At 26.5% G+C, this 141,245-nt stretch overlaps 1 protein-coding gene and 1 pseudogene across 1 annotated transcript; one reads left to right on the top strand and one right to left on the bottom strand.

The window, feature by feature from the left end:
- Positions 1-10,240: 10,240 nt before the first annotated feature.
- Positions 10,241-11,992, top strand: LOC136989664 (testis-specific serine/threonine-protein kinase 4 pseudogene; annotated as a pseudogene).
- Positions 11,993-26,575: 14,583 nt separating this feature from the next.
- On the bottom strand, positions 26,576-131,171 carry LOC136989698 (uncharacterized). Its single transcript, XM_067287934.1, has 7 exons — positions 130,097-131,171; positions 119,527-120,205; positions 56,246-56,344; positions 34,705-34,885; positions 33,424-33,631; positions 31,137-31,325; positions 26,576-27,019 (listed from the first exon to the last, which is right to left on the bottom strand). The coding sequence occupies exons 1-7, from the start codon at positions 130,670-130,672 to the stop codon at positions 26,735-26,737; spliced, it is 2,217 nt and encodes a 738-aa protein (XP_067144035.1). The 5' UTR covers positions 130,673-131,171; the 3' UTR covers positions 26,576-26,734.
- Between the last annotated feature and the right edge of the window lie 10,074 nt (positions 131,172-141,245).

Genomic DNA, 141,245 nt, shown 5'->3' with positions numbered 1-141,245 from the left:
AAAAAAAATTCTGATTTAATTTTTAATGCTTTTTATTTATAATACAGACTTAATGATTTGTATAACAGGTTGTTTTTTAAGAAGAGAATAAATAAAATTTTTTAAAAATCTATTATCATTTTATTTAACACGATTTATCTTCGACAAAATCGTTATATCGAATTCAATTTAAATTTATATAACTTTTATTGAACAAATCTAATTCTTTTTCGCTTTTTTTCTTTTAATTCCTTTTCAATTCGTGAAGTATTTCTAGCAGAAGAGAAAGTTTTTTAAAAAAAATCTAATTTTCACTGACATTTTCTTTCCAAAATTTTGCATTATAACTATTACGAATTAATATTAATTTCTTTAAATGTTAATAATTAAGTTATTTAAAGAATAAAATAATGTTTATATTGGTATAAGTGTAATTAATTATGCTAATATTAATTATCTATCGATCTCTCCATACTTCTCTCCTCTTCCTCATCCCTTCACTCTCTTCCTCATCTCTTCAGTCTCTTCCTCTTCACTCTGTTCCTCATCTCTTCACTCTTTTTCCTCTTTACTCTCTTCCTCATCTCTTCACTCTCTTCCTCATCTCTTCACTTTCTTCCTCTTCACTCTCTTTCTCATCTCTTCACTCTCTTCCTCTTCACTCTCTTCCTCTTCACTATCTTCCTCATCTCTTCACTCTCTTCCTTTCTTCAACCTAGACCCATCACCCTACCCCCTAATAATAATATTCTAAAGACTTCATCATGCTATACTCATGTTACTTTAATTTCTTTGTGTATGTTTATAATTTTTAAATCCTCCTGTACATTTTTCTCTACTCCCCTTCCTCAATAATTATATATATGCCTATAATATACTGATATCGATAAGTCAAACTATCTTTTTATATAAAATTTGCCTAGTTTTAATATACAAGTAACTAAATTTTATAACGAATTAAACTGTGTTCTTTCATAAAAACAAAGTGAATAAAACAGTACTAAATTCGAATGAAATTGTAAATTATCTACATGAAAATTAATTAAGTTAATTTTTAATAGATTTATTAATATACTTGCCATTCTTTCGTAGTCAATTTTCTTCTTAGTGATTAATGTTTAATGATTTCATCGTCAGGCTGTCTTCCGCAGGAAGTAACCTGCACTTTCTCGCTCGAGGCGATCGAAAATCCTCTATTATGTTTCAACCTGGCAAACATTTATCATAGAACAACGAAAATTGAAATACTTTTATTACTTATTTTTAAAATAAATATATATAAATTTTAATTTATTTTAAAATAACTTTTGTATAATTACTTTCAAATCTAATCAGATATACATGGAGGACACTTTATCAAGATAATAAAGAAATGTGGAAAATCCAATTAAAATATAAATCAAACAACGAGTTGATGGATTTTTAAAATTTGGGTCCTCATTTTATAAGGAAAAATCTTCACTATTTCAAAAAAGCTTAAAACTCATACGAGTAAAATTTTCATTAAGTCTCTCCCAGACGAGATATGACCCATGACCCCTCTCTATATCCTCATCCCCTTAAATTCTGTATTCGAAAATTGAATAGCATCAATGCTCTTTATGTACTGTACAAGTTACCATGCTAAATTTTATTTTTCCATCTTTAGCCCATTCCTAGTGTCGAGTTCTGTGAATAACAACACCAATGTGTTGGGACTGTCGCTTGTCACGAACTCGTTCAGTGAATGGTCTCAATGGGGGCATACACAGAATTGTTCTCCTTTTTTCGACTTTTTTTGGGGGGTTCATGGGTCTCAAAACGTCGAGATTTGCAAAAAACCTGGAGGGTCAAAGTCGACACAACAATACTTTCTCGTGTTACGTTATAACACCCGAGAAAGTAAAATAAAAAAATAATAATAATAATGATGACAGGATATTTTATTTACTTTCTAGTTTAGTATCTTTCGAATATTTTTATTAATTAATTAAATATTAATTTAATTTTATTATACGTATTTAAGTTTTATAACTTCTTTATTAAGTTAAATTAAGGACCATCGATGTTATTAATTAATATTCATGATTGCCTCGTACGATATAATCGTAAACTAGTATTGATAATAAATCCTAGATTACACGAAATAGCAGTCACCTCACAACGAGATGAGCCATAAACAAATGAGATAACATTTTACTAGAAACTAATAAAATCTATTTAAAATAAACCGAAAATGTCATCATTAGAAGCAATTTCGTTATTTAATTATCGTCGAAGATAATTTAAATATTAGATTTTTTTTCTTCTACTACATCGACAAAAACAATAATTTTTAGACAGCTTTAATTGATGGAAAGTTTTTTAAAAATTTTTTAAATATTTAAACGAATATTACAAATTAATTAAATTAGTCGAAAAATTTAAGTTTTTGGGGAATTTTAATTAATTTATTTAGAAAAAAAAAGATAAAATTAATTACGAAAAAATTCATGTTAAATTGCCTCCCAGACGGTGTATTTGGTTTCGATGACAAATGTTTAGATTTAAAGCTTAATGTCTGAACTTTTCTCGATTGTTTCTTTAAAATCATTAATTAATTGGTATATTTATTAACAAAAATGTTATTACAACAAAGAAGACTTTAAAATAATATTTAAGAAGTTGTAACAGGATTACATGTAAATTAAAATGTGCTAAGTGCAGGTGTGTTGTGTGTGTTGTGTGGGTGTAGGTGTGTGTCTTGTGATCATTACAATTTCTACATCTTAATAGATTTAATATAAAACGAGGAAAATTATTTTATATAATATAGATGTTTAATATAAAAATAATAATAATAAAATTCCATAAATATTATCAAGAGTAAAAAATATTTTACAATAAAAAATCATAATAATTTTTCCTAAATTTTGGTACTTGGAAACGTTTTATCAATTGTATTAAGTATTGATTGCGACTATTTTCGTGATAATTTACTTAAAAGTATTCGTTATTTTGCTCTGAATTTGTTAAATTTAATTATATACCTTTAAAATAAATTCTATCAAAACAAACATAAAAGTATATCGTGGGAATAAGGTGAGAAATTGTTATTATACAAGTTTATATTAAAGATTTATAAGAAATAAAATATTTTAACTTTCATTTCTATAGTTTAAAGCACTAACTTTTAAAATATTAAAATATAAAGACCATTTTATATGTTTGTAAATTTAATCAGTGTATTTCAGGACAAATGTATAGATTTTGATAGGGGATAACCACTGAGATCTTTTATCGCTAATACTAGCTTCGTTATTATTTTAAAATGTAGTTAAATTTTAAAATTTTTATCACTACTTTTCAGTTTTGTGAGCTTATTTTAAGAAATTATTAAAGCAATAAAACTTTTATAACTTGTTTATTTTATTACACAGTTTTAAAATTTCTCTCCTGATATTTGCTGCTGGATACGCCTGATTCATTTTGAATCTATTCAATTTATTAATTGCCAAACTTAGTTTTAATTTTAAAGAATGTTACCTGTTCAGTAATAAATAAATGAATAAATATCTTGATAATTAAATATATTTCTCTTGTATAAAGTTACTTTTAAATCAATAGATGAAAGTCATTAATAAAGAATCAAAGTTCATTGATAATTTGTTACGTACAGTACGGTAATGTTATTTGATTGTATATAATTTTAGCTATTGCAAAATACGGCAAAATATTGCAAAAAATCTTGGGGGACCCAAGATTTTTACATTTTTGGACTTCAATGGAAGGCTTTTTCTTTGTGTGGACGTTAGTATGTGTGAGGGACGATTTTTTTCGCCTACTTTGAAGCTTAATAACGCCTGTGTCTTTTGTCGAAAATTTCTGAAATTTTGCAGGAAGGTTTGTATATTATGGAGATTAACGCTATTAAATTTTGGTGGTCAAAGGTCAAGAGAGTGGGGAGATATACGGGGTCGTGTGGAGTATCTCGAATGGGGTCAGACTTAATGAAGACTTTACTGGTTATTAGTATTTACAATTTTTTTAAAAAATAAAACTTATCTTTAACGTAAAAATCGAAAATTTTTTAAATAATTAATTATATTAAAAGATTTTTAATAAAATAGCATAACAGATGGCGCCACACACAATTTTAAAATTTTTTTGCCGGGAAAGTTACGCAACTCGTATCTAGTTGAGAGAAAGCATTCAGAAGTAGGTTTGTAAAAGTTTGTACGAATCCCCAATTTCTATTTATTATTATTTTATTATTAAACCCTTTTATTTCTTTTATATAAGATTCCTACATCCGTGGGGTTGATCCGTGGGGATTAACTCGGGGTTAAATCGTTACGAGATTTTTGTTATTTGTAATCTAAATTGGGAATAAGTGGACGAAGCAAGAGGGAAAGAAATGATAAAATTTTCAATCGCTTACACTTATCTTTTACACTAATAAAAAACTTATGAATACGTCAATTCATAAATTCATTAATTAACAAGTTATCTTCTATACTTGGTTGAAATCGCTAAAGAAATTTTCCGAGAATATCTACGGTTGAACTTAATTTACATACATATAAAATAAATTAGTACTAATTTAATTTATAGTTAAATTTAATATCTCAATTACAAGTTAATTATATATATATTGAACGAAATATATACAGTAATTCTGGCTGATTGAACATTTGATTAACCACCAGACTTGATTAATCATAAGCCGTGATGCGGAAAGAATGCTTATGAAAAAACAATGCATTGGTCTGATACAAAAAAAAGAAAAAAAATGATGAAATTTACATTGTTTTGTATAAAAGTAAGAGTGCTGAATACAGTAAAACCTTAAAACAATCCCAATAAACAATAGTATTTTTAAAAGATTGGCTTTATTTTTGCACATGAATAAACCTCTATTTTCCCATACATTATTTGTCCTTTCCGAAATAATTTCTAATTTCTCAAAAGTATATGTTTGTAGCTTGTTTATACAATGGAAATATGCAAATTTGGTTACGGAAATAGCAAATGACGTTGACCATAATGAAATGGATTCTTATGATTCTGGCAGAATTAAATTATTTTAGATTCATTTTATAATATTTCTTTTTAAAAACATCACCCGCTGTTTTGTAATATGATATCCTATGGTTTTTTATATAAGTTTCTGTGTATTATTCTATACAATTGTCATAAAGGCTTACCTAACGAATCAAACTGAAGGGTATTTTATCTATTATAAAAGTTACGTAAATGTGTTTCATGACTGTATTTTAAATATTAAAAACATTTTTAAAAAATTAGTATTGAATTACGTTATTTAGAGCAATTTTTATTAAACTCAATTTACAAAATCTTTTTAAAAAACTCAAATTTCTTCCTTTCCCAGGAACTAAAGTCCTATTCCTAAAGTCCTAAAAACCTATTCTAATAATTTGGTTGGTAATAATTATGGTAATTTATTAGAATAGGTTATGTTAGGTTAGAACGTGCGTCCCCACTGTTTTCTTTCTTCTGTTTGCTGGAATCAGAAACGAGCCGCCATTTTGATTACCATAGGTAAATTTAACCGGTAGGAAGAGGAAGAAACACCAATGATCTCAAAAAGAGAAAGAAAAAAGAGGAAGGAGCACCAACGATTACCAAACAGAAAAGGGAAGATGGGGAGTACAATAGTACAACCGAGGGTTCCCTTGTGTGACGAATGGACACGACAAACACAAGAAAACATGAAATTCGTTTTCCTTCACGCCTCAAAGAATGGCGATCATTCTACAGATATCTGGGTGGCTCAACTAAGTTATTAGTTGTTACTACTAGTTATTATCTAAGTATTATACACTAGACAAACAGGGTGTCCTATTGATGTGAAGCATACGGATCAAATGCTTTCTGTACTATTATAATTTATCATGGATAGTGTGAGGATTTTATTATATATTCTTCACTCACATTGACTGATCCAGAGGGACAAATTTGTATCTCATATTTGACATCCCGTGTCAATAACTTTGTTTATACAAGTAGACGACTGAACTTCCCAAACTAAATCGAAATGAAATTAGATTGTCGCAAAATATTTTATGAATTATGTATTATTAAACAATTGTTAGTAGTATTACTTTTTAATCATTTGGCTGTAATGACGACAAATCTCTTATATGTTGTGAACTTTTATCGTTAATATATAATGAGTAATAAATAAAAGCGTGTAATTAAATTTATCTTAAGTGTACATTAATGAATAAAAAGTAATTAAATGAGTATATCACGGTTGTTTTTCACTATAACTATAATGTCAAATTTTTAATTCACTGTTCGCCCTCTCTTCAGTGCCATAAATTCTATTACAAGATAAAACTGTAAACCATATAACAATAATACTTAATAACAAAGTTTATCTTTACATAATCCATGGAACTCCATGTACAAATTGGGCATTGTACCGCCAACTCTTGCAAGATCACAAGTAGAATCTTTTCCATTGATGAATTAGTGTGGCCAAGCTGTTAGACTCTAACAGCTTGGCCACATCCATGTGTTAATTAATTTAAATATAAATTTTAAATTAAAATAATAAAAATAATTATCTATAAATCATAAAACTTAATTTTTAAATAAAACTTCGAAAAAATAAAATATAATTGAAAGAAAAACGATCAGAAAGGGCGAATAATTCTAAAATAGGAAACTACATAAAGCTCGTGCTGCCATCTCTTGAGAATGAAATGACTTAGCTCATTTCATTCCTTTTAATCAGAATTTTATCTTTTTAGAACAGTTGTATACTTTCATTTATATTTGATTATTATTTTTTTTATTTGTAACTTAAATAAATTTGATTTATCAGTTAAATTCGTTACTTTAAAATATTCCTAAAGAAACTTTAAATTTTTATTTGCAGAGTATTTATTTCAACATTGCATAAGCTTACGCATACGGAGTATTAATTCCACTGTTATGTTTACAATAAAATAATTTAATTCGTTGACAATAGGGACACGTGTAAATCGCTCTGTAGTTTCGTAGCAATACGTAAATTATCCAAACATACAAAAAAAAGGTGTAAATTAAAAATTCCACCTTGAAAATCTCGTAAAGACACACGATGCTGATGGACAAAAGAGTACTAATTAGTACAGCATGCAGTATACTAATTGGTAGAGCACCGTACCAATGCCTTATACTTCTACTGTGATATTATTGTATTTTATTGGGAAATAAGATAAAATTTACCAGCGATTTCCAGCAGCAAAAAGACTTATTCGTACAACGAGATACTTTCATAGATATCCACCAGGGCCGGATTATCGAATAGGCAAAGTAGACAAATGTCTAGGGCCCGTAATTCGGAGGGGCCCGGCTTTAGTGCAGAAGATTCCTCTGGTTGAAAACGAGTTACAAATTATTTAAGAAATTCGATAGGACAGAAAAGGGTGTATTTAACAATTGTTTTCTTACTAAGCTCCGCTCGACTGGCCATTACCTAAAAAAAAAAGGTCAACAGCCACCCGTGCATCAGAAGTAATGTACAGTACTGTACAGTACGCCACGGGATCTCTCCCGCCATCTGCAAATATTTTTAGGGCCGCGTCTCGTGGTAGTACTGATGTATGGATGGTTATGATTTATCTTCTAAATCTACATTTATACGTCGCGACATCGCATATTCGATATAGCGTTCAAGTTGCTCGAGTGCGAAGATATTACAATTCAATAGTGTTTTATAAAAGAGTTAAAAAGTGACACTACAGTGTGACTTGGGGTGACACCACGATATCCGCACCGGGTGTCACCCATGCTAGCTACGCTAATGTCACATTATATAACATTTGTTTAGAAGCAACTTATTTAAATGGGGCCCCAATTTAAATTTGTCTAGGGCCCGCTAGAGGCTTAATCCGGCGCTGATATCCACATACAAACATTCGTGAACCAGCACATTTCGTGCACTTGGCCTCGTTTGAGGATTTCCTGTGGAGTAATTTAAACTATCGGTCGTATACAATGCGTGATGTTCTCGAGCTGTAGAAACGAGAGATTTTAGGGTAATGATGCCAGATATATGCTACATGCCAAACGCGTGGTGTTATATCAGTTTGAAATTATCTTTCACTTTTTATTTGTACATAGTAAGGAGAAAAGATCCTCTTAGTGCCTACAGAGCGGAAATAAAGTGCACCAAAGTCATTGCCTAATTACATTAAACCGCGTGCCGTTATTGGAAGCGGTGGAAGCGCCGCTTCCACCTTCCAATGACCTTCCGTTGTAGTTTCTAAAATATAAATTTTCATATTTTAACGTACTTTGAATTAATTAAAATTATTATTTTACTATAACTCCATTATGTATCTTAGTACAAATTTCTATACTACATGTGAAAAAAACGATAAGATTGCTATTGTATATTCGAATATCAGTGGCGGAATGGAAGCGCTTACCAGACAGCTTTCACGGCGTGAATAACCGAATGGTGTAAAGCAGCCAGAGGGCATTGGCGCATGCGCTTTACAGAGCACCAACTCAGCCGGTTTAGCTGGTGGAAGCTACACACGTGTAACGTTTCCAATGATTCTATCCCTTAGCCACCGGGTAGGGAGCTATCTGACTAAGTCAATTGTTTAAGATTTAAATAGTAAAGAGAATTCAATGTTATTTTTATGTACGTGTTTTTGCAAAGTTATATTTAATTATAATTTCCTTTTAATTATACTGTAATTGTATTGATAGATTTTCAGACAAAATCTTTAGAATTTTTATCACTTTTAGATGTTAATAATTTTAATATTATGAAAAACAATTTTTCCAAGCGTGTTTTAATTCTTTAAATTAAGTAAATTTTATGGAAAATTTTTTGATTTATCTAAATTATGTAGCGAATCGCAATATTTATATTCGTGTCCGGACTATATCGACAAGTAACTCTTAGACATAAAAAGTATTCTAATTAATGTCGATCCGAACAAAGACGTACTAAAAGAATTATATGATTTAATATCATTAATTTTTATGGTACCATCTACCGGTGCGTCTGTTGAGCGCAGTTTTTCGACCACGAAGCAAATTCATACATTGGCCAGGAACACTCGGTCAGAGGAAAAATTGCCGGTCGCTAGCGTTGCTTTCGATAGAAAAACAGCTTTCAAATACGTTGATGGAGTCGACGACCAGCGACTTTTATGATAGAGTAATTGACGACTTTGCAGAAAAAATCGCCGAATAGAGTTAGTTTATAAAAAATTAAAAAAAAAACAAGTTTTTCTATTATTGTTTGTATCGTATCAATTTGTATTATATATGTATTATTTGTATTTTAGAACTAAAATATATAAATTGGTTATTTTTGTCATTTCCAGTATTTGTTTAAAACTTTTATGGAAATGTCATGTACCGGACAGTTCTGACCCGTCACGAAAGAAGCGAAAAAACGATTAATTTAGAAAAAATTTTATTAGTTTAAAAAAAAAACATAGGTAAAAGTCGTTTGTGGTCGGACACCCATTGTTTATATCAAACTGCCAGGCAGAAGCTATAAATCGCGGAAGGAAATCGTCCTATGATCGGTGAAAGATCGAATTCGTCTTCGATTTTGACTTTTCTCGCGCTCCAGGTAAATCTCGTTACGTTTAGTAACCAGGACCAACCACTCGGGAAGCGTGATTGAGGGAGAATGACCAATCAAATGGACGAAAGAAAGAACGGAGATTGATATAATCTCCGACAATCGAGGACACCTGGCACTCGGTTAACGTTCCATAACCAAAACGCCGTGTGTCAACGAGCAAAAAAAAAAAAAACAGTTTCTCGTCTATGTGCCAACCTGTAACCCGTGCCACTTCGGACTTAGACTGTGTCCCCGTCTCCAACGGACGAAGTCTCCCCGTGCCTTACAGACTTGTCAATGCCACTGTCCCGGGCCACCTTCGATCGACCATCAAAGAACCACATTGACGCTCGGGACGTCCGAACGGCAGATTGTCCTAAAGCAAACTGTTTTGTACATAGTATATGTTTATTTTATGTTTCTTTTTTGTCGGTTTTTGTCAGGTACTTCTCTTCCGCCACCACGCACGTAGCGAATGGACCCTAGGCCATCACTGACGCGCAATTAACTGATTGCCTCTGGAAGTTGGCTTCTTACAGAAACACAGCTTCCCTATCATCAAATGTCACGGCACGCCACTGCATTAAACCAATCCACTTTTCAACAAAGATAATACGAATTGTTTCTTAATAATAGGATATTTAACAATAGAGAATGTAAAAATCATTGTATTATCATCACAAGTATAGGCTAATAATGACGGATAACAATAAGAAAAGAGACTTTTCGAATTTCTTAAAGGACCGAGGTTATACATTATCTAACAGCGTAGGAAGAGGATCCTTCGCCGACGTAAGACTAGCCTTTAGCTCCTTAAATAGGGAAAAAATTGCTGTTAAAGTACTGTCCAGGGAGAAAGTTCCTAACGAATTTCTGAATCGATTTTTACCGCGCGAAATCGAAATTGTAAAAAGAATTAAACATCGAAACATCGTTAGTTTCATCGAATGCGTGGATATAGATGACACGTGAGAAATAACGATCGATATTTTATGTTATAAGTTTCCATTTTTATGAATTAATTTCGTTATTTTTTATTATAGAATATATATATTTATGGAATTTGCAGAAAATGGGACATTACTACAACTACTCGAGAAAAAAAGATTTATAGAGGAAGAACTGGCATGCAAATATTTTCGTAACATAATTGATGGCATAGCTTATCTCCATAAGAATGTAAGATTGAAAATATAATGTGTTTATTGATAATTTATCTCGCATATTTATATATTAATCACCGTATAATTTATTTAGGGAATTGTCCATCGCGACATCAAGTGCGAAAATTTATTAATTGATAGATTTAATATCATTAAAATTGCCGATTTTGGATTCGCTCGCCATTCTTTGCCAAATTACTTGATTGGAGATAATGAAAATAAAGACAGAGATTTAATACTAAGTACTACGTTTTGTGGAAGCTTAGCATACGCTTCTCCAGAAATTTTAAAAGGTGTACCGTACGAGCCTCATATGTCCGATATATGGAGTGTGGGAATCGTTTTATACGCTATGGTATGCGGGCGCCTACCGTGCCAATCTGACGATTACAAAATTGTACTTAAAGAACTGACTACAAAAATTCATTTCCCTGCCAAACCTCTAGTATCTAAACTATGCAAAGAATTAATCCGTGCAATACTCTCCCCCTTAGAATCGAGAATGTACATACCACAAATCATGGCGAATCGATGGTATAAATACGAATTTCCCCCGTCATCGAGTAAAATACCAAAAACCAAAACTATAATTTCAAAACAGTTGAATGATCTACAAAATATGTGGCCAAATTTTAAAAATATATTGAAAAATTTAAATTTAAAAACCCAACCGAAAGGTAAAAGTTTAGATATTTTGATTAAGAACAAAACGGAAACGGAAAATGAAGAACAAAATTTAATTTTTAAGAATTTAGAAGCTCTCGGAAAATATTTTCTGAGTAATGAACGTATCGACGATAAAATAAATGAAATTTTAGACGAAAATCATCGAAGAAATTCTACAATTTCATCCATAAAAGATGATAAATCACATTCAAAAATTTATGAAAATTCACATAAGCTTCTTGCTTCTGAAGCTACGGATGATGATGACAGTAATGAAGGAAATTCGCAAAGAATCAAAGATGAAACAACAAATGATTTATTTAATTTAACTGATGAGAAATTAAACGAAGATTTCTTAAAAGATGAAGCAGCCATTAACGATAAAGAATTAGAAATCCAATCAAGTTCATATCTTGTAGAAGATTCGTCGACAGAAATTAAAGATTTATCAAGTTTAAAATTTTATAAGAAAGATGATAAAGTTATACAATATGATAATCAAGAAAGACTTATAAGAGAATATAACGTTTCTGATGATGAAAGAAACATAAAGGAAGCTGATGAACAATGCGATTTCGTTTTGTCAAAGAACAAATCAAAATTAAAAGATGATTTCTGAATTGTCAATAAATATTCTAAATCCCTAAATTATATTTTTAGGAAAGAAACTCGATAATTATATGAAATATTTATATATATTACTTAGGTGCACTTAAATATATATATATATACATATATATTGTCTAGAGTTAAACTATTAATACATTCCATGCCAAAAGTATGGAATGAATAGTGAAGTTCTAGTGATAATTCTCGTGAAGTCGTTTCCCAAACTCCGTCTCGTTGAGATGGGTTCTGTGTGTACAATCCGATAATTAATTCAGGTTCGATGAAAGCACACCACCATACTCAATTCAGAAAATATTTACTGTTTATTTACAAATAAATACGTAGAATATACAAGTTTGACAACATAACAACATATACAGGACAACAAAGTGTGGTGTCTTACGTATCAGCTTGGCCTTCGGGAACTATTAGACTCTGGGGAGGCCTCAGTCAGCTTCTGGAGTTGGCTCAACTGCACGGTCAGTCCAGTCTCCGCACTAACCCGTCCCTGAGATATTTACCAGAGGAGAACACTCTCTCTACGCTCGGCGGGATTTTCAAGTGCCTGAGAGTACCGTGTACCAGTCTCTTGCCCTTCTCCCTTTTCCTCTCGCTCGTCTTACTACTTAAAGAGTTTTTGGACGACAACTTCCGACCAATCAGGATTCTTCCTTTCATCGGAAGCTTTCCAAAACGTCGGCTGTTCTCCCGAGGAAACAAGCTTACCATAACGTCCGTCACTTGATTACATTTTTTTTTTTCTAGCAAGCTAACATGCGGCAAGCACATTGCCCGCCCTCACGCAAGTCCAATAAACAAAGACGGTGCTCCTTTTGTTTCCCCACCTGTTTACAAATACAACACCAAGTGGGACCAATTCACAAGGTCGTGTCACTTTTGTCCCTAATCCGTTAAAAGCAATCCTTTACAATGGGTTTACATGAATGGTGGACGTTTCGTGTTTGTAAATAAAATTAAGAAGAAATACAAACAAATTACACTTATTATAATGAATTACATTGTCACTTTACTTTCTTTTTACAATACTTTACTTTTCATACTAACGTGCAACGTGTTATCCGAATTTCTTCACGTATCTAACACCTGAACAGAGGCCAGTTTAATAGATTTTCACGAATGTCCTCTCAAAAAGCTATCCCTTTGACAGGTTGCATTGTCTCTGCCATTAACCCCAATCCAATTCCTTTGGTTTTTTATTTTACTTTTAAGCTAACCTGCTTTACTGTATGCTTTACAATACTCCGCCATGATAGAAAATAACGAACTGTATGAAAGACTATGTGCAGTTCGATCTTTATATATTTAATTATTAAAAATCAACGATAGATTGCATTATATTCTACAAAGTTTTCTTGTGGTTCTTAGTCACGTATTTTGCTATATAGAGTCGATATGGCTATTTGGAGTAACGAAATTTTCTAAGAAGTTCTGTCTTAAAGCTATTGATATATGTAATTTCAAGTGTATAAAACTCTTGGAAGTGAGTAAACAATTCCGAATATACAGCCGCAAGCTTATAGTATATAGATTAAAATTCAACGTCAAACTTATAGAAAATGAATTATTTAAAGCTTATTATCAGATTTTTCGAAACTTATGTTGAATTATTTGTATTTTAAGATAAATTTATGTAAATATAGCCATAAATCTGACATATTTTATAACCTTTTTTGTCTTTTCTGATTAAAATGCAAAGTTATCTTATTTTATAGCCTATATGTATATATATGTATGAACCTCTTATGTTATTGATGTAGATAAAGTTGTTAAAGTATAAAATATTTAATATATCACACAACTATTTTGTAAAGATTTTACTGAAGGGTAAGAAATTCTAAACTATAAACGTTCAAATATGTTTATTTCAACGTGTATCTCTTTGTAAGTTGAACGTAAAAGGACTGAGGAATTAGTTGAGCTTTTTATTATTGAGTCGACATGTGTGTGTTAATTCATCATTCTTACTGAATTAATATTAAGATTCAACTGTCTATATATTTTTAAATCGTCTAATAAATATGTAGAATTAGTATTTTATTTGATACATGGGGCCACGAACTACTTCCTAATCATTAACCTCTAATCAAGGGCCACCCTGTATGTATATCTATATAAAAATAACAATGTATGTTCTTTAAATTATTTAATTAAAAGTCGTAAAATTGAATCAGATAAGCAGTTAAATACTTTATATACAATAAAAAGCATTAGAAAAGTCATAATCATCCTTACGCTTAATGAAATGTGTTCCTAAAGTACTTAACTGATACTTTATAGTAGTTTAGAATCTTTGTGTTTAATTACATTTCTTAAACGCTCCGACAAAAATTCAGTTATAAAATCATCTAAAGATGGACTTTAAAAGGATTTATTTCATAAGAAAAAATATTTTATAATACATAAATTTCCTCGAATAATTTGTTAAATGCATTTAATTGTCTATGATTCCATCAAGAAAAAATCCTTATGTATTGTGAATAAGGCATTAACTATGCAAATCTAAGCCATTAACTGGGATTGAATGAGTAAAGATAAAGAAGTAAGATAAATACTAAGAATTAAATTTCTATGCTTACTCCAGCAATCTGAACTTTATTATTTTTCTCTTTGTGAAAGGTTTACGGTACGAAGGAAAACAATATGTAAACAAATTCATTACGGTGTATTTTTAAGGATTAAAATAAAAATTTACACGTAAAAGTTATAGCAAATGTCTTTATAAAATCCTTTTTTTTTAAATAAAAACACGTTTTTTACGAACTTACTTTATGATTTATATACACAAATTTATTCAGAACACAAAACAAGGTTAACTTTTAGGCCATTATATATATGTATAAACAAGGGAGAAAATTTCTAATCTCAATAATTAACATTCCTATAATAATTTATTATTGAGACGACAATTAACATTACTTTTACGAAATGAAAAGATCTTGAAAAAAATATATATAAATAATTTAAAATATCTGAAATAATTTACTTTATGGACGACAGATGGCGACAAAAGTTTTCAGTTTATTATAAATTTCAGAATATAAGTAAATTTTTTACTTGTATTTCATCACATAATAAATTTGTTTTAAATGTAAATATTATTAAAAATATTCATCAATTTAATAATTCAATATATATGTTTATTTATTACATTTAAATTTTATATTTTATATTTCTGAATATCGTTCCTAGATGGCAGCATCTTAGTATGTGTATTTTTTAAGGATTTTAAATCAAACTTTTTTTCTTTTATTTTATATTTTTAAAATAAAATCTATATTTTTTGAGTTAGAGTAAACAATTCCTTAAATATTTTTGTCATAAAAATATATAGAATAGCAACAGAAGAAAGATTTATTTTATATAAAATCAAAAAGTTATTTTAGATTATTTATAATGTCTTTCAGATAAAAGGTCTTATCTTACATTAACAATAGATTTTTGGGCTTTTATTTTATCTTTTTAAATTATATTTTTCGTATAATTCTTTTTAAAATATTATATACACATTTTATAAATATATAAATTATTATTATATAATATATAATTCCAATATATAAGCTGTGTAATGTTAAAAAAAATTAATAAATGTGACACAAAAATAGGGTTTCTTTCACACAAAACACCGTTTTAAGGGGTGTATTTTAATCTTAATATATTAAATCTTTGCCTTGTGTGATTTTTACATAAGTGTAATTGTTTAAATCTTAATAATTTAATGAGAATATTGATTAAATTTTAAAACTATTTATTTTTTGGGAGGATTTCTTTCACGTATCCTGTGAAAACTGCATGGAGCCATAGTTTGATTCAATTGAATGATCAAGTGATGTTTCGTAGCCATCACCTGGAATTCAACACGCACTTAGATTCTCCCCATTGTTCGATTCTTTTCAGTGTTTATAAAGAAAAGAGAAGAAAAAAGAAACTGCAAAAAGAAATTCTTGTTGATAACCGAACACTCTCGTCTTTATAGATTTGCTTTAGGGGACACCAAACTATTTGGAGGTTTGCAATCAATCCAGCTTTGATTGTTCATTATAGCTGCAGTTATTTACACAGAGAGAGAAAGACAGATCTCATTGCAGGATTGACATTCCCTTCATGCTTATATATCGGTCCTATTTACAGTTAATGATTAATTCTAGGTTCATTAGATAGTTAATTAATTTTAATCGTATAATATGCGACAATTTTATTAAATTACGTAAAGAAATATTGATGATATTTATTTATCTAAATTAAAACAAAAATATCTTTTATTTGAAATATAATTTAATTCTGACTGGATGTTTTAGTTACTTTCATATATTACATGTCTCGGTAAATGATATCGTGTGTCTGTCATTAACAATGAGCTTAGCTACAAGAGTGAAACGATGACACACAGAAATGATAATGGTCAAGTTTAGTGGAAACACTTTCCCTTTCTCATCTGAATGTCATTTTAAGTTCATCTCTTAAATGTTCAATTCCATACTTTCAATGAATTATTAAATATTTTTATAAATTACAATAGAAACGTTATAATGGAGCTGGAATAAGACGTACCTTTACACTACGTTATAACACGTTGCGGGCCCTTCTCTTCCACTAAACAATACATATAAATACTTGAGGTCTTAAGCTACAGGCTTATAAAACGAGGCCCTAAACTGTAGCTTCGATTAGAATATATTACAATATATTAAATCAATATTTTCTATTATCGAAGAATACAGTTTAATTTCGTGGAATCTATATGTTATCAGAAGTATTTCGTGAAAAAACTATGTTCAAATATTTGTGGTAAACAAGGGATAAGGCGAAGATAGAGCAAAAATGATCCTAAGAGGATTTTCGTATTTTGCTCCCTCGCATCATTTTGCTTATGGATAGTTTGCGATAAATATTTCATAACTTTTGTTGTATACATATAACTTTAAAATGTTTATAAAGTATAATTCTATTTTAAGGTAGAGCTTATAAAAGAACAAAATAGTTTTTGTGTTCTAAAATACGTTACACCAAAGCACTGTGTGTGATGTAAATTATAAAAAAATAATAATAATAATAATAATAATAATTTAATTATTAAAAGCTTTTTTTAATATTTTTAATGAAAAATTGTTTAACTTTTTAACAGTTATCAAATAGTTAACAATTTACTTTCTACTTTCATTATCTTAAGCTAAGTAGAACCAATAACGAAGAAGATCATTGGTCAAATAGTTCCATCTAATTTGGAACGAAACAACTAAGTAATTAGGTATCATTCTAACGAAAAGGCATTCTTGATTAATTAGGATTGAGTAATATTTCAATGACGGAAGCTCATTTAACTAATTTACTCGAATGATCAGTTTTATAAGTGGTTTGCAAATAAGATCAGCCAAGGAGGAGGAGGATGACTTTTTGTTTCAAATACTAATTATAACGATAACCTGAAAGTATAATTAATGTTTTTTAATGCTGAAGATAAGAAAAAATATCAATAAAATGGAAGAGAAAAAAAAAATTCCAATGTGATTCGTTTTCTTTGACTTCTTCTTCGAATTTTCTTAATTAACTGATCTCTTTTTTTTCTTATTTAAAGTATTTTTAATACGTCGGAAATGATTTTATTAATATTAAAATATTTATTAGAAATTATAATAAAACAGAGAATACGAGATAATAATAATTCTCTGGTTTATCTACATTAACGAATAATTAAAGTTTATTTCGTTATTTTTCACTTATCAGAAAGTAAATAATTAATTTAAAGCCCCAGATGACGTTAGAAGAAATTCAATTTAATAAATAAATTTTTAAGAAGTTTGTTCTTAGTTAATGTTAAAATTATAACGGTTTATCTGATGTTTTATTTTAGAAAATTAATTGAAAAGTTTCCTCTTGATTAAATATCGCTGTAAATTATATTTAACAAATACTCAATACAAATATTTATAATGAAAATTATATTTATGGAATGAGAGATTTCTATTATCAATATTTATCTCTTTCTTTCCACCAAATAAACCCCCCTAATATCTCTTACCATCTCTTAGATCAGTAGTTCTTATCCTTTTCCACTGGCAGCACCCCCTTAAATTTTTAAAATGCATTCTCTCACCCTTATAAAAAATTTCTTGACTCCTTTTTTTTTTTATTTAAGGAGTAAAATCATTCAATTTTCTCATATTTTTTAGTGTATTAGCTATTGAAAAACTTCATAGTGCCAATTTATATGGGCATAGATACGAGGTCTAAAGAGTTACAACAAGAGTGCATAATTATACATTTAAATTTGATATTAATACAATTTTTTTTAATTAAAATTTTACTTTAAAAATCTCAGAAAACATTTTAAAAATTCATTATAAAATAGTAATAATAATAATTTTCTAACTTTGTTTATATTTGAATCATTTGTTCAATTCGCTACACCGCAATTAATCTTAGTTATTGAAATGATACATTACAACAAGTTTAATAACAGTCGGACGTCATTGCGGTAGACCCTCTGAAGAATGAGGACATTCAACACAACAGATTTGATAAATGAGATGTCGATTTTAAAATTTGGAATGGATTTAAACTGAGAAATGGGTTTAACTAGTTTTAGTCAAGTTGAAAATGTGACAAAATAATCGTTTCCTGAATGAATTTTCTAATAAAATTTCAAAAAATATATTTAATTTTAAATAAGAATTCTATTCTACGTTATAATAATAATAAATCCTGTGAAAGATTTTATGTTATTTTCCTCTGAAATCTCATTTTAAAAGGGGAAAAAATAACTCGTTACTTCTTAAATTCAAAAATAAAAATATGAACGATGTGAATAATTTAAATTATTTATTTGTTTTCTGATATATAACAAATTACTTTAATTAAGAAAGTTACAATAAAATACTTCATTCTTTAACTTGTTTTAAGATTACGCCAAGTTGAAATTAATTTAAACTGTAAGAGAATTACAGGAAACAATATAAAATCATACATTATATGCCATATACTCGGGGCAGGCTTTTGCGGTTCCTCGGGAAAAAATCATTAGTGGGGCCCCAAAATATTTGCAAAAACGAATTTTTTTTTATCAAATTTTCTTAGAAATTTGAAAGAGTGGGAACCTCTTAGCGCTGGTCCCTTAATTTTAATAAGAGCAAAGCTGGCATGGACTTAATATAATAGCCATAATAAATGTATCACCATTTATCCAAAAAAATATATTTTACAATTCCATGTAAGCAATAAGGTGATAAGAGGAATGATTTTCAGATTTATATTCAGATTAAATTTGATTTATTTAAAAACGCTACCAACGATCTACAATTGGCACTGTTTCGCTTAACACGAACGACCCATCTTCATCTATTCCATTAGAAATCATTTCTTCGGGGGTCACCTGGAAGAAAATAATTCAATTATTTGTTTCGGATCCTGAATTTTCTATTGTAATTTGAGATCTTTGGAAGTGGATCTTCTCTTTATGAGAGGAATTCTCTTCAAAAATCTATCGTGCTGTGATAAATAATCTTCGGTATTTTTGCTTTATCTTTCGAACTCCTTAGGCTATTGTGGGTTTTGTCTACACAACCTCCAGTTTTCTTCCATTTTTTTCCCCGTATTCTTACTGCAATTATCTGATTAATGTCAATTCCAAGCTAGAGATATTTTCTCTTGAGATAGCTGGAGTGAAGAAATCTTCAGCATGAAGGACAAGACAAATATATATTTGTTCCGAATACCCCTTATATATATAGACTTATATAATAATCAAACTATAATATAATATATATATATTTTTTTTATTCTAGAGCAATACAGTATTATAAAACTACATTCCAAAACAATCAACTTGAATGAAAAATAAAATGAAAGCTTAATACCGCTTTACCAATACTCGTTAATCTTGTAAGGATGTCTGTCTGTACACGCTATTCTTGAAGAAATTGTTGTCGAAATCATTTAGTCAGGTGGAACAACCTGTTTCTTCACTTTATCTTTTTGTAATTCCCTTTAAGGTTAATGGTTTGATCGAATTCGAATAGTTATAAATACTAACCAGGAACTAAACCAGGAGTTATTAAGGTTGTTACTTTTCTAAACTGATGATATTACATTGTATAAATTATAATAATCATTTGTCCAGTCACCTGACATAATAAATGATGTGATTATTTAAATAAATATAAACTTAATTCCTTTCATAGTACAGATATACGAAGAAAAACTCTTGGATTAGGTATAAAACAATTTATTTCTTAAAATTATATAGAATATTTGAAATAATGAGAATATTTTAATATAAATTATACACTAATACAGTTTATTGCATGATCGTTTATATCATTTCTAAGTATTTCAATCTAATTTATTGTTACTATTGAAAAGAAATAATACATTTGTCAACCATCACTTTATTATATCGAATGCATTATTGGAAATTTCAAATATATTTTATCTTAATACAAAATAGCCTGTGTGGTGGAGATTTTCTATATAAAAATTTTATGAGAACATTAGTTTGTATGGCTTTTTGCTTCCATGCACTCGTCTTCTTTGTCTACATCTGAGTAGCTGTTGTTACCCTTCCAAGACGATTTTTATCGATTCGAAAAAAAGCTATAACGTCCAGAAATCAAATCACACATGTTATAATCATAATGGGTATGTTAATTCATATTTATAGTAACATATCAAGGCTGTATGCTCGTCATCTCAATAACATTACGGATGCTACAGCTGTAAACAATCGCAGCATTACGGATACAACGTTTAAAGCTTATGAATTAATTATTTACATTATTAAAAATTTAAAGAATAATTACAATATAAAATATTAAGTATGGCGGTCGATTAAAAAAAATCACCTCCAAGATTTTTACGTTTTTCGACTCGGGGGACCTTGAAACGTCGAGAAATGCAAAAAAAATTCGGAGGTTCTCGCATACCTTCTTTGAAGCTTCATAACTCCGGTGTCTTTTGTCCAAAATTTCTAAAATTTTGCAGGGAGGTTTATGTATTAGGCGGATTGATGCTGTGAAATTTTGGTGGTTAAAGGTCGACAGGTTGGAGAGATAAAGAGAGTCGTGTAGGGTCGCACTTAATGACGATTTTACTCGTTATTACCATCTACAATTTTTTATTTAACCAATCCCTACCCTAAAATATAAGCTTTTTTGTTATTTTATAATAATTAAAAATATAAAAAGTTTTTAAATAAAATATTATAACAGATGGCGCCACACACGCAGTTTTAAATGTCGGGAAAGTCAAGCAACTCGTTGCTGGATATGTTTTTCTTTTAATTTAGACAAAAATATTGAAGTTTTATTTTGAAAAAGTCTTTAAATAAATATTGAGAAGTAGCAAATACATAATATATTTTGAACGAATGCAAATTATCTGCACGCATCATATATTTTTGTGATTGATTTCTTTAAGGAGAATCAATTCTTAACTGTTAAAAACAATTCCATTTAAATTTATAAAAACTATTATATAAGTCAATTTGGAAAACTTCAATAGTTTACCGGGTAATAACAGTTTGTTGATTTGTTTTTTATTTCCAATTTAATCTTTTCTCTTTACAAATTTCTGTAAACAAATTTCCCCTTTTGAAAGGATCGTTTATGTAAATAATGACATCTTTGCTTGGATACAAACGAGGTGCCTCCTTATGTAAATGAGTAAAGGTTTGTTTTGCGGCATAAAGGATTGGGCAAGAAAAAAGAACTGTAATGTGTTGCAACGGTGTTGTCATCAAAGATCCATTGATGGTGACGAGAAAAGAATATATGAAACAAGTTTGGATAGAAGACAACAATCCGATTAGTCTTTCGTTGCACTATTGGAAGAGGGGAGAAAAATGTCTGGTAACACCGAATAAAAAAAGGGAAAAAAAAAACAATGAGAAACACAAACAATACCAAACATCCTGAAAGGAAGCTTTCCTTTATTTCACTACTTGTAGTTGTAAAAATAAAACTTTTAAATTTCTACTCCCGAGATTTAAAACGTTGTAACAAAATTAATTAGATACAAATAGTCTTTTCCTCTCGTAAAATAATGACGTGTATAATGTATTTATTTCTTTATACAGTAAGCAAAAATTATTATCGAGTCGCAATATTTAATCATATCGTTAAATTATTTAATTTCAAATATATGCTCTCCATCTCAAATTTTGCCCCTGTACATCGTTCTTTTCCTGATAACAACGGAGTCGTGCTGGTCATCTACGTGACTTCGTTCTGGGCAAAAATTATTTTTGAATTGAAATCAGTGTATATTTAATTGGGCTTTTTTCCCTAACTTTCCATATCTAGTCTAGAATTTCATCTATCTAACACCGTTCTCGAGATTAAGGAAGGACAGACAAAAGTACGTACGACAGCGAGACTTTATAGGTCTACTTTTTCAAATTGCAGCCAAATCAAAATGAATCCTTTCCATTTCTAAAAGTTCATTAAATATTTATTTTTTTTAAATCACTCGTTTAAAATCAATTCTACCAATTTAATAATTTAAAAAAATTAGTGTTTTAAGTAATAATATATATTTAACAATGTATAATATCTATAAGAATCAACAGATAAGAATTTAAATGTTGTATACTGTAAAAAATATAGAACGTGAGTTATTTGAAAGATAATTTTTGTGGCAAATTTATGGCTTACTCAATGTTTCAATCGATTTTCCAATACTGGAGTTCTTTCATTGTGTGCTTCGTGAAAGAATTAACAAGTCAAAGGTATTTCTACAATAAGCTGAAATGAATGGAAGTGAAGAGTCTATAATTTTCTCTAGTTATTAAACGAAGTTTTTGTCTTTTACGGATGTTATTCAACATTTTCCTAATACAGTATATGTATTTTATAAATGTAATATTGATACAAGCCATTACTTCGTCGTATTAATATTAAATGATATATCAAATAGTAATGATATACCGAATAAAAAAATTAAAATAAAGTGAAGAAACGTGTTAAACGAAGATGTTAAACATGTCAAAGTTAATGGAAAATGTACAGTAATAATCATTAACTCCGTTGTAACTGAGTGATGTACAACAAGAATCCATACTTTTATATTTTTAGAAGTCGTATATTTTAAATTAATAAATTCTAAAATTTCAATCGATCTCTGAATTATAACACAACTCAGATAATATACAAATAAGTATGAAATTTAGTAGGATGGTGTTAAATATTATAATTCTAAGCATAGAAATTAGTTTCCACAAAACTATGATATTAAAGTTATGATGATATAAGATTAACGATAGTTACTTGGTAATCTCTAGACAAATCTAGTATCACTAGTATTAGTTCCATTGTGAGATTTACGTGAAATGTATCCCTCTGCTCTGAGATTAAAGGTATTCTCCCGTACGAAAATTACTAAAGATATCATTAACCTCTTAGGAGCTTGCATGTCACTTTATTGATTCGCGCATCATAACAATATTATTTCTTTAATAATTACTTTTAATTTACTTAATACAAAATTTCTGTTTTCATTTCACTTATAAATTCTTATAAAATATCTATTTTTGCCCTAGATAGGTGATAGATTTATATATATTCACAGTTATTAAACAGGAGAATTCTATTGATTTTACTCTTGAGTTTTGTTTATAAAGAGATTTCGTGATTAAAAAATTAATATATAAATAACTATAAACACATGATACAGTTGTATAATTAATTAATATAACGTTATAATTATCCTTAAAACAGAAATTAAAAACTTTTATTGTAAGCAATTAGAGAATTTATTAAATAATTCATCTTTTTCGATTCGTTTGTTCCTCTCTGTGTTAGTAAGTAAATTTCTTTTTTATCTTTTCTAATTGTGAAGAATTGAAAAATGTCTAAACAAGTGACACGTTGGTAAGATATTATCCAAAAATTAATAAAAATATAATTAATTAAATACTCATCATTTTAATTTTTTTTCTATGATTAATTTATTTTTCAATTGTTAAGACAACTGGATGACGTTTACTTTTTGTCAAGGATTTATTATTGTGACGTGCTTTCAATTCGTTTCTAAGTCACGTTTTTTAGTGACAGCGTTATATTGAATCTCGTCTAATGCATTTATATTAAGCTGCTGTATAGCGTATTAAAGAAATTATATAACGTTATACAGTATTTTACAACAATAACAACTTTAAATTTCATTGGAAAATACCCTAAGTTATGACCATAACGGCCCTTCCCCTTCATCGAATACACGAGGCCCTAAACTGCAACCTTATAATGACAATGGAATACGCCAAACTATATACAATAGAACCTTGTTAATCCTACACTCGATAATCCGGTATCGTTGCAGATTAACGAACTTTCTACCGTATATAAAAACTCGCTTATATATTACAAAACAAATAAGTTTACAGCACATAGAGTAATTGTTTCGTTATATTATTTCTATGGGGATGATGAAAAAAGGAGAATTCAATTTTTTTTAATGTTGTTAGTTTGTTTTCTGCTATAAAAACCTTAATTCTTGACAGACACAATATACCAATTAATTGAAAGAGACAGTGATTTTTAATTTTTGCTTTCAGGTGATGAATGAAACGAAGTGCCAACAACATCGAATATTTTTCATATGAAAAGAAATGATGATTTTTTTGGCTAAAAATAAGAATCGAATAACGAACTTCAGTTGGAATTTTGCCAGGAAGATTATTACCAAGGGTATATTTACTTCTTATTCCAACGAAAAACTTTTCTGAATGACTCTTAATTTCTTTTTTTATTATTTTATACTTTTGCAAAAATCAAAAACACGAAATTACTTTTCTGAAAAGGAGATTTACTTTTCTATTTTTAACATACACACACACATATATATATATATATATATTTCCCTTATAATAATATAATAACAATTTTAAAATAAGCCACGATTTTTGCCTAAGATTATCGCGTGTTAAGACAATTTATATCAAGTTTGATATCGATTTTCCGGGCATTTTAGTAATCAAAACTTTGAAAAAGTAATTTGGAATCAACCATTTTGAAAAAAAAAATATATTTATTTAATACGCTACTTATTTATTAAAATAAATATAATCGTCGAATGTATTTTAATACGTATTAAACTACAGGTTGGACCGAAAATTCGGTAGGGAAGAGTCCGGCTTATACAGGTTTCCATTCTGTATTTCCATTTAATTAGTAAATTATCTAAATGAAATTTTTGTAAATTCGCTTAATGTAGAAAGCATTTACCCACAATTGTAGCCATAAACATGCTAATTAGATTAATTTACGAAGATAACTTCAACGGATTCATCATAAACATTACCAAAAAGTCGATAAAGAAAAATAACACTTTATGGTGTATATAAATCCTTATAAAATTCTTCGCTAACAAGTCATAAAATCCAATAATACATTTTTATAATTTATATATTTTGCGTAAATTCAAGAAAATCTCGACATTTTAATTGAATATTTCCCTTTAGAATGGACCGATTTTTTTTCTTTTTTTTTTTTTTAAATATAAAATCAAAACAAAGGAAAACTTTTTGTTAGTTTTAATCAATTTTAATCGTTTCTCATTTGAAAACAATACACGTGATTAATATATTTGCAGTTATTAGATATAAAATTATTTAAGAAGTGCATCAACATTATTAACAGAAGGAAACAATTCGTTTAAAAATCAGTATTGTATACCCCTATATACAATAACGTCACACACAGTTTTATAATAAACAATCGGTGGGTCAACACTAAAATATTCCCTGATATATTTTATTTATTTATTTATTTTTTTTAAGAAAATTACAATTTTTTTTCTCCTAATGTGACATAATTAACACAACTCGACAATACGTTGTTGATAGAGAGACGACAATGACAATTAAACAAGTGTATATGCATTTATATGTATATGTATATGTATATATATATTTCCTCATTTTAAGTTACAAATAAATTGAATTTATTTGTAAAACACTTGATATTCTTCCATTATTTTAACACTACTAATTTGAATTCTGACGTTCACCATTACGAATTTATCTCATTCTTTTGAAAAAATTTAACAAAAGAAATATTCATATTAACTTCTTAAAATATTATTATTTTTCTTCGTGATATGCTTAGAATATTAATTGCATATTTTTATATATATATATATTTAAATATTTATTTTATATATATACGATATGCATTTAATCCTATAGAAAACATTGTTCAAATTAATTTTATTGAAATTATTATTATATTATCCGTAGGCTATATACAATCTATATAAAGGTTTTATTAAAGTATATTCTATGAAATTTATATTAAAAAATTTTAATCAATTAATTAATATAACGCGGTTTTTTTATGTTATAAACTGCTTACTGGGTCTTTTTTATTTATTTATTTATTTAAAACATTAAAACGGGTGATTAATAATGAAATTCTGTAATATAAACCGGTATTATTCGTTGTATATCATATGAAATTTTAGTATCACAATAAAATAGATAATAAAACAAAAAAGAAATGTCTTTAGTAAAGAATTAAATTTAGTTATTTCTTTTAAAAACAACTGATAAAATTCGTTAATATAATACGCTAATTAAACGTTTTCCATTTTAAATTGATCTCTTAATATTTATGACAAATCGTATATAAATTCGATCCGTATCTTCACTAATTTAAGTACACTTCGACATTGACTAAGTTAATAGATACAAATACGTTTTACTATATGAAGAGAATAGAAAAGAACGTAGATAATAATTATCTTCTCACGTAATTACAACCCCTTTATGTACGCAAGGACCATTCTTTCCTTCCAATAAAGCGGGCCAAAGATATGTTTTGATGTGTTCTGATTCTTGGTTTGACGTGTGGAAACGAACGTGCATGTCACGTCGAAATATTCGGGCTTCGTACTCGATAAAAAAGGGTGGAGTCTGGTTACACAAACCCCAAGCCAATCGGACACAATCCTTTACGTATTGGATCAGTCCGTCGCATTTTTTCAGGCATGGATAATCGTATAATGTTGCCCAAATTTGAGTACACACCTCCTGTAAATAGAGTTTAATAATTAGCAAAAATGTCACTTTGAGCATCGATTTAATAAATCTAATCAAATTTTTATAATATAAGGCGGCCCAGTTAACCGTGTGTCAAGTTACATCAATCGAAGAATGGGGTGATAACGTGTTTTCCTTATCGAAAATAAGGCAGAAAATAATATAATCTTTACAGTGGTTAACTGACACTTGGGCTGCCCCGATTACTTATCACTAATAATGCATTAAATTTAAATACATAGTTAATTTAATTTTATAATTGATGATGATGATGATGATAAACACTGAAATACAAAACGTCACTAGAAGAAGTAATTTGACAAAAAGGAAGCAGTTTCAATCTATTTTCTTTTTCATTTTAATGATTGTGAATTATCAAAAGATGAAAAGAAATGTCTATTATTATCTTTAGAAAATAACTTCGAAATAAAAGAAAGTATAAATGAGAATAGTTTACTCTTTTTATCGGAGATATGTACATAAAAATAGGATTTTTTTCGAATTAATTGGTTAAATTTGAAATGATTACATGACAGTGACTCATTATAAAAGACGTTTAAAGTGAAATAAAGTCAAAAATTTTTTAAAGTTTGATTTGTTTTCTTTTTTCCATTTTCAACTATGCAATTTGTATTTATATTCCTTTCAATTTTGGCATATTTTACTGCAAAAAAGTCCATTAAAGAAAATCTTTTATTTAAAAAAATATAACTAAAGTTTAACTAAGAAATAAATACTGACTGATCTATAGATACGAGTATGTTATTTTACAATTCTAATAACTTGGATATTTTGGACTTTACGTGGCATATTGGTTTCCCGAATGTTTCGTAGTGGAGAGATAAAAATAACGTCTTGCACTGTATATAATATAACAGATGGACAGGATCAAGGATTCTGACACTGAATCCAAATTCCCATGGTAAACCTTTCAGGAAACTGTTTTCTCAATCTCAAATTTCGATTTTGGACTTTTTATTCCGAAGAAAAACAATTTCAAATCTTAAGCCATTTTCTAATTATGCTTAACGCCTAACTAGAGGCTTGTTTTGCATAGAAAGTCCTGCTTCCAGAGAGGACTTTCTACGGCAAAGAGGGAAGCGATCTACCTCCTCTTGGCAGATCGCCCAAGTGTTGGTTCCATCAATCAATCAACAAATCAAGCGATTTTATATTTAATAAAACACACAAAAATTACCATTTATTTCTGTAATTGTATCAACTTTCGATATGGCTCTTCAATTCAAAAGTATCCCAAGAAATCTTTGCAATATTTAATGTTTATTCTCTCAGAAAGATATTGTATTTGTATTAAAGGAAATGAGATTAGCACAATCAACACTTGATTTATATATTTTTAAAGAAAAATATTATCCAGACAAATTTCCCTTATTGCAGAATACCCGGAGAGAAAGTTACTTCAATCAACTTACTAAATGACTGCATTAAATTCCACAATTTTCCAAATATTTAGATATATCACTCACTCGATTTTAATGAAAACTTCGGAAATGCTACAAGCGGTAATGAGAATATATATATTTTCTTCTTTTTTTTAAATAAATAATGAAATTTATACAGCGAACTCCTGGTGTAATTTTGAAATTGATAATTGCCCATGTTAAATCTTTTCTTTATTCTTCTTTGCCAGTTTAGATACGAATAAAATGTATATTTTCAGTAAAGATTTCTTTAAAAATTAATTATGTTTAAATTAAATTTCTTAAGATAATTATAATATATTTAAATATAAACATTTAAAGCTAGAATAGAAGAAAAATACAGTTTTGTAGAAAGGTATAGATTATGATAATGAGTTTAAATGTTAACAAGCTTATACGTGTGTGCTTACTTGAAATAAAATAAAGTTAAAAGATCAAACAGCCGCATTTAGAATCATCAATAAAACAGGTTGAGAGCGCAAAACACCTCCCTAATCAATCTTCATTTGCAACAAACTCTCAAATGTCTCAATGTAAAAGCATTGAATTTTTTCATCCTCCTCATCCTCCTCTCCTTCTCTCTCTCTCTAAGTACAAAAATTCTTATTTTTTAAGAATTTTGTCGAACAACTTTAATTTTTTTTAAATTAGTTTTTTTCTCGAATAAAATTTAAATAAAAATATTCATGTTTTGATCATTTATTTTATTAAAAAAAAAATATATATATTTTTTAATATATCGTAAACTTTTATTATTTTTCACTTTTTACCTTAATGAACGAATCTTTTTTTTTTTGTTCTGAACAAATTATTTAATTTCGAATAATTCGATTTTTCTCGTTATCATATATAATAAAAGATATTTTCTTCGCTTTTTGTTATTAGTATTCTTCCATTTTCTCCTTCAGAAAATTATCTTTTACATATATTTCAATCTCACCAAGATACTTTAATATAACTACATTATCGACTTTTCGCATATTTTAATACTGAATTGCAGTTTATCTCTTTTTTATTCCCACTTTCTCTTTGATTAATTTAATTTTTTTCTCTTTCTTAAATCTGTTATTCGTTTTATTTTTCCTTTATTTTCTTTAAAATTTTTAATTCTATTGCAATTTATTTTCAATATTTTTTTTTTCTACTTAATTTTATTATCCTGTTATATTTTTCACTTTCTAATTATTTTTATTGAATGTAACTTAGGGTATATATCTAGTTATCTCTTAAACAAGAGGCGTAACTAAAGGGGACGAGGAGAACACGTGCGAGGGTGGTCCTCGACCGCCATCTTGGAGACTACACAGTTAATTAAAATTGAATCAGGGGTGACAGATACACGTGGTACGACCCTTCTTTAAACTAATTAAAATATTTGTGTAGATGCAATTATTACAGTCGAATAAATGCCAAATAAAATAATTATAGAAAAATTGAAATGTTTCATTGTAGAGTAAAAGTTTATGCTAGTGGACAAGATAAATTTTGGACACACAAGCCAGGGGTTCAATAGGATCTTGGTTACCATCTGCTACATCCAATTACAGTAAAGATTGTATTTCGAACGACGAAAATGGAACACTAAGAAATAATTGATTGAAATGGAAGAACTTTAAGCAGTTTGCAAGAGATAGAAAGATTGAATTGATTGAAAGACTTAAATATAATCTTTGGATAGGAGGGGGAAAAAATTCATTTTCTGTTTCAATTGGTAATATCACTATTCTATTTTCTTGGATGAGGAACGTTTCGGATTTAATCAAATTGATTTGGGCATCAAAGCAACTTTACTAACTTATCAGGAATTTGTAAGTTAAGTATCCAATTGGAATGTCAATAAAGTCTATCCAACATCTGAAAGATAAATTCGAGCATCCATTAATTCAGTTCAAGGTATTATTCATTTATTGATAAGATGTATATAGATAAAAATGGAGTAGATACAGGATTTGTTATCTTTGGAAAATATTTATAATAAAATAGAATTTAACATTAAAAAAATTTTTTTTTTTCAAAATCTTAAAGAGCAAAGAACATTTTAAAAATTGATTAAAATTCAAATAATAATAATTTAATTTTAAGTTAATAAGGGACGTATCTTATGACAACGACAGCTTATAATTAAATTCGTGGCAGATTTTATTGTAAATAATATATAATTTTAATATATAAAAATGTAATTTACAGATAGGAACATTAACCTTCGAAACAAAGTAAAAAATTATTTAGCAATGGAGGATTATTGTCATTTTTCATAACATTGTTATTCATTTAAAATCGTTAAAATTAAAGCGAAATTAATTTATTATATAGAAATGTAAGCGTTTGATATTATATCGACTAGAAACAAATATTTTTCTGTTTTACTTTAATAATAACAAATGCTCTAACAACTACAGCAGCGATAACCATAACTCGATGCTTAGAGAAATCCGCGAAACTTCACGCTACAAATTTCGTGCCTATCAAGAGGGTGGCTACTTCATTGAACTTTATAACCACGAACCAAGGACTGACATACCAAAAAATAAAATGAACGGTAAAATACCCTATTGAGAGACAATTTGTGGCTGCATTTTATATCACAGAATCTATAATAACCTTGAATTATACAGTCATTTATACGAAAATAAAATTGTATATTAAGCTATTATTTTGATACACACCTCGATATTTTTTCGAATTTCGAATCTATCCACTGTAGTACGTAAGTAACAAGCAACACTCATTTCTAAATCTCGAGCTGTAGGATCTGTTATCATTTCTCTTTCACAAATGGGCTCCGTCATCTGGAGTATTCGTCGAACATTTGATTTAATGTCTGTAATTGTGTTCTGTATAGACCGGAAAGCCAACTATAATTTAAAAGAAATACATTATAATTAATTAGAATAATCATTTAATCGAGAATAGGTTAAACAAAATCATCTAAAACACCTTTAGTAACTATACCATTAATGTTTTAAATCAAAGAATGATTAATGAATTTCTCAAAAATTTCAGGATGTTAGCGATGAAATATAACGATAGTGACCTTTCATCATTAAGATAATAATTCAATATATCATAATTCATAACGCCTCTATTGTTTAGTAAAGTTGAGTGACCTGTTAAGAAAGCAGATAATGGTACTACGCCAGTTCATCTTTGATAAAATTTACACGTTTAGAAGCGTTAATTATCTAATTTAAACTCTAAAATCTTTTAAAAACTCGAAATTTTACTTATAAAAACTCATGTAGAAGCAATAACTTTAATAGAAAGTTAATACAATCATCCAAATTGTAAATATAATTAAAAAAAACCTGCCTAAAACGGAATCGCTCCATTCAGATTTTTCTCGTTTAGGCAGGTTTCCGTTTTAGGCAGGTTCTGCTATTTTATAACACATTCTATTTGGATGTAATAACGTTTTACGTATAAAAGAAGCTGCTGTTTAGAGTCGAACGTTGGCATCAAAATATTAGATTTAAATTGCTTATTGCTCTACTTTCGTGATGCCAAAGGATAAAAGTTTATCACTGAATAGGCCATCTGTGCTAACGTAATCGTCTCGTCAATATCTTTATCGCGTGTGCAATGAGAATATGGGGGTTAATCTATGGTATAAATGTCAGATATCTCACTCACACTTTCATCCCATCCTCATCAACCGAAGAATAATATTTTTATTTATATATTATCTATTGTAGTTATTGAATTCGAATAGATATTGGGAAGAAATTATTGAAAAAATAATTATTATGTAATATTTTTTGTGGGCACTAAGAGAGCCCTTTTTAAAAAAAAAAAAATGCCATATCCAGGCTATCGAGAGGGGAAGGGAGTTAGGGATTTTATCCCAGGTCTGGAGAAATTTTAGGGATCATTACTAGAAAATTTAGGAAACAGAAGTGGTTCCTACGTCGGTAAATTAATATTATTTTTACTAAAATCTTTAAGTCTGTTTTTATTCATAAAGAAACATCCTATAAATAATAAAAATGGCCCCAAGAGGTAAAAAGATTAATGCTATTGTTTTGGACTACTCTATAATTATAAATCATTAAATGGAGCGATGATAAAACCAAAACAAAGGTTCTTATACATAAAATAAGGCGTTATAATTTATAATATGAGGTTAATATATTAAAATTGAAATTATTATATTGAAAATTTATAAATAAAAACATCAAAATTTTCGACAAAATAAACAAAAATAAAATTCTTTAACTTATTCACTGTATAACAGTATAAATTTTTATAAAATTTAATAAAAATATAAATAAAACATTTTAAGAATTTTATTAATTAAGTATTTCAAGTCATACAAAAAATGAATAAATAGAAAGAATTTAATTCTGCGATTTATTTTTTTTATAATTAAATTGAATTAAATTAAATTAAATTGACATAACAAAAAAAAACAATGGAATAAAACATTGTGAATATTCTTAATAAATAATATAATCAACTTATTTAAATAATTTCAGGATTTTAAATAGCAATTAAATTTCTAATATTAAAAACAATTTTTCAATACAAAAAAAAACATTTTTAATGTCTAATTTAATCATTCTTCAGTGTGACATTTACAGAATAAACAACTCACAATGCAATTAATCGAGATATTAATAGAACTCAATTAATCTTTACTCTAATAACATAATAATTTAACCGAGACGAGATATGTTGTTAAGCTATAACACAATCACTGTTATTTTAATTCCCTCATTAATTACATATAATGATATTATTATTAGGTGTACGTACGATAATTAAATAATAATAATTATAATAATTTCATACGATACATCTATTATTTAAATTTTTTTAAAAAATATTTTATTGATTTTATTATGATAAAAAGATTTATTTATTTACTTGGGAAGACAATAGAAATGTCGTCATAAATGTATGGATGGAAGTGGAGGAGATAAATAAATAATGGCTGATGGTTATAAGGGTACTTACGACAACAACGGAGAATAACAGCTTGGATTTTAATTCATCTGCATGTCTAAGTTCTGGAAGACTGTCCAATGCATCTAGAGTATCGACTCGTGCTTGGGCATAAAGATTTCCATAGCGACGGATCAGCGCTGTTGGACGTTTCTCACCAAGAGAAACGTTCTCAAAACGCATGCCTCGCTCCAGCATCTTCTGTGCTTGTTCAGCAAGCCTGCAAGACAAACATACTCTAAATTTATCCACATATTTTATCTTATTTCTATATTTTTCTATTGTTTTTCTAACTGGGAATTTACCCTTAATTAAAAGAATTGAGCTGTATCCCCCCCTTTAAATTTTACTGTAATAAAGTCTAACGAATATTTAAACAATGTAGATAGTGTTTTAAATTTGATATTGATAAAAGATAATTTAATTAATTTAATTTTTTAAAAATTTCTTTAATATTTTGTAAGACACAAGGGACAAGAGATGTTAAATTCATAAACATTTTTGAAGTGTTTGCTATTATGAAACAATGTTGTTTTAATCATCAAGCAGTTTCCTTGTTTTTTCTTCTTCTTCTTCTTCTTCTTCTTTTCCTTTTAGTTTTGTAAGAAAAGCTAAATTTCCCATTAATTTACAAAGAAAACTTTAACTTGATTTTACTGTAGCGTAAAGACTTAGTAGCGACATATGGCGCGCTGTTAAAATAAATCATTGTGTCAGTACAGATGGTGCAGAGTTCCCAACGATTTGTTTAATAAATCTTTTATGCCGAAAAGACATTGAAAAGTTAGGTATCAGGATAGCACTCGTCTTTCAATAACTGTTAAAACTCTTAACACAATTCGCTCCAATGCGATTAATATCTGTCGCACTAAAAATCGCTTTACTTTATTCACACCTTTCACCTGTAATTAATTTCTCTTTCCTTTCTAATTTAAAATAAAATAAATTTTATTAGTTAAAAAAGAATGCTATATATATATATATATTTTTTTTTTAAAGTATCGAATAAACTTATGTAACTTCTAAAATATCAATAGAAATTCATCGTAGTTGAAGAAGATGAATGAACAAACCTTCTTTAGAGCCATTGTAAAATGTTTAGTAGAAAGAAGGAAAATTTACTACAACAAAATACTATAAAACGATCCTTTTTAGAGTTTAGGAATCAATTTTATTTACTTTATACCGCAAAAAAGTGTCGAATTTGAAGCCATCACTCGATTCATTCTCTCAAATGTCACTTATAATGACGAATTTCTTTAGTATAGAATCGAATCATTTCTTTTAACTTACCTCTCCTTCATCTTTTTTTCTCTCTCTTGAAGTGTTTCAATGGTTTGCTGGGCCTTTGCCAATTCGTCGTGAAGATTTTCAACTTGTCGTCGATATGCATTAGTCTCCCATCCATTTGCATCGTTTATTTCACCATTTTGATTCTTCAGCGTGACAGTCGGACTTGTTGAACACCTTGAACCTGTTTACAACGTTTAATATTTGATAAATTCTCCAGAAAATATTTTCAAATTATTAATAAAATAATAATATTAATAAATTTTTTAAAAAGGAAATTGCTTGTAAGCATTCCTAAAGCGGAAGGAAGAGACTGGAATGTCAATATTTGCTAACAAAATATATATTTTATGTAAATTTTTACATCTAATTATGATTGAGAACCTTTTTTTCGGTCATAAAAAAAGAAGTAAATGTAAATTTAATGCCAAACAAGGGTATAAACTGATAGTGTTCGCAGAGGTTTTGTACTTCGATTAGTTGGATTTATCTCTTCTTTACTTCTTTCTTCTGGCTTGAAAATACCTCGTATATGTATGACATTGATTCGAAAGTTAATGAAGGATCGACTCTACTTCCATCTCTGGATGAGGCGGAGTGCCCCTTTCAATGATGGAAGAGCAGCCCCTCCCAATAATGGGGTAGAAGTATCCATTTATGTTGTTTGGGGTAAAGCTTTTTCCGATAATGGAACAGTCGAACGGAAGAATGTATCAGCGAAAGAACATATGAGAATTATCTCATTTCGGTCATTTTTGCCAATTAATTACTCGTAATAACGCGATAAGGATCAAAAATATTTTACTCATTATCTATTAATTTTCTGATTGTTTTATTTGAGAAAATAATCTAAACAAAAGTATCAACTACGATGATTAAAATCCTGTTGTGTCGAGTGAACTTATCCAATTAGGAAAGGAAAAATTCTTCTCACATCTTTTGTTGGAGAGATTTAAGAACAATCACTTCAAACCTCCGTATTAATTAATAGCGGAAATAAAATGCTTCTAATGGACATAAAATAATTGACGTAATTAACGAATTAATGTTGACAATTAATAGCTTTAAGAATTGAAAAATTAAATAAAATAATCAGTAGTTTATACAAGTGTCGATAAAGCATTTGGGGGATCGATTTAAAACGGCTGGATAAAAATTATTAGTTCGATGGGTTATATATTTATATAACCTATTGAAACTGGGAAATGTCTGAAGCTAACATTGTATACGAGGTCCCCTAATTTAAACTTGCCTGGGCCCCATGAAGCTCTAACGCGCCACTGCCCCGGTTTATGCAGAAACAAAACAGCAAGTGACTTAATTAACATTGTTAAAAAAAAAATAATAAATACTTCAAGTTATAAGTAAGGGGCAGATAATATAAATAACTTATTCTAAGGAGGTGATAAAAGTAATTTTATGTAGTAAATAGGAATTAAAATATATTGTAAATTTCAGCATCTTTCAAATTAGTTCCTCGGGCTATTTTGTCAGATAAATATTCTACAAGGACGTAATGTAACTTCAAAACTTTATTAAAATTAGAATAAATTCACGAAGATTTATAATAATGTCACATTATAAGCATTTTCTTAATTACATTCAAATGAAATTAAGTCAATACCGAGAAGTACAGTACATTTTCTGCTAATTCAAAAATGATATAAATTAGAAAGTTAAATTAAATACAAAAATCAAGCAATTATTGACATTACCTTCTAACTGAAATATGTATTTTATTGTTATAAAAATAATAAAAATGCTTATTTAACATGATTTAAAGCATCATAAATATATATTTTAGGATGTAATAAATATTTTTATAATATTTCTGTTATAATTTTAGTGTAAGAATAGAGCTTATGTATGATATATTTATTTAAATAATACCTTACTTTTATTTATAATATTATAATAAGACAAGTAAGATAATAATAATATTATCTTACTTGTCTCCAAGCTATGGCCTCCTGAAAAATTTTCTGCAGACACTCATATATATTTAAGATATTTTTTTTATTATACAGTATATACACTATTTGATGGGACTCGAACACGGGTCCACCAACTTGTTTATCCCTAGATTAAATTAATGAAAAGTTACGTAAACTTTTACTTAACCCATAACGATAATTTGCATATATTTAATATCTTTATAATGAAAGATTTTAATTAAAAATATATAAAGTAATGTAACAATTTCATTTATAAAAGTTGATAAAGTTCTGACTTAAAAAAGAATTTTACTTTGCTTGAAATAAATGATGAAATATTATATCTAAAAGAGGTGTCTCGCCTTCCTATCTTTCATTTCCTCCCCCTCTTCCTTGTTTTTTAATGTATCAAACTATATTTTGTCCCATCGCTCATTCCTCAATTAATGTTTCGAAAATCGCCAATCCAAGCAGTAAGATAGCAGAGTTTTTTTTGTTTAACGATTTCACTAAAATGGATTGTTTTGTTTAATCAATCTTTACAAACTCTAACTTCCTCGAGAAGAAAGGAAGCGAGGCCACTGTTTACGATATGGTGAATGCTTCTCTTCCTTTTATAATTAGTGATCGATGAGCATTCTAGCACTTTTTTCCTCCCTTCCCTCTTCTTTTCAACTATAAACACACAGAATTTTAGTTTTATTCGGTTATTTTTATTAAACTAAAAATATTCTATTTTGCTCTATTGATTAACCTGTATGAATTGAGAATTCAAGAAGAGTTACAAATATCAATGGGATAGATTAAAATGACTCTATTCACTGTAAAAAATATAGAAATAATGCAGAGTCATCCTAACAAAACGAGTGTACAGTGTGTCCTAAAAATACAGCGCCTTGAGAGAGGGGCCCGGAGAAAAACCTTAGGGGCCCTAGTGGTCTTTATCCCTATAAATCCCTAGGAATAGGGATTTATAGGGATAAAGACCACTAAGAATATAAATCCCTATATAGGGATAAGGACCACGAGGAATATAAATCCCTATAAATCCTAGAGACCCGGAGGAGCCCTAGTGGTCTTTATCCCTATAAATCCTTATAAATTGAAATTATTTTTACTAACAGAAAATAAAAAAAAAAACATTCTTCTTAAAGGCTTGCTAAGGGCCCTCTCTATCAGTGGCGCTTTATAGCTGTATGGGACCCAGGAAAATTTTTAAGTAGTAGGCCCCATGTACTCTAGTGTTGACTTCAAGCGTTTTTTTTTTCGAGGAAATTCTTGTGAAAAATATTTTCTTATAAAAGATTGGTTGGAGTCCTCTTGGTGGGCCTCTAACCCCACTCTTTTTGTCCATAAGATAACGCCCTCGGGCCTCATATATGCTCTCGGCGTTAAAAACGAACGTACAGTACATTTTGTCATTTTCACAGCGCATTATTGTGTAATGAAGCTTAAAATAGCAAATATATTTAAAATTTAGTCGAAATTATACAAATTCGTTAAAATAATAAGATTTTTTTGATTAATCAAACGAGTTAAGAGAACTCTAAACAGATCGATTCAAATAGAATTGACGAATTATCTTTGGTTACGAATTATGCCGACATTACTGTAATTCATGTTATCCCATTAATTTTACAACAAACTCTATCAAAGCTTAATTATAACAATAATTTATAAAACTAATTCGTGACAGGAATTATTTATTCCCAAAATTAACCTGTTGATAACCTCTACGAATCTAATACATCTTTTGTTTTTCTTTTTAACCAAATCGTTAATTACAATAGAATACTGTCAATAATTTTTAACGCAAATCTTCATATTTGTGAAAATAATAAAAAGAAAATACAGTAAAACCTCCAAACGATGGTTAGTGACGAAAATATTTAAAAAAGGCCGTCGATTAGAGGTTAATTTGTAAGCATTTTCGTTAAAAAAATGGTCGCTGTTTACAGGTTGGACTGCATTTAGTAATTATTTTATAATTATAATTTACTATGCTATTTGATATAATTAAATTAGTTTTATAAGGAAAGATCTATGAGATATGAGAGAAGATAATTCAATTATACTAATGCCATCGTATAAAATCAAATATTTGTTAACAATAATACAGAACATTTACAGAAACTATAGAAATAAACGTTGTACTTGGAAATGTCTTTGCACTTTGTTTATTGATTGAAGCAACTTTTAGTTTCTATCCTTTTCTTTTTAAATAAAAAAGGAAATAAAATAAATCGATGAAGTTTCAAAATTAGATCTCTAGAGACTTCTATCACCGCTCATTAGAAGGCATCTTATCTTAAATTCTCTGTAAAATAAGTGAAATAACTGTCACGATAAATTTGTATTTTAAAGCTATAAAAGAATAGAAAACTGCTTGTAAAATTTCTAAAATAGTGAAATAATTGACATTTGCTACATTCTTTAGACATTTTGAGTGCTGCGTAATTTTAATTTTACAACGAAATAAAATATAAATTTCATTTGTTTCTTATAATATTAATATATTTATTAAATATAAATTATAAATTTCTTCGATTTTAATACTATTTCTGTGTCATTTTTTAAGATTGTTAAAAATGTTCGCTTTTAAAGTGTTTTAAACGTTTTGTAGTAATAAAAAAAAACAACTTTAGAAAAGAGTTTTAACAATCGAAATTTAATAAAAGGTTTATAATATTTAAGAATGGTTTCGATTTTTTTCCTGGGAATTGCCTTACGATCTTTAAAGGTCACTAACCACATCTCCACCAATTTCACGGTATTCTAGAATACAAGAATGTCAGGGATTGTTAAAGATCTATGATATAAACACTAATCTGGAGGGTGTGCTGTTTTAGGAGTAGCATTTTATATGGAAAATATTACAAAAATCTTTCTGCAACATTTAAATTTGCCGCATTAAATTTCGGCATACAACACTTCGTATGTAGCGACAGTTTACTGTTTTATTTTGTATATGATAATGAATTAAATTTAAAAAAAAACACAATTAATACCTTTCTTTCATCTATACATTAAAGTAAATAAAAGTTTTTCTTCTAATACAGAACTTATAAGTGTTACTTTTATAATCAGCCACGGGTTAAACATTAGGATGAAAGGGCTTAAACTTTAAGACCCGAAAGGGAGGGTCCTAAGAGCAAAAAATAAAAAGAATATATGTTATTTAATATAAGCAAACGTTACTTTATTCTATTTAATAAACAGCGGATCGGGGGAAGGTGAGAAAGAGCCAGCAGGGACCCGGATTATATGTACAGAACCATCATACTTCTGATATAATTAATTACCTGTGACTTGTCGCAAATGTAGGGTAAAATGTAGTGCTTTAGGATGATTTTCCCGAAAACTTGAAAAAATCAATTCTCGTCCCAATGTTTATAATTATAATAAGTATCAAAACACATCGTACTGAATGCAAAACACTATTTCTTATTTAAAGACTGGAAAAAATCCATTTGAAAATTGAATACTTTTATCTTAGAAATTCTCGGGATTGCCATAATTTCAATATTTTTAGTGTTCAGAAGCAAACATTCATCAAGTAAAAACAAAGAGGAATCTAAAAAATAACATTAAAAATTCAACCTTCAATTTAAAAACATGGTAAAAAGAATCAATATGCTGATTGAATAGCTACACCAATACAAAGTAACAATAAAAAATTCTATATTATTCTTTGTTACTGATAATATTTATATAAAATTATGGCTTAAATTTAAATTAATTTAACAATTTCTGAACATTCTTTCAAAGAATTCGTAAATTAAAAAATAAATAAATTTAAGAATGGCGGTATAATTTAATAGGGCTAAACAGTTATTGAATAAGTAAATTTTCGATTAACTTACCACTTTAAATAATAATTTTAAAATTCCCATTATATTTTTACTCAGATACTAATCCATAGATTTATATGTTAATGTAATAAGCTTCAGAATGATTATTAATTCGTGTAATTTAATATTAAAAAAAAACAAGGTTGAAGAGGGCAAGATCACTGTGTAAAATGAACACTGGTCGGTCGTGGGTTCGTGCCTCACTAACGGGGTTTTCTTCACCTGTATAACACATAAATAGATATCAGTTTTCCACAGAAAAGCATTGCTCTTGCAGGTTGCATTGCTCTTCAATCTAATTTCACTATGTAAAACGTTCCTTTAAAGTCCTTTGCCTAGATATTAAATATAAAATCTCAAAGAAGATTTAGCTGACTTTATAAGAATTAAATTAAGAAGTTATATATGCTTCTATCTACTTTTATTTTTCTCCAGGAAACATTAATGAAAGTCCTTTTAAATTTTTTACTGTACTGTATACGATAAACAGAGAAAGAAATGTGATCAATTATTACGAATCAAAGCATAAAATTTTAATACTTTCCTAGCATATTTTAGGAAAGAATAACATTCCTGTAAATTTATTTCATAAATTATTAAGATTATTTGAAATGCCATTATCTAAATTATTCATTAGTATAATGAAGAAAATTGTCAGTAAATTTGAGTTGAGTAAATATTTAAAGCGAAAGAATAATCAATGCTTCAAGTGATGAATCGAAATTAGTTAATCATGTATCGCTTTGAAATGTTAAAATCGGATGCCAGGTAAATACACTTTTAATGGCTGTTTATCTCAAAAACTAAGCTTGAAATCGAGAAACTTTCAAGGAAAATTTAAATTGAATTTTTCATTTGTTAAATATAAGCGTAAGAATTAGACAACGACGTAACAGAAATACCTACAGAGCAGGAGGGCCCTCAGAAGGGGGTGTATCTGCACCCCTTTCTGAGATTTTTCTCGATAAAACCGGATACCTCAGATAATAAAAAGCTTTGTAAGACGTATTGTCTGCTTTCTGCGCCCACCTGTAAAGATTTATAGATCCGTTATTGTGAAGGCCCTTGGTATTTCTAATTCCGAATGATATAAGGCCTTAAGAATTTTTTAAAATATTATATTTATCACTACGAATAGGGTTGTATATTTATAAAATAAAAGTAATAAGAGGCCTGTAATTTCATGACTCCTACATTAATTATTATTCAATGGTAACTTTCTATGGATCTCAAGAGGACCGTAGAAAGTATTCAGGAATCCATAGGCATGGAAGGGTAAAAATCAAATTATTATCTTAATTTTGTATTATTACGTGAAACTGTTAATTGTTGTGTTAAGAAAGAAGCACATATATTACTATATCATATGTTTTTTTATATATTTTATGCATTTAAAAACATTATTCCGAGAAGGAGTTCATACCTCCACCTTGCTAAAAACGAGGTGCACGGAACAAAAAAAAAAAAAGTAAGAATCCCCGCTATACAGGAGTGTATAGAGGACAGACAGACAAACAGACATCTCACTTTTATATATACAGAAATTATATAAAAAGTTTCTAAAAGATCAAATCTCTCCTCATAATATTATCGATGATTTAAATATCATTTACGAAATTAATAATTTCGATTAAAAATATAACTAATAAAATACACCCGGAGTTAATTTGTTTGACATTAAGTAATATATTATTATAAAATTAAGTCTTCAAATATTTCCTTGTAACAAGTTTCATTCAACTATGATTAATAACAACGATAGATATTAACCTTCGGTAATCGTTTCATTGATAAATTAAGAGAAGTCTAAAGAACATTAAATCTTTAAACATTAATCTTGATCCTTTTTAATGATTTAAAACGGCATTGCTTTATATTATTAATAATTTCATGGGTTTAAATTAAGGAACAAGTGTTGTGTCAACTCAGTTTTTTTTTTGCCTTGTGTCATAGATTTTTTCACAACACTAAAAAGATGGCCCATCTCTTTCATAGCTTTTAAGCTGTCAATAATATATCTTATTTTTTATTTAACCAATTTAACGTTTATTATCTTCCCTAGCATTTGGGATTTCTCTTTAAAAATAAAGTATGGCCTTTAAAGTAAAATACCTAGAATTTTATATCGAGCCTGACATATACGTGGCATTAAATAATAATGTGGAAATCATGTTGTGTTTTTTATTGTTTTTGATCTTATTTTAATTGTTTTAAAAAATTTAATATAAATTAAACTTTATGACTATTTATTTTCTTTAATTTCTAGTAAAATAAAACAATAAAAATAAGCAAAGAAAGGTGTTTATATCGCTTCTTTAACGTTATAAATTCGAATTTATATAATTAAAAAATTTTATATATTTATTTATTTAATTTTTTGAAAACTTTAAAGACTTTTCTAATTCCTGTTTAATGTCATTTCACGTACAAAGAACCTATCTGACCCCCAGGAGGACCTACAGAAGGACCTACAGAGCAGGAGGACCCTCAGAAGGGGGTGTATCTGAGGGCCCTCCTGCTCTGTAGTCCTCCTCCGTCTCCTTTTTTAAAATTATAATTAAGTAAATAATAATTAAAATCTTCACCTCTATTTATTATATTATATAAAATTGTTTAAAATACGAAAATCTCTCTAAAATCTTCATTTAAAAAATAATAAATTACTTCCCATCAGATATTATCATAATTACTTGACGATTAAGAAATTTAATTTTAATTTATATATATATATATATATATATATTTAACTCTGAGTATATATTATAATTAACAATTTACAAGCTTAAAGATAATTTTTAACACTCTTTTGCATTTGTATTATGTATTTTCTTACAGTTGGACGAACATTAAAGTTGTTCAGAAGGTAAGTAGCTAAAATTATGTTAAATTTGCGAGAAAAACTTCCTTTTTTATTTAATTTTTAAACGTTTAATAACTTTAATATGTAAACTTTACGTTTTTTAACAGAGTAATCCTAATAGACTTTACATAATTTAGTGTTTTTAATTTATCAAACTGAAGCTAAACTTATAAAGTAGTAGTGTCATTTAATATCTTAATGTGAGAAAAACTATTTAAAATACAAACTTTTACAGTTAACAAGGCATAAAACATAACTAAAAATAATATTTTCTTGTGTTTTCATCTCATCAATGATTTACAACAGCATCAGAAACGTTTATTCACACTTCATTACGTGTTTCAGTATACAAGCACTCATCAGATGAATGAAGACATGACAAGTATCTTGACTGATGTCTGTTATTTAAAAAAATAGGAGCATTTTGGTATGTTTTTCCTACAAATTATAGCCTTTTGTTGGGATAGAACATAATAAACCATTATTTTTTTTTTGTATATTCTTTATACCTTGTTGGAGTTTATTCTTACAAATGCACTTACTTCTAAGAATAGTAGTTATTGATTTGGGACTATTATAATATATTAAATGAGGATTTAAGAATGTATATCGTAATTGAAAGGCATATTTAAAGGATTTTTATACATTTCTTCTTTTGAAATTTTATAAAAACACGTATATAAGTATATAAAGTTTTGGTAAAAATAAAAATTTATCAAATTAATCTTTGTTTATACACACTTTTCAGGTTAAGTATCAACCGAATTTTGTTATTAAATCTATTTCTAATCAATGTTTTAACAATCTTAATCCATTTTGAGGTGATTTAATTACATTTAATGAGATTAACTTTATAATTCGTAAAATTAGTGTACAAATCTTCCAGTGTTAATGACATTTCTGTTTAATTTTAATCGTACATCATTTCAGTTTAATCGCACTTTAATTCGATAAATTTAATTCTTATATTTGAAAAAAAGCACATAATAATTTAATTTATATAAAAATAATTCACAAATTTTTACGATAAAATAATTTTTTTTCTATTTAGTTTACAAAGAAGACTGCTGAAATATCAAAGAAAATATTATTATTTTACTCAGATAAAAATGTTTTTTAGACAATATTGCATTAATTATTGATAATATTTTTATTTAAAATGTTCTTTTAAAAGATATTATCATTTTTTCACAAAGTTTAGTTCAATATTTTATAGATCTTAGTTTCGATCAATCATATCTCTAAAAAGATTGATGATAACTTTAGTAGATAAAAACGTTTAGTTATAGTATTAGTAAATATAATATTATCTTCATACTGAATTTTCTTATACACAATTTTCCTAAGGATATTCTGAAATAAATTTTATACCTAAAGATATTCCGTCGCTCTATACAAGTATTAATTTTGGGTCTGTTTATATATACACGCTTATAAACAGGCACATAATTAATAGAATATTTTCTGTCTGTTCTCTATACACTTCTAAACCCTTTAACGCAAAAATTTTAATGTGCTGCTGAAAATATGGGCTACCAAAAAATCTGCATATTTCACTTATCCCCTGAATAGATTAACATTAAGTGGGCAGTTATCCTATGGGCAAAATGAGCAATTGCTTGGGACTCCATTAACATTGTACCTGGAGCCCCTAATTCAAATTTGCCTAGGCCCCATGGAGCTTTAACGCTCCACTAGTAATATTAATAGGCTAAACTTTATGGTTTTTTATTTTAATGTACGCTGGGTGTAGATATTACTAGTTATTTTATAAAGTAATTATTAAACTTTATGGTGTAAACAGCTGTGTGTAAATAGATGTTTGGAAAGAGCTAAATTGATCCAAAAGATGTTGCAATTAACCTCTAGCATTTAATGCCCGAAATGTTTTATTTTGCAGAATAATTTAACTATTTATGCGGAAAAATCTAGGTCTATCGCTTTCGAACTGAATATATTCTTGCAATATATTTAAACGATACTTTAAGAAACAGCACTATTCACATTGTCAATGAATATAAATATTTACGAGATTGCTCTTCTTATAATGGACAATTGTATTAAAGTGAAGGATACAATATATTCAAATGCTTCCTTCTCTCAACAAAATAAATAAATAAATAAAATTTTTTAATTATTTATTTAATTTTTTGAAAACTTTAAAGACTTTTCTAATTCATTTTTAATGTCATTTCACGTACAAGAAGTTTCAAATATAAAATAAAATAGAATTAAAACACGATTTTATTATCTGCGATAAAAACATAATTTTATTTTTGTCATAATGTTTAATTGATTTCTAATTAATTAACGCCAAGTACCAGTACATTGCCAGCTTGACACAATTACGCCCATTATAGATGGGCCTGTCCAGCATGAGTTTGGTAAAGTAAACGACATAATGCTCTGAAACAAATTTCTCATGATAAATTATGATGTTTTCAAGAGAGGTTGCCTCCTGGGAGGATTTTCTATGGTAAACTAGCCCCTATTTGTGTGTTACACACGTGAGAAAATTCTACGTGGCCAGCTATTGGTGAAGCTCTATGTCTATGGGAATCTGGTGCCTATTTAGGTACTACACACATAGCAATTAAGTTAAAAAGATTAAAAATCATTTATTAATTATATATCTTTTTGCTTAATTAGAAAAATATTTATGCATTAAAAGTAATTATAAAAATAAATTTAATTATTAATTAAAAGATTTTTATATTTCAGATATTCGTAAACAACCCTTTGTTTATAACAATATTATAGACACCAGAATTAATAAAATAAATAAATAAATAAAACAGCTCTGGTACAAAAATTGGGGGGAAAGTGATTTTATCCATTCAATTTATTAACTTTTTCCAACAAATTCAATACTGAAAAATTACCTTTGTATATTGTAATTTAATTATTGATTACAACAGTTTAATATTTTATACCAATATCAAAATTCCGCTTATAAATAATATAATTTTGCCTGTACATAAAATATTCATAGTAAATCTTACAAGTAAAACGAAAAAAAAAACAAACTTGTAAGATGTTATTGTCTGGGTTGTTGTATAGAATTACTTTAGTTTTCCTTTGAGTGATTCCGAAGAGACCTTAAGATATTTATTAAAACAGTTGATTTACATGATAAACTTAACAAATTTTTAATTAACAAATAAATATATTTTATAATTACTTTTATTTCAAGAATTTTTTAAAAATTAAACAGAAAAATATTATTTATTCTCAATTTTTAAGTGCATTTCATAGAGAATCACACGATCCTCAAGCATCCTCTTTAAGTCTGCCAGTGGTCGAGAGGTTAAACCAGTGTTTCACCTATACGTCGCTCATCTTTGTTGATGAAACTAACTAGAAATGCTTGTAAAATGATCGATAGAATAAAATTTGTCAATAAGAAAACTAACTTGAAACGTATCGAACATTTTTCATTGATTACAATAAAATACAATGAAAAGTACGGTATAATTTACTTATAATTAGTAAAATTATAAGCAAATAAACTTTAATACGATAGCTGATTGTAATATTTTACTTATAATTTACAAAAGTTTAATTTTCCTCTCCTGACAGAGTGATAAAACTAGTTGCTAAACACTTGGCCTTGGGATTACTCCTCGCAAACATACAGTTTCCCGGGTTTCCTTCACGTGTCTAACACCTAAATAGGGATCAGTTTCCCACAGAAAGTCATCCCAGAAGGCATCCTCCTCAGCAGATTGGCCATCTGTTGCATCTTTCAGCACTTTACTGATAAACGATGCTAATTTAGTTAACCTCACGAATGACTTTCTATGGGAAACTAATCCCTATTTAGGTATTAGGCACGTGAAAAAAATCCGGAATACTCCACGTGGCCAGTTTTGGCGAGGCCACTATGCAAGTCATAAGATATTTTCCAGTTAATTTAACAAAAAAAAATTATAAAATTAATTATTTTTTCCTACTATTGCAAAATATAAAAATATATTAGTATGTTTCTCAAGGGGTGTATAAAGAATTAAATACTTTTATATACAAATTAATTTAAAATATATAACAAGACATTTTTAATATATTTGCATTTTAAAATGTGTACTCATTTCTATAAATATACGTTGAAAACTTTCAAAGTTTTCTGGGTTTATCGTCCAGGTAACCTGAATCTAAAAAGATTCAGGTTACCGGAACGATTTTCTCTTTAGAATAACTACCCCATTGAAGAGAGTTTCATATTTGATCACTTCGAATATCCTATATTCTTCTAAACTACTTAAAATTTAAATTTAAATATAATATGTAAATAAAAAAAACACGAATATGATTTAAAATTTCAGCTTAAAATGGTAGCAAACGAGAATCATCTGAGTAAAGAGTCAATTAGATTTTGTTTTTTTTTTTTAATTAAATAAGATTCCTTGCCTTTGCTGTATAAGAATCGGAGAATAAAAATTATTCGGTTTATTCTGTTATGAAATGAAAATTCTCGATAAGAATCATTTAAAATTATAATTTTTATCAAGAGAATATACTGAATTACATTACTGAAGAAACACTAAATTTATAAAATCAAGTAGATTCGAAAAAGAAATGTATTTCTGATTAACAAGAAAATGAAGTTGAATATTTTAAGTCGATTTTCTGAATTTTTCTTACTTTTTAAAGAATTATGTTGCAGTTTCCTCGAATTTCACCAGTAATCGAGTAGATAAAATCAACGAACAATGGTAGTTGGTCGCGGGTTCGCATCTTACCAATGGGCTAGACACGTGAAATTTTCTGGGTTTTTTCCACATGGCTGTGGAAAAAATCCGGAAAATTTTCTATGGGAAATTTCCGGAGGATTTTCTATGGGAAATTTCCTATTTAGGTGTTAACCTAAATAGAAAATTTTCCATAGAAAATCCTCTTAGGAGGCACCCCCGTTGGCAAATCGCTCGAGTGTTGCTTTACCTTTTCCTGTATTAATCCAATCCTCTTCAAAAATAATCATTTGAATAACAGTATTATTAATGGAAATTAATTAAAATTAATTCTGTTATCGATAGTAAAAATCAGTTGATGATATATCTACGTATCTATTCCACTATCGGTTCATAATAGAATATTAATTAATACATTAATAACCAGTTAATAATAGCCGTGATTATTATATTAACAATAAAGATATTTCAACAATGACATCATTTTAATACACTTATTATAGCATCATTGTATTAATATTGTGAGATTATCATTCTGTTTATTAGGTTATACAATTCTGTGAGATTAGTAAATTTATATTTAAATTATTTAAAAATATATTAATTAAATTTTAATTAATAATCAAATTTTGATTTAATTCTACCATTAGTTCGCTTCGAAAATTGGCACTAAATCGAATATGGCACTAAATAGAAGTGCCTGAGACGATGAAGATTATACGTGGTCACGAGGTTTACACACCAGTTTGAGTTCGGGGGTCGGAAAAATGACGTAATTCGGTAGTAACAACGCACATTCGTGCATTAGTAATTCGCATATATTGAAGGATGTATTAAATATTTATAGAGGTTTATTGTACACAGGTTTATTGTACACGGGTGGCACTTTGTAGGGAGATCTACGTGCAGTTCAGCTCAAATTCTTATGTGTTATTTTTCATTTAGATTGGAGGATGTGACTTAAATTTTAGGAGATTTAAAGCATGTTAGCTGAAGCTTAGACAGAAAAGAGTTATTTTATCCGCTCGTCCATTGATGGACTAAAGCTGCACAATTATTAAAAACATATAGGATGTATGTAAAATACCCACATCCAACACTTATCACCACGTGTTCTGTGTCCTCACCACCCGACTGCCCCTTGTGGTCCCGATCGAACCCCCTTAATGAACTTACTAAAAAGGCTCTTTTATTACCCACAGGGCATAGAAAATTTTTTTAAAAAGACATTTATTCTTTGCTTTCATACATAGAACACGTCTGCTTACTTTAGCTATACGATTTACACACAACGAATATAAATTGAGTGAAATTCGATCCCGTTGAAAATATAAATGATATAATTTAAAAGGAATCAAATAAATACAATTTTTTAAAAATAAAACATAAATAAAATTCCAGAAATATCAAAAATAATTTCAACTTTTATCAATAAAGAAAGTGCGTAAAACGAAAACAATAAAAAATATATATATATTTTTAAATCAAATAAGTGAATGTGACGTTGCTGTTTGACAAATTCTCACACTTTAACTTCGACTTCTAACTTCATATTTCGATCCGAAACTAAAAGAAAAATTCACTAAAAAAAAATAAATTCAATATATATGTTTATATATAATTGAAAATAGAAATGTAATTTTATTCTGTTAAATTTATTGTTATCACTTATATCCGAGTGATAGATCCTAACAGAAAATAGTATATAGAAATTTTCATCTATTTAACTCCGTTCTCGAGATTACGGAAGGAGAGACAGACAGACAGCACGGACGACAGTGGACTTAATAGGACTACAATTGTTTCAAATTACAACCCAATAAATTAAAGTTACTTTTCTCATACAAGGGATGTACAGTATATTTGTTCTAAAATTGCAAGTTTTAAGACTAGCTAAAAGGTTCACCAATAGCCTAGTGGATAAAACAACTTGAATACTGGTGGTTGGTCGCGGGTTCGCGCCTCACTAAAGGGCTGTCCACGTGTAGTTTTCCGAATTTTCTTCTAGTGTCTAATACCTAAATATAGGACACTATTCCATTAGTGGATAGAAACACTGTTAATTAGGCGGGGGTTCGTGCTTTACCACCTGGAGTTTTCCGGATTTTCTTCATTAATTATGGACCTGTTTCCCGTGGTTCATGTGTCTAACGCCCAAGTAGGGACCAGCTTTTCATAAGAGTCCTCCCCAAGAGACATGAGTGCCCTGTGTTAGTTACGTTGCCTTATCCATACAGTAGAGCGCTCGGAGGGACCAAGGGCTCAGGCAATCTCCAGAAAGAGGGAAAACAAACACTAGAAAATTTTCCAGAAATCTTATTTATATTCTACCGTGTCTTCCGTTTCTATTTAGCAGTCGCATAAGGTGGAAATTTTATTGAATTCGCATTAAAAAAATTTTTTTTTATCCGTTCAACTCGGCTCCCCCAAAATTAAACCCTGAATGCTCCACTATATCCATCGAACCAATCAATTCTTACTTTACCAGTTACATTTTAGTTGAAATATAGAAAATTCTACACATTTTAATTCATAAAAATTTAGAAAATATGAATATTTACTTAGAAAAATAAATTTTTTTTTCAATAAATAAACGAATTTATTCTACGTTACTAAACTGTTCGATATTAAACTTTATTCAAATTTAAATACATTCATTCTTAAGTAGGTTACAGTATATTGATTCGAAATATTTCATAAAAGGAATAAGTAAATTATTAGGAAGGAAAGAAAGTTACCGCGGATCCTAATTATCGTTTAATTTAAAAAAAAATCACGTGACTTCCGGCTCAAACCGGAAGTTCGTATACAGTTAATGGGGAGTCTCCGGCCACTCATATCTGATCTCCATCTTCATCTATCTAACTCCGTTTAGAAAAGATTTGAAAATTGCATCCTCATAGATTTCACGCAGGATTTTTGTATGGAATTTATTATTAATTTTCTTCAATTTTTACGTGTTATTTAAAGAAAAATTAAGCTAGTATATAAATAAAATAAAATGCCTGTACGTAATTTTTTTATTTGTTTCTTCTTCAGCTAGTTTCTGTGCAGATTTATGAAAGATTTACTGGAAAGAAAAGCAATCAAATCACCTTTGCGATATACGACGTGTCACTAACGCTGTACCTTGTTATTGTGTCCACAATTTAATTACTTATAAAAGATACATGAGAAAAGGAACAACAATGTACTAGTTGACATAAATTTTGAAAAATGAATAGAAAAAGAAAACGACTATAAAATACATTTTCGAGAGACGTGTCTCAAATGCGATATATTGTATCCGTCTTGCCAAAATAGCTGTTTTTTATCATATTAAACTATTTCCTTCTTGCTTATATCTGAAGGACTGTTTATCATCTTTGTCAAAAAATAAAACCCGGTTGAAAGATCGATTTTATATTTATTGTATTGAAAAATATTTCGATAAAAATCATTCCTACGCCTCGTATATGACTGACATGTGTTGATTATAATATAATAATAATAATAATAATTTATTGTACTAATTAAGTACTTAATTAATATCACCTTTTCGATGTTTAATATCATTTGATGTTACCGAAATTTTTGTATAAGGTTTCGTTTGATGGAATATGGAGTATGGGCGATTCCTTTCTATGGAAAATTGGCTTCTATTCAGGTGTTAGACCCGAAGAGACGTGGCAAGCTCGTTGATGAGGCTCGAACCCACGACCAATGACCCAGAATTTTGTTACAGAATCTACGCATTTTGCAAATTTATATTGTAAATATTTTTCAAAATTAATATAATAATTATATAAACTTAACCTCATTTATTAAGGCTATGTAGTAGGAAAACTGATTATACAGCTACTATATCTACATTCATAATTAACCAATATTTCTCAACGTCTGACATATTTAAAAAATTATTATTAATAATATAAAACGGTAAAGGGCTTATTTTGGAGTAGGAGTAAGTTTTGAAGACATTTTAAGCGCTAATAACGAGTAAAACTTTAAGTCTAATTATGACCCATGAGCTGCTCTCTATCTTCCCATTCCTTGACCTTTAAATTCCAAAGTTTAACAGATCAATGCCCCATACGTAGAAATAACTCTGCCGAGTTTTAATACTTTTGGTCATTCAGTCTTTAGATATAATGCAAAATAGACAAAACTTTCTAAGGGTTTTTCTTACATTTCTAGGCTCCTGGAGTGTCAAATCAAATTAACTTTTTTAAAATTGAATTCTAAAGAGTCGAAAAAAAATATTTTATTGGGATATATGTATACAAAAAGTTTACATTTAATAAATAAATAATGTTTAAAATGTATAATCTGATATAAAATCATATAATTTGCAGTGAAAACAAAATCAGTAAATGATGCAAATATTATATTTTGCGTTGAGTGAGAATTGAATTTACATTCGATTCTTATCCAAGGACAGCATAATTATAGTTTAAACATTAATTATTATTGTATTAGCAACTGAATCAACTTAAAGAGATTCTTCTTTAGTTCATGTTAAAGTTATTTAACACCTTTATATAATCAAAATGAGTTGGACAGGAGACATTTTGGCATAGAAGTGAGTTATTTGGAATAATAGAAACATGTTATGCCTCTTTAGAAGCATGTTATGCCCTTTAAAAACATGTTATGCCCTATTTTATTCCTATCATGCCAAAATTCTCCCTGTATCATCAGTTCAATTTTATAAGAGTGTTAAGAGACTTTTGACTCACCATGTATAAGTCCACTTACATTTAAATTATTAGATCTTCTCTATTTGTAAATATTATTTTTCTTTATTTTATATTTAAATAAATAAATTTATAAATTCCCTCGTCTCCTTAAAATAATAATTTTACATATCTTCAGTTAAAATTAAATTTATTCAATATAATTTTATAAAAATTTCAAAAAATAGCTTATTTGTTTAAAGTGAATTTTCGATTAGTTTATTACGTTTAATGTTTTTATTGAATTAAATATTAATGCGATATAAATCTAAACTTAAGATAAAATTGGATTATATATGAATATTTTAGACAATTTAATGCATTTTTAATAAATATGTTCGTTTAAATTATCTAAAACTTATTATATAAACATGGCGGCATCGAGAGCTTGTATGGGGCCTGAAGTACAGAACGGGCCCCTTTTGCCACGGGATTTTTTAGACAAATTAAATACGTAGATTATTTCTTTACCAATAAAAAGCAGAAGGATTTTCTTTTCTGTTATTAGAAAATAAAAAAATTAATATTAATTTATAGAGGAGGGGCACTTGAGGTCTGTAAGTTTTCTTAGGATCTGAAAGAAAAATCCTCAGCTCTCATTCACTCGATGACTCTGGTTATAAAAGTTTTATTAAAATAAAAACTGTAAACATATTTTATCACAAGATTTTTTTAATAGTCTGTTAGTATGTCTATTTGATTGTTCTATTATAAAAACTGTCATAGTTTAGTGTAACACAGTCGTTCGTATAAGTATGGTCCTTTATATCAATCCAGGAATGTGATAAGACCCTTAAAATGCGTCATGAGTAGCTAGATTTGGACTATTAGTTTCCTTTCCACAATCATTATTCTTCAAATTAAATATTGTATACAATGATTAGTTATGTAATAATGTTTCATGATGCTTATATATTTTATAATTCTACAGTATAATTATTATTGTGTAGAGCCTAGTCAAGGATGAGTGAGGAGACGAGAAAGAGGTTAAAAACGAAAAGAGAAGTTTTCATTGAGGTAATATAAGGTAAATTAGAATATATGAAGAGAATGAGGAAATAAGTAAGAGGATAAGAAAGAGGAGAGAATATTCCTGTAGGGTAATGATAGGGTAAACAGAAAGTATGAAGAGAATGAGGATATAAGTAAAAGGATAAAAAAGAGGAAGGAATATTCCAATAGGGTGAATCAGAAAGTATAAAATAATACAATATTTATTGAGAAATGCTAACATAGTAGTTATATACACAATCACTACGTTGACGTTTAACTATTAAAATAAGATATTTACGACAAGGACAGTATAGCAAAAAAGCATTTCTTTACGTAAAATTATTTAATTTTTAATAAATATTAAAATATTATGTAAAAAGAAGAAATATTAATGTATATTTAATAACTTTCATTTTGAATTAATCTGTAATTTCATTTTTTAAAAAGCTATTATAAATTTATTTAAAATATAAAAAGCTAATAGTTTAACAAAGAGATGAATGATTAAATATTCTTTGAGAATTTTCATTAACGTTCAAAGAAAAAAAAAAAAAAAAGGTTGACAAAATTTTCTGAATTTATTTATGAGCAAAACATGATAACATTTTAAAGATCAAACGGGAATAAAATATTGAAAGGAAAGGATATTAATTATCAAAAATTAAATGTATAGAATCTGCTTGTTGGTTTGATAACGAATTTCTAATTAAATTAAAACTGATTCAATACAGTTTTTATCAAAAAACAAAAAAAAAAAATCACACAAAGAGGCTACAAAACGCTCCCTTAATAAATTTTATAATCGAAAATCTTCACAAAATTGTCTTAAATATAATATAAATATATTTAAAATTCAATTTTTATCTGAAATTTTGAGATATAAGGCTACTATTTATACATTCGCCATTCTTGAAAGCAGTATTAATGAATTTAAATCGACTAATTACGTATAAATACAGTCAAACCTCTTAACGACGACCTTTAATAATGGCCGTTGTTTGCAGGTTATTTTTGTATTCAATTTTGTTAAGCAAAAAGAAAATTTCCGTGTCCGCCGTTATTGAAGGTTCGATTGTATAAAAATTTATTATAATATGTAAAAAGGGAAATTTTAATAATATTTAAATGTTAGTGTGGCTTTTAAAAAGTGCATTAATAACTTAATTATTTTTTTAATTCTAATTAAACATTAAGAAATGAAAGATTTTTGTCGTGATTAGATGATGAATACGTCAAAGAAAAAGTCCTTGATTGAAGAGTTCTGGAAGAAGATGAAATATTTATAGAACAGGCCCCAGTACATTGATTAATCTGTTCGAAGTATCAAAAGAATCCTTTCTTTTTGCTTTCTACATACAAAAAAAAAGGAGGAAGAACTTTTGTATCCGAATATTTTAAGATATAATGAAGATAATGTAGCGGAAAATTCTAAATCGGTTAATGGTATTAAATTTTCATAAAGATTTTTAAAAATTGTAAGAAAAGCCTTAAAAATTTTTTTAATTATTAAACTAAAACAAAAGCAGAATTTACGACAGAAATATCAAAATATTTTAAATTTAATATAATATAATTCTAGTTTAAAATATATACAGCATAATGATTAATTACTATAATATTTAAACTATTGGAAAAATGATAGTTATAATAGTAATTAATCACTCGAAATTTTAATAAATATCTCCGAAAGATGAATTATAAACGAATTTATGAATTATTGAAATATTTATAATTACATATTTTCTATTAAAGGAAATTTTATTACAGTAATATAATGGAAATAAATAATATTCTGACGTTAAGTGTGTAATTTTACTTAAAATTTAATAAATTTTAAGAGGTTTTTTTACTCTTTGACTAAGAGAAAACTTCTCTAGAATTAAGTATAAATATGATACAGTTGAATTTTAAAAGAAAATAGCAGGAAAACTTCGAAGATTTGTATTAATGACTTCCTATTACACAATAAATAAAGAATTCTACCGCTCGTTAAAAGTATATATTCTCACCAAAACTCTCATAAATAAATGGAATAGTGTATTCTCATAAATATTCCACTTATTTTATCCACTTTTCTTCTTCACAAATCTTCGTTTGCCATTCTTAAAAATTACTACTTCTTGTTCGCACCATAAAACTCGAATAATGTCCATTTAGAACGGATTCTAATAAAAATTTGTCATCGGCAATGATTTAAATATCTTTTAACCGTTTAAAAATATAAATGTTTATGATGAAACATTAAAATCTCTTGCCTTAAGAGGAAGAAAAAATAATAATAATAATAATAATAATTCGGTGTTGCATATAAATTATTACACTTGACGATATTACTAATTATTTATACACTAACAAGGCTGTTTTTAATGTATTTTTATACGAATTATTTTATAAAATATTACTTTTAATTTCGATTAAAGTTTAGAGTAAATGTTTACGAAGATATTAAATATATTATCCTAAAATTTATGTGAAAATATAAAGGAAAGAAACAAGACTCTACCGCCACTAGAGTTATCCTTCTTGTGCTTGGCTCTGTTGCTGCTATCAGACTTTTCTGCTATACTTTGGCTATCGGGGCTACTTCTGCTGCTGATCCGAGCTAAAATAAAATATATTTTATTTATATACAGTAAAAAAAAAACAAAATTGCTCTATATTCATATAACTAGATTAAATTTTCTAACTGCACCATTAATTTTATCACATATATTAATAATATATAACTTAAATCAATAATTAATATTCAACATCATCTTTTTGAATATATTTGTATGGAAATCAGGTTTTTTTATTTAAACTTTTTCTATCTATAAAAGGTATAACGTCTAGACATGTTGTATATCAATTTGATGAATGAAGATAAGCAATCGCCCAATGATTCTTTGTGAAATATTGTTCTCTTGTGCATTGTTTACTTTGGAAAAATCTCCATTTATTATTCAATGAATCTTCTAAATTTTTTCTATTAAGCACGATTTTAATACTTTATTATTAAAATCACGGATTAAATTTAATCAATTTTTTAAATAAATAATTCTTTTATTTTAAACGTCATTTTTGTATTTAGCAATTAGATATAAACGCGTATCGAATTGATTTAAACGTTTTAATACTTTGAGTCTAATATAAAATTATTAATTAACGTGATAGGGAGCAGGACAGAACTATCAGAGACAGACCAACCCGGAGAAATTCCTGGTTTTTCCTCACTGATTCAATCCTGGATCCCCCAGAGCGGAAAACAAAAGTCTAACTGCCTCGGAAGTCACATACAAGTTCGTTAAAAAGTATGTTTCTAGGATTAATGTTCTTACTGATGAAAGCTTACGTTTAATTAGCTGAAAGTTTACATTAACACAAACATAATTATAATATAATAATATATATTGTATTTAACAAAAGCTTTAAAAAAGTATTCTTCTCGTTTTCCCTCTTAACCCTCTCTAAAAGACCACCCCTCTAAAGCGACCACCCTTCATAAAAATCACTTTTACTCGAAACTATTGGCGGTCTCAAGGTAGGGGTTTACTGTATCTCAGTTAAAAATTAAATATAAATTTATTTCTCACGAATAAATATTCATGATTAAATAAATTTTACAAATAATTTAAATTTTAATTAATTAATCATTTTATCCTAAAATGAATTTAAATACGTAATATACAAAGAAATAATTATCAAATAAACAAGAAAATCGATTATACGTGGCTTATACGAGATAATCCGTTCCATAAATAATACACACCTATGAAATTCGATTGTACTAGCACGTAACTAATTCAATGATGATTATGTTATATTGGATTAATATTAATTGTATACGATATAATTACTAAATATTGATACATTTAAAATAATTACGACAAGTCGAATATACTAATGAAATTATTATACATCACTTTGACACGGTTCATATAATAATTGAGTGATGATTCTGGTAATAAATTAAAAGTATAAACCGTATATGTTTAGCCAAAGGAAAAGGTTCTAGTTTGACAGAAAAAGGCATTCAAGTTCATTTTGTCTGCCCTGATATTGCCAAATTCTTCCTTTAAATGGACATCAACGTATATTAACACATGCTTACGTGTTTAAAATTAAATCAATATTTCAATGTGTACAGTGTATGTGTTGAACAGTTAAAAACAAATATATCCAGTGTAAATAATTTCTTTAAATAATCGTTCGAATTTAATTAAATTAAAAAGAAGAATGAAGTAATTACATTATTAATAATTGATTACATTATTAAATACAACAATACTGTGTTATAATGTAATAACTAAAGTAATTAAATAATAAAAATAATGTAGATTAAATTTTAAAAAACGAAATATTTTGAGTGTAATATATAAAATTCAATTCATATTCACTATATATATATATATATATATATATATTACAGAACATTAAATGTAGAACGTACTAAAATATTAAAACAAGGTAATAAATTGCTATGACAGAACGTAAAACTTGTGACAAATTATGTAGAGATTAGATAACATTTGTCACAGCTTCTAAAGCAACAAAGTTTTAAATTTGTTATTTGCTATTTTAGTAATATTACAGATTTACATTCGAGGAAATGATTTTAAAATGAAACGTAATTCTGGATATAAAAATTTAAAATATATAACATGAAATAAAAGATAAACAAAAGAGTTAGAACGTAATCATAACTTCATCTTGTCTCTCTCATATATATTTAATTTATATCCTTTAGAAAAATATGTTTAAAAAATAGCTTGTTTCCATTAAATTTCAATTAAATTTTAAGTAGGAACAAAATTTGGTTTGTATATTACATATGACCTCCCTCCATTTTCTTGGATTCTTCTTTTAAATGGAGGTTGGTATGCTTTAATTGACCTAACTGCTCCTATTTAGGTGTTACAAAGGTAAAAAAAAAAATCCTGAAAACTTCACGTGTCCAGCTCATTGACCAGGCACGAACCCACTACCATGTGTTCAGTGGTTTTATGTACTCGGCCATTGATGGGCCGTTGGCGAAACGTAAAGAATATCTATTACGTGAGTTAATTAGCAATGAAGAGCATAAATATTGAGTATAAAGTAATAGGAAATTCATATTAAAAATCTGTTTATATAATGCAAACAAAGATATTAGTCATATAAATGAAAGGCAATGCTAAAGGATAAAAGAGCAGAATCTTCTATACATTAGAATAGCCTTTTATGTGACAAAGAACAACAAAGCTCACAGAATTAGTATTAAAAAATGTGATTTTAATGTATAGTTTTAAAATTTTTTAAATTATTTGAAATTATATATATTATACATTTAAATAACCTTCTACTTCCATTTTAGAACAGATTTATTTTTATTGTTGTTTAATTTCATATACATTACAGTTGTGTTGTTTTATGATATTAAACGTCAAGTGTATTAAAAATATACGAAAAATTTTTAATAGAAAACATAAAAGTTTTATTCTTACAGATCTAAGCAACGTGCATCATTTCGCAGATAAGAGATATTTTGCATTATGCAAATCGTCACCATTGTTTTCAGTGATGAAGCAAACAGATAAACATTATTTTTTTTTTCTAGTTGAATTTTTATTCAGCCGAAACCTACAAGTTGATAAGAAAAAAACATGCCTAAGTAGAGAGAAAACATGGAATGAGGAACAGCAAGCTATCGGGAACATAAACATTCCCATTTCAAATTCAAAAAAACTAAAGTGAAGCTGATAAACTTCTTCGAGATAGAAGAATCATTCACAAGAAATTTGTTTTTCGAGATCAGGCAAAGAATAAAAAGTACATAGAACATGTTTTGGATCATTTAGTTAAAACAATTCGACCTAAGAAGTTTTAGTTTTAAAAGAAAACCTGGTTCCTATTACACACTTAATGCTCAATCTTGTTCTAAAACGGTGAGTTGGATTTTTGGTAAAGTTTATAATTGCAAAAATAAGTCGGATAGTTGTGGACGTTTGACTAAATTGAAGTATATTTTTTTAAAATATAATGAAATCTTTCCAATGTCCAAAATATTTTCACCAAACTCTATTGGTAATACCATTACATATCATTAAGAATAAACCTTAAAAGAACTCTCCTCACTTAGAAGTGAGGCGATGAAGCATGATTTCCATTAAGATTCTCAAAAAAATAATTGAGTTATCCAAAAAATTCTGCATACTAAGAGGAAAAAATATATATACTTAACGCTGGAATAGGCAAGAAACAGTTAATATTTATCATCTTTGCCCAGGAAATTACAAATTCTTTTGAATTCCAGTCGAAATTTTCTATAAATTTGTTTAGTAAATAGTAATAATGTACTATATAAAACGAACTAACTCTAAGAGATAAACTCATAATCTTCCATTTTCTTTTTATATGCTTTTTTTTCCGAAGTACACTTTAAAAGCTTATGTAGAAGTACATATTTTTCTTCTATTATTATAAAATAAATTGATTTTATATAAAAAGCAGCACAGATTTTACACGGAACAATAATAATATCACATTTTAAACATGTAATACTTTAAAATGGCATAGAATGTAAGCTATAAAAATATGAACATTTATGACAGATTTACAAGTTATTGTGATATAATAAATTATAAACATTTATTATACTATTATAACATTAAATATCATTTGTAAATTACATACATATTATTAATTATCCAATATATAATAACTTATAATAAGTTATTATATATAGTCTATATATTAATATAATCATCTAAATTTGGCTACTTATTTGACGTATACATACATTTACACTCAATAACTAAGTAAGTATTGGATGTAAAAGATAAATATAATATAAATTTAAATGTTTTGCATGTTTTTTTACTTAATAAAATATAGAATAAGGTCCATGTAATCTGATGGTTTGCCAAAAAATACAACAGGACTCGAGGCATATTCAATTTATCGATTCGTCAAACAAGATAAAACACTTCTAAATATGAAATTACTTATAAAGGGTGATTCAAAAATCAGTTAACATAGATATATTTTTATTTATTTAGAATTTAAAATGTATAATTACTTTGAATTGTAAGCATTGTAAATAAAATCTAACACAATCTGAAGTCGTGTTCGGGTCGATAACGTTGATTTAAAGAACAGATATTTTTATTTAATATTTAAAACAAAGGAGAAATATTTCAAGTAATCGAAATATAAAATTTAAAAAAATAAAATTTTATATTTAATATATCAATCTTTTAAATTCAATCTTTAAACAGATGCAGCTCCTACTCCAAATTCTTTCAATACGAATGTAAAGAAAAAAGGAAAGGGGGAAAAAATCCGTATTTTCAGTTTGTTATTAATAATTTAAAATAAATAAAATATCGTATAATGTAATATATATATATATATATATTATATATATATATATATATATATATATATTTTTAGGATATTAGATTTATTTTCGAATTTTTAAGATTTTTCTTTCCGAGTTTCTATATAATATTTTTGTAGATAACTGAAAAAAATAACGATATATTGAATTTTATTGCTGAAATTTTTTAATATTAAATATCAATTTGGTTAGAAATGATACGAAAACAGTTATAAAATAAGTATTGAATTTTTTAAAAGTATAATAATATATAAAAATATTATTATCATTTTATTTTATTATATAAATTTACAAATTTCAATTTTTTTAAAAAAAAACTGGTAAAAATAAAGTGAATTTACTGGTAAAAATAAGATAAATTTTCAAATAAATACAAAGTTATATTTTATTATATAAATTTACAACTTTCAATTTTCTTTTTGTTTTTTTTACTGGTAAAAATAAAGTAAATTTTCAAATAAATACAAATTTATATTGAAAAAATTTATGAATTTAAAATTAAAGTTATACAAAAATAAATAATGTTTATTTTTGTACATATTTAAATAAATTCTATTGATATTTAGCAATAAAAATCAAACGTATAAATATAAATTTGAATACGTTTGCATTATTTTTATACGACGTGAAACTAATATTCAATCGAATAACTAATGAGAGAAACTAAATTGGAATTCTGCTCCAGTATTTACTTCTATCTCTCTGATTGGATTTCTATCATTAGTTGTAATATAACTAAATGGAAGATTATATATAAATCTCATTACGTTTCTGATGAAGTTTTCTCGGAAAAATTTCATAGTCCAATATATATGAAACTAATATACACATTCGTGTTTACATGCATCTATATAAACAAAATTTAATTAATTAATTTTAATTCCTTCATTAATTATATACACATATATTTTAAATATATAAAGAAAATAATCAATTTTTAGTTTATGGTAGGGGAGGCCGTTATGGCCCACTGCATTTAGAATATTATTTGACTAATTGTAATTTTTTCCAAGTAATAACTAAGCTCTTATCTATACTATTATTGAAAATATACAGTGTTTTGTATGTATATATACACTTTTATTTATTTATTAAATAGAAAAAATATCAGTTATAAAATATCCATAATTATAAGTCGAATTAAATGTGTCATCAATACGTTTAGCAGTGTAATTATAAATAGATAAAGAATTTTGTACATAAATCCGATAGTTAATTATGAGGAAATTGGAGATAGAAACTAATTATATCCAATATAGATTAGTATTACATTTATATTATTCAAATCGAATCCTCTTTGTACTGTGCTCAGGACCGTGGTTAAAACATTTTACACCAGAAGCAAATCTGGCGCTTTGGATAAGCCATTCATTAGCCTGTTACAAACTTTTTCATACTCCTGTGTCTCAGTTTTATATGAATTTATTAATATGCCCATGTAACAATTTTCGCCCCATTATTTCGGCGCCATGGTCCTGGTGAGCCTTTCCATCGCCTGAGTTATGTTGGACGTTTTTCAATATTTTCACACGAAATATTAATTAAAATAAATACAATTTCTAATTAAACATCTTTAAATAACTTTTAAAATAATCTACATTACTGATTACATAATTAATTCATATTGCAGAATCAATAAAAAATTAGTAAATTGTAGGCGTATGTAACAGTTTTTCTGATGTAATGCTTTTAAAATCTAATAGAAAGTCACTTGAAGAATTTCAAAGTAAAAAAGAAAGAAAAATGTTACTTGATACAATAAATCTAAATGGCTTGTCTTGTTAAATTTTTATATATTCTACAATTACGGAATTATTCTTCAGTAATTGAAATAATAGTCAATACCTTACTTCAAAACGATCCTGAAGTTGATTTTATGTTTATAGAATGACCGTTTTTCAGGTCTATTATGGGCTTTATTACGAATTATTTATCTAATTTTCTAGCAATTTCAAAATTAAAGACAATAACACAGAAAAATCTAACAATTTGCCGGCGAAAAATTGAGAAAACGTCAGAATCTGTAGATTAAACACGAGATCTAAACTTCACACTAAAAGATATTTATTATAATCCATAATATAATATAGATATTGTATTAACCACACCAAATCTTTTATTAGTAAACTATTAATTATGAGAGCCAACTCTAAAGGGCCCGTACTTTGTTCAACAAGTCAAATAATGTTTGAAGTGATGCCAACCCCCCCAAAGTTGAAGGATAAATATAATTTCTAGCCTTCAATTTTGGGAGACTCGGCATCACTTTAAAACATTTAAGGGGGTTAAACGGGCTTTCTGTCCCTTAGAGTTGGCTCTAATAAACGTAAAACTTCAAAAATAAACGAAGATTTATATATAAAATATTAAAACTAATTAATGAATACAAATTAGAAATAATTTAAAGTAAATTTTTATAGATTTTTTCGCAATTAAAATTCTTCTATTAAAAAGAAAACAATGCAAAAAAACTGTTTAGTGTATGATCCAGTAAACGATAAAATCGGCGAAAAAGGGAAGAATTCTCTATTTTTATTCAATTTAAATTTAATATAACAAAGTTTGGCTTTGGCAAAAATACATTAAACTGCGGTTTTGCATAGCAATAAACAACCAGGAGTGAAATTTACTTAAAAGCCTCGTAAATAGAAGATAATCGCTTATGTTGGAATTTACAATTTGTCTTTTTCGCATCTTAGAAACACAAGATTACAGTGGATGCTATCTTCTTTTATAACCTCTTCTCTGTCTAAATTTGTAAAATTGATTAAAATCTCTCTGGCGTTAGTACAATTTAAAAAATTACAAGTTAAATAATGATGTTTAAATAAATTACGAAGGGTGAAATTTCAAGGGTAAATTAATTACGAAGGGTGAAATTTGTCATTAACTTCTGTTTACGAAGAATATGCCCATCAGTGGCGGAGTGGATAAAACCATTGAACATTGGTAGTTAGTCGCGGGTTCGTCCTTGCCCGGAAAACTCCACGTGGGTTGTCCACGTGGAGTTTTCCGGGTTTTCTGCACGTTTGGAGCATCTAAACAGGAACCAGTTTTCCTTAGAAACTCCTTCTGAGAGGCAGATTGCCTACGTGTTTCGTTGCCGTATACAAACATAACAAACATACATTAAATTTACAAAAAAATGATATAAGTTACATTATCTTAAGCATTTTCTTAGCTTTTCACTATTTATTTATTTATAAGATAGATAAAACTATCGAAAGTTTTTCTTTTATAAAAATTGTTCAAAAATATAATTTGTATATAAAGTACGTCCATTATTTTACAAAACAGATGTTTAAAATTAGCGTGATCAACAAAAACATATGAAGTAGTTACATTAGTGACTAAGCATGACTGCCGTATACGATTCTATTGGCCTATTTATGGAGTATGTTTATGATTTATATCATTCAAATCAATACATAAGGGTAAAAGTAAAGCAGCTTCATTTGTCTTTTTTTTTACTTTAAAATATAATAATTTCGCTACATTTGAGCAAAAAAATAATATTCTATAAAATAAAAAAATAGATACAAATGTAGAAACGTTGAGACTGATTATTAATGTAGCTAGACAATATTGGAATTATTATTTTCTAAATTCCCTCTTTCGATAACAATGCCATTCTATTCTTAAATGTTAAAAATTGTGATTACCTAATGTTTTTCTTTGGATTCTTTATCAATATTTATTCTACTGTAAATATAACACTTAAAACAACTCTTTCGAATCCCATCGTCCTAAACAATTTCTTTTTCCTGGTCATCAATGTCAGCACTGGTCACTCTGTGATATCTGAATGGATAAAACATTGAACATTGTAGTTATCTTGAGTTCGCACCTCATTAACCAGCTGGCCAGGTGTTCTTCGAGTTCTCTTCATTTGTCTAACACCTAAATGGAGGCCAGTTTCTCATAGAAGCATCCGGGAGCATTGACTGGTTAAATCTTTCAATGGAACTTGGTACAGTATACTGTGGTCTTAAAGTGAAATCCAATAGATTAAGCTAGAATTTTTTAGAATAGATGCAATTAAATCCTTACCGGTTGATCTCAAGTATGATAAAATATAAAAATTATACATAGAGAATCTTAACAAGAATATATTTACAGGCAAACTTTTTCATTTTTGCTGATCAAAACAGTTGGAAGTATCTCCAAGAATATACTTGGAGGAACCTAAACTGAAAGAGTATTGTAGTTGAAGAGTTACCAACGTGATAAACTATAATCTCAAAAGAAAAGTATGTAGAAGGCAGAGAATTTCATTCTTTAAAATAAGAACAGCAACATAAAGAATGAACTACCAAAATCATTGATATATTGTATACCTTCCACAATATAACGTAAGCCTACATTTAATTCAATTTAAGAAGAATTTCAATAAAATGAAACATCACAATATATTGCTTAACATTTCATCTGTTTTTCTGACTTGAAAAAGTTATTACGCTTTTGGAAGATACTGAAAATCGTATCAGAAACGATTAATTTCAAATATTAAATTCTGTTATCGTGACATAATCGTGTTCTATGTATTCGTTTTTAAATTTGTTTTTCTTCAAGTAATAGAATCATCCCTTTCTACCTCAATTAATTGTCAATATTCCTATTCGTTAGGTCCTCCATGAGAGTTTTAAAAGGGTGGAATTTAAAAACACTATATTATTTTTTCACAACATAGTCTACTGTATTGTGTTACTCTCTATATATAAATTGTAAAACTTAATAAACTGATGAGTTATACTATTAAAAACCTCGTGTGAAAAGCATTGCCCTTTCATGTACAGTACTTTATAATAATTTTCAATCTCTTCGTGAAACAGAAAATTGTTTGATTGGTGGTGAATTATTATATTTTAATATTATTGTTAATTGTCTACTTGGACTTTACTTATTAATAGGACTTTATACTGGTGTTTAAAGATTGGCACCGTAATGAGAGTTAGTTCAGGAAAGAACAAAATTTCTTTATTATATCACCTGTAGTAATAATTTCTGTACACATATTATACGTGTTTCGGGCTAGCACGCCCCTCATCAGCAGTATTACTACCAAACACTAAAAAGTAACAACAAGAAAACAAATAAGTTACTGTATAACTTGTTCTTTCCTGAACTAACTCTCATTACTGTGCCAATCTTTAAACACCAGTATAAAGTCCTATTAATAAGTAAAGTCCAAGTAGACAATTAACAATAATATTAGAATTTAAGGACAGTAAGGCTTTTACAATTATTATATTTTAAGTTTTATCAACACCAATCTATTATATAAAATGCTCCTTCGTTTGCTGAGGGTTCACTAGAAAAGATAATAAAAAAATTCAAGCTTATTGCCGAATGAAATACCACTTTTTATTAAGAATAACGGCATTTATTTCGAATAAGTAGAAGAGATTTATTATCTTTCTTACTTGTTTTAAATGTATTTATGCCTCTATTGAGAATTTAGATAATTCTTAATCAATAAGAATTTCGGTTTCTTCTTTTTCAAGAAGTTCAATAGAATTCTTGGATGTAGTTTTTAGTTTGTTAAGCTCTTCTTACGATAGATAAAATTGAACTTAATGATTCACCTACAGCTATAAAAAATATGAAAACTGAAGGAAAATTGCACGTACTTTCTTGGCTTTTAAAAATTAACTGAAATAAGGTATTACAAGAAAAAAAAATTAAGCAATGAATTTCAATGACGGATATAGACTTAGATAATTGGGTCTTAATTTAGACTTTATAATTTGTATTATCTTATAATGAGCTTTATAACGTAATAACTATAATATAATAGCTACACTGTAGCTATTATTATGCTTTATAATTTGTATTGTAATTTGTAATTTAAACTTTACAATTTGCAGTCCTATTCTATAAGAGTAAGTTCGAAAATTATAGCGTTTAAATTACGGAATAGGAAATATATATATTAATGTTTTGCCATTGGAATATTTAAATAGCATTTTTCTAAATAGTTTTTAATGTTTATTCAGATAAACCAGACTGATTATTACAGTTTTTTAAGCCGGAATTTTATAAAATTATTATTAAATTCTTAATTTTTCTGCTTTTCACATCACTTCAATACTTAAAGGTCTCTCTCTCTCTCTCTCCCATGAAAAATTCATTAAATAATTTTATTTAAAGTTTTAATATATTCGTATTTTCTATTATATATTATAGCCTAATTCTGTATAAATCTTAAGAGATTAAGATAGATAATTCATCTACATTCATTAATACAGATCGAGATTAAGGATTTACAACAGAACAATGCATAATTACGCGTTTAAATTTCATAATGGTACATAATTATTAAGATATTATTTTAAAAAAAACATTCGTTTTTAATAGAGAAGATGAAAAAAATTAACAAATTTTAATAAAAATTGTATTTTTCCTACAGAAAAACCGACTTGCATCTTCAATGTTAAGAGCCATGCAATAGAGATTTACGTATCAAAATTTTATTTAATTTCTTTTATTCTGCATAATTTATCTGATTTTAAACTGTATCTTTTAATGTTCCAGTTAGTCTTGTATTATAATAAATAAATGTTTAACAAAAATTAATCACTATATTAAACTTTCAGGGAAACCTTTTTTTTGTGGGGGAGGGATTTTGTATAATCAGTAATAAATTAAACCGTTGAATAATTAATTAAATATTTAGAATATAAATCTGTTGCCGTTTCCATCAGTTTTTATTTACATAAAATTAATTTAAAAAAACAGTTTTTACATTTCTTTTCCATTAAGCAAAGCAAAACCAGAATTTTAAAAAAATAATGCTAATTAAGGGGAAAAAATATATATATAAAATTTTAAAAATAAAATTAATAAAATATTATTCCATGTAATTTTTTTGTAAACAGTAATAAAAATATTTACATTAAATAAGAGATTAAAGAAAATTTACTATTAAAATTAAGAATCTAACGGTAATGATTTTTTATGTATTTTACTTCTATTTAATTTACTTTTTTTTTAATTGTAAACAAGTATAGTGGAAAAATTAATTAATTCACCACGTATACCTGAAAGAGTAAATAAGGATATCTGGTTGCAAGAGATAAAATTTGTAATTCATTAAACATAATAGAATAATTCCGCATTTTTACACCAGACATTGTGTTAATTTACTTTGTTTTACTTACCGCCTGAGTAAAAATCATTTCTTTCCGTATTTTTTAAATATATATATATATACATCTTTTATATAAGTAAAATGTTCAATTCTTGATTAGATTTGTTAAGAGAAAAATAAGGAAGAAAATCGAGAAAAACTTTTTCTTCTCTTGTTTGTTGACATTATGCGTTGGACATAGACAGAGATGGATAGTTTCAACTTCTTCTTCTTAATACAAAACTTATTTCTTTTCGGCTTTACTTTAAAATAAAGAAGAATTCTTTAAAAAAAAAAAACTAAGAAATATATTTCTAAACTAACATTTTTTTAAGTAATGGAAATAGTTTTAAGAAAATACTTTTTAGTATAACAAAAAAAAAAAAAATTTACTTTGTTGTTATTATTAAATATACTCTATACTGTGTTGTTATAATTTTTTAAATAAAAAAATTTAATTCATTTAATAATAAATTTCGTTTAAATAAATACGTTTTAACTTATATAAATTAGTTAAACAGTAAGATTAATGATGAAGTGTTGTTCAGCGTTTAATTAAAGAACAAATAAATAAATTAAAGTGTTTTTTTTATTTTTTATTTTAAGAAGCTCCGAATATTTTTAAGTAAAATATATGAAACTAATTTACGTAAATTTTAGAATTTAATGCAACTAACAAGGATAATATAACAACGTAAATGTAGCAGAATAACATATTTAATCAAATGTCATGACTTGATGTGCAAAAATCACGCCATTCACAGAAATTCCTGTCAAATAAATTGTAAAACCAGCATTCCGTGTTTCCTGAATACAAAATGTATAATGTCAAGCAAAATATATTTATGTAACTACAAAAAAATAATAATAATAATAATGTATATTAAAGTAACTCTAAATTAAAACCTTAAGTTTTCGTGAGTTTTGTATATTAATTATATGCAGTGTCCTTCATACATTTATGCACTATTTATTTATTCGTAAACATTTAAATGTATCCTTTAAATTATATCTAATGTTAGTAATAAAATTATATACAAATTTTATTCATATAACTTTAAACGATTTTTTAAGCGTTATATCTTAAACATTCGCTATAATTTTGATTAATATTTTAATAAAATTTAAATTGATTTATGTATAATTTTATTATTATTTTATAAAAAAGGCGGCTCGTATATTCTTTTAAATAAGAAAAATATGTAAATTTTTACCAGCCCAAACGTCAGTTAACCGTTGTAAAGAATCGATTTCTACGTGGCTCAAATGCATAATTACTTTCAAAATTTTATAAAAAATTATAGGAAATGAGGTCTAATCTCTTCAATATACAAATTACAATGCTTGGACACTTGCAAAAACGTGGCTGAATTGCTTGAAAAGCGTGTTTAACTAAGTTTCGGTCCACCCTTTATTTAGTGAAGATAAATTATGTATCGTGTAGAATAAATTCTAATTAAATATAGTTTTATTTCTTTAATTGTATATTTAATATATTATTAAATTGTAGAGACGATAATTTTACGATAAACTGACGGATACACGTAGTATAAAGTCATTGTATTAAGAGTACAAGGTTGCAACAAAGTAAAAGAATTCAAACAGTTATTTTATTTACTACAACAGAGTATCTTAATTAAATTGTCCGGAATTTTCGATAAAATAGTCAAAGATTTTTTAGTTATTTATTTATTTTAAATTTGATCAAAACATAAAAATTGTAATCTAAATGTTTAAGAGCCTTCAAGATTGAATAAATCCCTAAAAGTTATCAACAATGCCTGATTCACAAATAATATTACAGTTTTATAAGTAATTTATACCATTTATTTTTAATATGTAATGCCATTAATAGTATATTATGAAATATAAAACTGTAATTATCTTTACTTCAAGTAAACCTGGATAAAACAAATGATTAATTAATTCAAGATTAAAATCCAGATTAAAAAACTGCCCAAAAATAACAATCCATTTTTTATTGTTTGTTCCTTATTCGCAGTTATATTCCCACCAAACATGTAAATTATATGCATATTATTCATAATATTTACATAAGGAAAGATGGGAAGAGCAGTTTTTCCTGATTACTTATGAAAAATTACATTAGATTTCCTTACCTTATGATCATTTTGCATGTTTTCAACAGTTTGAAGGATAGGTAGATGGATGGAACGAGGCAATGAAACATTTGGACGATTTTCCAAGGGGATTTGCTTCTCTAGAGGACTTTCTACGAGCAAAATGGCCCGTTTTTAGGTGTTAGACACGTGAAGAAAACCCGGTAAACTCCACGTCACCAGTCCGTTGGTTAGGTGCGAACCCGTGACCAAGTGTTCAGTGGTTTTATCACTCAACCGCTGGTGGGGTCAACAGTTTGGGGAATTGGCAAGCTATTTATTATTATCTCTTTAGAATAAATAGAAATAAAACTTTAATAGACAAATTTGATAGAGGTGATATATCATTGCAAGTTGTATGGGCGTCAACTCGTTCGATTCCCAATAATATTTTATTTAGTGCGGGTCCCCTTTATCCTTCAACTTCTGGGGGCCTAGACCCTTAGAGTTGGCGTCCATAATTAGAAGAAATTTGAAATACAGATCTTATTCACTGATGCAAACTGAAGATTTTTATCAGAGTATAGTAGAAAAACTTAAGAAGAAATAAATACATGATCAATTTGATCTCAGACATTAACAAAGTTTTTCTAATATTATTACTAAGAAGACATAAGAAATTCTATCTAAATGCTAACATGATCAGTTGTGAACACATGGATCAAAATAAGAGAGTGTGTTTTCTTGTTTTTCCAAGGAAGAATCAATGGTAAGACAAAGAAGATAAATGATGATCCAAACAAGCTGGTTTCAGTTTTCGCTTTCCACTCTGAAAGATTTATCTGCAAGTTTCATATCATTCAAGTGTAGAACAAGACTCAGCAGAGTAATAAATGCCCTCAACTTGGCTATTTAGATAAAAGGCTATTGCTATTCGTTTTCCAAAGTGTAATACGAGTCACTGATTCTCCATTAGACTACTACATAATCTTGAGACATGGTAATCCGATAAGATGGCAGATGATATCTCACTTAAGGCGATTTACGTTATCTCTTGTAAATCAAATGGTTAACAACTGACTGAAAGCATTTCCGATTCGTGTGATTTGAAACCTGATCTTACCATTCTGTAAATTTATTTGAATAAATTTACTAAATCTTGTATTCAATTAATTTCTATCATCTCATGAAATAATTATATATTCTGCTTTTTATGTTAAAACTAGATTACACATATAGGAAATTGCAGACTAACACGTCGTATATCTTCATACTAATTGCAAAAAAAAGTACAAATTACTTTATCCTATAGTTTAAAATAAAGAAAACTAACTTTTATAACAAGATTTTGTGCTGTTTTCGTCTACATCATCAGATAATTGAAAATTAAGCTATAAGGAAGTAATAAATTTCCAAATATAAATAAAATTCATTGAAATTAGTTCAAAATGAATGAAGAAAAAGTGAAAAAGTGGAATTTAATTTCAAGTTAAGATTAAACCGTGACCTTTCACTATTAAGCCATAGGAAGAATTGAATTGAAAATCATGAAATGCTCTTACATCTTTCTATATTTAAATCTTTTTATAAAATATTTACGTTCAAATTTAACGTAAAGAAATTGGACATAGAGCAGTTCAATTTTCAAATTGAAAATTTCGCTACTGAACTTAGTTTAAAGTGTATTATTCTTCAGTTATATAACAATAACCTAATATTATACAGATTTATATAGTTACACAATGTATGTTTATCTATCAATAATTTAATATAATGCATATCTGCTTCCAATATATTAATTTTCATGATTGCATTAAGTAATAATCATTCCCGAAATGAATAATGGACGTACGGAATGAAAAATTTTTATTGTTAAACTCATTATCCTGTGATTACAATCGTAATAAATTTTAATTACATTGATACAAAATTCAATATTAAATAATTATTTGATATTCGTAGAATATTTTAAGAGTTTAACGAATAATTTTTTTCAATTTAAAACTATATAAAAGGGAATTTACCATTTACAATTTTTTTCTCTACTGAAATTTCAAATAGGAAATGATTAACGAAATTAATTAAACTTTGATTCTTGTTTATATCAATAGAATGTACAGTACATAATGAGGAATGTACAAATGGAATTATTCTTGAATGTTGCTACAAATTTCATTATGATAAATAATTTATTATTATATAAATTAAAATAAATTTCATTTCCTAATGGAACATAACGACTCGATGAACTTTGCTTTCTACATAAATGCACATCCGTGCCCAAAATCAGATCAATCGATCTTTCTAACAAGATAAATAAATAACCCGGATGTTGTAACATGGTAAAGCTACCGTATCTTCTAATTGATGATTCCATAGCCTCTGGCTCAAACCTCCTGCTATTTATCCGATGAACTTTCTTTCTATTATATAATTCAATAGTAAAGTTTGCCAGATCCTTTAATCATCTTTCTTTCTGGAAGGCAAGGGTCAATTCTTCATAATCATCCATTGTCGCCTGATGGAACCAGGATATCCGATTACATTACTCCGATTTAAAAAGTATGCTTTCCAATGGCATAAATGGCATTAATATAACGTAGACGAATAAAAAATACTTTTATAGAATGAAATCAAATTTAATATTTAGCATAAATTATACGTATTATTTTTAATAGACGGATGATTAAATCTATTTTTTGTAATGAAATAATTTTCTGTTTTCTTTACATAATCAAGATTACATACATCTTAATTGATGTTAATTAGAGAAAAAAAAATATTTCATAATGAATAGTTATATAATATAGATTTAATTATTTTATTATAAAAATATATATTATAGTAAAACGTAATTAAAAGCGTTAAATGTCATTTTAAATGTAAATTTTAAAATATTTATTATAATTAATTAATTAATTAATTAAAGTAAATAATAATAAATGCATATTTCACGAGTTAAGATAATTTTGTTGTTTATTTAGCATTTGTCTTTTTAATAAAATATATTGTATCTTAAGTTTATCTATTAAACATCAATATACAACCGAATACATATTACATCAAATTATACCATTATAAACAAAAATTTGGTATACATTCATTGACCAGCATTGAAGAAAGTATTGGAAACGTATTAGTGCATACGTAATGACAGTGTATTAATATTGTAATTGCACTATCATACAAACGGAGAATTCCCCGTAGAATAACAATAACAATACAATTTAAAAGAACATTTAGTATCTTGTAGGACCTTTTCTTGCCTGGATTCATTTGTCGAGAGATCAGGCACAGAGGAATACAAGCACACAGACACCACATGCTATCCAGCAATAGATTTGCCCGAAGACATTGCTCTACCTCTCCAGACCTCTCGTACTCGTAGATGCCCGAAGTTAGCATCCTATCTGGACCCATAAATGCTCGAAGGGTAACAAATCTGGAAACCAAGGAAACAAAGAAGTGTGTAATGTGACGGAGACAACATTAGAAAACCCTAGTTGTATGCGGCCGAACATTATCTTGTTGGCTGTTTCTAGCTATGCCATGAAAGAGAGTACGGAAGGGCGCAGAATTTCCTGAACGTACCGCTGTGCTATCAATGGCTCTCATACCTTTACTTGGAATGATCGACTGTCATACGAGATGGTTCCCTCAACAACACACCAAAAATAGAGGACAGTGTGCCACTCAACACTTTCATACTGTAACATGGCGGTCGTCCATTTCCAAATTCGTTCGAATCCAGAACCATGATTCGTCGCTAAAGACTGCCAGTCTGTAGCGCTTCTTTGTAACAATACCACTGCAAACAAATCCGGCGATACGGGTTTTAAGTTTTTTCTCCCTTGGAAAACTTAGTGTCCACTAAGTTAGACTGTGGTACTTCTCAGTGTCCACTAAGAAGAGCTTATTTCATGTCCATCACGAATTCGACCAGGACCACAATGGAAGTAGCTGAATGGTGAAGACGGAGCCCGACATACCCGGAATGGACCACCCATAAAATTTTCTGGAATTGCTCTCCTAAATTCCATCCCGGATCTCCCAGAACGATAGGTTCACGCCTTAACCGACTCGACCATCCAACCACACACAATGTTAGAGCGATAATGGCAAAACAGTTACAGGCATCCTAATTTGCTCTGCTAATCTTCAGAGACAGGATCCCTTGCATGTGTACCCTGACGTATCCATTGTTTTCATACCACCTCAAAATCAGATCAGAACGGCTCGAATGGTTTTTTTTCAATTAGTGTATATAGATTTATATAGAGACATATAATTTGAAAAAAATAGATACACGCTTATACAATTTGGCTAATTAATAAAGAACTTTAATGTCATCTTATGAATTAAGAAATTATTGAGTTACCACGATGTTTTGAAGTTGCCCTTATTTTATAATTTAAGAAGTTTTAGTAGGTTATTTACTGCTAACAAAATTATAAATTTATAAATCAATAGACAAAACTGCTGAAGAATTTTGAAAAATTACAATATATTAATAAAATATATGCCATTCATATACCGATAAACTAGAAGATATTTCAGTGAAAATGTATGTTACTACTTATTTTAATTATCTCCACATTTTGATAAATAAAACATACTTTTTACACTTGTATTTCTATATATAAATGTTTATAGAATTTTAAAAATTCGTAACGTTTAGTTTTCTTCTTGTTTATATCGAATCATCTTATGCATGGTTGTTAAATAAAATACAATAAAACACAAAAACAAAAATACAGAAAACGTGATGTGAGCTTATATTTTAACGTTTTAATAAAAATAAAAAGTTCTTTAGTAATTTTTTAATACTTTTTTCTTTAATTTTATGATTCTTACTTTTAATTATTTGATTCTTTTAATGGTAAAAACAAGAATTCCATTAACAGACAAAGTTTTAGACCTTTATTTTTATAGTTTCTCTCTAATTGATTTTATGATTAGTTAAGGAGAGATACAAGAATATTTATTCTATTTCAGCATTTTATTTATTTAATTTTTATCAAATTGTTTAAATATATATACAAAATTTCAACTTATATATAGAATATATAAGCCAGTGTTTATTACAGAAACAACGAAGAATCAAGTTTCAATTTCATTAATCATTTTCTCTTTGATAAATTACGAAACTTTTGTGTGACGTACAAATAATAATAAACCATGATCCTAGCTTTCAAATAAAACGAAATTTATTGCCACTATGAAGACTTAAAGACGAAAGAAAAGCCGCAGAAGAGCCAGAAAAAAAAGGACAAAAACAATTGCCATCTTAAATTCCTAGTGAAAGGCTATCATAAAACGGTATATAGCGCCCTAATTCACCTTTCAAACAAATAATATTTTTATTAATTTAATTAAATATTAAAACACTGACTTAACTGTACTAAAATTTAATTATTTATTTAGTATTTAATATCATTATTTAAAAAGTTTTTATAGGAATTACAACGAGAGACTTAAGCACCTTGCATTTGATGTCGTTCGATTTGCAGATTAAACATTTCTATTTTCAATGCATTAAAATATGATAAATTCATTGTAATCAGATAATAATTACGTATTATTTAGTAATAAAGTAACTGGGATTAAAATTTGTTTCATAATTGTACATTATCGGATTGTGAAAACGTATTGATATCATTAATGTCATAGAAATGCTGAAGAAACTTAACTTAAATTCGAAGAATCACAGCAGTAACTCGAATTTAAATGTAACAATTAGTGTTTAATTTAATTCCCGGAATGTGTAATTACGAAATAATTACAATTAAGGAAGTATTAATGGAAGACAATTCAAATTAGCGACTTAAATGTATTAAAGATGTATAATATACGCTTTAATAAATTCTCTAGAAGAAGAGAATATATTTACGAAATACTTTGTTAAATGTCAAGTTATTCATAAATATTGTATATTATTTACAAGAATATATTAGTAAATATTTTATTCAAATATTTTTATATTTTTCTAGAATATATTTTCACAAACAATTAAAACTTAAGTTTGGAATAATAATATTGTATAAAGCTTTATTTTCTTAGCTTAATAAGAAAATATTTTCGTGAAATGTTTACTTTTTTTCGGTGAAATTTTAATTGTTTCTATTGGAAAAATTTAATTTATATCATTCTAAATCACAATAAATGCTTTATTCATGATTTCGTCTTAAATCCTGAATATTTTATAACACATTAGTAAGAGAATTTCAAGAAAATGGCATTTAAATCTCTGTTTCTACCGTTTCCATTAATAAATAGTTTAAAATAAAATTCTTTGTCCGGTTAATTACGTTTCATGTAATCTATGACAATACCATCGTTTAATGGATTCAACTGTGATTCATTAATTTCTTTAACAAAATCTATTAAGTTTGTATTATAATAATTCGTGCACCCTTATACTTAGCCCCATTAATGTTAATGGAGTTAACAAGTACATAAATTTGATTTAATTCTGTAATTTTTAATTGTGTTTTATTTAAATAAGAATTTTTAATTAAAAATATAAAATATTTATAAGTTAAATTTATCTTATTTTACATATTTTTATTTTGAATCATTTGTAAATTTAATTAAAATTCTGTTAATTTGGAATTGAAATTTTCATTATTTTAATCATTTTGAAAGTAATTTTAAGGAATAAATATTATAATAGAATTTTTTAAGTAATTTTTTTGAATAATTCTACATTTGTTTTACATAAAGGTTAAGGGTAATTATTTCAATAAAAGCTGCAACATATTAAAATATTTGCAAACAATGTTAGCATTATGATAAAATATAATGTAATTAAAATATTTTTATGCAAAAAAAAACTCCAAATAAAGAAGGAATCTTTCTAACAATCGCTAAACATTCCAAGCATTCACAATCCACTCATTTTTTAGGTTATAAAGATAAAAAAGCTAACGTCATTACGTGACTGTTGACCGTGATAAATATATTGGAAAGATACGAAAGTTTAAGTAGTAAGATTTCCCGGATATTAAAGTCGTATTATCTAGTTATAACATCTATTGTTTCACGTCCTTGAACTTCTACCATAAAAATCAAGCAGATAAAGATTAGAAAATTGATACGCTATTGACCTAGTTGAAATTCTTTCCAACGTTTACGTTCGATCACCGTGAAACGGTCATTTCAGTCACGAAATTGACCATGAAGTGTGGATATCTGATAATGTTACTAATTCCGATTCCTCCACACTTTTCCTCCACACGATTTTCCTTTGCCATTTACACAAATATGTACCTATTAAGGGTGTGAGGAGTACTGTACGTGCTCTCATCACGTGTTTTTCTAATAAAAGTAAATAAATCAAACATATTTATATCTGTGTAAGACTTGTTAAAGTAATTTTTTGCACACTCTTCTTCCCTTTCTCTCTTACTGTAATGTATGATACGCCACTAAATTCAGAGAGCGCAGGAGAAATATACCTTTTATCGTATGATTTTTCTGTTAAGTAAGTCAAATATTCTATATTTCTTTCTTTATCACGTGTATATCTTTATTTAACTGTTAGAAAATCAAATGATGAAGGGTATAGGCCTGCCCCGCTGAATATAGTAGCGTATCCGAGTATCATCGTAAGAGAGGAATGAAGAATAGGTTATACGCATAAAATTACTTTGTGGGTAAATTTAATGAATATGGCAACTCATCACGCCAAGGGAGATGCCTCCCGACAGGATTTTATATGGAAAACTGGTCCCTATTTAGGTGTTAGACACGAGAAGAAAATCCGAAAAACTTCACCTTGCCAGTCTCTTGGTGACGACCTAACCACGTGTTTAATGGTTTTATCCAATCGGCCATTGGTGGGCACCATGATAAAGTCATACGCCTCCTCTGCCCATTAAATATAGTTATGTATCCGAGTATCAATATAAGGAAACATCAAGAGTAGGTTTGTGCAATTTATGCATAAAATTACTATATAGATAAATGTAATAAAATTTAAAGATTGCTTAATTTATATTAAGCAATCCTATTAGATTAGATATATATATATAAGGGTAAATCTACACACAAACCTATTTTTAAAGTGCCCCTTACAATGATACCTTGATACTACACTGTATTTAAAGATCGATATTTTTAATGAAGTATTAATAAGTAAGATACTATTCTGTAACGTTAAAATGATTTATATAATTGTCCAATTGCATGGCATATGTAATAACGACTGCATTTAACATGAATATTTAATCGCCGTATACAGTTTATTGTGAAATTAACACTTAGTTCCGGAATAAATCATAATACAGCCCATTTTAATAACTCTTACAACAGAATAAGTCTGTAATTTAAAATTAGAAATTAAATGAATAGAATAAAATCTAATTAAACTAATAATGTTAATAAGTAGAAAAATTTTTAATTATATTTCATTGTAATTGCTTTAAACTGAAGAAATAGAATTTAATATCGAGGAAAAGTGAAATTATGAAATTAAAACTTATGAAAAAAATTTAATTTTAAATTATATTTAATTAAAATCATTTTTAATACTTTGTAATTAAAAGTAATACGTCAAAATTCATTTAACTGAAAGTAATATAATAAAATGATAATTGTGAAAATAAGCGGAATATTCTGAATTATCCATTTTATTGTATTATTTTTAGCTTGATGAATTCTAATGGATACAAAAGCACATATTTGTGTAGAATAAAAAATAATTAGGTTAAAAAATATATATAAAATTTGTCTAATTATATTGTATTTATGCTTAATTCTTAACGAAAGAATTAAACATTTTAATGGTTAAATTTTATCTAATTAGTCCCACCTAAGCATAACCTTAATTTATCATGTATTTATGTACCATTTTATGGCTTAAATATGTCTCATACATCGTTCTTTCATCGTATAGTTCATTGTTTAATATCAAATATATGCTTCAACCTGATTATTCTCAATATAAATAATTTTAGTTTCCGTTTTGGACAGGTTTTACTGTTAGAAGGGATATACTTAAATGATGTTAAAGAATAGCCTACTTAATACACTTAAGAAAAGTACCTTAAAGTGAAAACAAAATTAATCAGTGATTTCACATACAAAATAATATATTTTTACTACGAAATTTGCAAATAAGAAATATTATAGCAGAGAAAATAGGATTAAATCGATAGTTTTTCTGGATAAAATTTCCTTACGAAACACGATCTGTGAGACCAGAAGTGAGAATTTTCTTATTCTAAAGCTGTTAACGACTGACCAAAAATTGAAGGAATTTTTAGTATTAGATACCGAATGGCTAAATGATGCAAAAAAAAATTGTCTTCCTTTTTTGTCATTCAGCAATTTTAAAAGTGCTCGTTTTATTTTTCAGATAAATTTCTAGGATTAAAAAGAGAATTGAAGAAGAGAAAGAATTTTAAAAAAGAATCTTCGTAAATTGTCTTTACGACTTTAATACATCAATAATGAGATTATCAAGATTAAGAAATACAGATTCGTTCTTGCAATTTAAAACTTCGGTCTGTAGAATAAGAATTTTTATAGGAATATGCTGAAATTTACCAACCTAAACCCGATTTTATTGCATATTCATTTAAGCAAATTAAATAGATTTTTTTTTTCTTCTAATGTATGGTTCTGAACACATTTTTAAATTTAAGGCAGTAACACCTACAATGGATCCAATAACTAAAAATTATTCCTTACCGGTGAGCCGACTTTAATCAAAATATATACAGTTCAAACCTGCCTAAAACGGGTAAAATACAATGCGATTCCGATTTACACAGGTTTTATCGTACGTGTGTTTATATGATATACATTATACAACTGTGAATTTATATCAATACATTTATTTCAGAACCAGAGTAAATTACCTCGTATTTTATTTTAGACGTAAAATATTTTAAATTTAACTTATCGTTTAATTTGAATTAAATGTTACCGACATAAATCGAAATTGTATGGACGAACCGATAATGGATATAGTGAAAGAGGCCCTCTTAATGCTCATAGGGCATAAAGAGTTTTTAATAAAATTACTGAAAAGGCCTATTATAAATATTTTATATACTATACTTAGTAGCTAAAATATTAACGAATAATTTTCAGGAAATTATTTTACTTAAAAATTTCACGCCCTTGATTCATATAGAAAAAACAAATTGCTGAGGGAAATTCATTGATGGTTTTCTAATTTTAAAAAGTCATTAACGTCGGTTACAGTACGACGAAAATTATAAATTGAATTTATTGAAAAACATTGAACGTTGTTTACAATGTTCTACGCTTGTCCATTTAAAATATTTAGGATTTTTCATATTTACTTACATTTACAAGCCTAAAAAACTGAAATTCAAAACAAAATATGAGAACAGAACATAATATGGAAGTATTTTATATCAGTTTTCTCACTTGTAACCAGATGATCTGACTTAATGTAATTCGAGAATTTTTTTTAAAAGTTTCTTATACATTTTCTACAATATCAACTATCGTTATTAATATAAATTATTTAAATTTAATAATTTTTAACATAATTAAATCCTAAGCAAATTAATAGAAAAATATTTCAAATCTTTATACTTATTTCTCTGAATATAAACTTAATAATTTTAAACATTATAACAAAGAAAAATATTTATTTATTTGTATATTTTGCTTCTGTAAATTTGTTTGGATACATTCTCTAACTGCTGCCAGAGGATATAGAGGAGTACAGATGTTATTAAATAAATAAATAAATAAACTGCTCTTTAACTGTAATAAATGCATTAATAATTCATAAAATATATATATATATATATATATATATATTGTATAATTTTTTAAATAATATTTTAATTATAGGTTTAAATGTAAAAATATAACAATTATAACCTTTATTTTACAATTACAGTAAATCCTAACCTGAATAAAACGGAAACCTGCCTAAAAGGTATAAAATTCTTGGAAATGGAGCGATTTTCTACGTTAGAAAAAAAAAACCTGTTTAACACTGGAACCTGTCAAAAGCGGAAAAATATGCGATTCCGGTTTACACAGGTTTTACTCTATAATTTATTTAAAATTTTTAATTTGTAAAGTAACGAAATCGTATAGAAATGCATTTAATATTACCATACTTTAATATAAATTTTAATGTAATTTTACATATTAAACACTGTAAATTTATCTCATACAAATTGAAACGTTTACAAAAGTAATCATCTAAATTCAAACCATCTTGGAAGACTTTTCTATAAAATTCAGTTAGAAAATATGAAATTGCAAGAACAATTGATATTGAAATATATATATATATATATAAATTTCCGTTGAAAGGATATGAAAAGTTCGATTGCCTTAGGATAATGATACTATTTGAAAGCCAACATTTTGACTCGATATAACTTCTTGCATTTGAGCAAATTTTACAGAACAATTGGATTACATAAAATTTATCCAATATAATTTACATGATATTACAAAGAATTTTACTTATTTGATCTTTAATTTATTCAATTTCAATACTTTGAGATTTGTTAATTAAATTTAATATATGCGTGTGTTTACCAATATATCATAATGCATAAGCGCAGTTAATCGTTTCGGTTTATTTGAATTTTAATCAGTTTACCGTATAGTACTGTAGAGAAAATAAATATAAAGATTACTTTCTTTCTTATTATTATTTATATAAATATATAAGGTGGCCCAAACGTCGATTAAATGGAGTGTAACTTGGTTAACTGATGCTGTATCTTATACTTAATCAGCATTTTGTAGCATTTTAATACTTAATTATTGTTTTTATTGTTATTATATTTATTTTTTTATAGAAAGAAGTGAAGATTATAAAGAGAAATATTAAATTTTCTAAGCATTTCCTAGAAGAAATAGCTACATTTCTCGTATTAACGTGAGACTATTATAATGTAATTCGATTGAATATAGTTTAAAAATTATAAATTTTATAATAAAATATTTAATAATTTAAATATTTTTCAATTTATTGATCAAATTAAATATGTTTTTTTTCTTTTTTTAAAGTTGTAAACTGTATAATCAGTTAGAAATTCCCGTTTGAATGAAGGAAATCTGTTTTAATTTGAATCACAAATATTTCTCGTTCCTCAAAAGAATTATGGAAGAAAGTAATGAAATTCTGATGTTTTATTGATAAAGATTTTCTGTTGATCTTACAATCAACTATATCCATAACATATAAATGTTTCATTAGGTTATAATCATACTCGCTTTAATGTTTCATAAGTAATAGTTTTTAAACAAATAAATATAATATAATATAAGAATTAACCATAACAATATTCTTACATCATTTTAAACAATTTAAAACATTAATAAAACATGTTTTAAATTAAATTTTGATAATTAAAATAGCAATTTATTAATTTTTTTTAATTGTTGTTATTATCTTCAGTGGTTGGATTAAGACTTTTAGAGGTTGTATGCACTTAAATGATTTTGGTGCCCTCATATACTGTTAATAAAATAAAATTTTATTTTTCGAAACGAATTGCACAAGCAATGCTTTAATTTTTCATTTATTGTGGGCCCCCTTCCTCATCTATAGTGTAAACCTCCGAGCGTGCTCTTAGCCTTCTCTAAAACCTTCATTATTATAAAATATAATACGATAATGAGCTTCGTATCAAGTAAATTAACGTTCAATATAATCCTGAGCAGATTTTAATAAAAAAATTTTATAATTGATTACCTTAAATTCCAGGAAATTGCCAGAATACCGTATAAGATAAGAAATCAAAGTAATAAATTTAAAACCCGATAAAACGTATTTTATTTATTATTTAAAGTTTTAAAATTCTAGATGATAAGATCGTTATTTATTATATATCGAATAAAATAATTTTTTCTTATAAAAATATAAATAAATATAATATTGAAATAGTCTATTATAAGATATCATTAATATAAAATCTAGATAATAAAAAAAACAAGATATATTTATAAAACTCAGTAAATTTACTGAAAATAGAATAGTGATTCAAAAATTCAAAAGTTAAATAATAATATAATACATAAGAATAAACAGGAGTTTATAAAATCGACACCATCAATTGAAGCAATATCTGACATTTTCCAATTCTCTTGCCTACCAAATACCGTATTACTACAAATAGATTTCGTGAGCTATTTTCCCTATACCTAATTCATGAAAAATCCCTGTTTTTCCTGATATTTTACAGATATTTTCCCTTAAATTTATACAGGACACAGTTTTAGATGTCTAATGTTTGAAAAAGAATAAATGTAAATATAAAAAATATATATATATATATATTTGGAAAGCATTTTTATATACAGTACTATTACATAAATATATTTATAATATTTATAAAATATATAAATATAAAGAGTTTTATTTCAATTTTTTAAATAAATATAAAAATTTATATGAAACAATATTTTAATATTTTATTATATAATAATTTAAATTAAAGTACTTTTTAAATATTTTATAATATAAATGGTAATAAAATCTCATTAAAAATTGTTAAATTTTAATTCGTAATTTTTAATTAAATCTTTAATTATTTAACAGTTTAATATAAACAAAATTACTCTTTTAAATTAAATTAATAAAATATCATGCTATTTAATAAATTTAATATAATAAAGACATATGTAAACCCTCGATTTAACGGATTTAATAAGAAAAATTCAAAAAAATTTTTTTTTATTTGCCATTTTTCTTATGAAATCCGTAAGAATTTATATAACTTATTAATAATTAGTATAACAAGTCTATATTAAAAGTTACTCCTCAGTGTTATAGCTTCATGGGGCCCAGGTAAATTTGAATTAGGGGCCCCACGTATAGTTTTGATTTTTTGGGGAATGGAATATTTTCTTATAATAGATCCCTTGCTGTGGGCCCTTTTAGAATAAGGTACTGTTATTCTTATTAATACTCCGATTGTAAATATTCCAGAAATTTGAAAATTTCTTAATTCTTATAAACGAAGAGTAAGCGAATTTTAGAAATAACATAATTTAATATTTTTCTGTTTAAATAGTTTCAATTTAATTTCATTTTTCTGATGTTTTCGCCTGGCATATAAAGGCCATTATCACAAAAAAAAGGGCGCATTAACCCTTCATGCCTGCTTTAATGTACTTCTTACATTACAGGAAACATTGTGGAAAATCGTCGCGCTTGATAGATAGCAATATTGAGTTAATTCGTCTGATTTCGTGGAAAAAAAAATTCTTAGTTTATCTGTTGTTAGCGTGAGAAGAAACGACATCAATAACGACCAGCCTCCTGCCGTTTATAATTATAAGTTGTCTGGATACGTTATTCGCCAAGGAGTAGTTTTAATCAGTGTCTACACGTAACGATGAAAATTCGAGCTTGCCTTTTATTGCTTTTCATGTCAGTTTGTTGTTATAAATAAAGAAACCGCTTAAGAAATTTTTTTAAAAGTCAAATAACTAAGTTTTAATTAAGTATTCTTCAAAAGTTGGATATTTTCTGTATGACGTCAACTTTCTAACTCTTCTAATTAACATTATTAATATTTTAATACATAAAATTAATAGAAAAATACTTAAATCATTGATTATAATTTATTAATAATTATTCTTTTATCCTGTTTTTTTTAAATTTATAATTTCAATTAAATAAATGAATAAATTCATCATTTCTAAACATTGCTCTGAAGTCGTTACGAGTTTTATTAGTATAACAATTTTACAGAATAATTTGAAAAATATTTATAAAAATATTTAAATTATTCATTATATTTTTTTAAATATTTAATTCTTCTTAAACGAAATTTATAAATATTGAAAGAAATATTTGCTCTAGCCTATTCCTAACACAGAGAAACTTCGACTAAAATAACATTGTTAAATTAAATGGTATTTTAAAGATAATAACAACTTAATATTTAATATTTAATATAAATCATAAATATTTATTTGTATAAATAATTAAAGAATAACATTAATGTAGATTTTTTAAAATATCTATTAAAGTAAAAATGCAGAGAGAAGTTTACATAAAAATAAAAAGAATTAAATCAGAATTCGGGAATAAATATTTAACTTTGTATTCAAATATTTATAGATATTCTTTTATGGAAATACGTGTAGAGTATGGCCTAACCGTGATATTTTTTAAGAATAGTTAACACTGGTATGGAATACCTACATGTTAATTATTCAATTGTTAAGTGAGCCACCCCTATTTAAACTTTATTTATTTTCGAGAACGAACAATTGTTATCTAGTCTGTTAAGTACAAACGATAGTTTAATATAAATAAATCATATAACAGTAAGAACATTATGAGAAGATTCCAAATTATTCTTTTCTTCAGGACTCAGTAAAATGTGTGAAAATGTTCTCATTAGATTAACTGTCTTTCACTGTAATTTATTCTCTATTCTTTCTATCTTATATTATCTCCGTGACTATTCTAAGCACCTCATGTAGAATAGCACGTTTAGGATAATTATTTTAATATACATGTTACACATATATTATTTCTTTTTCATTATGAGTGAAATTTAAAAATCATAGAAAACAGTATATCATATGGAAGATGATACACACAAGTTTTCCTGTTTAAAGAGGTCTGAAAGTAATGACTGAACTCACCTAACCATAAAAGAATAAAATGAAAAGGTGAATATAATGCTTAAGCACGATTTCTAACTTAAAAACATTATATATTGCATTAATAATATTCTGTAGGGAAGTTAAAGAATTTTTCAAGTAGTGGGTCGTACTAAAACTTTCAGGAAGTAGATTGGATCCGATTAAGGAAGCAAATTATTTTTTAGAAAGAATTTTCTTCTTTCTAGAAGCCTACGTAATGACTTTTTAATTCATTATTTTTACTCTTTCTTCCTATTTAAGTCACTTATTTTCCTCGATATATCGAGAGAAAAGTGGTAATTTTGTATTATTATTATTATATATTAAACTATAATGTAAACAGATTTAGAAAATAGAATATATAAAATATTTTTAACTGAAATTTTAAAAAAATATATAAATAAATAAACTAAAATATTAACTTGTTCTATCTACTGCACTTTAAAGAACAAATGTTACAGTATATTTGTGTTTTATATTAAAACATACCCACAGACGTATATATGTATGTGTGTGTGTGTGTCTACGTTTTATATCATGATGATTTTAAAATATAATTTTCAGGAAACATCAATTATTATAGCATTTATCTTGGGAATCATCGAAAAAAAACTAGTTGATAGCCGCATTTCATCATTGCTATAAGATGATAATTTATATTTTGTTCTTCTCTTTGTAAACCATGCAGTAGTTTATAAAAGGCATGGAAATTAAAACCTCCAGGCTACAAGCTACAGAATTTCTCATTAATACAATGAAACATAAATTGCTATCAAGGGAATCTATTCCGTGATTGAAGTCTTTTATCATCTCAATCTGTACACCATTCTTAATCTGATTCTTCTATTTTAGGTATTTTTTTTAATATCTTTATATTGTAATTTTAAACAACAATCATTTTTTATTTGTTCATTAACCTTCTTGTAAAAATAAATAAACTGTACAAGAAATTTATATATTTACAATTAAAATAAAAATGCAGTTTCATCACTTGAATAAATGTTTAAAAAAATTATATAAAAATAGTTTCTTTTTTTAAAAATAAACAAAACTTTTTATATTTTTTTCGAAGAATGCCGTATAAAAAAATAGGGCAATTTAAACAGCGCAAAAATAACAATAAATAGGGGGAAAAAAATTCAAAATTATTCATGTCTAACACAGAATCTATCGTATCATATATCAAAGCTTATTTGAATTTTAAATACTTTAAAATTCAAGTGAAAAATTTATGGCTCAAATAAATCCAATATCATCAATTTACATTTCTTTGCATTTAAATTATGAAATGGTTTGATCAATATTTGTAAGGATAAAATTTACAAGAAAAAAAATAAATAAAAATGCCATTTTAAAAACATATTTTCGGAAATTCTTTCAAATCTTAACGTAGAAAAATAAAATGATATATTTCGATATAATTATAAAACTTATAATGGATGGTTCGTACATTACTTTTATTTATTTATTTATTTTTTTAATTTTTATGGATCGAAATGCATGAAATTCTGTATGAATAAAAGGTTTTTCGTTTCACTTCTCTTTGTATAAAGGGAGAAAAAAAATAAAATAAATATCTATGCTGGAAAATAACGAAATATTGAAAAGAATAATTCATGTAAATATTCATTGTATAATCATGCAATCGTATTATTTGAATTCATGCTGAAAACAGCGAATGCACTGTACGTAGCCATTGTAAGGTAACACCCCGTACATTGTACTCGAGAGCAATAACCAAAGAAAGAACTAACCTGTCATTTCGCTGAGTGTTATAATTAAGGCCTTTCTAATAATAAAAATTATAATATTTCGAAATTGCTAAACTAGTTTTTTTTTCTTCAGAAGTGACCAGGGGTTATTATGTGTAGATTGTACATTTTAATAAAAATGTAAAACCAGATTATTTATGTCTTAATTTATAATTTAATCCTAAAAACTTTAGAAATTTAGTAGAATTAATTAAAAATCTTAATTAGCTACAACAATTTTTGTAATAAATATGATAAATTACTTTACGAAATTTCGTGCCTTTTATTTCTTATTTTTTGATACATAAAATTAAAAAAAAACAATAGTAAATAATACATTATTATATTAAATCTAATTTTAGTAAAATTTCATTAAAATTATTTTATTTATAAACGAAAATTAATGCCGACAAAGTTTATAAAGTGAAAATCTACTCAATTGTCACTTGCCAGATATAAGATTTTTTCCTCCCCCCAATATTATTTTTAAAACTTTAGTGAAAAGATCCTTTGAGATGTATAAGTATTTAAGTTACTATAAGCTACAAAGTAAATATTGTAGATTTGTATTCTACTGCATTTGATAAGATTGTTGTTAACGTGTCATGTCTACTTTCGATAAGCAGGGCACCGTCACATGTGCAAATGACACTTCTCTCTCTTGTGGGGATTACCATGAATAATTATATTAAATTATTTTATTTCGAAATTTTTTAAACATTAAATCACATTAAAGTTTTTAATTAAATTATTAAAATTTTAAAAATATTTTTGTCACGAGCCGTTTTTCTTTTATACTTTTCGTGATCTATGTTGATCCTTATCATTAATTTTTAAATAAAATTATAATTCTGAGCGATCATTTACTTGAACGTATCAATTTTTCATACTCGCAGCTAAGCATAGATTGATTTTTTTTGTTAATTTTAATATATAAAGATATATTTAACTCTAGAAGAGAATATTAAATTTTATTAAATAATTTAATATTTATTAAAATTATCAGATAACGTTGATTTTTTACGTAGTTTTAAATTAAAGATAAATGAAGAATATTTAATTTTTATCATCAGTTATTAAAATAAATTGTAGAGTAAATGATTTATTCACAGCTAAATAATGATACAAGATAAAAAATAATTGCATTATTAACGATAAATTACTTAAAAATGGCGAATTTTTACGCAATTTATAAACATTATGGTGTCTCGAATTCTCTTATATTAATACCAAGTTAATAAAAAAAAATTAAATGGCGCATATAAATCTTTATATATTTTAAAAACGTTAATCGTTTTAATACTACTTTCATTACAATTTTAATTTATTTGAAGAGAAAAACACACGGAATGTATAAAGATACTTTATATCCCTATCCTTTCTTAAGTACTCAGTTATAATTCCAGCGCTTGCCAATCCTCTTTGGGAATCCGGATCTCAGACTAAGATAATTAGGAATCCAGGAACGGGTCAACAAAGTCCTCTAGTGACTTGTCTAGTCACAATTCTGTCCACGTGTACGTCCGATAACAGATGTGGTTCTTCTAACAGGATGTAAGCTTAACTGCAACAACTGGGGGATACAAAACGAACAGCTGGCTTTAACGTCTCTTGAATGAAAATTGTATGCGTTTATGCATTTGCAAGTCGATACAAATCGAAATTTCTTTATAGCTTTACCCCCCTTTCTAATAGATTATTTTATATCCATGATTTATATAGTGTATAGTTTAGATAACTTAATCGTTTATGCAACACGCCTATGTATTATACGAGAAGAATAGGAAATAAATCCTCCCCTCCGAAAATTTCACGTGATATTCTTAAGGGTATATAGTTTTTTTATATTTATATATTATAAAATTTTATTATTTAATCAATAGTTTATCTGATGTTTTCCTGTATTAAAAATACGTCTCTATTATTTTGCTCAGGGTGAATGTACTACTGCAAACAATACAAATTGATTACGAGATAATAAAAATGTAGATAATGACACGATACGATACATATTTTGTGAAAAAAAATGATTTGTCCGTTTATAGATTTTGTAAGGTAACTGATTTTAATATTCAAACGTTGTATTATTCATTGTAATTATACATTTAGTTGGAGGTAGTCCTATTATATGGTTACAGGAAATCACAAAAAAAAAAAAAACGCAAAGAGAAAATACAATAGGACTGAACGGAAGTTATCGAGAGAAAAAATCGTATACAATTATATTTTTTTCACGTAATAAATATAGAATACATCAAATGCTTTTTAAGCTTTAACTTCCTTAATTATCATAACTTCTTTCTATAGGATCGTACATAAACAGTGAAGCAGCGGGTGTAAACACGACATCGGTTATCGAAATTTATGTTTCAATTATGTATACGTAATATATTTGAAAGAATATCTATGAATATCATTATAACTTTCCATATACTAACAAAGGAACCGTTGAATTTATTAAAAAGTTAATTAATCAGTCCGATGTAATTTTTATCATCTACATGGTCATTTCTTCATCAGATTCTTCCATACATTTATCACCAAAAAAAAATTATTTTTGGTACCAATTTACCTCTCAATTTTATTCATTTTATTTTATACAATAATGTGAGAAGTATCTAGAAGCTTAAAAAAATCTAAAATGGAGGTCATAGCAATTTAAACAGGGAGAGAAAAATAATAATACTTTGCATGCGATGCGGTGCAATCAGATTATATAACTTAGATATAGATTAATATATATTTAATGTTTTTAAGGGAGAGATTACTTAAAATATTCTAAATAATAGAGTTATAATTATTAAAAATTATATTAATCCTAATTATCTAATTAAATTTAACACAATTTCCTAATTTTAAAAAGAAATCGATGATTAGTTTATCGTTTTAATCATATATTTTTAAATAATATAACTTAATATAATTTTTAGTTCGAAAGTAACGTGAATATTTATTGTATTCAGATAATTAAGAATCTCTCTCTCTCTTTTTTTTATTTATTTACTCAATTAAGACATTTATATACTTTAAATTTAAATAGAGAAATTGCAAATTTGCATTTTGATAAGATATGAAAAATGAATTTAATTTGAGGAAAAAAAAAATAAATAAAATGAATTTATTATTTTTTTTTCCTATCTCCAATAGATCTTCTATGCTTTTCGAATGGCAGAAACGTCTCTTAGGATTTGAAACTACATAATTAGCACAAAGTTCTAATTCTCGATCATTTAAATAACGTTATCTAATAGCTCAGATATTTTTATATCGATCCGACTAATTACATTGCTTGTGGCACTTTGGTTAAGATTTAAGAGAAAATTTACGAAAAATTGATTTTGAACTTAATGTAACTCATCAATTAGAATAGATTTCTTCAAGGCTATGAATATTATTTATTTCCTTCTTTAAAAAAAAATTGTTAAACAAAGAGGAAAAAAAATTCCTCGCTAATTTAAAAATTAATTAATCAATTTAAATATAATAAAATTAATTAATTTACCACGTCTTTAAAGCAAAAATTTGTAGATTTATATGGCAGAATTTTTTTTATGTATAACGTGCATTTCATTTAAAAGTTATGGAGGGATGTAAACTGAAAATCTTAAATGTTAACAGGAAGTAGAAACTGCAGCCATAAGTAAAGTAAAAACTTGTTTAATGCTGAGCCACAAATAACCCAATAGACGGCAATAAAGTACTACTAAAACGTTACTGGAAGCGCACCAGTTTGACCTAGACAAAGAATTATGCTAATAGTTCTAAACTGTTACCTTAACCTAAGATCCCATAGGTTCCACGTTCCGGTAACCTCATGCAACATATATACAACCATAGAAATTTACGTTATTATAATATCTGAGACGAGGAAAATTTTTGCATTAATATATCTAATTGTTATATTCTAAAAACTATAATTTAACGTTTCCTTATCATTACAATTACGGGTAATCTCTAAATTACTTTTGGAAACGTGATAATGGAGTTCATTTTAATCTCATTAACAATGGCAATAAAAATATTATTATTTTTTAAACGCCTGCGATTCCTTAGCAATTCTTCATTACAATTACGCAAGAATGCATTGTTTTTTAGGACTTAATCACAATGGAAAATATAGCTAAACCTGGATATAACGTCACCCCGGTAAAGCGCCAATTAATACTCCTGAAAATAGAGTAACCCGTGAATTACTAAACGTACAGTACGATTTTGTATTGTAAATGGCATTGCCAAAATCAAATCATGTGCCTTTCAAGCTTGTATAGTTTGAGGTACTTCAAGCTCTAAATTGAAGCACCTCAAATAATTGATTTTTTAAGAAATATTATTAATGGATATATAATAATAATCAATATTAATTCTTCTTATTATATATTATTATAAACGTATGATGAACGATTCAATGTAATGTCAAATCCTTTAAGCTTTTGAAGATGTCATTCGTCTTTTCTAGCAAAAGCTTTCTTCTCAGCTTTCAACGTCAACGTTTCTTTCTATATTACTGAATTTTGTTCCGCTTCACAGAAGGACATCACTATTGCCACGGAAACGATTGTATTGGATCATCTAACTTACGTCAACACTCCACAGGAGTGGTTTGTTGACATCATAAACTGCCATTCCTGCCATATTTTAATGATCGTTGCGATATCGTATTATGGATAATAAGCCAATGTCCACCGTTAGCATGTTATATCGAAATCTCTCAGGATATTAACAAACTAATATATCCGAGAATTAAAATAATCGCATAATTTGCGAATTTACGTTATACAATTTTGACAGGGGTAGGGAAATCAATGCGTTGATGGCTTCAATAATATAATATTGAAGCCATGAAGCAATAATGAATAATATAAACAATTCTACCAATTTTTACATTGAATTATGCAGACGAGGGTTCAATAATGAAGTGATTTTGGCATTTTTTTTAAGTAAAATAAAATATTTTTTAAATTTACGTAATGGAATTTATCGATGAATAGTGATAGCTTAAAAGTGAATAATCCTTTTCTTTGTAATTCAATATTAAGTATGAGTAGTTTAGCTGCAAAAAATGTAAGAAAATATTATTCTTGCATTCATTATTTGCATAGAGACCACTCAGAATTGAATATTTTCAAGTTTGAACAAAGTTTGTATCCGTTTAGAACTTCACAAAGAATCTATTTTCGTTGCTTATAATGTACTTCAATTATCTTGTATTAAGTCTATTATCTCACTGTAAAGCAAATTTTGGCATTAAACGTAAATTTTACATCACAAATGAGCTTTTCCATTTCAAATTTTGATCTGTTTTCAGTCAAAACAGTCTGGCAATAGTGAACTTTGTTTATTTACTTTTTATTCAGTCATTTTGTGGATGTTGCAAAAGCGATTTATTGATGTTATATACGAAGAAACTTTAATTAATTAACATAAAATAAAATTAAACTATGATCTAGTTTCACCATTCTTTGACCACTAGAATTAGCATTAAATAGGATGCTGCGCTATTCAAGACTGTGCTATATCGAGGTTTGATCTTATGTGTATTTTTATTGATTACTGTCTAAGCCCTTATATATATATATAATTATTTGCAGAAAAAATAAATTCCTATGATTAGTCAAGCATTACAATGGGATTTACATGTGTAGCTCTTTTTATTTATTTATTTTTACAATATATGGGAATTTCATTCATATTATGTATTTATTTTTAATTACGTTTATATTAAAGATTTATAAAATTTAATTTATAAAAACTGAGAATTTCAGTACTAAAAATTGGAAATATATTTTTTTAATCACAAAGAAATCATTTAAATTTCAAATACGTAGACAAATTTATGTTTTTAATATTTAAAATATTGTAAATATTATAATTTTTTAAATAAACTAATATAATTTAAAATATTCCAGTAATAAGTAAAAAAATTTACAGTTTTTTTAAAATTAAACACATAAACTATGTAGGAATGAATTAATAAATAACCAGCCAGTATTCGGTGCTGTTTCTTTTGACTGATTATTTATATATTCATCCCTATAAAACGTTATTTAGAATATTATCCTAATTTAAAGCATTATTAAAATACTGAAAAGCAGAAATAAAACAACATTCTATTAAATAACATATTATATAACTTTCTTATTCACCCTTCTCTTCCTTTAATTAATCTAGATCTTTGAGTAGACTCATCACCTAAAAATAATACTATGCCTCTTCTTCATTATATAATTTCGGTTAATGTTATATGAAAAAATTGTTCAAAAATAAATTCGAAATATATTTTATGATAGATAATCAAAGTGAGCAATAACTCCATTTAAAAAATTCCAGAAAAAACTGGTTAAAGAGAATGAAATACAGAGGAAAGAGAAGACTTTTTTTTCTTTTGTCTCTTCATTCATTTTCATTCCTTTTTTTTCTTTTAAAGATTTTTCCTAGAGAACTTTTGTCACTTCGATCCAAATATAAAGTAATAGGATTTTGGTTGTGCTTCCTTCCCAATTTCCAAGAATTCTTAGGAAAAGGATTTATAATTTTACGACTTAGGTGAGTCGGAATTTTCCACACTGTACTATAAATTTACTCTGTAAATTATTCTATTCGATTCCAATGATATTGTTCTCATGGTAGCTATTCCTTTCAATACATGCTTCCTAGTCTACAGAAAGAAATAGAATTCACATTTCTTCACTATTTTTCTAGATAATGAGTTTTATTTTTCTTACTCATTATTTTAACGAAAAGAAATATTCTGAGAAGAAATAATTTAAATGACATCAAATCAATGTGACGTTAGAAATTGTCTCAGTTCTATCCTATTTATTTTATAGCCTCCAAACTCTTTATTTTATTGTATGAATTTCACGATTTTAGAAGTTTTTCATAACTTATTTTCTTCAATGTCAGGAAACAAAATGAAAATGTTCGTAATCATCTGAATAAAATATTAAAAACGTTCTAAAACTAAATTAAACTCATACACAAAGAATGCCAGACACACAATTCGATTATATTATTTTTCGATTTTTGACATTATTTAAACTTAAATTAACTGTAGGATAACAATAGTTCTTTGTAAATATTAACGTTATTTTAGATACATTCAACTGATCTATATACTGTATATATATAATATACAGTACACAATACACAGTACTGTATACAGTGTGGTCGAGAGGAGAAGCTGGGGATATTTCCTCGCATCGGGAGAAATTTAGAGGTTTCCATTCCTATATTAAAGCTATTTTTATGGGGCAAAAGGGTCTTCTTTATTCCCATATAAGCCTCTCGATGTATATAGTATTATACTGTATATAACAGTGTAGATACACAGTATATTTAAGTATACTGAATGAATGTTTTTATCAAATATATACCATGTAAATATGAGAATTTGGGTCTCCATTAAAGTTTATTTAACGATGATATTCCATTAAAATTAATAGCAAGAAATAAAATAAATTATTTAATATATTATATAAAATTTTATAATTAAGTATCTTAAGGGAAAGTTATTTGTACTACTATGTTTTTATCATCATTTTCTGGCTGTTTGATATCTTGTTCTTATATATTTATCGCCTATAAAATGAACGAATAACATTAAATATAACATGCCGATATTTAATACTACACACTTTACTAAAGTTAGCTGAAATAACAACAAAAAAAGATGAAAATAAACCTATTTCTAGTGTTGTTAGACAAATATTATTTCACTTTTATCTGATAGAAAGTATCTAAACGATTCATAATATTGAATACATTATTTATTTATTTAATAATAATTGCTACAAGGGCCGTATCATGTGTCAAAAGTTTCAAAATTTATCAAGATCTACAAATAAGCATTCACTCCAAATACATAAAATAATGGAATTTAAAATAATTCTACTCAATTTTAGCCACATTATTATTGATTTTTATACAAAATTTTACTATTCTTATCTTAGTTAACAGAAGTTATCTCCCTTCTCAATGCTCACCTTAATAAACATTTTCTAAATACTGTTAGATTCATTAAAATGTTTCCTGTACTTTAATAGCGTAATAAACTCCTGTGAATTTTCAATAAGTAAGATATTTTTACGTATATTTTGTAGATTTTAATTTAAATTTACAGTTTCTCCCCCCTATTTTTAATAAAATTAAAACAAAGCTTTCTAGTATATTGAAACGTAACAAATAAAAATGCTTATTATTAGATAATGACAAACTTTTTTTTTATTGATTTATAAGAAATTAAAGTGTGTAGTTTTTAATTACATGACTTATTTAAAAAGCATTTCTTAAATTTAATATAAATTATATTAATAATTCATATAAAAAATCTATATTAATCCTCCAAACGTTTGTGTAGATTGTAACTAGTTAAATATTAATAATATTAAATTAAATGTAAGAAAATAGATAAAAGAGTAATTTATAAAATAAAAAATTGTGTAAAAAAGAATATTTTTTATTCATTCTTTCAAATAAAAAAAACAAATAATTATACGACAAAAGGAGAAAAAAATATATATATATATAATTAGTTAATCAGAGATTGATGCAGAATAGTAAATTAAGACCCAAAGGAACAAAGTTTAAATTGTTCTTATAAAATGATTAAAATAAATTTGAATAATACAGAAAAAAGCTTTTATTATATTTGAATAATTAATACCAATTAACGTTCTCATTATTTTTATATAAATAATAAAATTTTTACTAAATTAACTGAAATTATATTAATTAATTCTTTAATAACTTGTGTCGATATTTTTTACGAGACTTGTTATAATTTATTAATACACTTTTCTTAATTTAAAAAAAATAAATAAATATTTAAGAAATATTATGAATTTTATTAAATATAGTAAATGAAAATGTAAGTGTAAGATACGGTAGTAAATTAATTTATCATGCGTGTAGGCGATTCTTTGTGATATACGTAAGATATAATAAGGAATTTTTTAAGTAAACATTGTATAAATAGACTTAAATCAAACAACATTAAAGATATATGAATGAGTGGGTTGTAGAAATACCTATACTTTGTATTATACTTCCAGCATTTTTAGTTTCCCAAATAATTCTTATCAAAGCAAATTCAGTTCATTATTTTACAATAACTACGTTATTGTAAAGATGAAAACTAAGCTGTTTCAAATAAGATCTTCCATTTTCAATAAATAATTTAAAGCATGTTTTTGATTATGTATACAATTACTAATATTTTTTCTTAGTTTCTATCATATAATAGCTTATATTTTATAATGATTTTTTAGAGAAAATTTAAATTAATTATAATATTTACAATTATTTATCCTTCAAATAATATTTATAAAAGAATTAGATTAAAACATGAAATAGTAAAAAGCTATTATTTTAAATTTAAAAAAAAAAATAAATTAAATATTCTTCCATTGAATTAGCAGGTATAAATATAAATTTAAATTATTTTTTTTTTTACTGTGTAATAGATATAAATTTGTTGTATATTTTAAAGCGAGTTTAAATATTGAAAAAAATAAATTATTTATTTAATAAATTTGTTTTATTGAGATAAATTATTCACTCTTACACATTTTTTTTATTAAATTTTTTTTATAAACTCATTTTATACAGATTTTATTAGATAATTTTGAGTTAATAAAATAACGTCATATCAAATTAGTAGATTGATATAGAATTTAAATATTTAAATTAGTTTTAAAAATTCTTTGTTTACAGATTGGTCCAAATTATTCTTAATTAAAATTTTATTCTACTAAGATATAGACTTTATATACTTAAAACTTTGATTTAATATTGTAACTTATTAATTTCATGGGTTGGACTTTCTACAGGAAAATGTCCCCCCTATTGAAGTGTTAGACACATGGAGAAAACCCGGGAAACTCAACGTGGCCAGCACGTTGGTGAGGTGCGAACCCGTGACCATCACTTCACTGATGGACGCTTATAATTTATTATATACCTAAATTAAAATTTTAATAATAAATTAAATATTAACAATTTTCCTTTAGAAGAAAGAACTTCCTTTAGTAAATTAAATAATATTAATAAATTAGTAATGGTTTAAAACATTTTTATTTTTAATATTTAATTTATTAAAGATTTATAAAGCTTCTAGGATATGTTCTGTTAGGGATATTTTAGTCTTTTTTTTTTTTTTTTTTCTTCTTCTTCTTCTTCTTCTTCTAAAGATCTTGAAAGAATTTATAATTTCGAAACTACTTCAGAATGCATTCTTTCGATTTTAAGATAAAATTTTCTAGAGATTATTGCCTGAACTGGAATAAACTATAATAAAGATTATTTGCGTTACATTTAAATTTTTCTTTTATTAAATTTGTAAGTGCAGTATCAATAATAACGCGATATCAGATAAATTAAAATCAGTTGGAAGTAGTAAAGAGAATTCCTTATTTATTGAAATAAAATTTTACACAAACTATTGAAAGTTAAATCATTTAAACATCGTAACTTTAAAAATTCCTAAGGCAATCGGTTGAAAATTGCTTTATTTTTCAAATGAGAATTCATCTCTTAACATAAATTTCTAATGATTGTAATTAAGTCACAGACTTAAAATAAAAATGAAAATAATGTATGGAATTAATTTTCAAAACTATATGCTTTAAAAACTTTTTAAATATTTAAAGAAATCTGAAGCCATTATAAAACTTTCAATTAAATCTAATCCCCGAGAGAAACACGATGTGGTAGCAATCCTACATTACACCGAAGTATTGCGGATAAGCCAACTTTTAAGGTTAAATACGTAGCAATCGTTTATATATTTAATATAAATGCAAATAATCTAAATTATATTTAGATAAATTGCATTAAAACTAATTATAGTTATATATTTAATAATAAAAATATGTTATTAATTAATAATAAACAAAAAAATAAGACTAATTTTTAAATAATTTAGATATACAAAAGAATATTATAATACAGGCTGTGACTCGTTATAACTTCATGAGGCCCAGGAGAATTTGAATTAGGGGGCCCCAGGTACAGTAAAGTGTTGTCTTCACACGTTTATCTTCGGGAGAATTTTTGGAGAGAAATGTTTTATTATAAAAGATTGGTTTAAGGCCCCTTGTTGTGGAGGCCCCAGACAATCGGCAAAAGCCCCAGTATAAATTATAGTTTGATCTGTTATATCTGATAAACTACAGCCACTGAACAAACCAAAAGAAAAATATGTAATAGATAAATTAATTATCTTTCTTCTATATTTATCAGACATTTATATAATATATTTTTATAAGAGACTTTACGTAACAAAATCCTATAGTTTGTAAATACTTTTACATAAAGGTTTATGCAAAAAAACCCCACAAAATAAAAAAGAATATTGATAAATCTGACAATAATAAAGAAAAAAAAAAAGTTCTTGTATAGGATAAGAATGGGATCAATGACTGTCATACCTCATCTTTATCGTCCTTGGAGGATATCATAAGACATCTCTAAACAACTACTTTATTTGTTTTATCTTCTTTTTTTCATATTACATGAGAAAAGGTAGATTCTGTTTTAAATTTAAAGTATTTTTGAATAATTTAACTATTATATAATAAGCTTTTTATGCTCTTCAAACTTTGTGAAATTCTATACATAAAAATTCCTTTAATCATAAGAATCCAATATCCAAGATCGTAAGAATCCACGTATTTATTTCTACAGGTTAATAAAAATTCATTCGAGATTTTAATGTGGAATTATTTATGATACAGTAAGTCAGTTCTAATTACAACTGTTGTAAGTTATATAATATACGGTAAAACCTGTCCAAAACGAAAACCTGCCTAAATGGGAAAAATTCTTCGGAACGGATGATTTCTACTTATCTAATCTACTTATAAAACCATGTCGACTATATTGTCATACGTATACATTATTCTTTCTATGCAAATAAGCTGGCTGAACTTTGAAATAATATAAATCGTTTGATACCCTGATCAATTTATTGAGACGAGTTTCTTATCCTACACTAAAATGCAACTGTCATATATACCTGATCGATCAGTAATTTTGGAATGTATCAATCATACTCCTTCATGATCAAATCCACCAAAGCAACGACATCGATCATAAGTAATATTAAATGATCGATTTTGTTGAACACAATTTTTGTATCGTTGATTTAATCATTTTTTAATGATCTGTAATTTATATTTAAGTGAAATATATTGTATAATTCCATAAATATTTTATATTTAATAATAGACGCATAAATTTAAAATTTATTTTTAAAATAATGAAATTAAATTACAAAATTTTCAATTTTGCAACACGAAGTGCTTTCTCTCCTGCTGCGCTTTGCAATATCATCTGCATATAAAATGTGGCTTATGGAAGAAATTTAGGTCTTTAGTGGCTTGTGTAATTCACTATACCAGCAAGATATTTTATGTAAACAATATATTTCTTAATCTAAAATTTAATAAACATCCAAGATGGCTTCTGGGGATCCTGGATCGAATCCAGGATCCTCAGAAAGCCATCTTGGATGTTGTTCGAGAAACCCCAGAAAATGTTCGAGTGTTCTACACTGGATAAATGTCTCGCCCCTCACCACCAGACCCCCATTGTAGGCCTGGCCAACTCACAAAGGCCTGAAAAAAGGCCCTCTTAGTGCCCACAGGACGGAAAGAGTAAATACTAATTCCGGCTCTACCGTAAAATTATTAAATCTTTATTCCTTAAGGAACATTTTAATGTGTAATAAAATATAAAAATCTTCAAAAAATCATATATAAAAAAAGATTAAATGGATAACAAATGAATTTCTATTTACGTTTGTTTAATACGAAACATTATTTTGTATTCTACGTAAATAAATTGAAAGAGAATTCTCCAAGATAAATAAGTGTATTTAATGATGTAAATATATTTATTTGTTTATAAACTGTTTACATTAAGGCAATTTATAAATTTTTAAAAATGCTTACATTATAATTAAAAATGGAGGAAATTTATATAATTATATAACTATAACAAGTAAAAGTTTTTATTACTATATAGTAAAACCTGTGTAAACCGGAATCGCACGGTAGCAAAATGTTTCCGTCTTAAACAGGTTCCTAATTTAAATATTTTTAATACCAAATGAAAGAAAAATACTGTATATTTATTGAAGAACTTGCGATAAAAATATCATATAATTGTGAAATATAATATGATTTAAAAATTGTATACATGAAAATTGTAAATTATTGTAAATTATGCATAGTAAAATTTTGCTGTAATTCAAATAATATAACAAATGGCTACTAAATTTAAATTTTTAGCTTGTATAACCTCATTTTTCGAACTAAAACCGTGAATTTAAACAGATTAAACTTTAAATTTACTTGTACTGTACATACATTAAATATGTATGTCTGCATGTTGCAGAATATCTTTTATCTTCATTTAGAAACATTCCATTTAGAGAAGAATATTATTTTTTAGAAGAGAAGTTCTTTAATATTGTAGAAAATACCAGTTTTAACATGAAAGAAAACTAAAGATAACACTACTAAAATACAGCCAAACCTCTGTACAACGTCCACTGACGGCTGATGGTGGCCGTTGTTTACAGGTTACTTTGCATGTATTTAAAAATGAAACGTTTCTAAAAAAATGGCCACCTCCATTATTCATTGGCTCTATATCAAAGTGGCGCTATTAAGAAGTGCGTTACATCGAGGTTTCGATATATATCATATATTATTATAAGAAAGGATAAATAAACATATAATAAATTTCATTCTCATTAAAATATTATACATTTTGCGTGGTATTGATTTAAATCACAAATGACTAAACACGTTTCAAAGGCAATATTTTAGTTAATTCAGTTAAATCATTTTCTGCATTATTTCACATAATTATTGTGTTTATTTATAGCTTACTTATAAAATTACTGTACATAAACAACTTAAATTTAATTAATTTAATTAAGGTAATATGTTATTTTAAAATTAGCAGAAAAATGTATTTATTTATTTTTAATTTTATTTTATTTTTTAACAAATTAATTCGGAATTTTCAAAGAAATTAGAATAAAAAGATTATTAAATTTTTACGTTTTAGAATATTAATTATAATTCTTTTTAAAATAATTTATAAATTCTTCCTGTTTGAAATTAATAAATTTTATTGTACTGTAATCGAATAAGAAACGTTATGATAAATATAAATATAATGGAATAAATTAAAGTTTGAATTATATATATATATATTTTTTAAATTAAAATAATTATAATTTTAAATTATTTTTAAATTTTAAACTAAATCAGTTTTCTGTATTCATTTCTACACGAACTGAAATTCAGACACGCACATTTAAATATGATAATTTTGACCCCAAAGAGTGCCATTGATTAATTTTCTTTGAATTTCATTCGTGTGAGTTACTTATAATGTTATTTATTATTATTATTATTATTTGCTTTTAAAATAATGAATAAATGCTTAATATATTCTAGGAAAAATTCCGAGTAAATGTTTACATCCGTAAATAAAGTGATATGAATATAAACATTGAATTTTATCTGGAAATAAAATTATAAAACAAAATACGTGCTAATTTACTGTAAAATTAAATGGAATTTTATACCGTTCGATCCTTATCTAAAATCAATTTCATATATTGAAGGTTAGGTCAGAGGTTACCAGAAGCCTTGGCCTTTTTTGTGGACCCGGTATTTTTTTCTTAATTAATACACAATTGATGCACTGGAATTAATAATTTATAATAAATTTTTGAGGCTCTATAAATATAATACTTGGCTTAAATGGCACTCTACGATAGACCCCATCTATAACAAGTTCTGGCGAATAAGAGAGGTAAGATAGGACATAAATTAGAATGATTTATACAATTATTTTATTATAATTACATTACATAATTCGAATTCCATTCCGAGATCTAAAATCGAATCTGTTCATCCTTCATGAAATTTCATAGATGTATATGAATAAATGCATTGATTTCTATACGTAATCCTCGATCTATATCTCCATGATATCGCGAAACTGAATTGGATTGGATTAATGGAATAATGCAAATCAACACTCGGGCGATCTGCAAATGGGAGATTTGCCTCCTGGAAGGATGGAAAACTTGTCTCTATTTAGGTGTTAGACGCATGTCAAGGAAGGAATGCCTCACGAAAGACTATTCTTTGGGAATCTGGCCCCTATATAGGTTTATATGGTACTTCTCGGGAGGACATTCTATAGAAAACTGGACGTCTTCCCGGGAGGCATCCTATGCATCTATATAGGGGCGAGTTTCCCCATAAAAAAGCGTCCCGTGAGGTATTTCTTCCCCTCCAATTTCCCATAAGAGAAGTTGAGAAAGCCTAAATACCCTATGAGGCCTGTTCACTGTGGTAGTTGAGAGGCAAACCCACGAGCAATAACCAGTGGTTTTATACACTTGGCCAATGATGAACATATTTACAGTATTTAGAACAGAAATAACATTTATAAATTAAAAAAGCACTCTTAAACTAATAATAACGCCTTATTATATAAATCAAAGAATTAAAATTTTATATTCGAAATAAATCTAATTAATATTCATTACTTTCAATCTGTAAATTCAGCTGTAAATTCATTAATTACACACATATATATATTACAAATCTAATCTTTAAGAAGTGTAGATTTTAAAGGTTATTCTAATGAAAGTATTCAATGTTTAATGGACAATTCAATTTTTGTTTTAATGGAAACTATATTGTGTAGTTCTATAACAAATGCATTAAGAGTTAATTTAATAGAAGTATCCGAACTTAACACAATGAAATATAAACAGAAAATTAAGAAAATAATATCGAATTAAAATATTTAAATTTCTTCAGGAGTAACGTTGGACTAAACTGGCCCTAAAGAAAAATATAATTAGTTAAAATACGTTGTTTATTTACTAAACTACATTAAAGTATAAGCTTCTTCTTAATGTATCCGTATCATAAGTAAGATATCAGCCTTAAGTTTCTACAGGGTGTGTCGACGGATTCATTAATAAACTCAACATTATCATAAGATATAATAATACTTTTATAAAATTATAAGAGATTTAAATTGAAAAAAATATATATAAGAATTTCTTCCGAAATTATTATAAAATTTTTAAAAATTCTCATAAAAATAAGCGATTTACTATTGAATATATCAGAAGGTAAAATCAATCATTTCAATCAAATTTTATTATAAATTTAATTATTTTAACGTCAATCGGTTCAAAAAAATGCATCGAATGTACCAATTATATTCGGTTTTAAAAATCTTTTATTTTATTCTTACTTTATTTTGAAATTTGGCAAAAAAATGACTGAAAATTTTCATTTAATTTAATTCCCTCTATCAACTTTCAACATTATTTGTGTTTCCTTTGGCACACTCTGTATACAAACTACCAATCTTAAATTTAATTACAATTTATTTTATTTTGAAAAGTATTAAGTGGTAAAATAAAATATTATTACAATTAAATACACAATTCTAAATCTGTTTGTAGGGTTTACAGCGTTAAAAATAATGAATGGTATCTTCGATTATTTTCATCTGTGCACTAAACGATACAGAAATATATCCACAGAATATAAATAAGTACATAAAATAATTATTCTAGTCATTCACTTTGTTACTAAAACAAAAGTGAAGATAGAAAAACAATATATTAGTGGAATTTAAATAAAACTTTTAACAAAATACAAATAAAATTAAACATGAATGGAAGGGTCAACAATTTTAAAATTGCGAGGCTCTTCCGAGGCCCCAAATCAATCTTTTATAAGAAAATATCCCCAAAAATTCCCCGAAGAAAAATGTCTGAGGGTGAGCCTGTACGTGGGGCCTCATAAAGCCTACAGTCTTTTGTGTATTTACTGGAATATTTCTTTTATAAGCATGAAAAATAAAATATTATTTTAATTTTACGTTAGATAATTTAATTATAAATTAAAATAAGAAAAATGATTAATATTTTATTTTTTTACAGTTATTAAAAGATCATTTTTAGTTTCTAAACTAAATAAAATATACGCCGGCTCTTATATTTTAAAATCGATCCTGCATTGAGTTGATGTATTCATGCCATTTTCTGGATGCATTTAAGAGTATTACTAAATATGTATAAATATAAAACAAAAATTAATTTAAAAAAAAATATATATCAAATTCAAATTAAATAAATAAACAGTTTTTAAGATTTTATAAGCGTATAACATCGTCTATATAATATATGATTTAGAAGAAAATGGTATGATGAAAACAAAAGGTTTTCTTTCGTTAAATTCGTTTTGCATTATTTTACAGGCACAGTTGGATAAAATCCAAATAAAACCATCGCTTCTATAATATAAAAATATTTTTGAAGCCATTTCCCTCTTCTATATCTTGTTATAAAAAAGAAAACAAGAAGCTTTCTGTGTAGCGACTAGGATATGATACGCAAGGAAGAAAGAAGAAAAAAAAAAAGGTATTTACAGAAACCTGTACGAGTGCATCTGCATGCAGAATATGTAATGATTGCTCTGGTAAATAAGTGTTTTAATTTAAATTTCCTTTGTAGTTTTTCCGATTCCATTGTATTTTGTACTTAAGCATAAAAAACTGCTTTCTTTAAAATAATTCTACTACTACTACTATTATTATTATTATTATTTCTTTTTTACTAGTTACCATGTTGCTACTATTGAATTCGCTTGTAATTTAAAAAAAAATGTGGGTAAAATAGCTAATTTCTTCACGTTAAAAATTTTATAAGCATGTATTCTATTTAAAAATCCTTTAATAAGTCCATTATATTTTTATAATAGATCTAAGAAGGAAAAAAAAAAAACAAAAATTCTTTGATTTGTGAATGGTACATCATAAGTGTCGGCATCTTCTTATCAACGTACTGACAAGTAAATATAGATGTAGCAATGTCTAAGACCTCCGAATTATAATTCTCAGCATGTTCCTTACAGAAAAAAAGTCTTATTTTTCCATTTAATAGCCTTGAAAAAGTTACAACTAATTATAGATTTTCTGTTCTAAGCGCATGGAGAATATTTAACTTCATTTTAATATATTAAAATCTGCAAAAATGTTTTTTATCCTAATCCTGGTAAAAATTTTTATATTGATATTTTTAATGGAATGTGCGACTTGCCAATATTTAATAAAAATAATTTAATTAATATTTAAGTAATTAATTTAATTTAAATGCAATATTAGAGACAAACAAATACCTTTTAAAATTGCTAATTAATGCTATAAATGAAGCACTTCTTTGTCTAGCTATTACTTTACATATAAAACTATAGATTTTATTATTTAAAATTAATATATATTTTTTATAATTATCCTTAAGTATTTATTTAACAAGTTTTAATGTGTTAAGTGAGATAGAAAGATACTTTCATAATATATAAAAATTTAATATATAAAAGCGGAGAAATTGAATTTTATTCCATAATTTATATAGGGCGTCGATACTACAGGAAATAATAAAATGATCATCATCAATGCTCCTTTGATACTCAATCCCTGGAAGATATCTTTTATTTCTCATTGAAAACAAAGGTGTGCCTTAAGGTTACGAGACATGCTTTGATTACAAAAGATCTTTCAGTTCTACTGGGATCGAATCTAAACTTTAAACTCAGCTGAATTGAGTTCTTAACTAATAAAGTACACTCCCGAAAGACTCTAGAATTTTAAAAATAACATTAACTCATAATAAATTACGGCCGGATATCCGAGGAGGTTAAGGAGTCAACCTACCGCTCTGGGGGATCCAGGATCGAATCCGGGTAGGGAAAAAATCCCAAGGAATAATTCGTTGGTGGTCTGTTCTGAATACGATGGCTCCATCACTCACCGACCGGTCGCCCCTTGTGGATCTGGACGAAACCATAATGGGCATGGAAAGAGGTTCCTTTTAGTGCCCGTAGAGCAGGGTTAAAAATAAAAAGGTCTTTCAGTCATATTTATGGTGGATTCGACTAAAATGGAAGCGGAGAAGAGGAATTTTTTATAGATGACGTGTCCGGGAAAAAAATCCTGAAGTTTCTAACTCGAACCCGGGTCCTAAGGAGCAGAGACTGACGCTTTTATTGCCTAAGCCATAAGTTGTCAGGGTCTGTTTGGTTTGGATTTGTATACATTTTAACGTCAATTTAACGTTATTTCTTCGACCTTATAAGGATAAATTCTAAAGAATGATGTCATATTTACGTAAAAATATATACCACCTCAACCAATAGATACTCAACAGACCTTATAGATAAAACCTAAACATAAAAAACTGGATAAGAAATAGAAAATTCAAAACTAGAATTTGCACTTAATTTTTCTTTTTAAAACATTTCTAAATTTGTTTAGATTTAAAAAAAATAAAATAAAATAAATTGTTTTAAATCGCAAATTTAATTAAAAAGTACTAAAGAATTTTTTATGTTGAAATTTACAAAAGATATTTTAAAAATAAAGAATAAAATATAAATTTTTCATTACATTTTAAGTATCTTTTCATTAATTTTACAATATTAATGCACTTTTTTTAAATTTTAAATAATCTTTAATTCAATTATAAACATTGAATTAGAAGTTAAATAATTTATAGAAATTATTTTCAGTTTATTTTAATATTTTTGCTTATTTATTATTATTTGAAATTTGAAAGAAATCATTTTTTTTAAATCTTTGTTAAAGTAAATTTTAATTTTTGAATAAGGGTATGAAAAATTTGTTTTTTGATATAATCTATCAGGCCCTCTTACAGGAGGCTAGCGGGAACATTTAGGGGTTATATGAGGTTCTTTAACAGGGGAATAGCAGGGCCATTTTGGGATGATATCTTCTTACAGGGGACTAGTAATACCATTCAGGAATGATATTAGACTCTCTTACAGAAGAATAGCAGGGCCATTTTGAGATGAAATGAGGCCCTCTTACAAGCGATTAGCATAGCGAAACCTTACGAACTATTACTCCATTGTATTTCTTATGTACCATAAAAATCTTTTTACCTTCTATCAAATCTCATTACTTAAAAACACAATACAATTTTAACGCTGTTTTTAATATATTGGGGCCCTAGAAAGGTAAGTGGTCCAGGACTCTCTCGATATTTGAAAGACCTCGTAACGTGTAGGATGCTAATTTTTATTACAGCAGGAACAGATATAAATTTTTAAAGGTTTGACCTCTTATAATAGCTTTTTTTTTCTTTATATCATACGTTGAATTTTGACGTAACACAGAGAATAACACCGGTGATTACTGATTTAAATTATCGTTTCATACAATAAATGTCAATTTATAACAGTGTTGAAAATTTTCACAGAATCATTGTTGACCTTCGCACGAAATTTCAACAAGATTGAACATCTGTTACGAATTCAGGATCTTTATCGATCCTGAATTTCGATGGGCAGAAGAACAAATTGCTTTTTTATTCTTTATTATCAATTTTTTTACAGACTTTCTTCGGCTCTCGTAAACTTACTATTGGAAAAAGTTCGAGTTGAGTTGAATCTTAGGTGCAGACATCATCACAAATAAACATTTATCAACGTGAAAAAAAAAATATATATATATATATATATATATTTAATGCAATAATTGTAATTAAAATTTCCGTATTAATTTTTATTTTAATAAGAATCATTTTATGGATAAAGATAGAATGAATTAATGACTCACAAGTCATTAATGTAATAATGGATCTACATAATGAAAGCATATAAATTATTGATTAAAGTTACATTAAATTTAATAAATAATATTTAAAAAACTGTTTACAGATTTACAATTTCAAATGTTTAATTTAGATTGAACAATTTATATCGCAATATTTAACATAAATTCTTATTCAGATGCAGGGGAAGAGGAAGATGGAGGATCTAGATATTCATTTGATAGCAAAGAAGGAAAATCTAGAATCTCACTCTAAAATTGAAGAAGTTTTAGGAGTGGCACGCAATAAGTCTTTTATTTTTAATCAAACAATTCTACATAAATTAAATCTAATTTTTAACCCAATTAATCAATCTAGTTTATATTCAATAGACAAAGAAGAGGTAACATGCTGACGTGCCCTGTGGCGCATTATAGCTTCATGGAGTCCAGTAAAATTTGAATTAGGGGTCCCATGTACAGTGTTGACTCAGACATTTTTCTTCTACAGAATTTTGGGGAAATATTTTCTTATAAAAGATTGGTTTGGGCCCACGCAATTGTCCTTTTTGCCCGTAGGATAATGCGCTACTGGAAGTGCCTTTGTCATTATTTTAACAAAGATTTACACCATTCCATCTTTGCATTTAATTTAAAAATTACATATAGATTATTTTCTTTATAAAATTTAATAAATTTATTAAAATATAAATATATATATATTTGTTATAAACAATTTAAAATATGTTAAATAATTTAAGTATAAATATAAAATATCCTAATAAATTTGTTAAATATATATATATATAAATTTCTATTTATTTTTTTAATAAATTTATTAATAAAAATCTTTAGGAAAGCTTTTTAAAATCAATTTTATGATATTTAATTACCAGAAATTAAGCATTAAGTACACAATAATTTTCAATTATGTACTAATATTTATATATATAATTTTTATTCGAATTTAGTTACTCAAAAGTGAGAAATTACTACCAATAAAAGTAGAATTTAAACTATTTTAATCGAAATATAAATTTTATAAGGAACACTTTCATGTATAATAAATTTTTTTTTTTTTTTTTTTTTTTGTAAAAGTAGAAATACTTTACAAAAATCAATTTCAAAACCATTTGTAAGAATTTTTTTCCATAATTTAATCATTTTGTAGAATCGTTTGGAAAATCTTTTACGAAAATAAAAAATAAAAAATTCTGAATAAAACATTCGATTTTTTATATTTAAGATGAAGAAAACCGAATTAAAATAATAATAATAATAATAGACTTATAAGAGATCAATCGTTAGTAATCACACGATTATCTAAATATGTGTATTGATAGTAAAATTGTATTTAAATTCACGTAATTTGTATATTTAAAGAAAATTTCACAACTTATTAAATTTTTTGGTTCCTTTTCCTTTTTTTATTTTTCGATTTTACTATTTTTTTTTTCTTTTTTAATTTTCTTTGAAATCGAGTTACTTGACTATAATTGGATTATTCTGTACATTTTCTTTTTCTTCTATAAAATAAAATACAATTTTTCTCCTAAGAGAAAGCACACATTTGGCAAAAATTAAAAATCAATTAAAGTGCAATTTAGTAAATTTACAATGTTTTAATAGAATAAATGTTATATTTGTCTAAAGAATTTTTTTTTTCTACTTTAAATCAATCCCTACCTCTAATAATAATACTCAAAATTACGTTCATAGAATCTTTATTTAAATACATTTAACAGATTATTATTAAATATATTGATTTAATAATTATGAAAGTTATAATAAACTATCTTTTAAATCGACGTTTCGCTTAGTGAATCGAATATTTCGCCTCTGCTTTAGTGATAGGTGAGTCTCTGTGTACTCTTGTGTTACCGCACCTATATTTGACTGACCAGGAAGCTAGACTGCTCCACCCATACTTCTATTGGGCACACCCGGTTTTCATATCTTTTTCCTGCCAGTTTTTATATATATATATATATAAATGTTTCCGCCTTCTATCCATATCAGTGATTTCGCTTCGTGTTCTCACCACGATGACCTGTTGTCTTATTCATCATCCCTGATGTAAACTATGATCTTATCAAAAACAAAGTTATTAACGGTTTTAGATACGGGGTCGATATTAAAGAGTTTAATTAAAATAACTAGATAAAAGGATAAAAGATTCTACTGGCTTTTTTTTCAATCTAACATTATTTAATGTTAAAGATCAAATTCGTGAACGTTTAAATGAAAATAATTTTTAAAAAATTGAATGTTTTAAGATGCTATTAATTTTTTTTAATGGTTTAGAAAATGTTTATGAGCAAAATAATTTATTATTTATTTAATTTACATATAAAATTTTTCTTCTTGTATTCTTTCTATGTTATAAAATATAATATTATTAATGATTCTGTACGCAAAATCGATTTTAGGGAGTTTAATTAAAATTAATAAGTAAAGAATGAAGGGGGGTTTTTTTTAATAACTTGATTTTTAAACTAATTTAACGTTATAAAGTCAAGTTGATAAATATTGTATAAAATAAAATAATTTAAGAAATAAAACAATTAAAAAGTTAATAGGAACGATTAATTTTTTGGCATTTTTTTTAATGATATTTAATTCTTTATAAAATATATATATATATATAATAACTGGATAAATTTTTAAAATAATTTAAGAAATTAAAGAAGAGATTTTCCTCCACGATTTATAATTTTTCAGTTGTTTGTGTATAAAATAACTGAATAAATCGATATAAAATGTAATTAAAATTTATAGAATAAAATTAATGTGATTTTTAATTTCTTTCCTTTGTTCTTTCGCCCTATACGTACTAAGAGGGCCTTTCCCCCATGTCAAGTATGGTTTCTACCAGGTTTCTGGGGGGGAGCGACAGGTGATGAGAGCAGGGGCCCGATATATCTTGACTTACCGTCCCCCCGAAAAATTCCCGGAATTTTAAGACCCCTCAGAGTTATAGAATGGCTCCTTAATTTTATTAAAATCATTTAATTCTTAGTAAAACAAATAATTTTTTAACCGGAAAAGTTTTTGATAGAATAAAATTATTATAAAACACATCGTATGATATTTGTTTTTCCCTTTCTTCTTCTTCTTCTTCTTTATGGAAAATAAAATCAATTTCAATCTTCTATATAAAAAGAAATAGAATTTTTATTTGTTACAATTGTTTCACTGCTCTTTCTTTAGATTGCTTTGAATTTCAAGAAGGAAATTTCATTAATATTTATATTTATTTAACACATTTAACCGTTCACAAATTCATTAAACCGGTAAAGAAGAACAATTCAATTCGATTAAACTTTATTAATTTTAATTATTTATAATTTAAAAAAAAAATCTTTTTTAAAACATTTAATTTTTTTTACACTTTTAAATTATTAAAAAAATGTTTAAAAATACAAAATAATTATTATATGTATTTTTTTCCCTTCATTAAATTCCTTCGTTACTATACAATTTTAGTATAAATAAAGAAGAAGAGCGCAAAAAATAAGGGAAAAAAACAATTTTCGTATTGAATTTTTTTTAAAATTAAAATAATTAAATATTAAAAATTTTAATTTATTTTTTTTTTTAATTTAACCTTATAAACGACGGTAATAAAATTTTATAAGAGAGTAATTTACAAGTGTATATGCCTATATAAATTAAGATATTTATATTGTATTGTTAAAATATATATATATGTTCTATTTGTATTAATATTCAGCTTATTTAGTATACAAAATATGCTCTTGTCTATAAAATCATTGGAAGAAGAATTATTTTTCTAACACCCGTAAAGTCCATATTTCGAAATTGCAACTGCAATCTCATGATGTCAAATAATGGGATTTGCTTGCTATACACGCAATACGATCGTTATTGTTGGCAAAGAATAACGTACTATCTCCACGACACTTTCATAACTTGAAAACGGATTTTGACGTTACAGAGAATAGAAATTACCGCTTGAACAGAAAGTTATGCGAATTCGATTTATAAACCAATTCTTAATTTAAATAAAACAATTAAAATCTTTTATATAAATTGTTAGAACAAAGATTAAAATAATAAAATATATCTCGAGCCTAATAAAGAGCCTATAGAATGTTGTTAAAATGCATACGATAATATATATAATATGCATTATACACAGGAGGGTGTACAAGTAGATATGCAGTTTTATTTAAACATTAATTTTTATGTGTAAATCACAAATAATAATGAACTTCGTAGCAAATATCTGAATTTTTTACATTTACTACTGTACACCCACTATCGTACACCTCTGTGTTTTTAATTTTGATACGAAATATTAAATTTCGGCAAGGTAATTTGATGTTTTATAAATTGGCTTATTGTTAAGATCATTAATGTTTGATAAAATTATGTTTAAGTGGTAATCTTTTAATATTAATTCAATTTTAGAAATAAGTATCGAGAACGTAATTTGTACATTTTTAAATAAATTTAATGGATTAAAAAGATTTTCCGTTTGAAAATTTTACCAAAAATAGCTGAAAATTTTATAATAAACATAGAATTAAATCCACTATTAAGATAACGTTGAGTTAGAGACAGTTAAGGAAAGATATAAATTTCAAAATTCAGTTTATTAATATCAAAATACGAAATATTGCCTTAATAAAATATCGTGGAGAATAATTTATAATTCTTGGCTACAAAGTTCAAATTAGAATCATGAATAGACCAGTTTAGTATATTAAATCTGGGTACTAAGTGTAGAAATATGATAAGCTTAACCCGGAGGAGAGAGGAAGTATTAAAGACCCGGATTTGGTAAGCCGGGGGCAATTTTTTTAACAGGTGCCGCATTGAGGAAACCGGCTTTACTTGACCTATTCAGATTTCTGCCTTCATCTTTTTTTTTTGTCTTTCCTTTAATCTTCCTTAGCTCCGGGTGGAAAGATGAGGTACAATGTGTCTGTCCGATCCTTCTCTCTTCATCTCGACCGCTACGAACAGGGATTTGAAGGAAGTAATTCTGTCTAGAATTTACGTGACATTACGTTGATGGATGCCTGAAGGCAAATGATTCTTTGTGAGGGCGTATATTGCCTTGCTTCCTTCAAAAAAATGATACTTTAAACATCATTAATATTGATGTGACTTATAACCGAGAAATGACTCCTGAAATTTTGATATACAGAGTAACCTACTACTCTTTATAGTCTGTATTTACATTAATTATAAATATTTCAATTTTTCATCCTAAAGTATACCCTCTATTTTAAGTTATTTATGAACTTCCTCCATTTCTAATACTATGAAACTAATAAAAGTACTTCCTAAATAATTCCTCGTGCATCCTTGATCCTTATAAACTTACTTTTTACTTATATCTTGCTCGAGTTCAGCTGGAGTGTTGTTATTAAATTAAATATTTTGTATTTAATTTAATATATTTATATATACATATTTTATTTTTTTATAATCTTCTTATCATTTTTAATTTTTTTTACAGTAAAAGAGTTTTTTAAAATTTAATTTTAATGATATTTACTTTATTTTAGAATTTATTTATAAATAAATAATGATTTTATCAATTAAAAATTAATTTTCTTTTATTTAATTTGATTATTTTTATAGTTTTAATATTGCTTTTATACGTGAAATTTTCGGAATTATTCAATTTATTATAGAAGTGAATTTTAATTATTTATTTCTGAATTAAATTTTAATTTTAATGTATGAATTTCGTACGACATTATTCCAGTAAATTATTTCCATATTTTATCACTTATATCTGTTCAACTACATCTAAATCAAATTTATAAACTTAAAATTTTCTAGTACACGTATGATTAACATTGTTAAATGTAAATTTATCTGATAATAATACACATGTACTGTACATATATTTGTAAATTGTGTAAATGTAAAACTTAATTTTAATTAAATATTTGAGAACATTTTCACTTTAACAAACCTAATATAATAAATTTTACTTAATATTAACTCAGCTTGATACATTAAACTGGTCTATATACACAGAAAAATATGCAGGGTGGTCCAAAAGCTTTATGCAAGAAATTCATCAACTTATGAGTGTCAAAACGTTGTAATTCATGTATTGAACAAGAAGAATTTATTATTTTTAATGTTTGTAAGCATTAATATAACCAGGGAGGACCTAAGGAGGTTTGTTTCCTTAAATTTGTAAATAAATAAATGTATAAAAAGTCAAATAAGTACAGAAAAAAAATTAAATGTGCAGACACTTATATACACGTGTATAAGTGTATGCCACAGCATTAGTGTTTACATCAGTAATGGTACAGGGTACAATGGCACATGGGTGAATGTGTACTTGCACGTTCTAATTCGAACCTACTCCAGTTACGGTACTGTTTGTAAATAATAAAGTATTTTATAAAGACAGCAATTTACTCTTTATAGTAGTTAAATGCCATCTGTATTTATGTTTTTTTTTTTTTAAAGGTTAGAAATAGTATTTATTTTTTCCTTAAATTATTTCTGGTATGGTGAAGATATTTAAGTTTATTTTACATTAAAATTTTCATGCTGTATTTAAAAATGCTTAATTAAATTAAACAATAATTACAGAATAGAATTAAACTCTGTTTAAGTAATAAACTATACACATCAACGTTAAAATATCTAAAAGGCATGCGAGTTTAAATGCTATTTTTGTGTCTTCAAATTAGCAAATTATCAAGAGACTGTTGAAAGTATTCATTTAAAAATGTTTATTATTCGTTATTCTTTACAAATATATATATATATATATATATATATATATATATATATATATTTGAATTAACTAAATTTGGAAATTTTTAAATTGTTATTCTTATTATTATTATTACTAAAATAATTAATGTGAATATTTTTATTAAAGTAAAGTGAATTGCTAGAATATTTTATAAACTATAAAAGAAAATAATTGGATCATTTATAAGGTTTTTATTATATAATGTATTAAAGAGTTCGTTAAAAAATATAATCATTTGTATAAAGATTTTTAATGGTGTGAAAAATACAAAAAAGTGTTGAAAACAATATATATATAAAAGTATACTAAATTATTTTTCCACTTTAATACCATTATGTTTTATTTATGAGCAGAAAGGTGGACCAATTGTTCATTGCATCGACACCTCTTCATTCTTCAACTTGGCTCTACGTATATTTGTATACTTTGTAACTCAGAAGGCATAGCTTTGTATAGCAAGTAAACAGTTTTAAATATACATAAAAATAATATATAACATTTTATGAATAATTGATGCAAATTTATGAAACTATAACCTTATTATTTAACATAAACTTTTAAGTTTAACTACTCATCTTAATGTGCTTGTAAGTGTGTAATGGGCGATATTAATGTATCAATTATATTATATATATGCGATACATAAAGTTACATAATGGGACTATAAAATATATAGTTTATAAATGTGATGTGTAGAATTTATTGGTAATAAAATGAAAAATATATAGGTCTATATGTAATTATTTCCTGATTTAAGTTTTATATATATATATATTTTTAAAGTTAAAATTAAATAAATGAAATTAAATTTATAACATTAAACTATATTATAATAAATTTTAAGAGCTATTTTATACGTATATTAATTAAATATAATTTAACAGACTTTCTGGGTGCTGGAAGCGGCGGTTATGTAATGTCAAACATAATCTAATTTTACTAATTATGTTAAAATTACTGATAATATTTAATATCTGATTAAAATAAATATAAATTTTAATGAATTTCCTCGTTAAATTTCATAATTATCGCTTTCTTTTCTTTGTTTTTTTTTCTACAATAATTAAAAGTTAAGCACGTTTCTCAACAATTCAATAATTGCATTAAATATTTATGAAAAATTTCTTATGCTTACATAATTACAAAATCATTTCTGTAATTTATTTTCTTTAATAAGTAAAGTAAATTATTTTCTAACTGAATTCTTTATTGGCTTTCAATAAGAAGATAAATCTTTCATGATGCAGGGATGCTCTATTGGTAGCTGTCATTACACAATGAAACTGTTTTTTGATCCTAATAGAATTTTACTTTGCCGATAATTGAATTTCCAATGTTTCCCAAGAATCTAATTTTGTCTTTTGCAACTAGTAAATTGCATTGACGATATACTGTAAATTATAAGAGTTAACGAAAAATAAATCGAGTTAACGTAAAAACAGCTAAGTATACCTTATTCTTCTTTATAAAAATTAAAAATTTCTTTAAAAATTTACATAGAAAATAAACAATTAACAGAGAAATTAAGGCTCTTCCACGCTTCGGAATTCGATTTTTTTCTTCATTAAATATAGCATTTAAGCAATAACGAAAAGATTTCGTCCTACATTCTTCGATGTTTATAAAGTCAAATCATAATTTATAACATAAATAAAGCTATTATATAATATAAAACAGCATTATATTATCTTACATAAACTTGTTTAGGGGTATAGAAACAAAAAAATGCCTGGAGAATAATATGAGTGTACTGTACATGAGAGATAAAGATAATATGAGTAATGGTTCTGGCAGACATTTCTGATAAAATTGATTATATTTTAGCTATTAAAGTGGCCTTACTGATACTTATTCGATTTATTGATAAATATTTCTATGATACAAGCAATATCACGCTACGTATTATGCATAATTTTATAATTTTATGAAATATATAACCTACATATGTATAATAATACAAAGTCACGTTCATGTATACACTAATTAAATAAAAATCTTAATAAATAAATTAAAATAAGATAGCAATTCTGTTACAAACAAGTACCTTAGACTAATTGCAATTTAATTAAATAATTGAAATTTAATGTTTATTTTGTTTTTTTATTTTTTTGTATAAAAATATAATTAAAGGCAATGAGAATTTTTTTAAAAATAAATTTGTTAATGTAAACTTAATAACAGAAAAGTATTATAAAAATTAAATTTGTTTTAAATTTAATTAATTAAACAAATATTTATAAATGTCATTCAAATTAATAAAGTAACTGTCTAAATTATTATTATATTTTTTAAATAAAATACTGATTAATTGTCGTTGTCACAAGATCTCTTGACTGCACAGTTGACAAAGGTGACAATGTTTTATAAACTTCTTCCAGGTGACATAATAATATTTCATATTTTATAAATACATTACTCATATTGTTTGTATCTATAACTGGAAATATACCTGATTACATTACAATTCTTTCTACATTAAATCTAAATTTTACAGATTTAATTAATTAGGAAACGTGTATCATACGCATATTAATTACTTAACATAATTTGTGATCTGTACGTTTGTATTTTATTTTAAATTTATGTGTACTTCTTCTCTCTCAGAGTAATTTGAAGCTATAACTAATCACTTCAAGCTTGTCTATAAATTTTTAATATTCTGACAATTAAATACCACAATTTTAATTATTAATATTGTATACGACGTTGCTATATTTGTTAATGGATGCAGAAGTTGAAAAAATTCTGTTTATTTATTTAAAAAAAAAAAAGAAAAAATTGAATAAATAAATTATTTAGCATTCAGAAGAAAATATTTTCATTACAAATTGTAAGTAAAAAAGAATTACCTCCATTTATCATAGAGGAGGAAAATCTTGAACACACACAAGATAATCATAATAAATCATTCAACCATTTTAAAAAATGCTTCCATTAGCAACTATTAATAAAGTTGGAATTCTGCCTGACTCGTCACTATTTATTATTATTATTATTATTATTATTATTATTTCTTAAATCAAATATGCCGAATGCAACATTCATTTAAGAATCTACGAATTTTATTTATATTTTATTAATTATTAAAAGTTTACGCAAGAAGTATCTCGGTTTGACTTCTTTCTACTTCAAAACGTTGCTGTGTTGAAAGATATTCATGCAAAAATAATATTTAAAGCGATTTTTAAATGTACTAAACAACATATTCTGATATATTTAATGAAAAATATTATTCTAAATTAAGTTTTGAAGAAAAATAATGATTTAAATGACGAAAAAAAAATGGAATTTTAAAAAAGTTTATTTATAATGATTGTAACTGTTACTATGGGTTCAAAAACATGGGCGTGTGCAGAAAATTTTCCAGAGGAGGCAAAGCATAGAGACAAATAATTACATCAATAAATTTTCGGAGTTTTTCTCCACTATTTTTGGGGTGTAGCTTATAGAAAACAGAAGACAAAGTGGCCATGTAAAGTTGCATATCACAATCACTTTTATAATTATAATTTGTGGAATTTTTTATACGATTCCAGGGAGGAGCAAGTGCTCTGTTTACCCCCTTCTGAGTACACCAAATATACAAAAGTATTTTTTTTCTTAATTAATATAAACACTAAAGTAGTGTGGTTGAGATTACAGAATGATCTCAAATTTATACTATAACCACTTACAATTGAAACCTTGTAGACAATTATTGCATTTAGATAGATGTTTTATTCAATAACATATTTCTTTTCTTTTTATACAATAGGAATTTCGGCCAAATAACTAGTTTGGCCCTCTTCAGTTGTAGTATGAAGAATTAAATTACGTAAGAGTTACAATTTCTAAATTATTCAAAGTGATATTTTTGATGATTACTTACAATTAAACCTCTCTTTGGTTCACAATAATTGTTATTAGTAACTATTACTCATTATTTTTTTTCCTTTATAATATATCAATAAATTAGATAAAGATCTTTTATTTATTGTAATAAATTTTCGAAATTCGAAAATTTAATTATGAAATGATAAAATATTCTGATACCGAATAGAGGTTATTATAAAAAGAATTTTTTAAAAGTAAATAATACCTTATATTCCTCTAGCAATAAAGGTAGTAAGAAAAGTACATATACTTAGCCATTAGCAATAATATAGACAAAAAATATATTAGATAAGAAAACTAAAAAAATAAATAAATAAATAAAATACACGACTCGTTTGATGTGCTGTAAACGTGAGGAAACTATTTAATTAGTTCTTTCCGTGCACGATCTTAAATCATAGTAAATCATTAAACGGGAAGTGCCTCAGCTCCAAATTTTACTTATCAGCACATATATATTTAAATTAGAATATTGTTTTAAAGAGATATTTAAATGGCTTACCTTTTCCCCTCCTGTTCTATAATATTAATTCTTAGCTTTAATTTTAAACTATGTATCAAAATGGACTTACCCGAACGATATAATATATTGTAACCTCTTGTACCAGCAGCAAATGGTGAACTTCCGCTAAGAGCAATGGCAGAATCGGAATCACTATGATAGCCGGATATATCGCTGCTGCTGTAATCATCGTCATCAGCGAATTCTCTCATCAATTCTAAAACATGATCGCAACCTTGTGAAAACCTCATTAATACTGGTGCAACAATGGCATTGCTGTTGACATCCTTCACTTCTTTTCTCAATTGAGTGAATTGAAACAGTACGTCTTTATCAAAATCGATTCTCTTTTGCAAAATTCCAAGAAGAATCTCTAAAGAATGATTTGTTAATGTCGGTTCCACCACGTTTAACAGTGTTTTATTTTTAATCAGTCTTTCTTGTATCTCATCCTGTCTCAAGCTCAGTTGTCTTTGATGGCTCGCTTTGATGGGTGCTGGTCCATATGATATGGATCTAGTAACAGGTTGTTTAGGTGTCAAACTCAGTTCGTCCAATTTTTGGACTGCGATTTTATAACGATGTATCACACGCTCGAATTCGAGTTTTAAAGCTTCGTGTAGATTCATTAATGTATCGTCTGAGGTTCCTACCAGTCCATGTTGTCCCATTCCTTTAATAGCCTTATCTAAAGCTCTCTTTCTTGTATACAGAATTTTCTTCATTTGCGGTTCAGAAAGTATAATTACCTACATAATAACATGAATATTATTTTAAACTACTTATTATGAAATTTTTATTACATCTAATACCTTTTACTTCAACTGAAGATGTGGTATTAGTTCTATTTATGACGATCTATACTAAGAATAATTAAATTCAAATAGAACTTAACTAATTAAAATTTTAATACGCTATTACAATTCATCTAGCTTTAATTAATATTGATCTATAATTATACTTATACATAAAATTTTAATATAAATTATAATTTAAAGCATACGTCAATTTAAAATTTAGAAAATAATTTAAAAAAAAAAAACAATATTAAATTACATCTATATTAGATTTCTATAGAGTAATTTATAGTTAATTCTGTTATTTTTTCTGGGGAAAAAATTCTTTTGCTTTTGTCTTTATTGAAGAAAGATGATGTTCGTTTGTTGGTAAACATTATTAAATACTTATACTGTAAATAAAAGTTTCTGGTCAATATTAAACCAACAACAGAAAATCCCACTAACGAAGAAAATCTTATCAACACACATTTTACTCTTCAATGATTCCTTATTGTTTTTTTAATTAAGATAATTTCAGTAAAGAGATAAATTCTAGCAATTATTATTCCAATTTTACGTGATAATTTTCTACAATTGAATCAATTTTAAAAAAGAAATATTAAAACGAAATTATTTAAATAGATGTTTTAATTTCTACAAAATTTACTCTATATTTTATTTATTTATTTATTTTTTTACTATTTATTTGGAATTTAAATACTTTAAAATGATTCTAAAATTAAATTATTTTTGTCATTAAAATTACATTAAATTTTTATTTTACTAGCGACATTTTAATCAGAAATTAATGGAAAATGTGGATGAAAATTTGTATAAAAATATTATATAAGTGTAAATGTCTTCACCACATTTTCAAATGGAAAATATTCATAAATTAGTATTAAATATTTGAAAAAAAACATGTTTATTTTTGTGAAAAACCTTCTTAAAAAACAGGAAAAACATTAACTTAAAAAAAAATTATTTCTTTCAAAGTTTTTCTGTCAAAACTGTCATCATAAACACATTTACATAATAGTGAAAATTTACTATTATTAGTATTAATAGTAAAAAAAAACTTCTACTATTTTATAAATGTGTTTATGATGGCATTTTCGATGGAAATTTTTCTTCAGGGGGGATAAAATCCAGCTTCCTTAAGTTGTCACTAGGAAAGATATACTTGAAGTCAGTATTTTTCGTAGTTTTTTTTAATGTTTTCGTCAACAATTAACATGTTTTGAGGCTTCATTTTTTACAGATATTTTTTTTAAATTAAAAAAAATCAAAGATTAATGCTTGTTAATTTAATATCTTTAATAAATATACTGAACACGAGGATCAGGTATTAGCTTACTGCCATAGATCAGGTAGTAGCTTATTGCTAGGAGGATCCGGGTTCGAATCCACAAAAATGTATCTTGTAATTCAAATCTGATTATCGTTTCTTCTTCTTCTTACCCTTGTTTGTCGACCCCATTTTGAGAGTCAGCCTGCCCATAATGGATGTAATTGTAACTACCATTGTGTTGGTGCCACGCGTTAATTAATCAATCAATAAATATAAAAATAGCCCACTAATGAAGAGTTAAGTTTATACTATGAATACAAATTACATGTATTTAACATAAACATTAATACTGATAATTAAATCTAAAAGATAGCAAGGAGTGGGAGACAGATACGGAAAAGTCGAGATGTTGACAATGATAATTTCTATCATTTCCATCATTATTTACAGAGTATTTTAAACTAGGACATGATAATTACTGTTTAATTATGTAAGTAAAATTTAATGTAGTTAAGAGAGATAATTTATTCATTCTGTGAATAAATTAATAATTTTTTCTTATTAAAATTAAATCGACATCTAATTCACACTTTAAGGTTTATCTTACGTAAAAAAAATCTGATCTCGTGTTTATTGTAATTATAAATTATATATTAAAATCTAGAAAAATTAGAAAATATTTTTAAAATTTATTGCTTAGAATTGTATTTATAATGAACATTTTAATACGAAGACTTATTGATTAATTTTTACTTGTGATTTGACTTGATGAAAATTATCAAATTAACAGCGAAGATTCTAATCTTCATATCTGATTAAAGTGATTTAGTAGAACTGCCAAATTCTAGATTTTTCTTGAAAAATTTCATTAATGTAAAGATGATATCTCTCTACCATCGATGACAGATTTCATTACGAATTTCTTAATGTTAACGTTAAATTAATTTATACTAAAATCTATATATATAAAATAAAGTTTATATATTTTAATTAGTAATAAATTAATAAAAGTTTAGACATTATTTGTACGGATATGATTCAGTAACGTGCAAGAGAATGTGATTTACTGTTCCAAGAGAGATGCATTTTTTAACTTAAGAGGTATGACTTCATGAATACTAAATGTGATTTTTATACGTTTCGATTTTCTTTTTCTCTAATAATTTTATTTTAAAAAGTTGCAAAGTAATATTTCGTCGTTTCAAAAATTTAATTTTTCTCTTTATTTTTATTTTTTCCACGAATTTTATATTACTCGAGACTCGTGTATAAATTGTCACGCTTTTACATGAAACTCCACATATAAGTTGCAATTTTTACGTGAGTTTCTATAAATTATTCCCGAAAATAGCAACTCATTTTTAATTATTTATATCTTTTGTCAAATTCTAAAGAGTTTTTGTCATGTTATATTGAGATATAATGATATATATTTTTTATTTTTATACTTAAGAAATAGAATGTATACAACATTCTATGTTCATGCGACATCATAAACGAAGATATTTTTCCCAATTTTTGCCCACTTACGTGAATTGGTGGATACATCTTAGATAAGAAGCTGAATAGTTTCATTCAATTCTAAAAGAAATACTAAATATAGAATCATTTCTAGGATTTTCTATAGAATTCTTCAAGATGAAGTTAGTTTTCAAAAGTTTAAAACATATTTAAGCTTATAAAATAGATTTTTCAATCTTTTAATGTTGCTTCTCTACATTATTAATAATAACAAACTTATATAATATGATAATCAATATATCTTTTAACAAATATTCTATTAACAAAGTTATAATTACTGAGTAAAAATTATTAACTCATTACATCGTTGATCTCTTCATCCTTTAATCTGAATCTTGTATAGAACTCTAATGAAAATCAACTTTAATTATCAGAAAGTTCAACTTTCTGTCGTCTACTGCTGATTAGATAAACAGATTAATTTACGTAGAAAGAATTTAAATAAATAACACTGTGTAAAGAGTTTGCTAGAGATTATTTAAACCCGAATAAAATCAAATTTTCATTTTTTCTTTCTGAAAATATTTAATCTTTTATCTCTTTGTTTTACTAAAGTTTCGCTTGAAAGTATTGGCAAAGTAACCGAAAACAAACCCATATGTTTTTTTTTTCCTTTCTTTTTATTCTTCTATATTTTATCATTATGAAAAAATTCTTCATAAAAAAAACTTTCTTAAAATATCTTTCTACACAATTTTCTGGTCATTTCCCTGAGGTTTTGGTTGAAAAATATATATAGTTATCAACCTACGCACTTGGAACGAGGAACAAAAAAAAACTATCGAAGCTTTGCATATTCCATCAAATGTAAAACTTATTTTTCACGATATATTCAAGATTCGAAGTCTTTTGAATATTCTCGAGAAGTTTATTTATATTTCATTTTAAGTTTACGAAAGACGTTAACTGAAAATTCGGAAATTCTGAAAGGGAACTTTGTGCTTGACGATAACTAATATACAGGGATTTTTCTGAAAAAAAAAAGAAAAAAAAATCCGCATCGATATACTGTAATTCACAAATAAAACTAACTCTTTCAAGGATAACTTGCTATTATTTGACTTTATAAAATGCATTTTGATCACATTAAGGAAGTAAATTCGTATCATCGGATTAAAGACTTAAAGAACGTAATCTGTTTCATTCAATTTAATAATAAACAATTGCATTTTACTGATGGATTTATGATTATAGAATTAATTTTTAAAATTACATTTATTTTTTATATATACAACAGACCCACGGTGTAGTGAATTCTCAAAAAAACTGAGCTAAATCGCTCAGTTTATACATTAAGAATTTGCCATTTATTCGTGGCGTAACTTATGGAGCCCACTAATTTGAATTAGGAGACCCCATGTACTGTACAGTGTTGAATTCAGACATATTTTTGGGGGGTTTTGGGAGTCCCGTGTTATCGGGGTCCCCAAACAATTGCCATTTTTGTCCATAGTATAATATAACACGCACTGCATTTAATTCAGTTTTTCAGTAGCTAATAATAAAGATTGAAGAATATTATTCACTATATCGGGTGGTCAATATATCAAGAATCTGCTGTAATTAGCATTAACAGAGATTTTAATTTATCATAGTGGACTCTTAATGTAGTGATCACCCGATATAGTGAACAATTTCGTTGATCGTTCTAATTTCTTCTTTAAAACATGAAGCGGAAGATTAAACATAAATATACAGACACGTGTCAGAAAAATATAGTAACACTGATAAACGATATTTAAAATTTTTAATTTTAATCTTAAGAAACATTTTTACTTAAAAAAATAATAAAATATATTGAAATATTTTACTGTATATAAAACGCATTATGACTGTATCGCAGGGAAGAACTTTATATCATACAAGAAATAATTGAAGAAGATTTTAGAAATAAGATTTTATTTTATCCAAACATTCTTTTTATATATAAAATATTTATACATTGAGTCACTATATCTTTAAAGTTAAATTATTAAAGAACACGGTGTATAAATTCTTTATTGTTCCTTGTATTTAGGTTAAGTAAGTTATATAAGGAAGAGCATCACGTTTAACATATTTATGATGGTGGAATTAAAATTAATTTACTGTATGGAATAATGTTAAGTTAACATTAATTTCACCGTTCGACTATTTAAGTCTGGGTTCAAATCCTGATCACGTAATTTTCAGCTTAACTGATTGCTCTCAGCTACGATATACTAATGAAACATATTCAAGCAAATTGTATTCAAACAAGCATAAATAAGACTGTATCAGGGTGATAATCACCAAAGAGAGTATAATGATGTATCGAAGGAATATTGTCTAAACTTCTCTTCCATAGTACAAACGTTGTAAGAAATTAAATCAGATACTTTAACACATGCCATGATTTAGAATCGCTTCTTTATGCGATATTTTCGGAATTTTTTCTCAAAATTTTCACATACTAAACTGTAATGTATTGAAGGCCATATCAACAAATAATAATGGGCCCTAAAAAGTAGCCAGTTTTAGCTATACAAGACATAGAATAAAGAATGTTTTAACTCTTTATCTAACTCTATTCTAATTATGCAGAAGAGTTTAGAAGTCCTTTAATAGTATATACTGGAGCAAGGCCCATCATAATAGGGCCTTAAACTACCTATTTATATGAAAATCTTGCTATGCATAGATCAAAATAATGGGGCTGAAATCTTTAATAATATAAAATTACTAACTCAAAAACTATTCGAATTCTACAGAATTATCAAAAGATGGAGTTAGAAAAACTTGAAAAACATCTTAAATAAAACTGACTGCAATAATCCCTTACATCATTTTATAATGATATATAGATTTATCTTTTAGTCTGTATCATCATGATACTGATACTAGCCATAAGTATCTATTTGTGATTTACAGCTATCAAATGATATCGTATATATGTCAATAAACAATACATAAAGCACACACATATATATGATACGTGATAGTATTGACAGTTTAGATGAATGTTGAAAGTTTTTCTTGAGATCAACAAAGAGATGATTGATATAAAAATGGAAACAAATCAATTTATTCAAATTAAAATGGTTCAAACCTTTAAAAAAACAGGTTATGTATGACTAATGCAATATTTTTTCTATGTAAGACTTTCAAGAGTTAAAGATTATTTATAAGAAAGATTAAATATTCAAGAAGGAATAACTTTATTTAAATATTAGAGTAAATCGATCGTTTCGTAATGTATGGACTATCCATTATATATAACACCTTTTGTTTCCTTATAGAAAATTCTCTTATAAAGAAAATTATAGAAAAAAAAACTGTTGAAAGAACAACTTAATAGTTTTTATATTTAAAAATATTATAATTTATAACCTAATATAAACCGATCATAATATAAATATAAACGTCATAAACCGATGGGTATTTATTTTATCAATTCTGCATGGAATAATTGTAATAACCTGTGTAAACCGGACTCGAATACTTTTCCCGTTTAGACAGGTTTCCTTTTTTTTTATTAAGGTTCCGTTCTGAACAGGTTTTACTGTATATTCTAACGAATTCGGTAATAAAGTAGCTATGCTCCTCGAATTTCATACCACCCCCCCCCCGTTTTTTTTAAAAGTAGCTAGTTATTACAAAATCAGGATATAGATAAGAAGAAAATTTCGATCTTGTAAAACATTATATGACGACTTTTTTTCATAAAGCTGCTTGTTAAACTGAAACATGTGTAAAAGACTATTGGGGAATATCCAGTATGCTCATCAACCTGAAAGTTTGTCAAATGTTATGGGTCAGTGACTCTTACATGACTTGAATTACTTTCATACTACAAGTCTTATAAGGGCTAAAGAATGGAGAAGAAAAGAAATTTCGGTACTTTATTTGATTTGAAGGAAAATAAAGTAACAGAGATTAATTAATACAGAATGTTAACTATTCTTTAATAAATCTATCAAATTACTTGTTCCATTTAGAAACAAATATTTCTAAATTTAATTGTTTTAATGTTTAAAAAATGATTTAACTTTTGTCATATTTTTGTTCTATATGCCATTTTAGTAAGGGATTACTTAGTTTCAATCATAGGAAATTATGTCGATGACATTAAGTTCTTTGTTAAAACATATTTGACAGTAGTTACATTAATGTTTATTTTTGTCATATGTTATAAACTGCATTGATTGTATCGGACTTTTTGCTATTGTAGCAGATCAATGTACTGATGCAAGGAAAGATTGATTGTTAGAAAAGTATTGTCATATATTATAGAAAAAAGGAATGATTCATTCTTATAAAATTGAGGAACACCTGAAAGAGGAACAGCTTAAACAATGTTTTTTCCTTTTTTTTACTCTACTGTTATAGTTTTATATCTGTTAAATGTTAACTTTAATATAGATAATAATAAACAATGAAATTGTGAATATGGCATTTGTCAAATTTATATAAAAATTCTATAATAAATTGTAGAATTAAACTTTGGATTCTTTTATTCTTTAAAATGTCAACTTTAATTTCATTTTGTTATACAATTTTTATACATTTTACTTTGAAAATAATGTTTAAAAAATTAAAAATATTCAAATAAACTTATTAGAAAATATATATAAAATGTATAAAAACAATGTTTTATATTCAGTTTAATTATGTTTATAAAATCTAACTAAACACATTTACTTTATCAACATACTAATTAATTAATTTTTATTAATTATACTTCTAAAAAATATATTTTTAACGCGATAAAAAATGTTTTTTTTTGGTTTATAGTTCATGTTTCTAGAATATCTTTCTAATTCAAAATGTAGAATTTTCATTACATTAAAATATAGCACGTGTGTATGTCTGTACATAATTACATACATACGTACTACATTAAAATAATTTTAATGTAGCTTTTTTTTATCATTTATCTCTACTTATTTTATTATTATTTTTTATTCCATTTTTGGGGAGTTTGTGATCGTCTTGATTAATTTAATACGATAAAAAAAATAAATAAATAAATTTCAAAATTACATTCATTTTTCAATCTTATTTAATAATTGAAGATCCATATATTTTAAATCAAATTGAATTCAGAAAAGTAAATCGAGATATGTACTGTACGTATACACATACATACGTACTATATTAAAAAAAAATCATATTAATTTAATTCCATAAAAATTCAACGTATTGAATTAAAAATATATCCTAGAAACACGAAATATGTTTTTAATTATGTTAAATATATATATATATTTTTTTCTTATAATTTCATTAAGAAAAACTAATTAATTAATGTTAATAAAATTTAGTTAAATTCTTAAACATAATTAAACTGAATACAAAACATTATTTAAAACAGAAAATAAATAATTTTAAACATTTTTCTGGTAAATTCATTTTTAAATTATTATTATTATTTTTTTTAAACATTACACTTCGTTATATATTTTTATAAAAGGAGAATAAATGAAACGTCTAATTATAATGCTCGATTCGAAATAATTAAGTTGAAAAATAGATGTAAGCGTGATTTTAAGATGTTGGACCAATTGTTAAACATTTTATTTAGATGTTCTATTACAAACAGAATAAGAATATTGCACTCACGAGATTTCTGATTGAGGGCAAGTTACTTTTCCAATGGTAATGTTATGAGGTCATGTCGATCTATTAGTCTCATGTCACCCTGGCAATCTTTCCTTGAAAACTTATTTTTAGTTTCGTCTAACACAAAACTTAGATAAATAATTAATAATTTAATTAACCTAACTACCACTTTAACCATACAAATAGATTTAAATTTAAAATTACTTTTATATTTATCTGAATTAATTTATATACGTGGAGTGAAAAGGTAGGTATACAATTTTTATTGTGGGGGAAAAAAAAAAAACATTAATTCTTATGCATAAAGGAATACAAGGAACAATAAGAATAATAAGGGATACAAAATAATAATAATAAACTCTGCACCAAACATCTGAATTTTTCAGTTTTACAACTGTATATAAACAGTAAGATAAATGATTTTTCTAGGTTAAAACATTAAAATGTTACGCTTTAAATTGTAATTTTTTTAATAGAAATTTTCGATAAAATATGAGGTTTTAAAATAGAATTCATTACTCACAAATTTAGAATTGTCATTGATGGTAATTTATAAACTGGTGGATTTCGGTGGTCATTAAACACCTTCGTGTGTCTGACACCATTGATCAATCTGGTTTCTGCACTATTTACAACGTTAGAAGCGGGTTCAGTCGGCGAACGGATTTATTTAGTTTGGTAATGAAAAGTCTGAGAGCGATTTGAAGTATTCTAATAAAATTTATCGAGGTTTTTTCTCAACATCCAGACACACAGAAGCTTCCTTTAAGCCACCGTGTTCGATTTTTAATAAAATTTGTTTAACAGCAATAGCTTATGTATAGCATTCTTCTAATGATTAAAATTATTTAAAGTAAAAACAAATAATATAATTAAGAAGATACTTTTTTTTAAATTAAAATTAAAGTAATAGGGATATTTTTTAACATGTTTCCTTTTAACTGATGAATTAAATTTTAATTTCCAGAAAAAAAACACTTTGCGTAAACAGTAATTAAGGTTATTATTTCAATAAATGGAAAAGTTTTCTCGAATTTTTTCTTTTTCAATATTAAAATTAGATGACTCTTAATTGAAATAAATGACGAATTCATTATTTAATAATTTTTTAAACTTTAAATTCATTTGTCTATCTTTATTATTAAATATTTATGTAAAATAATATACTAGACTTATTATTATAATTTTATTGTAACTGTTATGTTTCCTTTATATATATTTAAAGTATTATACTTATAATTTAATAAATTATAAGAACAATGTTTAAAATTAATATAGAAATATTATTATTTAAAAACATATTTAAACATTATAAGCCTAGCTGGAAGATTTTACTGTATATAAACTTAAAATAAATACTACATCTGCGGGTTTGAGACTATACCCTATCCGGTATAACTTATTCATGTTATAGATTATACATTTTTTACTAAAAAAAATGGCATTCAATAACACTAAGAAGAACTTACCTTTAATAATTTCTTACACGATGCTACAAATGGATGACTATGATCCAGTTTTTCTCGAAGACATTTCGCTGATTCATCTTGCTGTGCAAACAATCGCACCATCTGCATCACAACACCATCCGGTCTCAATAGTTTAATAGAAAAGTTAAGTCCATCAGAAAGGAAAACTTTAGCATACAATGCTTCCAGTATAGGAAGGCTGTGAGGGATGGCCTCTACGAAGACATCAATTGGTAACTCGCCAAGAATGGCTTTAAAAGTTGCATAATTCAACCTATTGATGAAATTGGCAGCCTCTCGATACTGTACGTTTTCGTACAAGAGAAGTACACGCCGTATAGCCACACCTGGGCTAACATCTGCAATGGTCATGCTGCTGACTCGACTATCACAATCGTCAGAAAATCCCTTTACCCAGTTTGATGTTTGCCAAGTAAGTTTCTGCACATTTCTACGATGAGAACGTTCTGGACGTATACGTGATCCACGTTCAATAACCGAGCACCCACCTCGCCTGTATGTCCACGCTGTATGCATTGCTGCTCTATCCATGAGTGGAGGTGGCACGTGGAGCATGGCAAAAAGTTCCTAAAGCGCGATATCCTTCTGTCTTGGCTGCATAGATTCCAGCCCAGATACAGAAGAAGAATAGAGTTGCATGAGTGTCGGCTCCTGTATCTCGTGTACCACTGACTGAGATCTAGTGTGTCAGTAAGCCCATACCGGGTAGAATGAGGGTCACATCCATATGGATGAAGGGGATGGAATTTTTCAAACTGGTAAGATGGGGGATGAAGTGATTTGTCCAATACACTCGGCACGCACGTTACAAGAACTCGTCTAGCCGGTAGATGACTCGGTGACCCGCTGATACACACAACACTACCGTACCCAACCAGCTTTCTCCCTCAGGCATAGTCCTGCGACTGAATGGTAGTGTAAGGTGAACATCCGGGACACAGTGCAGGATGTCACGTGCACGTGACGTCACGTCAATACGAGAAGCGGAGTGTACGAGGCGCTCCTGGAAAGGAGAAGAATCGATGACGTTCAGAAACACACTTATCGAACTTGTAGAAGAAATACGTAATTATCTGAAAGAAAGTTTCTCAGTAAAAATCCTGATAATTTCGTATTTTAATTTAGCAAATTAATTTATTAAATTATATTTAATAAAAGTGTTTATAAATAACATATTTACACCATAATTAGAGCCTTCTATATATATAAAAATGGAGTAAAATAACTTTCATAAATAAAGTTCATTGTAAGAAATTACCTTAATTACGAAGATGTCGTTTATTATTGAATTAAAAACTCTTAAAAATAATGAATAAATATTAATTAAATAATTAAAAAAAACAAATAAATAATTTTAATTTTTATAATAATTTACAAATATTTTCTCTTTTTCAATTTAATTAATCAAACTCGCGGTTTTAATATATGACTCATATTTTTATGCATATTAATATGAATTTAGACGAAGAATTAATAAATGTTTTGAATTTTATTAAATTAATAAAGCATATATTTATTAATATTTATTTCAAGATAAATAAGTAATTTTCTTAAAGCTCTATATTAAAACAAAAAAAAAAAAAAAACAACAACTAAATGAACTATTTATGACATCACAAAAGCATGACTAAAACAATCATCCTTGCAAGACAAATATAAAATTTTTATTTATTTATTTCTTAGCTATTGAGGTTAATATATTGGCCTACATATTTTTATTTGAACCCCATTATGAGCCCCTTTAAGTATGATAGAAAGGTTTTGCCTTCTCAACCAACAACTCGATAATCACTTTTATGCGCTACGATTTTAGACACGACCTTATCTTATCATTTTAATGGTAGAAAATAACATAAAATTTATTTTTATTTTTATATATGATACTGAATAAAAGTTCATACATAAAATAAAACATTTCGTATTATTTTTTTTTAATATTAAAAAATAAATTTATAATTAAATAACATAAGAATACGTACACATAAATCCCTATATTTTAATCAGTAACGGTACAGAATTTAGGTACAGATTTTTTGTAGATGAATCTAATAAAATATATATTTTATTTTGTTTTATTTACTTATTAATTGTTGATTAAGAAGAGAGGCAGATGCCCCTTCTTCCTCTATTGATTATGCTTGAGTAATTAGATAAATAATGATTTAAAATGTTTTCTAAATTATTTATATAACTATAAAAATAAATTCTACGTTAAAATATAGATTAAAAAATATATAATCTGGATTATATATTTCTTGTAATTATATCTTATTTCTTTGTTAAATTATATTCAATATATTATAGTTTAGGGGCTTGTGTAATGTCTGAGGATAGAAAACTCGCGATGTTGTTAAGTACACGTATCACAATTAAATAAATACGTTTCATAATTAAAATATATTTTATTTAATTGTAATCAAAAGCTTTCTTATTACACAGAGAATAGAATTAAGTATTAAAATATCAAAGTATTTACCTTAAAAGTGTTATACCCATTTTAAAATGATTCATTTCGTGCCATACACGGATAATTGATGTAATATTTTATGGAGATAAACTCATATAGAAAATAAATAAAATGATTATTACTTTTAATAGATTCTTAAACATCTTTTTAGCTTACTTTATAGACATTCTATCGAATAATTATACGATAAAATGGGGTGTAAGAGGAAGTATCCTAAGTTGTAACTGGAATAGTGCTAAACACATAACCACGATCGTGCTTCAAATTTATTTAATTTATTTATTAACATTAAAAGAACAATTGTTTATTTTTTAAACAATATTAAAGTTTCCTCGAGATTTTTATCTATAAAAATGGCGTGCTCTTTATATCTTCAGCCTTTTATAAGTATTTACTAGAAGATATCAGTAGACAAGATATGGGCAAATACACACACACACACAAAAAAATAATAGAATAGAACAAAACTGCGATACAAGTGAATTGAGCTTTACAGGTTGCAGTTGGTGAAGCGATTTTTATAGTAGCATGCACCATCCTCGTCGATCGTGAAGAATTTACATTGGTAAAAAAAAGGCATTGCGTACTCTACCAAGGAATGTTTCTTCGTGTTTCTTTGTCTTTCCATGTTTCTACGTTTTCCATTGCTGTGTCTCCGCTGTTTCCACTCTCGATGAAATTGGAAAAATAAACACAGCCAGGTAAACAGCTCCTTACAAAAGAAATCTACTACTGCCTTAGGGAAACTAAACTTAATCTGAAGACGAGAAGATGTAAATAATGTTTACGAAAAGTCAAGTCTTATTAATAAACTACGCGCGGAAAACCTTTTCAAAATGATTATTAATTAACTTATTAATATATATATATATATATATTTTAAAACTATATTTAATTTTAGATATTCTTGTTTAAGAATAATTTTTAACAATTCCTTTAAAAATTATAAATAAATAAATAAATACTACATCGAAACTTCGATTTACCGCTGCCGAATCGGTTCCAAAACGTTCTGAAACTAGCACTAAATCGAGTGTGAAATGCAGGAAAACCTGTGTAAAACGGAATCGCACACGGTACCGAATATTTTTTTTCCGGTTTAGCAGGTTTCCGTTTTGAACAGGTTATTTTTTCAAACGTGGAAAATCACTCCGTTTCCAGGAATGTTTGTTTTTTCTCTCTCTCTCTCTTTAGACAAGTTCTTGCTTTATTGATATTCCGTTTTAGACAGGTTTCACTGTAATACAATTAATAAGATGTACGATACCGGTACATTTATATATAATGAGATCGGTTCATCACGTGATCTAGTGATTAAAAAATATGTCGTTTTATGCGGGTGGCGCTATTTCGAATGGCGCTATATCGAGGTTTAATTGTTAATAAGTTTTAAAAAAAAGAAACAAAAATACTTATTAAACTGCGAACGTTGTTGTTGTTTTTTTCCCCTCCTCCTCGAATTAAAGTATGATAATTTTAAAAATAAAATATTTTAATGAATTCTATTTAATGAAAATCCATAATTATTTTTAGTAACATACTTCATTAAAAGTTTGATTTTTGTTTTATAATAAAAATGATGAAAAGGAAATTTTGAATTTTAAAATAAGCTCATTTACATTTTCGAATGAAGTGGATGAACTTTTAAATAAATACAAAAGTGTTTGTTGGGTGCATGAAAAATTTAAGAAGATAAAGAAAAATCTTTCTTTCGTCTGAAATATCTTTTTGTTTCTTTGGTTAAAAATAAAATTTAAAAAAAAAAACCTCGTTTTAACGAATACCTGTACTACAGTTTACGATACAATAATAATTATAAATTTAATTAATTTATTAATTACAGTAAAACCTGTCTGAAACGGAAACTTGTCAAAAGCGGAAAAATATTCGGTTTTACACAGGTTTTACTGTATTTTTAACAATTAATTTAATATAAAAGACGTCTCAAATTTAAAATATATATATTTATTTAATAATCCAATGAAGAGTATTATTATTAATTTAATTAATTAATTATAAAGGTTATTTTCTATTAAAAGTTAAACAAATTATATACAGTAAAACCTGTGTAAACCGGAATCTCACCCAATCGAATATTTTTTTTTTCGGTTTGGCATGTCTCCGTTTTGTACAGGTTATTTTTTTAACATAGAAAATCGCTCCGTTCCGCTTAGCCAGGTTTTTTTAAAACGGGTTCAGGTCTTCGAAACTTAGAGATTTTTCTGTGTTTAAAGAAAAACCTGTTCAAAACGGAAACCTGTCAAAACCGGAAAGAATATTCGGTATCGTGCTAGTCCGCTTTACACAGGTTTTATTGTACTTATATATATATAATCCGCACTTAGATTTAAGTAAAATGTTTTATAAATAAGTTTTTTCGTTGAAAAATTTAATATAAAGGAAAAATAATTAATTTTTTAAGTATAATTATTACAATAAATTACAGTAAACAATTTTTTTAGTGTTATTTGCCTTAAAACAGATTTAATCTGTTAAACTTTTACGTAACTTGTGTATGTTTATTTATTATTTTAATCACATTTTCAACATTTACTTTACAGTTTAAAATATCTTCTTAATTAAAATATTTCTTGACAGATTTTATTAAAAATTCTTAAGGATATATTTAGCCGAAAATATCTAACTAAAAGTCATTCGTTTAATCATTTTTCTGGCCTTCAAATAATTTTTATAGGCCTAAATAAACTGTTAAGTAACACAATAGATCTACGTCATTGTTAGACGTTGATAATAAGAATAGAAAAATATCATTCTCTCTTAACTAAATTTATCATAATGTCTATTGTTTGCAGATAATGCTAAGTTTACGTAATAGTATAATTTTATTTTATTTTTTTTTTTAATATTTTAAGCTATTATACAGTAAAACCTGCGTAAACCGGAATCTCACGTTATCGAATATATTTTCCTCTCTTGACAGGTTTTTTTAAAAATTAAACTTAGAAGATCGCTTCGTTTAGACAGGTTTCCGTCTTATTCAGGTTCCGTTTCGGACAGGTTTTGCTCTATAAATACTTTATATTTTCACCGAGATCATTTAAACATAAGAAAAAATATGTAAGTACAGCCTGAAATTTTTAACATTACAGGACTTAAATCTGTTATCTTTGATGGTTTTATAATCATTTAAATAATTTTGCTAAAGTAAAATTTTATAGGCACTAAAACCGATTTTAAGATCCTGTATTGTAAAGTATATAGATTTGAGCAATAAAGTTTTTTTTTTACCCTTCCATAAATTACCATGTAGAAAATCAAAGGAGTAATTATTGATTCCTATAAAGTTTACTAGTTTTCCAAGTGGAAAGGTTGAAGCTCCATAACCATTTACTATGAAGATTTCCACTTAAGAAACCAAGACAATCCGGTACATTAGCATGTATTTTTTTTTTATTTTTTCCGGTTTGAAAACAACCGAGTATTGTTATACTTCATCCAATGTTTTAAATACTTTACAATATCAAAACAACTCTAGGGAATTCTTTAAAGCGGAGCCATTTCCTTAATCATTCACCAAACTTTCTTATCTTTTTAGAAACGTAAAGACTGAATCTAATTAATGCCCACTAAATGTTAAAGAAAAAAAAAATATATATATATATATATATATACTTTAAAGCAGATTATTTATAATGATAAACCGTGTAACCCAGGGGACAAATCGAAAAGTTGTTTAGTGAAGTATTAGTTTATATAAAGGAAACTCCCAAGAGACGGTTCCTAATAATTAACGTTAATTATCATGACAAAGGGATGCCGATAAGGAAGGTTATTTTTATATCGTAACTAAATAAAAAAAAAAAAAAAAAACTGGTGCCTATGGGGCTTCGGGAAAGCACACGTGCTCATGCCACGCCTTGTGTCCACGACCGACAAAAGACATAGGAAGTGTTAAGAATTACAGGAGAATCAAAAAGACTTGTTTAATGACGCATCAACTGAGAAAACAAAATGAAAAATTAATGATTAAATGTAAATGTAATAGAGTAAATAATGTAATAGTCCTCTCTATACACTTTCAAGGCTTTTATAAGGGGGGAGGTGAAGAGGGAGAGAAGAAAAGTTGGTATATTTTACCAATTTCTTAAAAGTTTTCCTTTGCTTCAAGACTTCAATTTATCAGACTTTTTCCGTTTTTTTTAATTTAAAAACTAGTTTTATATACAGATTTTATAAATGCCTTAAACGTGATATCAATATATTAAAGTTTAAGGATGAAAATTTTTAAAAAATATATCAAGTATATTGTAAATAAATAAATATATATATATATATATGAAATAAGTCTAATTTTATTGCTTTCATACTTATATAAATCTTACAAAATCATACTTGGTTTATCAAAAAAGTAAAATTTTATATGTTTTTCTATTATTTCGTAGTCAATTTTTTCATAATATAAGGAAATTTTTATCATAAATATATCTGAAAAACTAGGTCTAACGTAAATTATGAGTCAGCAGGATGTAAATAACATTATAAGAAAAAAGTAAATATATTAAAAATTTCTCTAAAAAAATAGAAAAATATTGAAAATGTAATAATTTAAGTAAATCAAATGCAGGATAATTACAGGTTATTTAATTATAAATACAGAAAAAGTTTAGATTCCATAAGACAAGTTTTTCATTTAATTTATCATGTTTTTGGGTGGGGCTTCTCGATGTTCACTATAAACTACGAAGACACGAAAGATCCCATCCTCCTAAACACATCGTTAAAAATCCCAGGAAAAAAACAATTTAAAAAAAACCTTTAAAAAAATTCATTTATTTTACTTAATTTTAGTAAGAAAAATGAATTATAATGGCCGAAACTTATGGTCTTGTATAAGTAATCAATGGTGTAAACTCGACTAGAATTATGAATAATTTCAATTGACTTCATTTACTAGACTTTTATTTCCTCGATAATTATTTAACAGATTCTAATTTTGCATTCATGTCTTCTAATTTAAAATTTATTGCTCCCATAAAAGAAGAATTATCTGTCTGTAGAATTCTTGGCATACCGAAGGCAGACACAACTAAAACAATTATTTCTGATAAATTGATTGTAATAGGAAGTAGGGTAATTTCATTTATTAAAAAATATATTAATATATATATATATATATATATATATAAATTTTAAAGGTTTTAACTCTTTATACTTTTGTTTTCGTATCATTAATATTGATAAACAAATAATAATTAAAATTCTAAAGATGTACGGTACGTGTACAGTTGATGTACTGTACATTTAAGGTAAAAATATACGCTAAAACTTCGATATAGCGCCATTATTTCACTTCGAAATTGGCGCTAAATCGAAGTACCTAAAGCAATAAAAATTCAGAGGATGAACCATTCTCTATTTAATTAATATTTAAAGGGAACGTCAATTCGGAAGTATTCGTTGGCACTCTATGAGGGTGGCACTATAAAGAAGGGTGCTGTATCTAGGTTTGACTGCATACGCGTGTTAAATACGTTATAAAATATTTCATTTTATAGTCAAACAGTTAAAATTTACATTTCTATATTTAATATTCTATCTGCACGTTTAATTATGTACTGTACGTACAGTACATACAGTACAAGTGTATATAACGGGATAATCGGAGTTTTACTGTATTTAAATTATACATTTCTTATTATTTATTAAGAAATTCGTATTAAAAATACGTTATAAAGCTCTATTTTTCTAAAATTTGAGAGAAATATGAAATATTTATGAATTATTTATTTATTTCCTCTGTTGATTCGATCAATTGTTTTATATTTTGTTACCAAAATACTTCCTGTAAATTTAGATATATATATATATAGCATATATATATATATTGCAATTCAATAAATTGGCAATCAAGTAAATTTGCTTTCTTTCAAACTGAACGAAATTTTCTGCAGGGGGTTCCTAAAATATCACAGCGAGGAAGTCAACATAGCCTAATTTGGAACCATTAGATGTCAGATATGCCGTAGAGGTTTCACAAAAGTGAAAGACTTAATTGTTTCAGAGGCAATTTTCCTTATTACTGGAAACCGCATAGAATAGAATCAATGTAAAAGTTTGCCTGCATTAACACAGGTGACTAACCAAGTATGGATTCTGTCGAGTTCAGCGACATTACCACATATGTTTGGAATTTTTCTATTTTCCTGTTTGTTTAGCACGTTCATGGTAATATCAACGAAATAACTCTTTCGTCACACAGATTTATTAATGATTTGTTTTATATTATTCTTTATGACCTTCAAAGCTTTTTTTATTCCTAGTTTATAAAGGTAAAATCTTATTATGCAAGCTTACAATGAAACGAATTATCTTTGTCTTGGACTAAATAAAATTACTGTAAACAAAGAATTGGTGTTATCTAGACATAAAAGAGGACACTGACCTAACAAATTGATTCAGAAATATTATTTGATATCATATTGTTTAATACAGAATAATTTCGTGCCAGGAATGAAATTTTCTATAATCATTCGTGTTATTAGTTTCCACCAAAATAGGTTAGACCTATATTTAAATAAAGAATTTTTCTTTCACACTATACACATAAGAAATCTTTTAATCCATACTTTAAGCTTATCTTAACCCCTTTATCCATGAAAATAGATAGAGATTTTTTTTAATATATATTTTAGACATTTCCAAAAACTTTTCACACGTCGCTATAATAAATATTAAAGTTTATTTTGAAAAAAATAAAAGAGGAAAAAAAAATGATGGTCGTAATCTCGAGATCCGTAAGAAATCCATCTTTACAGATTATTATCGATGGCTAATGTTTATTTACGAGGGTAATTAAACGGCAGTTCTAGCACACCCTATTGGCTACGATAAGTAATAAATGCCAGAGGACATCAATAGAAAATCGCATACCTGAGATACCTGGGTCGTGTCCTTTCTATAGAAGATATTTATGAGAACTAAGTTGTATCCCTCTCTGAGCCTCTCAACCGCATCACTTAAGATGTTTATGATTCTCGTGCTGTTCTTCAGCTTTTTAACTGGCAAAAATTGGTGCGGTCACGGTGCGACATCAAATGCGATGTCGCCTCGGAATACATTAGCTATATACAAATATTTTGCTTCGGGACATAATAAAGACTGGTAGTTGCTAATTTTCATTTTAACATACTGTATATGTGCATATTTATAAGACAGTTTCAATTAATAGACTATTGATTTATGATTTACGATATAGGATTTTATAGTTAGAAATATGGAGATTTTGCAATTTTATACGAAATAATATTAAGAAATTTTTTAAATAAATTCATTTATTATAACTGAAAAATCGAACGAATAAGAGCATCTTATAGAAGGGGGAGAAGTACACAGTAAACTGATCTAATTAATAAATTACTGATATCCACAGCAGTTTTTAAGTGATTAGAAATAAATTTTATATATCGAATAATTACCTTAAATCCGGATTTTATACCTCTAAAACAATGAGAGATTTAGCACAACGGGTATAAATATATCATTCAATCAAACCATAATTTTTAGCACTTATCTTTTAATAGAATCTAACATTGACAAGTTAGATGCAAACTCGACTTAAATTAGTAAGAGATAACAACTTTACTTGGTGAAATTGTACTTCTTTCATCGTTTTTTATCTTCACGGTAAATGTTTCTCACTCGAATATCTCAATGATATCTTAATCGTGCGTTCAATACACAAATCGCATGTCAAACGACATTGTTCGTTCTCAACCATCCACAGTGTGATTTCCACCAAGACGATTTCTCTTTATCATAACATTCATAAAGGAACGAGTTGTGGGTGAGTAAATATTCACGAATATATTTATTCTCTTATAAATTTATGAATATTTATAAGAGAATGAAGCGTATAAAAATGATTTTCTATTACAAGATCTTAAAACAAATATACATTAAACTTTTCATTATTATTTTTAATGAGCCAAATATATTCTCATTAAATTCGTGAATAAGAATGTTTAATAATATAGAATTTAATTATTTTATTAAATAAATGATATACATGTTTATAATAAAATAATAAGGATTTCTTTTTTGCGTGTTTCTAAATAATTATACGTTAAAAATAAATTTTTTAAAATTTATAAAAATAACTTTTAATAGCGTGCCTAATTAAATTAACTTAAGAAGAAGAATTTCCTTACAGTTTTTATTATTATTATTTTTTTTACCATTTTTTAAGTTCATTTTTTTAATACTAATAACATCAACTGAGAGCTTACTCTCTGGATGCTTCCTGGATAAACCGGGATTGATTAGCCCTGATCTTCTTTTTTTTTAAGACTTTTAAGAATTTTTCTGCCATAAAATAAATTCAGAATTATCATTTTTTTTTTACCATTTAATAAATATCTTACTTAAAAAAAATCTAAAATTAATTTTTAATTTTAAAGATGCTGCGAATGACAGATAAATCTTTAAAGAGTAGCATTAAGAAAAATTGTAAGAATTTATTAAAATTATTGTGAATATAAACTTCAAGAGGATGTCATAAAAATTTCTTAACTTTCAACAACTTACTCTTTATTTTATTTTCTTTTTTTTTTTTTCGTGCAATTTCATAAGAATTTTTATGTTAAGCAACGTGTAAACCCATCTATTATAAATGGATTTAAGCAAATAACTACATAAAAAATT

Source organism: Centruroides vittatus, unplaced genomic scaffold (assembly GCF_030686945.1).
Source record: "Centruroides vittatus isolate TY-2023 unplaced genomic scaffold, ASM3068694v2 scaffold_752, whole genome shotgun sequence".
Classification (NCBI taxonomy): domain Eukaryota; kingdom Metazoa; phylum Arthropoda; class Arachnida; order Scorpiones; family Buthidae; genus Centruroides; species Centruroides vittatus.
The sequence above is the reverse complement of the archived record's forward strand: the minus strand, read 5'-3'. Positions and strand labels throughout refer to the sequence as shown.

Bases quoted from the DNA above. Each gene is read 5' to 3' on its own strand.
- LOC136989698 (XM_067287934.1), bottom strand. From the start codon at position 130,672: ATGCTCCACGTGCCACCTCCACTCATGGATAGAGCAGCAATGCATACA. The intron at 56,345-119,526 runs GTAAGTCCATTT...ATTTTATTTTAG, and splicing joins CAATATATTATATCGTTCGG to CTCGGATCAGCAGCAGAAGT. The intron at 27,020-31,136 runs GTGTGTATCAAA...CTCTATTTACAG, and splicing joins AAATTCGAAAAAATATCGAG to GAGGTGTGTACTCAAATTTG.